Genomic DNA, 127,478 nt, shown 5'->3' with positions numbered 1-127,478 from the left:
TTAGAAAGATTTATGAATTATATGAATCAGGTTGACAAACATTTGTCTTTTAGATTTGATTTTCACAATGGACATATTAACTTTCTTGATTTGGAGATTTATTTCAAAAAAGGGTTCTGTCTTGTCTAGAGTTTTTAAAATCATGTCTTTATGGGCAACCTAAATTTCTAAAAGAGAATAGTGTTAAGTTGCAGCTCACTGACTGACAAGGATGATTTTTAGAAATGAAAAGTTTTCTTTACCTACCATGTTTTTTAGTAGAGATTATCCTGCAGAAGTGATAAATAACCTCTTATCAATGGGAGAACAATGACTTCCCAGCCAATTGTAATGACTCACAATGATTTTAGAACTGTTGTTTTATCAAAAACTTCTATAGACAGACCAGCCAGTAGATCTTTAATTTATAAGAATTAGAACAATTTGTTTGGGTTGTTAGAAATAGTGAATTCAGTGGTTGATAAACTTACATTTGTTAAAAAGTAGGATAGGAATTTTGAAGCTCGATTGTAGTGCAGTGTAAAAAAAATTGACACCCTCCTCCCTGGCATTTTCTTAAAAAAACAGGTGTTTTCAAATGCAGTTGTTGCAGTCAGAACTAATGTATTCATCAAGGTGTGTCTGAGTTGAAACTAAATAGCCACTAAGTATAGTTGCCTATGTTGTTTGATTCCACATCTATGATTATAGTTTATGGAGAATGCTGGACAAATTGTGACTTATTTTACATTGGGAAGACATCCAAGGACTTGCATTTTAGAATTTATGAAGGCATACATCCAATAGACTCTAGGACAGAGCCAATACTTTATTTAAGCATGCAAAAGTTTGAAGTAGATTAGAGGGAATATTTTGGCAGGTGAGACTGAAAGACTGCAGTCTTCCTGGTTTAAATGATATTGAAAATCTCAAACTATTGTTAAAATGGAAGTTACACCATTGATCACATCTGTCAGTTCTTTTTTAGTTCTTCTTTATATTGCCTTTTCAGTCAGATGAAATCTCTCTAGGGGACAAAAGCAGTAACTCTTTGAACTTCCTATTTAATTATTTTTGTTTGTTTCAGTCATTTTCATTTGGTTTTATCATTTTCAGTGACTCTTATTTGCATTTAGAGAGCTTTTTAATTTGTCACTGAAAGAAAAATTAATTTGGTTAATCTATGTATGCTCAAGAATGTGTGCTTGGGAGTTCCAAGATGGTCATGTGAGAAGGTAAAAAATAGAAACCCAGCTACAAACCATTAAAACAATAATAGCCTGTAAGCTACTGTCAACATTTAATAACAACTGGTAACTGAAGTTTCTATGCCATCCAGAAGGTCAACAAAGAAGGCAACAATTGAAATAAATGGGAGAAAACTGTGAAAACTCAGAAGGGGAAATATGATAATGTGGAACAGAAGTATTAAAAGAAGACGGTAATGGTACACAAAGGAGAAAATCCCTAAGTCATCCTAGAGAGGAAAAAAAATACCAAATACTCTCAGTTAGAATACAGTGACACAAATAACAGAAGAGTCCTGGAAACAGAAGATGTTTTAACCAAGCATTCAAAGTAAGTAACTGTAATATAAACTGCTGAAATGGAATGAAAGAAAAAATGAGGGAGCATCAACTACAATATAAAGAAATGGCTCAGAAACTGTTTTATCTTGAGGATGAGTCAAGTGGAAACAACTTGGGGTTTACATCAGTACTGGAGTAAATGGAAGAGAATGACTGCAAAGGCATTCAGAAAATGCCTCAGCATATGGACTGTACTTCAATTGCTGATATTAACATAGAAAAAGCATGTATACTAAATGTTCTTGACTTGAGACTGAGAAAATAGCCAACTCATATATTGATTAAACTCCAGGCATACTAGCTAAAAGAGGAGATTCTTTAAATTTTGTATAAACAATATTAAAAGTCGAAGATAAAAGAGTCTATGATGATAATTATTTTTTCACTACAAACATGAAGTAACAGAAATGCTTTTCTTCCTTCCACATGGCTGTGCAGATAAATAAAGTTACATTTCAAGTTATTTATTGAATTACTTTGAGTCTTCTAGACACTTGGAATAAACACTTACAGGGACACTTGACAGACACGAGGTGAACTTGCAAAAGAAGAAATGTAAGAAGGAGAGGGGGAAACACAAACAAGTAACCTGTTAAAAATGCAGAAAAGCAAACTATGCACACTTCAGAAGAGAGAGTCTCTATGAAACATGTTCCTGTGTTCCAAAAGAAAAGTATGTATAAAACAAAGAAAGTAAATTAGCTTTCAAAAAAAGTGAGACATTCCGTAAAAATATTGCAGTAGGTACACTGGATATATATTTATATGGACGTGGATGTTTGAGAATACTGAAATGTGAGTTTCATTTTAAATGGCACTTACAAACAATGAAAACCCATAAGTACCAGTGAGATATTTGATTAATAAAAAATCTAAAGTGTAGGTATTGTATTTAAAGCTTACTTTTATCAGAACTTTATATCTAACTAGAGGGTGGGGGCAGCATTGCATGCTATCTGATGAAAGTCACATTTGTTCTTTCAAATTGTAAACTGTGTTATTTTGCTTTACATAAAGGTTCTCTGAAAGTGGGGAAGGAAGGGGGAAAGAAATGAATGATAAATGAAAAAAGAAACGAATATAATATATGTTTGAAATAAACAGGCAATAAACTTTAAGGGTATGTGTACCAAGTAAGAATACATGAAAATGAATAAGTAGTATACTGAATGAAAATAAGTACACAGTAAGATGGACAACCTCAGAAGTCAGACGTTTAAATTGCTAGCAACAGGCAGTTGAAAAAGGCCGGATGCATTTCTTTAAAAGTAGTGTATTGGAAGTATTGAGTGGGAGTAATAATTTTAAATATATTGGAATATATACAGGTGCAATTATATTGGATATAGTTAAAATGCAAATTACACACTGAAAGATATTTTAAAAGCTACTGAAATCACCAATTAGTAGTGAAAAATAATTTTCTGATATTGCATGCTGTTAGGTTAGCGTTAGATTTGTTGTCATGGCTGGAAGTATAGAGAGAGCATGCATACTGAGCTGTATTATTTCTTTTGACTGTAGCCTGCCTTTCATGATAACCTGTGATTGAGTACAAGGAGATGGAGCCACTTTGTACAGATTGTTAACAAATTCCATCATTTTAAATCAGTTACTGCAAATAAGATATTTAATGAAATTAAATGTAAAATGTTGAAAACAACACCAGTTTTAGGAATGAATAAGCTGCCAGAATGAAAAAAAAGCAATGTTGGAATGTCTATCAGTATACGGAGGGGGATATTTTCAGAAATAAGATACCTATATCGCTAGCTGCAGTCAAGTGAAACAAACAGACTATTGATTATTAGTAGGTGTTCTCTGGCTCAAAAGTAGTAAATCATTGCTTGAGTCTTATATGAAAAGGGAGCAAAATAGGCTTTACTCTGCTATTTTTGCAGAGCAGTAGCTTGCTTAATTTGATAAATATGTGTATATAGATAATATGTTTATTTTGGAGAGGTAGTAGTTCTTTGAAAATAAATCAGGTTCAGTTGGGACAATATTACATAAAAATATATAAAATAGCATGAAAATGTTCGACGCAGAGTATGAAAGGATAAGAATATCTGCAAGCCGAATAAAAGATAAGTTTTAGTACATCACGGCTGCACTACACTTGTTAATCAAGAATGCTAATAGGTTGTTGGACAGGAAAATACAGGGCATGGTGCAGAATTATATTTGCAAGAGTGATGAAGAGATAATAATGTTATATAAAACACATAACATGAAATTTTGTTAAGTGGGAATGACGGATTCTTTGCTGGAAGGGAAAAACAATGAAATACATGAGTCTTTATTAATAAAAAAGGTATCAAAATAAAGATTGATGAACAAATAAAAGGTATACATTGAAGATGTGAAGTGGTGAGAGGCTGCTAGCAGGATATTAGAATTACATTCACTGCAGTATATATTCCACCAAAAGTAATGAGGCAGGATATAAAGTATATTATGAAAAAACTTACAACATTTCATCAAGAATATATGGTAGTGAATTGAAATTGGAACACTACTGGAAATAAGGACACTGTCTAAGGATGGCCATGATATCACAGAATACCACACGAAGGCAGTTGCTTAGAGAAACATGGGCTCATTGATGTAATGAAACTTGTAGAGAATGAACTGGAGTAAGCATATTTTTCAGGAAAACATGTTTTTTGGTCAAGGTATATGTTACATATCAAATACTGCAACCTGGAAAGAACTACAAAAACACATCTTGTGATGGTGTAAAACCATGCACTTATATAAACTATTTTTGAAACTAAAAGACTATTGTGACAAACACTGGCATATTCCAGTATTTTTAGTGACTGGCCAGCTCAGACATTAAGTGAAACATTACTGGATTTGCATCTAAGTAATAAACTTGCAAAGGATTGGGATAATTGTAAATTGATGAATGGGAACATGGTCACAATGAAAACAAATGAAATATGGAAAAGCAGTCACAACAGTTGTCCAGAGGGGTTAAAAAGTTAAGGATTTACACAAGTGAAACTGTATAAGTGGAAGACTTTATACAGGAGAATGGCAACAAACAGTTTGAATGTCTAAAAAAGTATGATCCAACAACAAAATGGCCACATAGACAACACAGAAACAAGTTTAAGCGACGGAAGAAGGCTGTGTAATGAAGAAAGCCTCAGATGTTTTGATAAAATTACTGGCTACTGGAAAAAATGGATGAGCTAGAACACTAGGAAAGAAAATATAGCTTAAGAATTGGTGTGCTGGAGAAAATTAAAGGAGAAAACATGGTTAATGGGCTTGTCATGTGGTATAAAGAGAGGTCCTTGATCTCTCTCAAAATTTACAGTTAAGGAATGTGTCCACCTCAGGTTTATATCTGTGAAAGTCATTTCACATCAGGATAATGAACTTAATAGAACTATTTGGGCATATATCTCTCTGAAAATTAGTAATTCTGTCATCAGATTTGATACTGATTATTCACAGAAAGTAATGGAAAAACAGAAGACATGCTTCAACTGTTAACATCACTAAGATAACGTGGTACTAAATGCCACATTTTATTTTCAACAAGATTAAGAATCTTTCTTTCAGAGAGAATTACTTTTGACTCCTTTCATAAGTCAAAAAATATCTGCATTCTTCAAGAATAAAGGATCTGGTGCTTTACAAGCCTAAGGAAAACAGAAGAGACACCTAGATAGAAGATGTTTCTTCTAGCAAAAAAACAAAAATGTCTCATGAAAATGCAACATTAATACAAAGGAATAGTGTATTTATCAAAATAAAGCATATTTTTGTTTTCCCATTAATACAGATATAAAAACTTTAAACAAGACTATATTTTTGGGACTTCAGTGTGTCATCAATTTTCTATGAAGATTTAAAATACAGGTCTTGAGAATAAACATTCCATTAATTGGTCAGCTTAAATATGACACCGTTTTTCAAGATGAGTCCTCTATGTATATCACATATTGTTTGATTTGCTCTGCCCTCAGTAGTTTATCTTCCTTGTTTTAACATTTTATTTGCAGTACAAAAAAAAAAAGAAAGAAATATAAACATTTGCTTAAGCATTTCTATCTCATACCAAAAAAGGCTGGACAGAATGAAGATTCTTTCCTAGGTTGTTATCAGTTATCAGAATCTATGTTTCAGTGTATTGCACTTTTTTTATATCCTTGTATTTTCCTTTGTAAATACTGTCAATTCAACAGAAACAAGAAGTATATTGTAATTCACAATTCATATTATATGCCGGATGTCACATATTTCCAATATCTGTCCGTTGCAGTAAGGCTATTACCTTAAACTGGAGTCACAATGTTGCTGTTGCAGTGAGGTTTGCAATGTGGATTCAGCCAGTGTTCTTGAAGCTGCTCCTCTGATCTCCTCTCCAAGACCTGGTTGTACAGTAGATACTCCTGTATACAGAATATTACAAAATATGTTGTTAGTATTTTTAGCTAACAAAAAAATCACTGAATTTTCTCTTGGCAAGCCAAATCTAAACCAAGTCAGTACACAGCTACAAAGCTCAAACCTGTAGCTTTCAAACTTTGTATATTGCCAACATTAGTGAGAACAAATAAAAACAGTAAAGTCATAAAGATGAGCATTTATTGTTTAGCTCATACATGTCAGAGTGTGGGTCATGCTGTTTTTGCACAATGCTTGTGGTGATATGCTTGATTATATCCATAGGACTTTCTTCTCTGGTATTCTACAGTTCCACATATTCCAATTGGTTACAACTCACCTAGAATCTATGTTCAAGGCCCAAAATCTGTCACTTATGAAAGACAGATATGGCTATCATTGTTAGCTTCCAGCCTTTGTTTTAACAGAATTTATTCAGTGATTCAAATACCCTAGTCCATTTATTCATGAATTATTACCATATTATACCAGGTATACATACTGCTATCGCTAGATTACTGTGCCTCCATCCCCAGCTTAGAACTCGAGTTTCTATTCTGAATTGAATCAGTTGTGAAGCTAGGAATCCATCTGCATTCTTGTTTCTATTACCACCCCTGTACCTAACAATTAAATGAAAAGGCTATAGTGACAAACATAACTGCAAAAAGTGTTTGTGTCTTGTTCCTTGTATAACCACTGCAGGGAAGCATGGCCAATTACCAATGTGAAGCTACCCCAACAAATAATATTGTAAAGAAGTTAGTGTCTACTCAATTAAGAGACATTCCTATTCTGGGGCAAGGTATCTTGTCTCAGCCTTATTTAGCTTCCTCCTTAGGTAGTTGACTGTGTGTTCCTCATCATCTACTTCCAGACATAATATAGCATCTAGCCCTATGTCAGAAGAATTGGTGTTGTTACTGGGGTTAATGAAGTCTGAGGTAACCAAGGCTGGCCATGAAGAGAGTGCTTTTATTTAATGAAAGGCCTCATCTATGTTCAGTTTAGAAGACATTCAAACTCTGGGCTCCTTGGAGCCATTTAAGAATTTCCCAATAGTTACACCAGGAATATAAACAAAATTCCTATACCATTTTTATATCAAGAACTTGAAAAGTTCAACACTATCAACCTCCCTTATATATATTTAGGGAGAGAGTTCCATAATGTTTCTACTTTGAGATGAAAATACATGCTCTTAACTGATATTTTAACATTTGTCAGTGTCCTGTATAGATTATTATTCCTGGTATTACTAATGCCTCATTTTGTAGTGACTTGTACACAAGAATCAAGTCACCTCCCAAAAGACCATAACCACCAAGTACAATGAAAGACTCTCCAGTGTGTCTCTTTGTTACAGAGATTTTTCATTTCCCTCACTTGCCCATTAATTATATTCTGGATTCATGTCTATTTGGCAAGCCTTCTGATAACTGAAAGATTCCATAATAGGTCATACAGTTCAGGTAAAATGCTAAATCAAGGCCTCTTTCTCTTTACTACTGAACTACTCAAAGTGCCTTTTATAAGACCGTAACACTTCCTCACCACTGCTTTGAAATGATCATCAAAGTCCAAAGCATCATTTACTTTATATCTTAGACCTCTCACAGAACTTACTGAGGTCAGAATTTCATTATTTAGAGCATAAGGATAATAATTACTTCCAAAACCAAATGCATCACATCACATTTTTGGCATTAAATTGCATCCAATTTTTGGTTTCCTACCTAAATAAAATGTCTAGATAAATTTACAATTTATTTTGATCATACATATTTATAAATATATCCCACATCTTAGTGTCATCAGTAAATTTACTTAGTCAAGTGCTATCACATACTGGGAACTCGGACATCAATAGCTCAAACAATATTGGACCAAGAACAGATCCGTGAGAGAGCCCCATGAACATTTCCTATTTTGAAAAAGAATGCCTTGTTCTCACTCAAAATGTTCCTCCTGTAAAACAGTCGGCTATCCACCATACAATGTGAATATTCACATTATGTTTTAACTTAACATCAAGTATTCTGTCGTGGGGTGTGATGAAAGAACATACTGCCAGCACAGCTAGCTGAAATTTTGTAAATAATTATATATCATTGGTGAATATCAAATTGATTTATACAAGATGCTTGTTACAAATGTACTAGAATTGTATGTCATGTGTATATCAAACTGATTTGTATAGATGTTTGTGTTAAAAGGGTATTTTGTAAAGTGCTTGGGTTTGAAATATATCCACAATGTGCCTTATTGGAGAGACCAGAAATGTACATGGACTATTGTAACTGTTTAAACGTATATGTTTTAACAAGGGAAACTGAAGGTCCAACAAACTTTAGAAAAATATCTAAAATTAAATCACTTTATATATATATATTTGTTTGAGACTATCCTTCAATGTTGTTTTAAATGTTTCCTGTGATTTTCAACTCTGATGTCACTGTGAATATATATTTAGTATTGTTTTATTCTTTTATTTATTATGAAATATAGTTAAACCTTTCATTGTGGCTGATCTTTTAGGGATATAAAAGTTTTGAGAGTACTTGCATATTTATTTGGTGACTCTGTGTGGGCCACTCCTAATAGCCTTGCTCTTGGTCAAACTACCATCTGTATTAGTATTAATATTGCACAGTAATATTGGTCACCCTTTGTTAAAGGCCTTAAACTAGCTGGCGAGGAGTTCTGAGTAAGATTAGTCAAACATGATCTCCCCATACTGAAACCATGTTTATATATATATATATATTTATATATATATATATATATATATATATATATATATATATATATATATATATATATATATATATATATATATATATATATATATATATATATATATATATATATATTTATATATATATATATATATATATATATATATATATATATATATATATCAGTCATTTGTCCAATATCCCTCTAAGGCAGACTACAAATTACTTAATCTAAACATTTATCCAGTACTGAGATCAAACTGATAGATCTACAGTTGGCCAATGGTTGTCTTATATGTCCTATGGATATTGCGGCAACAACTGCTTCCTTCCATATGTTGAGAACATATCCCTCCTCCACTGATTGTTGAAAGAGTACTTAAGGGCATGATACCCAACAACATGCTAGAAAATGTCGATTTAAACAGTCAGGGCCTGCAACTGCACTTTTTTAAATGCACCTCCAACACCTTTGAAATGAATGTATAAGGGATATTAGAACATGCATCAGATCTACTATCTGATTTATAGTTATAACCCTTAAACACAGCTAGTTCAGCAGGGTCAGTAATAGCTGAGCCCCCATACTTAACATTAATGTGAGGAGTATTTTCTTTCCAAAAGCATCTTAACTGCTTAAACAGGGTCTTTTTAGTCACCTTAGTATTCTTGGTTAGTTGGTTCTTATAGTCACTTCTAATTTTCAGAGATAAACTCTTCAAGGATATTTTTAAATATTATTTCTATATCTGACAAAGGCAAAAAGAGTGCATTTATACCTCTTCCACAGGGCATTTCTTTTATTTTTCAGTTGTGAAAATGTTTTTGTCCACCGTGGAGGGAAGCATCTGTTGTGATAATTGTCCACACCAACAGATTCATATCTGTTCATTATGGGGCATACCTCTCAACTTCTTAACACAAGAAATCTGGACAAGGTAAAAATAATGGGTCTCAAATGGATATGACAAGAAACATAAAAGACCAAGCTGCCAAACAATATTTATTATTTATTTATGTATTTATTTATTTTTTATTTAACATTTGTTTACTGGGAAAGTCCAACTTGGAATGAGTCAATTTTCAGAGGAGGTCTGGGGAGAAACACCTCAGATGCATGTCTTTGTAACATGTAAGATAAAAGTTGGAACTAGACATTTAACAAAAAAGCAGTTATACATAAAGGGTGGGAACAATAAGTATATGAGAAAACGATGCTTTATGTAATGTCTTTGAATTTGAATAGTCTCACAGATAAATAGAAAAAAGAAAGAGTAGTGAACTGTGTTAAAAAATGTAGAGTGCAAATAGTTATGCTACAGGAGACACACCTAGAGAGAACTTAACATGTGGATTTGATAAAGAAAGGTTTTCAGCATGGTTATTCAGCGAAATATCTGGGGCAAAGGAAAACAGGGGTTCTTATATTAATTGTAAGAGGAGCTCCAATAATGATAGAAGAGGGGAAAAAAGATAATAATGGTAGATTTGTAGTGCTATGGGGCTACTGACAACAGTGGAGGATTATACTGCCATATATTTATATTCCACCTAAAGCTGCTATAAGGAGCTTAAGAAAATTCTAGGAGAAATAATTAGCTTTCAGCAAGGAATATTACTTATAGGTGGGGACTAGAATTTGGTTTGCAACAATGAAGATGTGTCTGATGGGCACAGGAGGGAAAATATAACAAAGGAGGGTATGTTTTTGAAAACATTTATGAAAATGCTTGGCATGGAAGATGTGAATTCAGTACTAGGAATTCGGAGTGAATTTACATATTATTCCCCAAGATACAAAAACTGGGATAGGCGTGACAGAATTTAAATTTCACAGGAAATTGCATGCTTAATTGAAGGTCTTGAAACACACCCAATAACTATTTCAGATCATGTGCCAATAATCACTAAAATAAAAACACAAGGTAATGAAATAGAAATGAGACACTGGCGCTTTCCCACCTACCAGTTGAATAGAGAGGAATTTAAGGAATGGGTTTTCGAAATTATTCAGGAACTATTAAAGAAGATAGACATTTCTTCTGAAAATATAGCTAGGGAATAGGATAAAATTAAAGGAAAGAGAGATATGGTTAAGAAGTAACAAGAATTATTTAGTAGGACGAACAAAATAGGGGCAATCTCAAAGAACAAGAAGAGGAGCTACTGCAGAATGGTAAACAGAAAATAAGGGATTACCTCGATAATATGCATGAGTTTAGAATAACAAGCAACTGTTTTTTGACGATAACTCTTGAGCACAAAAATGTTTTGCACAAAAACTCAGGCAACAGAAATTAGGAAAGGCTGTTACCAAGCTTAGGGAGCATATAACAAGAAAGATAACAAGAGATCTTGTAGAAGTACTAGAAATATTTCAGAAATATTATGAAAGTCTGTATAAAGTAGAGAAATATGGAAATCAAGAAAAGGTACAAATGGAAATGTTTGTGAAAGAATTAAATATGCCAAGGTTAGATGTAGATGAGGCTCAATTACTAACAGGATAGGAGGAGATGAGATAAAAATACTGATTTATCACTAAACTACAGGAAAGTCCCAGGGCATAGATGGCAGTCCTGTGGAAGTTTGGAAGCTATAAGGGAAAAACTGATAAAGGCCTGATATGTTTTGTTTAACAGTATTTTAAGAGGAGGAGAAGTACCAACATCCTGGAAGAAAGCAGTGGTAGCTGTAATACCTAAAGAGGGTAAAAATCCATCATATCCAGCTTTATACAGGCCCATTTCAATACTAAACCATGATTATTTAGTGTTTGTGGGCTGGATTTATGAAAGCTTGCACGGAGTTGTAGAGTAGTGTAAGACATCAAACAGGCAATATGTCTGCCATGCGATCCAGGAACAGCCAGCAGGGGCGTGCACGAGAGCTGCTAAAGCTAATCTTGCACGGACAACGTCATGGTATGCAAATTACCTCATTTGCTGGAGAAAGTTATGCAAATGAGGTAAATTTGCGATCCAGGAAACACTAACCTGTCCGTGGAAGATTAGTGTTATCTGCAGAAATGTACTCCGTTGGTAACGGAGTACCGTTCTGCAAATAGCTAAACGGAGCTATGACAGCTCCAAATAAAGGATGCATACAGTTGAGGAAACATGCCAATGGCCAAATATAAGGCCATTGGCAAACTTTTTTTCCCCCGATGTTTAAGCATAGCGCAGCACCACGCAAACATGCGGCGCTTACAAAAACAAGAAAATAATAAAAAAAGGCCAAAACTAGGCATTTTCACTAAAAAACGTATTCTGCCATGCAGGTGAATGGCAGGGTGAAGACAACATGGCCACTGAGTAGTGGTTGCTAAGGGGGGAAGCTCAGTGTCAGAGATGTAACCATGCATTAGTAGGCAATCCTATGCAAATGAGGATAAGGATAGTGAATCTCAATTTTCCCCAGCATGTGAGTCATGTCCCAAGATTGTAAGAGTAGGAGTAGTAGAGTAGAATATAGGTGACATCATGAGGGGGTGTGTCAGACAGGCTGTAAGCTAATTGGAGCACACTGCCTTGTGTTTGCCCTGAGTTGCTCAGGATTGCAAGAGGCGTGCCTACAGTTGTCCTATTTGAAAACCTCAAACCAAAGGTGCACAATGTTAAAAGATAGGAAACTCCTTGCAAACATGCACACAGCATGTGCGCTCATGTGCGCACATTTGCGCTTGTTTGCCTGGCGCTTCCCCCCTGGCAGAAACAAAAATGCAAAAGGAAGGAAAAGAAGTAGTAGGAAGTTAACCAAGAAGAACTAGCAGAGGAGCCAGGTGAAATATATCACAATCAGCCAATTACACAGGCAGCAGACTAGCCCATCCCAGCCCAGCACTTTAAACTCTGCAAACAACATTCTTCCCTGTTTTTCCCCAAGAACTCTGCAACACTGCAGCATACAAACAGGGAAAGCTTAAAAAGCTTAAGTCAGGCAAAATGTTAGGGGCTGCTCTTGCTATCATAAACCAACATGTGCAAGGTGCTGAGGGTGGTGATGTTGTGAATGCTGCTGAGCAACCCACAGTGAGGAGACAGAGAAGAGTGTACAGACCCAGGGTAATCTACCAGGGGCTACATGAGCTGGAGATAGTGGAGTGCTATAGGTTGGACAGAGACCTCCAACAGCAAATTGTTGAGCTGTGCCGGCCACACCTCACACACAGAACCAACAGAGGGGAACCCAGTGGATACCAAGGTATGTGCTGGCCTACGAATACTAGCTACAGATACCTTCCAAAGACCGACTGGTGATATGATGGGGATTTCACAGGCATCAGCATCCAGGGTACTCCACCAGTTCCTGGATGCCATGTCAGCACATGCCGGTGAGCACATATATTTCCCCAATTCCTGTGAGGCATTGGCCAGAAATATGCGTCTTTTCCACCAAATAGCAGAATACCCTGAGGTAGTGGGTGCAATAGACTGCATGCACATAGGCATCAAAGTACCACCTGGTGAGCGGGGTAGGGTCTACATCAACCACAAGGACTTCCGCTCCAGCAACTGCCAGGTCGTGTGCGATGCCCAGGGCATAATAATGAATGTGTATGCTGGCTGCCCTGGAAGCTATCACAATTCCTACATCTGGCATCTGACACAGCTGTACCAGAGATTAGTCAATGGGGACATCCCTGGTGGGGGATTCTGGATATGCACTGGAGCCGTGGCTGATGACACCCAGCAGAAATGCACACACACCTGAACAAGAACTCCATAATGAGGCACATGCACAAACAAGAAATATAATTGAGCATGTGTTTGGGATGCTCAAGTCATGGTTCCGGTGCTGGACACATCTGGTGGAGCCTTACAGTACTCACCAATTACATGTACCCAAATTGTTATGGTGTGTGCCATGCTACTCAATATGATCCTGTGGAAACAGCTGCAGCAGGAACAGCATGGGGCAGGGCCAAACAGCACCCCACCATTGCCAAGGCCTGCACAGGCACAGCGTGACTCGGAGGAGGAACAACCTGAGCCTGTCCCAGTGGACAGAAGGAGGCGTGCCCAGTATGCCCTGGCCTTGGCAAAGAGGCAACGCATAGCACATACACTGACTCAGTAGGAACCCTGGAAATGACACCTCTCTCTGACTCACACATACAGTAAAAGGAATGCCTAACTTGGCACTACCTGTTTTCAAACATGTATAGGGAGTGTACTATGTGCATCTGACATAGGCAGCCCTGCAGCACCACCTGAGGCATGAGTGCCCTATTTTAAGCAATATAAAGTACTGCTAAGCACATTTTACCAGTACTGAGCATATTTAAATCCAATTGCGCATAGCTGCGCACCACTCTAACCAGCGCAATGTTGGTCAATGGTGGGCAACATTGGGCAATGTTGGGCAAAGTCTGGCAATGTTAGGCAAGTTGAGCAAAGTTGAGCAAAGTCAGGTAAACATGCTCACACCTGCTTTACTGTTCCTTAACCAGTCAAGTCTTCCCAGCAGGAAAATACAAAGCAGTGACAGGGCTCGAACTCAGGATTATGTGCACTATAGTCACAGTACTGAACCACTAAGCCATGACAGCATTTCGCTGGCACAGACACAACTTAAGTCACTCACACATACCAGTTGGGGGGGGGTCACATACCTAACAGTCACAACCAGCAGGACAATTGTAGACAAACCCAAATGCAAACAAATACCGTATCATGCCCTCTGAAGAGGCATATGAGTAACCTCCCCCCAGGCCTATGCAGACAGATAACTGCAGGCCAGGCAGTGTGATGTGGGTTGGGTAGGCTATGAAGTCACAAACTAATATGCGTGTAATTGGAAGCAAAGGTCTGTAGTACGGTGGTATGTCTCAAGGCAGTACGATAAGCAAAAGTACAGACTGAAATGGAGTACCTGACATAGCAGTACAGGCCTAGCAAATGTCTATAGGTGTCAGATGTACCCCTCATCCTATGCATACCCACAGTAACAATCAGGTGTGCCCCCCAAGGGTGGAAATATACAAATAATAGCTGTCCCCCCTGTATGTAGAAATGTTGATAAGTCTATGCAAATTGACTCATGGAAACCCAGCAGGCACAGCGTGCTTCCTGTCGATGTACAACACAAAGGTGAGCCCTGAAATAAAAAACAACTTGATTTTTCACGCACATATAGTACATATGCCCATAGTGGGCATGCTCACACACTTAAACAAATTTAGCAAATTTCACTCAGCAACATACTGAAAGGTCATACTGAGCATGCTCACACACAAACAAATGAAGCAAATGTCAGTAAACAACATACTGAAAGGTCATACTGGGCATGCTCACACACTTAGGCCATGTCTGAGTACAGCAGTGGGCCACACATATCTGGCAGTTGCAGTTCTTACTCCAGACACTTGTCACTATTCACCAATCCTGCCTTGTGCACACAGTGATATGAAAACAGATCCATATAATATATTGGACCCCTTTCATAGTCAAACTATGTACTACAAGTACTTAAGTTGTTCAAAGAAAGTGAAAATCCAAATAAGATCAATAAATCTCCGATCAGTATCATCAAGAAACAATGAGCACTCCTAACATTATCCAAGCCATGTTCTGGCAAAATATTGCCAAAGAGTCCATAGAGAACCATGAAGCTTTCTTTAGCTATGTCATAAATATCAATGTAAACTCATATATGTTCTGAGTCAGTGCAAAGTGTAAATGAATACATGTACATGACTGACACTGCCAACATCTTGTCAGACAGGTTCATACATATTTACCCCACTCTCACTGATAAAAGGGCCCATTACCATACCTGGAGATTGTGAAAAGCCAGAAATCACATATACAATGGTTAAACAGCTCTATCCAAACCTAAAAACACGGTGTCTATGGGATGACATGGTGTCCCTGGCTGTGTCATATGTGAACTCCAAAACAAACAGACCCTGCACCTGAACAGTCTGTTGAGACTCACCCTCTGTACAGGATATGAAACTGTTGAATGGGTTACAGCAACGTTTGGCACACTTCACAAGTGTTGGTGCACAACAGACCATGGGAAGTATTGTCTTATAAGCCTAATAAGTCTGATCTGCAAGGCCATGGAGTCCATCATTATGGAACTCATAAACAGAGCCATTGGGAGCCTATAAACACCCAACCCTACCCATTTTGGTTTGGTCAGGGGCAGATCATGGTCCCTAAACCTGCTGGACAGTTTTCAAGGCAGTTACCCAGGACATACATCAATTAAATGAGCTACACATGGCCTACATAGACCTTGAAAAGCCCTTTGCCAACATCCCACACACATGTCGTATCCACAAAATCAACAACCTGTGCATAAAAATGTATGTCATCTGATGGATTGCCAATTGGGGCACAGATAGATCCCACAAGGTAAGAATTGTGGTCTCCCTATTGGACTGTAAGCTCGTAATAACTGCTGCCCCCATGGGTCAGTGCTGGAACCCCTCCTGTCTGGTGTATACATTTCAAAAATACAGTCAAACACATGAGGGCTATGGTTAGCAAAGTTTGTGGATGACTGCAAAGAGGTTGCCATAATCGATGTTTGGGACAACAGAGACATCCTTAAAAAGGGTCTCAGTCAGATAGATGTGGTGTCAAAATTATGGCCTCAAGCTACAGTCATACAAATACCACATAGGTGCCAACACCCTAAATATGGAGGTAATAACAAGGGATCTATGGACACATGTGGATAGTCATCACTACTTCCAGAAACACATTCACAAAGTGGTTAGAAAATCATGCTATATGTTCCCACACATTGCCATGGTCTTTGCATGAAGGTCAAAGGAAGTTCCCTCTACTCATCAGTCATCAGACCCATCAGAGAGTATCAAGGCACACTTGTGATGAATCTGACTAGGCACCTTCAGCAGCTGGAAAGACCATTGAAGTACCTCAACAAGAGGATTACTGGCCTCAGGCAGTTGCCCCATGCAACAAGACTGAAGTTAACTCAATCTGTACTCTGTTGCATACTGTCTACTCAGGCGATCTCTGCCCAACAGACAGGTCCATGTCCAATGCAGAACTGATGTACATGCACTAACTGAAGTAAACCCAAGCTCACTGTGCCAAATGCTCTAGGGATATCATCATCACAACAATAAATAGAACATGTTGGAGGGATACATTACTAACCCACAGACTTCCCTTGCTTTGGAACAGGCTCCCAACCTACATTAAGCTGAGTCCCTCACTGAGACTCTTCCAGAGGAGCCTTGATGAGTGTATGTGAAACTTAACTGTCACACCATGGATCATTTCATCAGCTCTACTACACAGAGGCCTAGAGAACTAACCCCATGTGTGGTGATAGCTGCACACTCTGACCATACTAATATATGCCTTCAGGCAGACAGCCTATTACCTACATATATATATATATATATATATATATATATATATATATATATATATATATATGTAGGGGAACACTGTATAATAAGCCAAAGATGGATGGGCAGAGATGCAGAGATGTGTGTAAGAGGGTGACCATGACAGGGAGCCATCCCGGACTGTCCCACCTATTACACATCCTAATGGCACAAAAGGCATGAGGTGCGCATCTCACCCACTGTACATAACAGCCACCAGTATCTGTAAACATTACAGTGTATGTGGTGCATGCGCCTGCTGTACAACATGACTGTACAATGAAGTATACATCTACTACCTGTAGACATGTACCTGTCACATAGGTTCATAGGTATGTAGTAGACTATCTTCACGAAGGCATATAATAGCCTAGGCAAGTTGTGCAGCTTTCACCACCCAATTAGGTAGTCTCCTAAGCCCTAGTTCTAATAGTCAGTGCCCTAAACCCCTTTCTAGTGGGGCTGCTGATGTGATGCCTGGCGTGAATTGTCTGTTTCCCATCCACGCATCAAGGTTCCTACTGAAGAGTGTCAGCGAGAGGCTCTGTCTGATGTACATTGGGACTCTGTTCCACAGGAAGGCAAGTGTCTAGGATGGTACTTTATCCCACCAGCATGTTATATTCATTGTTGTGATGAGATTCATATCCCTGGAGTGTGTAGTGCAACTCAATTTTGTGATCCTTAGATGGAGCATGTTCAACAGTTATGTGTTGGACATGGCTCTGTGTTAGGCAGAGTGTGCCTCTGAGTAGGCGGTATGCAACGGAAAACAGATTTAGTTTTACTAGTTGTGTTGCATAACACAGCTGTTTGAGGCCAGTAATCCTCTTGGTGAGGTACCTCTGTGGTCTCTCCAGCTGCTGGATATGCTTAGTCAAGTACATTCAAAATGGTGCATTGTACTCAATGATGGGTCTGATGACTTAAGAGTCGAGGGCCACCACTACCTCTTTTGATCCTGATGCAAACCCTTTGTTGATGAGGTGGGCCACATAGGATTTCCTAATCACTTTGGCAACATGGTTGTCAAAGGAAAGATGACTATCTACTTGTGTTCCCAGATCCCTTATTACCTTGTCAGTTTTTAGGGGGTAACACCTATGTGGTAGTTTGTGGGTACTTTGTTTTCCCCAAAGGGGATTACTATGCATTCTTTCACATTGAGCTTGAGGCCATGATTCTGACACCACACGTCTGTATCATAGAGTCCCTTCTGGAGAATATTTGTGTCATCCAAGGAATCTATTATGGCAAACACTTTACAGTTCCCAGCAAAATTAGTCAACCACAACCCTCCTGTGATGGCATGTACTTTTGAGAAGTCTATACCAAACAGGAGGGACCACAGGACTGAACCCTGGGGGACACCAGTTGTTACCAGTGTAGAGTCTGACATGTAGCCAGCAACTCTTAATTTGTGGGATCTATCTGTGAGCCAGTTTGCAATCCATCTTCTGATGTATGGATTCATGCCCAGGTTGGTGAGTTCATCTATGATACCTGACTGGGGAATGGTGTCAAAGGCCTTAGTGAGGTATAGGTAGGCTGTGTGGAGCTCCTTTCAATCATCTGTAGCCTGGGTAACTGTCTCAAAGAAATCCACCCAGTTCAGGAGGCGTGACCTGCATTTGACGAAGCCAAACTGGGTGTGCTCAACTGTGTGAAGGTTCCCAATGTCTTTATTGTTGACTTCCATTATGATTGGTTCCATTGCCTTGCAGATCAGACTCATCAGGCTCATACAGCATGAATGCCAAGGGTCTTTGTGGCCCCACCCCTGTGGAGTGGGAAGAACGTTACTGTGCAACATTCTATGGGTACATATCCTGTAGAGAGGATGAAGAGAGAGGTGTAGGTATCCTTGATGAAAATGGATACATCCCCACCTTATGTGCTATGATCCAGGTTCTGATGCTGGAAGGTATCGAATGAGTAGTCAATGCTTCATTGGTCCAATCTGACCATAAGCTAACTACCCTTCATATCCACGTTCTGCCCCCACCCCTCATTAAGGAAAGTATGTTAAAAAAATTTCTCCAAAGCCAACTTCATGCTTCTTAAGACAGAAGTGGTGAACTTCATGAAACCCATGCAGATGGACAATACAGTTACGACTACTGAATCCTACACAATTGCACTTTATAAGCACTTACATGAGTGCATGGATTGTGCTATCCCAAACAGAACCAAGACGCTATCCTCCAAGAAAAGGAAGCCAATCTGGTGGTCCCCTTCCATAAACAAACTGTACAACAGAAGGAAGAAATTATTGCAAAAGAGGGTAAAATCCCATGAGTGGAGGAGCTCACTGATCAGCCTCAGTAAGAAGCTGCGATCCCTGATAAAATCCTCCAAAGCTAGTTAGGAAAAAAAATCGCCACTGATTGTAAAGACAACCACAAAGCATTCTATAGCTATGGCAAGAATCTCAATGGCAACACTCAGATCTGCTCTGAGTTACAGCACAATGGTACTAAATATACAGACCCAACTGATATTGCCAACATCCTGGCAGATAGATTCAGTGCTAACTTTATCCCCCTCTCACCCATGAGAGAGCCCATCTCTTTATCGGAAGAATGCAAAGTTCCTGTCATCATGGCTGCACAGGTAAAGACCACACTCTCCAAAGCCAGGAACACAGCATCCATGGGACCAGACAACATCCCAGGCTGCGTTCTACATGAACTACAGAATGAACTGGCACCACACCTAAGTACCATGTTCAGTCATAGCCTCACCTCAGGCTTTGTGCCTGCTGAATGGCGCACAGTGACGGTTATCCCACTACACAAGGAGGGAGATACCACGGACCCTGGGAACTAGTGCCCCATTAGCCTGATGAGCCTGGTCTGCAAGGTCATGGAATGTATCATCATGGAACTTATAAACAAAGACACTGGTAATCTCCAAACTCTGGACCCCAACCAGTTCGGGTTTGTAAAAGGCAGATCATGTCTCCTAAACCTGATAGACTTCTTTGAAGCAGTCACCAAAGCCATAGACAAGGGTAAGGTGGTTCACACAGTCTAGCTAGATCTTGTCAAGGCTTTCGACACCATCCCTCACTCTGGAATTATAGATAAACTCACTAAACTAGGTATAAATCCCTATATGTCACAAAATGGGTTGCCAACTGGCTCACTGACAGAACCCACACTGTGAAAGTAGAAGACTCCAAATCCGACCTCAGACCAGTCCTGTCCTGTTTGGTATCTACTTCCCTGAAGCACAGGCTAACACAGAAGGTCTTTGGCTAATAAAGTTCGCAGATGACTGCAAACTAGGAGCCATAATCGAAACTACTAACGATGTGGACATCCTACAAAAGGGTCTCACTGAGACAGATACCTGGTGTCAAAGCCATGGCCTCAAGCTCAATGCCAAAAGGTGCATTCTCATCCCCTTTGGTAAAAACTCTGTACCCATGAACTACAACATAGGCGGTAGTATACTTAAAACTGAAAGTGTGATAAGAGACCTTGGGACACAGGTGGACAGTAGTCTCTCCTTTGATAATCACATCGCCACAGTAGTCAGGAAATCTTTCTACGTGGCACACCTCATCAAAAAAGGTTTCTCATCCAGGAAAAAAGAGGTCATTGTTCCCTTTTGGTATGTACCTCACAAGACATCTACAACAACTGAAAAGGCTGCAGAAATACCTCACAAAGAGGATTACTGGCCTCAAACACATGCCCTACACAGACCGTCTCAAAAAACTCCAGCTTTACTCTGTTGCATATCGCCTACTCATAGGTGATTTCTGCCTAACATACAAAGCTGTGTCAAACCTAGAGCTGTTGGACAAGCTCCACTTAAAGAAATCGCAATCCCACTGAGCTACACGGTCTAGGGACCTAAACCTTGTTACCACAATAAACAGAACATGCTGGAGGGATAGATTCCTGTCCCAGAGACTTCCCATACTCCGGAATAACTACCTATCTATATCAAACAAAGCTCCTCATTACCACTCTTCAAGAAAAATCTTGATGATTGGATGGGAAATAGGAAATTCACCCCGGGGATCACTTCTGTGTCTCTGCTCGACAGTGGCACAGGAAAATAAATTTCTTGGGTTGCAAAAGCCTAGTACCTACCTATGAACCTATGAACCTATGAACCTTTGAGCCTTGCCTAAAAAAGGTAATATGGGGACAGCAGGAGCCATGGCCAGTATTCAGAAGCATAGGGGTGACAGGTACAAACCATCTGTAGTGAAGCAATGAGGCTTGTCTATCATGTCATCACAGGCAGACAGAGACTGGATCCCCTTTGAATGACACAAGAAGCTCAGCCAATTGTTGAAGTTTATCGTCTTTCTGTTATATTGCAGTATCATGTAGGTGAAGGTAAGATGCTACTCAAGGTCAGGGTCATACCAGCCTGGGCTACATGATCATAGAGCTACTATATATCTCTTGTCATGTTGTCCTGGGAGGTATGTCTCAGATCATTCACACTGACATGTACAAAGAACACATCATATATGTACCTGTTCTGGAGTGATGCAAGTGCTTGTGTTATGTGGCGGATCATAGCACCTGACAGACAACTGACAGTAACCTTCCCCTTCTCTAGCCAAGTGAGTAGAACATCTGTGTGCCTGACTATGAAGTCACCTATTACTAGTGTGTTGGGTATGTTTTTTTGACTTAGGGCCTGTTGTGAGGCACACTACTTTGGTGTATTATGTGTTTTCTGGCGTGTGCTTGGAGGTGCATGTTGCTTGCTTGTCTGCTTAGGAGGACACTCTCTCTTTTTCAGATTAATATTTGTATTCTCCAAGTATGGTAATGTGTATTTATGTGTGTGTTTTGCTGGTGCTTATATTGTAGATCTATGTGAGACTGCTGGTGTTGTGGTTGTATGACCCTACTCCTCTTGACTGTATTGTCCAGTATTGGGTTGACAGAGCTTAGCCACTGGTTTGACCCTGTGTGTGCCAGCATGTGGTGCATCAACCCATATATGATATGGTCATGGCCTATACATACAATACACTCACAATACACCTAATATGATAAGCCTGCTGAGGTTAGCAAATGTGAAAAAAACCTTTGAGCAAACTGTCAGCAAGTAATGTCTGTATTGCACCCTGTAACTCCTTATTGCTTGCTGAAGTGTAAAGACGTACTTAGTTTGGATTAAAAACCCCGCACTTGCCAACTATGTGTGTGTGTGTCTGTCTCTCCCTGGGGAGAGAGCAACCTTTTTGGAGACTACTCACATCCCTTAAAAGTAGTATACTCATCTTTGTCAAGTCTGATGATGTCACTATCCTACAAATATACCTGTGGAAAGCTGCAATCCTAGTAATGTGTATAGCGTGTTATATAAATGTGTACTGCTGTAGTATCAAAATGCCATTTGATAGGGGTTTGAATCTTGCACTAGCCAACTGTGTGAGTGTATGTGTCTCTCTGTGGAGGAGCAACTTTTTTTGGAGACAATTCACATCCCTTAAAAGTGGTATACTCATCTTTGTCAAGTCTGATGATGTCACTATCCTACAAATATACCCGTGGAAAGATAACATCCCAGTAATGTGTATAGCATGTTGGGTAAATGCCTACTGGTGTAGTATCATAATGTAATTAAGTAGGGGTTTGAATCCTTCACTTGCCAACTGTGAGTGTGCTTGCCCCCTTAGAGAGGAGCTGCTTTTTTGGAGACTACTCACACCCCTTAAAAGTGGTATACTTATCTTTGTCAAGTCTGATGATGTCACCATCCTACAAATATACCTGTGGAAAAAAAACAAATCTCTGTAATGTGTATAGCGTGTCATATAAATTCATGCTACTGTCGTATCATAACATAGCGAAGTAAGGGTTTGAATCCTGCACTTGCCAACTGTGTATGTGTGCCTTCCCTGAGGAAGAACAACATTTTTGGAGAATACTCACACCTCTTAAAGGTGGTATACTCATCTTTGTCAAGTCTGACGATGTCACCATCCTACAAATATATCTGTGGAAAAGAAACAGCCTGGTAATGTGTACAGCATGTTGTGTAAATGTGTACTACTGTAGTATCATAATGTAGTTAAGTAGGGGTTTGAATCCTGCACTTGCCCACTGTTTGTGTCTTCCTGAAGAGAAGCAACCTTTTTGGAGAATACTCACACCCCTTAAAAGTGGTATGCTCATCTTTGTCAAGTCTGATGATGTCACCATCCTACAAATATACCTGTGGAAAAAAGAAATTCCAGTCCTGTGCATACTGCGTCGTGTAAATGCATATTGCTGTTGTATTATAATGTACTTAAGAAAGAGTTTGAATCTCTCACTTGCTGACTGTGTGTGTTTCAGGTGTGGGAGAGTGTGTGACACTGTTGGTCAATATGGAGTGGGTTTTGATTTTTCTAGTGTATGACATATCATAATGACAACTGTATGTGCATTACAAATATAAGGTAGCTGTGGGGCAAAGCCATATACATAGATGTGACCGCAATTATTTCATAGGTGGGTACTCTGTTTTCTCCATGAAGCCATCTGTTATCTTTGCCAGAGCATACTGGTGCTTTCCAGACCTTAGGTCACTTCTGTATGCTAGTGACAAGCTTAGCCACTGCAGTGATCCCTGGGCTACGTCTTCTGTTTCACATCCACTCATCACAGTTTCTATTGAAGACTGTGAGTGAGGGTTTATGCTTGAGGTATATTTGAATCCTGTTCCAAAGCAAGCAAAGTCTGGCAAAGATGACTAATCATAATAGGTGTGCAACAACCTCTGTGGATCTGCATGCAAACCCTTTATTGCTTATGTGCTCCACAGAGGGATTTCCAAAACCCTTTGGTAATGTGATTATCAAAGGAGAGATGAGTAAACACATGGCTCTATGTATACATTAGTACCTACCTATGTTGTACTCTGGGGATACTTTGTTTTCTAAAAGTGGATAACTATGCTTTCTTTGGCTTATAGATTTACAGCATGAGTTTGACACCAGGTATCTGTCTCTATGATACCCTTTTGGAGGATGTGTGTGTCATCTGGAGAATAAAGTATAGCTCACAGTATGCATTTTCATCAGACGTGGGCAGACATATCCCTACTGTGTTTGCTCGTACCTAAGAAAGCTATATGTCAAACAGGAGTGGTCCCAGGACTGAGTGCAGGTGAATACCACTTGTTAATGGCATAGAATTGTACATGGAGGCTGCAGATGTTACTGTGTGTCCTACATCTGTGCGTCAGTTGTCAATCCATCATCTAACAATCGTTTATGTTCAGTGTGTTGAGGTTATGTATAATACCAGCATGTGGGATGGGTATGAATTGCTGGTGAGCTATAGCTTGGCTGTGTGGACCTCTCCTCCCTCACCTATAGCCTTGTTAACTGGCTTGAAGTCTACTATGTGTAGGAGCCATGATCTGGCCTTTAAAAAACCTAAGTGGGCATGGTGCAGTGTTTGCTGGTTCATAATGTCTCTGTTAATGAGTTCCATAATGCTGTGCTCCATAGCCTTCCTGATAACATTTGTCTGGCTTATAGACTGAGAGTTTCCAGGATCTGTTGTAGTTCTACCCTTAATCAATTTATGTTAACATTTGCACTGGGTGTGACGAAGGTGGACAGGTTTAGGAATAAGTATATTAGAGGGTCAGCTGAGATTTGAAGGTTAGTAGACCAAGCCAGATAGGCAGGATTAAGTTGGTTTGTACATGTACTGAGGAGGGATGCAGAGTATATTGGAAATAGATGCTAAGGATGAAGCCGCCAGGTAACAGGAAAAGAGGAATACCTAAGGTGAGGTTTATGGCTGTGGTGAGAGAGGACATGCAGGTGGATGACGTGACAGCGCAAAATGCAGAGGGCAGGAAGAAATGGAAACAAATGATCTACTGTGGTGACCCCTAATGGGAGCATCGAAAAGGAGAAGAAGAAGAAGACGTTGCAGCTCAACCCTTGTGGACTGTGAACACCATTACTGTGCGTCATTCCACAAGTATGCAACCTGTATAGAGGCTGCATCTAGACAGAGTGTTTAGGTGAGTGGTGACTTCATATGTCAGCTTGTGTATAACACAGCCAGAGACACTGTCCAGTACCATTGCCACTGTGGTCTGGACTTTGGTAAAGAGATGTTTTAACTAGAGTGTCTGTGAATCATCAGGTTTTACATTCTTCAGGACTGGAAATGTGGCCCTTGTGTAATGACAAGGTGGTGAAATCCGCATTCAAACTGTCTGACAAGAAATTGGTAATGTCAGTCATATAAGTGCACTTTGTGACCATTTACATTAACTATGACCCGATCTGAGATTTCCCCTGTAGATTATACACAACACTAAAGAAAGCTTTAGTGTTGTCTTTGGAATCCTTGCCATTTTGTATTTTGAAGCTTGCCTTGTATGTTTATTGAGGGATTGTATTTTCACAATGATATTGACCAGAGAAGTTATCCCTTCTTGGTATGTAACTCTTTTTGGTACAACTTCACACCTTCTATTATATATTTAGTTTATGGCAGGGGTCCATGAGACTAATGCACTTTTACTGTATAAGTGAGAATTTCTTGTGTTTGTGAGAGTACGGTCCATGCAACCCTGTAGGTGAACAGTGTGCATTAATAAAGGATTATGCAGCTGGGACAGTGTTAAACTTAGTAATGCAAACCAATGACAGATAGCAACAACAGCATCACCCACAGCACAGTGTCAACCCGTGTCTTACACACACATGTGTACTCAAGTTCCAAAATGTGTGTAGTACAATGCATACTGGCCACCAACAGAAACTATGGAGTGTTAACACTGGCCAATACAGGGCATGTCACCCTGTCCATTTGTCCAATATGCATGTACATGCAGACAGTGCACCACCACCATGTTCACAAATGGACACCTGCAAACCTGTGTTGCACATACCCCACACTTACTGTCCACTGTATAACACATGCTGACACAACTACACATATCAGCCAAGTGGCATATGGGCAAACAAAACACAGTTGGAATAAACACTGGTGAAAACAATACAACATTGCTAATTACAGCTTTAATGCATCATGCCTGCTCAGCTACACCTTCAAGGATATCATTACACTTTACTGCTGACAACATGCTACACATCCAACCATTGCTATACTTTATTAAAGTCACCTTGTGCATCAGCACCATGTTAGCCTGTTCCTGCATCAATGTTACAGATGACAAGAGGTGGCACAGGTTTCATCATATGCACAGGGTGTGTTGTTGGTTTGCCAGAGGCCTACACTGAGCCATACAATCGACATGTGTGTGTGAGTGTGTGTGTGAGGGCCATGAGTACTGTTATGGGCCAATGTTGATGTAATGTGTGCGGGTATGTGTTTGACCTAGGATCTGGTTTATGTGTGTGTGTCTGCATGCACACAGTTCCACCATGTGGCTGCCATATATGGGGATTTGTGAGACAGCTACAGACTGTACCTGGCAAGCTTTACAGATCACCATCGCTGGCCATGGATACGGAACCTGTGCCTGGCAGGGGTGCTACAGACAGTATCAGGTACTAATCCAGATTTGGTACTATCCGAAGAAGTTGACATATGTCCACTGGATCCAGGTCCCTGCTGGGACTGGCCAGAGCCACGTGCACGTGGTTTGCTAGGATGGTCTATGGACAGGCCCCCCAAACATTGCTGGGGCTGGGGCTGGTACTGGCACTGTGGGAGCGGCTGAGACTTGCTGGATGTCCATGGCAACCTCCAGCTGCTGATGTTGCTGGTATACATCCACGTCCACGTTTCAACCATTCCGTACTGTCCTGACACATGGACATGACATTGTGGAGGAAATCCAATGTCTCACCCCAGTGTCTATTAATGACCTCAGTGTAGTTACGTATGGCACCTGCTAGGTCATGGATACTGTCACTTACAGAGGTGTAATGAGCCGCCTGTGCCCTTAGCCCCTGTCTGGTGTACTGCTCCATTCGTATCTGTGCCTCCATGACAGCCTGGAACATGCATGTGGTAGAAAGAGGTGTGGCATATCCGCCAGGGGCATGATGACCAGCAGTGCTCTGACGAGAACCCCTGGGCATCTGCCTATGTGGTACCATTCCAGACATCTGGCTATGGCTGCTGTGTCCTGATACATGTGCCATAGATACCACACTGTCCTGGCCAGTGCCAACCATACACTGTCCCTCAGCTAAGGGCAATGGTGATGATGGATGTACAGGCAGTATGACTGTGTGCATGGATGGGGTGGAGACTTGTGTACTGTCAATTCGTGGCCCAACAACAGACCCTGACAAACCTGCCTTTGCCTCAACACACCTATCCTCATCATCACTGTCTGTTTCAGTGACATCAGGTTCCCTGCTGTACTGAACCAGCCCCACCTCGGCACCTGTGAGAGGAAAACAGGAAACACACGTTAAGACTGAACATGACTTCAGACCACATGCGCACATGCGTACGTCAATATGTGTACACATGCACACATGCACACGTGCACACATGCATATGTGCGCACATACGCACATGCACAAATGCACACATGCACACACACAAAACTACACTCCTCCCTAAAGCAGACACACACACCAGCAATTACAGAACATACACAATAGCAGGTGATGGTGGGGTACAGTATTACAAGCAAAACAGTCATATCACACATGTCAGCATGCAGGACATGTGTTGCTCAGCAGCATGCAGTGCAAGTGTAGTCAGTCCTTGTTACTAACAGCATACATGGCTTTGATACATGTATTTTATTATTAGGTGATGGCCCTCCCCCGGAAAACAATGCATACATGGACACAACATTGCTGTGCAGGTATTCATAACCCTGTAATGTACTGTGCACCATAACTCACAGGTGTATATACCATTCCTGGATGTGTATCTGTGTGTCAGATAGGTATCCAATGCTGATTACAGCCTCTGTGTCTTTAGCAAATAATTCTGGACACATTTTTAGCACATGCATGGTGAGTATTCACACAACATCATCAGTGGTGCATGGATAATTGATGGAATACCATTCAACCACATACCCAATGTACGGTACTTATGGTGAGTGTAGATCATATTGTGGACATGCCAGTCTCATCCATGACATGGCATGCTAAAACACAACTTCACATTTAAACACTACACATACCCAATATGTGTCATATGACCTATCCACTCAATAGCATCACAAGACATATATGTGTCAGTTGTGCAAATGGTGATTGGTATGCATACTGTTTAGAGGTGCATATGTGTGCACACACACATCATTATGATGTGTAGCAATGACAGCTATGTGTAGTACTGTGGTTACAATAACTGGATGGGGTATAGTACCATAGGCCATCATCATGAAGCATCAGGTGGTCACTCAAGGCTACAAATGTTTCACAAACCAGCACTAATCATGCTGTGTTGGAACTGTACTACCTTGGCTAAATTCACCCATTTCACAACCAGTTGTTACGTGAGTTTGTAAGGAGGCCAATAAGGAGCATTCCGTGACATGAATGTGTAGTGTGTTGCAGAGTGTTTAAATGCCCCAGGATAGGCCTCTACCCTCAAGTATATTATGTGTAATGTGTGGATGAGATTTTGGATACTGGAGTGTGTCTTTACAGAGGGTTTGGGAATCCTTCATGTGTAGCATGTTAAAATGCTCTGTGTATGACATAGATGTGTATGCTATGTGCATGTTGAGTATCAACTGTGCCTATCCAATGGTCACTACAGTCTAGCCACATTTGTTTGAGATGGTCTGGGTATTGCATGTGCTTGAGGCAGCTAATCATATTAGTGAGATGTGCGTGCTCTTACACCAAACATGCACAGCATGCATTATGGGTAGGTGTGTTACGTGTACATGGCCTACACCTTAACTATGACATGCACTTTTTATTTACAATAATAAATGTAGAATACACTCACCAGCATCTGTCCACTACCTTGATGTCACCCCAGAGGGCCCTACATAGAGATGAGACAGTTTGTCAGTGGCCACAACTGTGGCATTGCTACTGTGTGTTTGCAATCTTACAGTACAACAGTTTACATTCACAGGGCTACAGATTATGTTCCAAATGATCAGTATTGCACAACAACAGGCTCCACATCTTTGAACAATACACTCCACATCTCACATATGCATGATCCGCCAATACAGATAACAGTAGTCTACAGATATGCCATGTTACCTGCATGCTCCATGTGTGGTTGGTGGGTGGCTCCAACCTCCATCATGGTGTATGTCTGCTGCTGTTGTTGTTGGGCAGGTGCCACCAGGCTCATGAGCAGCTCCTCCACTCTGGTGAGGGGGGGTGGATATTAACACCACCTCCTGTTGGAAACTGTTGTCTATGCACATTAGTGGCATGCTGATGGACATGTCTGAGAAGATCACTGCAGTGGTGGCGTACCTGCTCATATGTCTGGTTATGCAGGCCTACCTCATTGACCCTGCAGACAACATCTTGCCACACTGCAGTATGCTCCTGCTGGTCCTGGCTGGTTTGTGAGAACATGTGATGGTAGTGCTGAATCATACTGCTAGTAATAATATCATCTTCAGCACTATGGTAATTCAGGTTCCTGCGATGGGCCATGATCCCTGGAAGACATAAATACAAAAATATGACTGAGCAAGTCATATGGCATATTTAATATTATACAGTACAGATATCACTGAACTGCCATATATAACAACATATAAGCTAACCGAGAGTGAAACACTGTAACTGCCACTTATCACTGCTCACCCCACAACTGCTTGAAAGTGCCTTGCTCACTCTATCTAATGAACCATGTTCTGCACAGCAGCAAAATAAAATCACTATATAAGACTATACAAGAGTACCTGGCACACTGTATGCAACACGATGCACCACCTAGCCACAGCAGATATACATCAAGCTGATGTATAAAGAAATATATCATCCATCACAATGAGTGTAAGGTCCAGTAAATGTATTACTATTATACCACACAACTTGTTAATGCCAAACCCGTGGCCAGAATATGTGCACAATTGGGAATATAGGTCACATACTGCTGTAGTCCACTATGAATGTTGCTAGATACGCAGTTATATGTTTTACCACACAATATGTCAAAGGACATGTTACAGACATAACCACACACACATCAGACATAATTATAGGACACAAAGGTATGACAACCCAGATAAGCTTTCAGTGTGTACTATACAGTACTGTGTGTCAGTATTTACACAACCTTAATCTTGAGAAATGTAATCTGTGATGAATACAGGGACCACACAAAACAGTGGATGCAAGCAATGTGGACATACACCATACTTTGCTGTACAGGCCCAGAGCTTCAAGTAGTACTACAGTACACACAAGAGTTGCATTCAACATCGGTACAAATCAATAATCATAGATGTAGTGCTTTAGCCTCCAATGACACACCCTAGTTAAAACCAAGGGACTTAATCACACTGTATGCAATAGCACTTGTTCTGCCTAGCAACAGAATACACAGCTTTTGCTAAGATCAAAGCAAGGACCCATAATACCATACCAAAACAGTTTCCCACTAAGCTATCCCACAAATACACATCTTTGATGTATTCACAAACATACTGACCATCACAGTCAGTCAACAGTACAGAGAATCTATTGCAAAAAGTAGATGTAGGTGTGTATGAGTATATATAAATCTACATATAGATATATATATTATGAGTATATATAAATATATATATATATATATATGTGTGTGTGTGTGTGTGTGTGTGTGTGTGTGTGTGTGTGTGTGTGTGTGTGCATATATACATATACACATCCATTTGTCTACATATACATATATATGTAGGCACATATACATTTCACCTTTCATAGTGAGAATATCAATTATATAAATGATGTAAGATATACTGTAATGTAATAAAATTGCACAGTCTTGGGATAAATGCATTGAAGGTGTTCACAGCCCAGGTAGCTTTAGCAGGCCTTACTGGCTTCAACATTGTAAACTGAACAAACCACCCACAGTATTTAACCACCACATGTCATATACCAGCACTGTATGCTGTCTTGTTTGTCACACACTAAAACCTACATACAAATATGCGCATACTAACCTTCACCAACATATATATCTCCCCCCTTCACAAACAGTTGCAGTATGTCCCCTGCTCTATGCACATATACAGATGTGAATATATATGACACATATATATTTCTCCGTATGCGTGTGGCATGCACACACAAGGTCCACACTGTTGTAAGTCCCTGGACCTCACAGCTGAACTATTGGGCCTTGCTGCAACACAAACAGGTGTCACATATGAACACACACTAACATTAGGGGGGTTATATATGGCAACAGAAGCTAGATAAGCATACTAGAATGCTACAGCAGTTGCCAATGCTAAGCTACACTTTAATATGACTATCATGCATGTGTTGTTCTGTCACACCTATGTTTATATAATGTTAGCACTAATCCTCCCAACAGCCATTGGCCACACTACTGTACAGAACACAGATAACATGGATCAGATCTTTGACATTTAATGCTGAGCTACACATTTCACAGGTATGTCCCACTACCCACAGGTACACACTGTACTGTCCATAGCAGTAGTTAAGCAGAACATCTGTGCATAAAGAAGTACTGCTGCCACATATGAATGGTTCACATTATGTAGACTATTCTTCAATAACATCTACTACATGCCAGTAAATACATATGAGTCACATAGTTTTCCTTTGTATGATTTGGTAATAGTTATTTTTCCTTTTCTCTGTCTCCCTCTCTTTGTCTCTCTCTCTCTCTCTGTCAGTCTCTGCAATAGAGTGATTGAGTTTGTTGGCAGAGATTGCAGCCTGCTTTTGTAGGAATTTGCACATGAGCATGTGATGGCCTCTGCACCAATTAGTGGCCACCATTTGCTAAATGCATGCAGCCTGCTGTGTAGTAATTGCAGTAATCACTGCCATAGCAACCCAGTACTATAAACTGCTGACCCATGTAGGCATGGCCCTTTCAGCTTTCCAAGATGGAGATCATCCTTATTTGCTGTGGACACATTGCCGGCCTTAGGCATAGGCCAACTAGGCGGCCGCCTAGGGCGCCACTGTAGCAGGGGCACTTTTTCAGTGTTTATTTGATGTGAGTAGACCAGGATGGGGGCACCAGGTGGTGTGGTGGGGGGGTGCCATGGAGCCCTTTTGCCTAGGGCACCAGTCGACCTAAGGCCGCTCCTGGACATCATTGTTTAAGACAGAAGGTTGGTATACTTCTTATATCAGAAGCCAGGGGTGTAGCCAGAGATTTACATTTTGTACTCAGACCTAATGTTGCTCCTTCCAGTACCCACTTGTCAAAATGCTACCCCAAGATACATGGAAAGATGTACTTTCTTTTCAACTGTTACAATTAACTGCCATACAAAGCTAGTTATTGAGATGTATTCCTTTGGCACAATAATTGTTTGTGAACTGCTATACTGTGAATATTCATTTACTCAGTTCTAAACAGTTTGTGCTTTTTTAGTGTTGACATTAACACAAGCTGCTCAGAAAAACTGGACACGTTTCAGTACTGTGAGTATGCTTACCTACATCCTTGGTAGACCCTGCACACACAGGTATATTCTACATTTGGGTAGGGTTGCAGAAGTACAGAGAGCATAAGTAGTATTGTGTGTATTTTATCTTGCTGGACTTACAGGGTTGCTGTGTACATGTTAGTTTATCAAGGCAAGTAGTCTGTCTGTGTAACTCCCAACTGTGGACCTATCCACATGATAGCCAAATAATAGCCTGTTATTTTTTGTCTGTGCACCACACAGATTTTTTCAGCAATAGAGCGACGGCATTCTTACAGTTGGTTGCTACCAGTACATGGCTACATCCATTTGTATTTCAGTGTTGTATTCCTACATAAGGGTATGCTTCCAAAACTCCTTCCAAAGCTATTTGCACAGTGCTTAACAGCAGAAAGGCTGATATGCCTCTGTGTTTCTGCCTCTGCCAGACCTCTCAACCAATCAGGTACATATTTGAACAGAATAAGCTCCAGGCCACCAACAGGATAAAAAATTCCACAGCTTTTAATAAATCCAACAAAACATGAGCGCTTTCGTCTCAATGCAAGACTTCATCAGATAAAACAGTACTAGTGCTACACTTGTTATATATAATACCCTGTGACCTAAACAATTAAAATTTTAAAGTGCAGAAAAAATCGTGGCGGAACACAGCTTGAAGTCCAAAATGAATTTAATAAAAGCACATAAAACTCAGACACAGAAATCTCCAGGAAGAATGAGCACTTTCGGGTAACACCCTTCATCAGATTAACAAACATTCTCATTCTAACAGAATTTAAATACACTAACTACCAATAAAATTTAATAAAATCAGTAACAGACCCGCCTATTCCTAAGGACGGGCTTCATTGGAACATTTTCATTTAAACCTGGAGTCCTATGAGCCATAAGCTAAATTATCCATTTGGCTTCTATTAATTCAGTATGTTGTTTTTTATCACCCCCCCCCCTACTACTCAGCTTGATATTTACAATGGCTCTAAACTTAAAAAAATATGTGGGATTCTGTTCAATGTGTTTAAACAAAGCATTATGTACATCACCATTTCTGATAGAACTAAGATGTTGCAAAATCCTGACCTTGAAAAGACAATTGGTTTTTCCCACATAAAAACCACGCGGCATAGTTGACACTCTGCTAAATAAACAAGGTCTTTTGTCCTACAGGTGGCTCTAGCCTTAAATTCAAACAGCTTACCCATGACAGGATGTATATAGATAGTATTCTGATCAATGTGAGTACAAGCTTTACAATTGCCACAAGGAACACTACCTGATTTACTCTTAAAAGGAAGGGAATGAAAATGTCTTTCTTTGCCAAGAATTTCCTTAAGGTTCTTGTTTCTCCTAAAGCCAAAAATAGGCTTGTTCCCAACAATAACTTTGGTACCTTCTTCACTAGTCAAAATATTCCAGTTTTTTGCTACTATATCACATATCCCCTTAATATTGCTACTATATGTGAACATAAACTTAAACCCTGGTGCTTCACGTCTGTTCCGAGGACCATCGTAGGTGTTATTCGATAGCCAGGGTCTAAATCTCCTCCTATTAGATGCTGCTTCAGCACCTATAACCTTATTAATGATGGTAGATTTGTATCCTCTATCTACAAAATGCCCTTGCAACCTGGCTACCTCATCTTCATATTGTAAATCATCTGTACAAATCCTCGACAACCTACCTAATTGTTATCTTTAGTCCTGGAAAACAATGTTTTTTTAGGCATACAGCAGGCTTATAGACAGGCACAGGGGGTGGCAATGGGTACCCCCTGTGCCAACACCTATGCAAATGTGGTCTTGTCCTATTGGGAGAAGACATCGTTTATGAGGGATGTCAGGTGGTTACAACATATCGAGCTGTATAAACATTTTGTAGATGACATTTTTATTTTGTGGAAAGGGGATAGAGATTCCTTGGACACCTTTGTCACATATTTACACTCCACCATTACCTTTCTTAGATTCACGGTTAACTGTTCATATTTAGCTATGGAGCTTTTAGATACGTATATAGAACAAACACCTAAGGGGTTTTCTTCTCGCCTGTACAGAAAGGATTGCTGGAAGAATACACTTTTGCATTTTAACAGGATGCACCCCAGGTTTACATTTCCTAACATCATTCAGGGACAAATAGGTAGGTTGTCGAGGATTTGTACAGATGATTTACAATATGAAGATGAGGTAGCCAGGTTGCAAGGGCATTTTGTAGATAGAGGATACAAATCTACCATCATTAATAAGGTTATAGGTGCTGAAGCAGCATCTAATAGGAGGAGATTTAGACCCTGGCTATCGAATAACACCTACGATGGTCCTCGGAACAGACGTGAAGCACCAGGGTTTAAGTTTATGTTCACATATAGTAGCAATATTAAGAGGATATGTGATATAGTAGCAAAAAAACTGGAATATTTTGACTAGTGAAGAAGGTACCAAAGTTATTGTTGGGAACAAGCCTATTTTTGGCTTTAGGAGAAACAAGAACCTTAAGGAAATTTTTGGCAAAGAAAGACATTTTCATTCCCTTCCTTTTAAGAGTAAATCAGGTAGTGTTCCTTGTGGCACTTGTAAAGCTTGTACTCACATTGATCAGAATACTATCTATATACATCCTGTCATGGGTAAGCTGTTTGAATTTAAGGCTAGAGCCACCTGTAAGACAAAAGACCTTGTTTATTTAGCAGAGTGTCAACTATGCCGTGGTTTTTATGTGGGGAAAACCAATTGTCTTTTCAAGGTCAGGATTTTACAACATCTTAGTTCTATCAGAAATGGTGATGTACATAATGCTTTGTTTAAACACATTGAACAGAATCCCACACATTTTTTTAAGTTTAGAGCCATTGTAAATATCAAGCTGAGTAGTGGGGGGGGGGTGATATAAAACAACATACTGAATTAATAGAAGCCAAATGGATAATTGAGCTTATGGCTCATAGGACTCCAGGTTTAAATGAAAATGTTCCAATGAAGCCCGCCCTTAGGAATAGGCGGGTCTGTTACTGATTTTATTAAATTTTATTGGTAGTTAGTGTATTTAAATTCTGTTAGAATGAGAATGTTTGTTAATCTGATGAAGGGTGTTACCCGAAAGCGCTCATTCTTCATGGAGATTTCTGTGTATGAGTTTTATGCGCTTTTATTAAATTCATTTGGGACTTCAAGCTGTGTTCTGCCATGATATTTTCTGCATTTGGTCTACTTTACGCTTTGGCAGGACTTAGGTGAGGCACTATACTAATTTTTTGGATACAAAATTTTAAAGTGACACCGACGGCTAAAAAATGCATTACTTGACAATTTTATATAAAAACCATGAATCAAATATTTACCACTTTTTAGTCCTAGTTGCATTACTAGGACACAACAAGAAGTAGTTAAAGTGCGTGAAGAACTGGCTAGCCTCAGAGGAGATCTAACTAGACTCTTAGACTTGTTTAGTCAAGCCAAATCAGTAGAGGGAGCTTGTATAGTTCGCAACCAATCAGTTCAAACTTTGGCAGGGTTTTCCACATCATCTCCACGCTCTAGGGTCGAGAGCAATGGTGGAAACAAGGTGGACGCCAATGTATGTCTTTTTGGTAATACATCTGGTGAGGTTTTGGCCTCAGAGAACGCACGGCTTGAACGCAATGGGTCCACCATTGATCACCAGGATCGTGGGCAGCAATTTATTAATAAAAAGCTAAAAGGTACTGTACATCAAGTCAATTTCCTTGTTAAAGATAAAGCGACTGACAGTAACGCTGTTGTTTCGGCAGCAAATACTTTAAAAAATGAACAATCCTTTTGTTTTAAAGATGTTTTAGATAAAAATTTTGACTTTAACTTGATCTCTTCAGCACATCCAGTTCAAGACAGTATTGTGGGTCACGGCATGGATGAATCGAACGTGCCTACATTAAAGGATATGATGTTACTGTTTGAGAAAAAAATGTTCAAATACAAACGTTTGCAGATTGATAATTGTTATTTGAACTATTGTATGAGCCATAAAATAATACCTCAGAGTCTTAGAATGTACAAATACCCGTTTGGTATTGTATATTCAGATGTTGTTTTAAATGATTTTCATAATTTTTTTGATAAATGTGGGTTGGGTTTAATTTCCAAGCTTATTAAATATAATGAATCGACTTTGAAAAGTTTGCTTGTAGATATAAACAAACTTCATCAAGATATTTCTAATGACTTGTTGTTTGACGAATATAGAGAGTTGTACAACAGGATTTTGAAAAGAACTGATGATAGGATTAATAAAGTATATTTTAGGAAACAGAAAAAACTTTTTAGGGATAAAGAATAATACACTAAAGGTAATATGTACCTGGGTCTCTTAATTATTATAATAAGAATTATAAGACACAGAATAGGGTTCACACTAGGCATAGGGGTACGGAAGAAACAAGTGTTACATATAGACCTGGTTTTAATGAACATTATAATGACCATGGGACTGTTCCCAAAAGAGTGTTGGATGAATTAGATTCCTTTTCTGAAACCATTGATAATTTTTTAGTCCCCAGGAGGTCAGAACGTTTGGCAAACAAAGTCCGACCTCCTTCAGACCCAGGCTGTTCGACAGGTTCACATGGGAACAGCTATGGATGGAAGAGTGTGGGGAAGAAGGGCAGATAAATATTATACAGAGTGTTGACGGTATAGTTGATGAATATAGGGGTTTTAAAATTTTCAACTACACCACCACAGTCCTAGATAAGAATTATTTTGACCTTTTTTTCAAAAGGTTTTAAATTTGTTAGGTCTCAGTTTGGTGACCTGGCCCATATATTACTAGATTTTAAATTATATTTGAGGAAACTAAATTTAAATTTGGCTTACAAGAAAACTGTAAGGGATAAAAGTCATACCAACAAGGGACTTATTAGGAATAGTACTTATAACCCACCCCTGCATCCAGCTTTATTAACCTTTGAGAACATTGTTACTAATGAAATCTATGAAGCATTTGCAAAAAATAAAAAGAGAACAGAATATCACAATTTGAGTAAAGATGAGAAGTTGCTTTTTGATTTACAGGCACAGAAAAACATTTGGGTTATGAAGCCTGATAAAGGCGAGGGAGTGGTTCTGTTTGACAATGAGGAATATAATAACGCGTTGACCAACATCTTAATGGACACCAAGATATATACACCTGTCTCATACAATGAAATACAAATAGCCTAAAGAAGGATTGATTCACTTCTGCAGGAATATTTAGTTGAAAGTAGAATTGATTTATCAACACATCACTATTTAAGACAATATAATCCTATCATTCCCCATTTTTTTGGAGTCCCCAAAGTTCATAAATCTTTATTAGAACCCCCATTTAGGCCTATCGTCTTGGCTAGAAATTCTAAAACACATCCGATTGCAGTATACATAGATAGTTTAACCAAGAGTATAGTTACCAAAACGGAACATTTAATTAAAGATTCCTGGGAATTTCTTAGAAAATTAAATAAAGAACTATGGACTGAGAACTGTATCTTTCTGACTATAGATGTAAAAGATTTGCTTACATGTATACCACAAATTGTAGGACACGAGTTCTTTGGAGATAGTATTCATAAACATTCAAATTTGACTAATGATCAACAGTTACTGATTTTAGAACTTATGGAAGTTGTTTAAGATAATAATTAAATCAGTTTTCAAGGTGAATATTACCAACAGACGAGCGGCGTAGCAATGGGGGCAGCTTGTGCCCCCGTATATGCAAATTTAGTGATGTTAGAGTGGGAAGAAAGATTTGTGTTTAAGAGTGTATACAAGCAACACATTAAGTGTTATTTGAGATTTTTGGATGATATCTTTATTTTATGGAATGGTAATCAGGAAGGTATAATCCCATTTATGAAATATCTGAATAACACCACTGAATTTCTTTCTTTTACACATACTATTAATGTAAGTAGTATTAACTATCTCGACATCACTATTCATAAGACACCACAGGGATTTAAATCCAGGATATTCCGCAAGGATACTTGGTGTAACAGTTATCTGCACCATGAGAGCTTTCACCCTTATCATCATAAAAAGAGGCTCATTAAGGGACAAGCAGTCAGGGTAGCGAGAATGACATCTGACTTTTGGATTTATTTGAGGAATTTGCAGTCCTGGGCAAAAAGTTCATTGAGAGGGGATATCCTAAAGAATTGGTAGGAAAAATTCTGGAAGATGTATATAGTGGATGGGGTACCAGGTACAAAACACTACTTGGATTACCATTCCACGAAGCAGTGGAATCAAAAAAGGAAGAAAGAAACTATCAAGGGGCTTGTATTACGGAGTTCAATATATTTTCTGACTTGTTCACACGGATAGTGAAGGCAAATTGGTGTATACTGAAAACCAATAAGGAATTATATGAAGTGATTGGGGAGAGACCACAATTTACTTTTAGGACAGGTGTCAATTTTAAAAGGTTGTTTGAAAGAGTCAATTACAGGGAGATTCGAGGGAGAGGAACTAACGCATGTGGTAGGTGTGGGTTATGTTCTCATATATTTAAAGACGCATCTTTGAGATTAAAAAACGGATTGAACAGTGTAGTTAAATTCTGTAAAGGGAATTGTAACACTATGATGTTAGTCTATTTAGCTATATGTTCCCAGTGCTTGGCATTCTACGTAGGAAAAACCGAAAGGGCACTGAAGGTAAGAATGTACGAGCACTTGATCGATATTAGGACAAGGAAAGAAACTAGTGCCCTATATAAACATGCTGTTTCTTGTACAGCTTTTAATGGCTTTAAGTTTGGAATAATAGATTTGATTAAGAATAACAACAGAGGGGGTGATATGAAAAATGTACTACTCAACAGGGAGTTGAAGTGGCAATTGAGGCTAAAAGCAAATATTCCACCAGGTCTCAATGAATACATGAACATTAAAGCAGTATTAGTAGAAAGAGCGGGGAGAATTTGACTTTTGTAGCATATATAAAAATATATAAAAATACAAGAATACATAAAATAATAGAATTATATATATATATATATATATATATATATATATATATATATATATATATATTTTTTTTTTTTTGAAGGTGTTGAATTTTTGGACTAATTATAGTTGTATTTTTATTTACTTATTTATTTACATTTTATGTATAATTTATACAATGATGTTTTCTATACAAAAAAGTGGTACAATATTTGATTCATGGTTTTTATATAAAATTGTCAAGCAATGCATTTTTTAGCCGTTGGTGTCACTTTAAAATTTTAATTGTTTAGGTCACAGGGCATTATATATAACAAGTATAGCACTAGTACTGTTTTATCTGATGAAGTCTTGCATCACGATGAAAGCGCTCATGTTTTGTTGGATTTATTAAAAGCTGTGGAATTTTTTATCCTGTTGGTGGCCTGGAGCTTATTTTGTTTATTACAGTTTAGTTTGGACTTGGTTGTTTTGTTTGAACATATTTGAACAGACTCAGGGAAAAGTCAAGAAAAAGTCGGGGACAATCAGGGACACCTTTAAAATATTAGTGCCATTAAGTTGAGACATTGAGAGAATCAGAGCATATGAATTAATACACCTTTTCTGAAGTAAAATAAGTGTCTAACTCTTAATTATTGTCATTATTCATTAAGTGTAATTCACCACTTTTCTGGCCAAAGTCAGAAGTTTTTGGAGGGATTCAGAGGGACAGAGCTAAAATGTGTGTCAAAATCAGGGACATCCCTGAAAATTAGGGAAAGTTGGGAGGTATGGCCTCTGCCCTAAACAGATATGCCAGTGTTTGTCCTGCTGTGATACTATGAGGGGTTGTAAAGTGATAGTGTAACATTATTTCCTGCTAGAATGGCTGGTTCTCTTATCACAGTCATGTAATGTAATCCCACAACAACTGTTGGTCAACATCCACAGAACAAGTTGTGTGGTATGGTATTCCTATTTTCCTTTACATTCACTCATTCTGATGCATGATATAATTATTTAAGCACCAACTTGATGTATATCTACCATGGCTTAGTGGTACTTCATGTTGTGTAGTGTGTGCAAGGTCTGGGGTACGAGACTTACAGAGGTGTTTTATTTTGCTCCTGAGCAGAACAAGGGCCATCACATACAGAGTGACTAAGGCACTTTTAAGCAGTTGTAAGCGGGTTTGCGTGGGTTTGTGCATTGCTGCGCATTGCTTAGCCAAGCGCAAACCCGCACAAACCCACAAACTACTGCTTAATAGTGCTTACTCCTACTCACCCCCGTGCTAATTTCTTTAAAAGAAAAGAAAAATGGGGAGATAGGAAAGTGGTGAAAAAGGGGCACAAAGAGGGAAAGACAGTATGGAAAATAGCTCAGGATGTGCAGGATGGGTGTAGGGAAGGTCCATAGCTGCCCATTTCTTCAACAGCAACAGCTGTGCATATGCAATAAATTTGGAGGTAGATATGAAACCTTTAACCCCTGAGAGAGGGGTGAGGACAACAAAGTATGTTGTAATGCCAATTAAATAACATTTTATGTATCCAGTGGACATGTGTGCAAAATGGCCAGCTATGTACGGGGTGTAATTTTTTTTTGGGAGCAGATTGCTCTTTTTTTTTTTTTTAAGGTGAGAGTGGAATGTGGGTTAGGGGAAGTAGGTATATTTGGGAGGTAGGTTGAGGAGGTAAACAGACAAGACAAACAAGACACATATAAGGGTGGTATATGACACACGTGGTGGGTGAACACCTTTGACAGGGAGGGATGTTTGGAAATCGCAAGCCTATGAGCCCCCAGATGGAAACAGTGAGATTGAGGTCCCCATCCATGGGCAGTCACCACTGCACCTTCATGGCCCAGAGGGTAGCTGTGCTGGGAGATGTGAAGGAGGGGCAGGCTGACCCAGGAGTTGTGCCACTTGGACTTCATGCTGGCATAGAGGTTCTGCAACAGAACATTCAATCTCTCTACGCACCACAGCCCGGACTGTTCGAAAGGTGATAGGTGCCCCTCCTCCTCCTCCCACTCTTGCATGGGGGCTGAGCCTCATCCCCTGCAGCGCATCCACCCAAAGGTGGCACAGGGCCAATGGAGGAGGAGGTCCCAGGCTGGGCACCAGATCTGCAGGTGCCATGGCCAGCTGAGGTGGGACAGGTGGGTCCGCTGGGGCAGGCCTTCCCATACAAACTATGTTTTGGAGAGTTTAATAAATATATGGGTTAGTAACAGTCAACAGCATTCCCAATTAGTTATAACAGCATGCAGAAGTATTCCCATTAACCGAACACACCAGATTTTCAACAGTTGAAAAGCAAGCATAACACATGTATATATAGAACAATAGTGGACATTACAACAACATGCAGGTTAAATTGATGGCAACAGGCCACCAATATTGTGGTATTTTAACAGGGCACATGCATATAAATTAATGTAAATATTTATAAACCAATAGGACATATGTCCCAACAAATGTTTTGAGATTAGATTGAGGTGTGGAATTGCATTTTATATGCACATACAGTAGGGTGGGAAAATATAGCTCAATTAACAACTTATATATCTTTCTAGTTTTCACAACATTCCTATTAACTGCAGTTATATGTCCCTTACATGTATTATTTCACTACCCAATGTCCTTATATTGTGCAATTGGATTTTGCTAGATCATTATATACATGAGCTGTATCTTACATACAAACTTTCCAAGATGCAGATGTTACTGCAACATATTTTGAGAGTTGCTCATACACACTACTGCTAAGATGGTACACTGACAGATCTACTTTCATATAATTATCTAGATATGTTCAGGTGAAAGTATCAGTTAAATGTCAACAGCTCCCTACATTTCTGGCAGCACACTGACATTTCTGGGGAACACAATACCAAGCTACTCATGTGCCAGATTAACCTGTACATGCTGGCCATGAACCAACAGTTGAGGGCTGTACATATGCATAAAAGCTACTGGCACTCCCTTCATCCACGTTATATGGGCCTACCCAAGTGTGGGTTGACACTGCTTAATACAACACTACTATTTGTAGAATGCAACAGTATAACAACATATCAAAGAAAATGACACAGACGCACTCCATGAATCATACATTTATTAAAGGATTATTACACCTTTATTTATTGGGTTAAAAGACTTTTTGAAGGCTCTCTCATTTATTTTATATAACAGTACATGCAGAATAATTACTAACCTGCCGGATGACGCAGCCTTTGCAGCCTATCTTTATGGGCTTGCTGGTTCATAGCCCAGACACCTGCAGCTGTGAAGTAAATGCAGTCATATTGAGACATACCTATCCATAGTATAGACAAGCATAGCAATTCTTAACTACTTAATACAATGGCTACTTACTCAATACTGGGGCATTAGGCATTGTACGGGATTCCTGGATCCACTGGTCCAGTTGATCCACCCTACGTCGCTTCAGGTCAGAATAATGGTGCCTGACCTGCTCACCAGTCCAAGGAACACCAGTGGCACTGGTGAGATCACGGGGAAGACTGTTCCAGGCCTCCATTTTATATTGGGTACCATGGTACTGGCCCCACAGGAGTCTTTCCTCATGATTGTGAACAAGGAGCCAAACCATTACTTTGGACTTCTCGATGCCCCAGCATTGCACTCTAAATCGAGTGCCTTCTCCAACACCAGTCATGCTGACTGCAGAAGGAAGCTACAACCAGTTATACCACGTATTCCCACCTGTGGAACTTAAATATGCCTCATTTCCCGCACTTATTTGTGATTGGCCAGTTTTGGAAAAACTCAGCTGCAGGCATGCCTGCTTAGCTGATGTTGGCAATGTTTAAAATTCCTTTGATAGATATGTGTCTGTTGAAAGTGCATGTTTATGAAATGCTGTCATGACTTAGTGGTTAAGTACTGTGACTATAGTGCACAGTATCCTGGGTTCGAGCCCTGTCACTGCTTTTTATTTTCCTACTGAGCAGACCTGACTGGTTAAGGTACAGTAAAGGAGGTGTGGCCATGTTTAACCGACTTTGCTCAACTTTGCCTGACTTTACCCAACTTTGCTCAACGTTGCTCGACGTTGCTCGACGTTGCCCAACGTTGCGCTGGTTAGCGCGGTGCACAGCTATGCGCAAATATGTTGTGGTTGCGCTGGTTAGTGCTGTGCGCAGCTATGCAAAAAGACATTGTGCTAGTTAACGCTGTGTGCAGCTATGCGCAGTTGGATTTAAATATGCTGAATACTGGTAAAATGTGCTTAGCACTACTTTATATTGCTTAAAATAGGGTACTCGTGCCTGAGAATGCATAACCATTTCACCTTTATATATATATATATATATATATATATATATATATATATATATATATAATTTGTTCACTACTATATTTAACATTTCAATGCTTTTTACAAAACGTATACATAAAAATGTCAGGAAATATTTTTGTATACAAATTTCCAACAGAAAATTGAACGTGCAGTAGTGGGACTCGAACTTGGAATGCCTCCTCTTTGTGCGAAGACTCTAACCACTCTGCTATCACTATTTCGCTTAATTTGCATATATTTTTCTTATTATTCTCTTCTGGTGTCTAAGCTGCTAACTGTAACTAAGTAATGGGCAAACCCACGCAAACACGCGCAAATACGGGCAGCTATATCGGATGAAAAAAAAAAAAAACTCTTTTTATTTTTAATTTTGTCAGTTGTTTAACATATGGGGGAGTGTAGTGTTACATTGTGCACATGTGAGAAGACTTGCTCATGTAACTCGAAATTGCGACATTTCTTCATTGCAGGGGTGTGGATTTTTGGACTGCTCGGCAGTCCGACATGCCCCCTACACTCGTCCATGCTCTGTGTAAGCTTTAGAGTTGAGGCAGCATGCCCTCATTAATATGCATGATGTGCTGCCATCATACTCTTAAACTGGCACTTCTGTGTAAGACTAATCTAGTCTTAAATGGAAAATTAGTAAATCCGTGGGTATGTCTATAATGGCTAAAAGAATGGCAAAAGTGATGCCAAAATTAATAGATATGGATCGATGTGTTTTTGTGGAGGGGAGGCAAAAATTGGATAACATTAACAGAACACTGATGATCTAGAGGGAAGCAGAATGTAAGAAAATACCACTGTTGCTGGTGGGTCTTGATGCAGGGAAAGCATTTAACAGAGTAAACCAGGACTGCATGAGCAGGCCAATGGAAGTACTTGCTTTCCCTGATAAAATCATAAGGTTGATTAGTAGTATATATGGAGGATCAGACGTGAAAATTAAACTGGGAGGGGTCCTCCCTTATAATGTCTGCTTGAGTAGAGTAAGCAGACAGGGGTGTCTTCTTTCCTCTTTAATTAATTAATGAAGCTAAAATAAAGGCAATAGAGGTAAATTACTTACCCACACACAAATTGGTCCAGCAATATTTATATTTACGGGGACATGTAAAAATAGAGTATTTATGAGTATGGATTAAAAATTACTCCATTGTGGCAGCTAAGGATATGTGGGTGGAGACTAAACAGAAGATAATACAAAAACTGAGAAACTGGAAGCTTTGTTACATGCATATGGATAGTAAGATACAAGCAGTCCAAATGTTTTTAGTCCCTTTAGTTTTATACACAGGTCAGGCATATTTTATCAAGCAGAGGAGAAGTTGTGGATAACAATTAAAAAGAGCTGAATGATTTTATCTGGGAGGGGAAGACAGCAAGGGTCAAGTGGGATAAGCTGATTCTTCCAATAGAGCAAAGTAGAATAGGATTACCCTATTTGAAGAGATATTTTAGAGTAACACAGTTAAGGTTTGTATACACAGAACAAGCAGAAAACTATAATTCAAAGTGGAAAGGGATTATTATGATATAGGGGAGAATCTCAAGAAACAAGGAGAGATTGGCATTTTGGATGCAGACCCTTAAAGAGAATGTCAATAATCATACAGAAATTTATATTCATAAAATAGCAGAAAGTATTTTAAGAACTAAACCAACACAGGAATCGAGAAAAGAGATTCTGCCGATAGGGGTGACTGCATTTAGGGATGCAGACAATAGACAAGAGGGGCTGGAATTTATCCAAGAAAACTGTCAAAGGATCCAAGGTATTGAGAGCAAATAACTAGAAAGGGAATGGTAATAAAATGGGATGATGCATGAATTTATTAGGACTGCAGGTTAGAGAATGCCTTCCCTTTCAAGGATTGATATTAGAATATAAGCAAAGAGAAAGAAATAGGGGGCTCCTAACTGAAAGACCAACACTGGTAGAGGTTTTAATAGAATCTACAACAGAAGCTGCCATTAAAAAAAAGAAATAATTAGTAACGCATATAATATATTGCATGAGAACTATAAGAATCAGAGGAGCTTAGAAAGGATTGGGAAGAGAAACTGGATAAGCAATTCACAAAGACACAATGGGTGGGTATATGTATATCTCCTAAATATGCAACAAAGTCTAGAAGATTTAGGATCTTTGCCTGGAAGTGTTTACATAGGTATTTTTATACCCCAATTAGTCTCCAATGAATTTTTCTTCAGGTAGGCAGCAAATGCTGGAGGTGTGATGGGGAAGAAATTGGTAATGGGGAACATATTTTCTGGAAGTGTAATGCGTTGGCAGACTTTAAGGCTCCCCTAATGCCTGATCTGTCAGAGATACTGGGTAAGCAAACTGGTGGAACTAAAGAAACGATCTTTTTGAGCTTTGATACAGAATTGGAATTATCTAGATGTAGTGAGGACTTGCTGAATTTAATTATGGTGGCTGCCAAAAAAAGCAATTACTAGAAAGCCGAAGTCAAAGTCTAAATCAACTTTACTAGAAGCAGTGAATATAGAAACAAGGATAAAGCAACTAGAATTGGGATCTTTAAAAAATGGAAGGAGCAAACTACATACGAAAAAATGGGAATTGTGGGAACATTATATGCAGAGAAAGAACAAGGTTTAAAAGACGGCAGAATGTGAATGAGCTATATAATACTTAATTGACAACTGACAAGTGACGTACAATGTTTGCAAATACAGTTGTCTCAACGAGATCTGTGATGCATAATGTTTGTAACTAAAATTGTATTAATGCAGTTTGTTTTCATTTATACAAATGTAACATTACTTATGTTATACGTGATAATTTAATAAAGATTTTTTGTTAAAAAAATAAAAATAATGGGGGGACAAAGGCCAAAAATAGAGACACATTTTGAATATTGCACTTATAAACTTAAAAAGATACTAGACTAAAAGGTTTGTGTTAGCATGCATTTTATGAAGTTGTGAAGTTTAAAACTCAAATAACTTTCACTATTCAGTCCTCAATGATTTGCCAGAAAACTACAAATTTTATAAGATATGGACCAAAAATATGACACAAAAATCTAGACATTCTCTTGATAATCTGGATGGTTGAGAGGTAGGTTAGGGCAGTTAGTTTACCATAAAAAGTATCCCACTTGTCTTCAATTGACTTTCTGCCCACTTGGCTATCCTACTACCAAGAACTAAGTACTCTATTTATAGACTCACAGTTGGTTCTATAAAACTTCCTAAGGGGTACAATTGAACTAACATATTTATCACAATTACTCACAATTTTACATTGTATAGAATACTGATCCAATTTTCCAACTGGAACACCAGTTTCACAGCTTAAAACCAAATTAATGCCATGACTTCACCAAATACCATCCAATAAATTATTGTCCCTAGTTAGTTGTTTAATAATTTGTTCATAGTTGTATAAAATACAATTTTCAATAATTTTATTTGCAACAGTAGAACTGGTAGAAGGAAACTTCTGGTCAGTTCCTGGATGTTAATGTCCTCTCATGATTATATCATATCCTTGATGAAATAATTCACATCTATTATCATGATCTTTTCCTGAACTAGGGGTTCTAAAGAAGATTTCCACCCTCCAGTCATATCTTGCCAAACTTAATTTCACTAGCTAAAATTCCAGCAAACCAAGTTTCAGTGAAGCACAACAAATCATACTTTCCTATTCTGTTATACATTCTATATCTACAGTTTTTTTAAGTTTCTACAATTACTAAAATAGATTTTGAAAGTATGTAAGCTCTTCTTTATCGTCTTTATTTCTGCCACACACACACACCCCTCGGTGGTCCTAAACTGGATTAATAACTTCCCTAAGGGAATTTCCAACTAATATACTTCCAGCATGGTTCAGATGAAGCCAATCTCCACTGAAACAGTTACTTTTAACTTCTAAGTCCTCCAAAGTAGTTATTACTTTGACAGAATTAATTTGTGAAATTCTACATATGATATTAGTCATTTCCCTTGCCAACTTTTTTTAAAATCTACATAACAGAGGCTAGGAAAAATATCACAAAATATCAGTCTCAATCCTTCTTTTAAACCCACTAGTTCAGAAACCACATTTTCAAATACTTTAATACTAGTGTGACCAACATCATTGCTGCCTGCTGTAATAAGAACTGCATTGTGAGGAGAAGAATTTTTAAACTTAAGTTAAATTAGCTTAACATGTCAACAATGTTTCCACCTGTCAGGCAACTAATTGTAATATGTTCTCAATTCATTTTCAGGAGAACATTAAGAATTCTCTCAACACGGAACCCCCAACACGAGGACACTGTTTTTTTTTGGCTCATTACAACATGCCTCACTATCTACAATAGTTCTCATTCCTACCAGTAGCCCCCACCCCTGGGCCCTACTCCTCCCTCCTTCTTCTATTTTAAACTTCTTGAAATTCATCTTCTTCAACTACTTGCTCAAGATCACTCAATATTTTTTTATTTCGATTAGGTAGTAAAAGAACCATTAATACTGTAATCCTTAGGCTGATTATGTGAAGACAACCCAACATTACTATGTTTAACAACTACTGGAACATTAGAAAGAGAGTTGAATTGGATTAACACCTCACTGGGAGTATTCTGTGTGCTTCTAATAACTAGTTTACAAAGAAACACTCACTCCCTTAAATTGTGTAAAAGCACAAGACAGGAAAGGGAAGTGCACAACAGAAGAGATTTCATATAATAAAAATAGTACCCACTGATGAGTAAATCTTAAGTAACAGCCAACACACTGCTCCAAACCCCACCCCACCCCCATTTTACAAGCATGTATTCTCCATGCTTCTAATAAATAATTTACAAAGAAACACTTTCTCTCTTAAACTGTGTCCTTAAAAGGACAGTTGGGAAAGGGAACTACACACCAGGAGAGCCTTCAAATAATAAATAAATTTGCTTTTTCTGATTCACCTTACCTGGCTAGACATATTTCCTTTTTTTATAGCCTGTCAGAGGATGGGCTATGGTAGCAACATCAGGTATGATTTTCCTATTATAAGTTGCTTAGCTATAAGAATGCTATCACTTGTTGTTTGCTACAAGGTACTGTCTAGTTTTTAATAGCTTCTGTTTTTTTTTTGTGGGAGGGGGTGTCTAATGAGCCCTCTTCCAATCACATACCCTAAGTTTATATTTCTGTCATGCCTCTAAGACCAATAGTTTCTAGCAAGGGAGCTGGGACTGAAGCCCAAACTATATGTGTTGAAAAGCATATTAATCATGTTGTATGTTTAAGTTCTTCATAGATCAGAAACATTTTATTTTATTTACAATATAAAGGAGATGAGTGCTTTGGAAATGGACATTTTACTGGGTACTTATATGCAATCTTTATACTCCAGGATATTAGAAGACATGGCTTTGGAATTGGTAGGGAATCAAATCCACCAGAGAAATAACTTTACTTCCTCTAAAATCCATTTGATAATAAAAGCATTGGCTATTTATTTTAACTTACAGTTTTATTATTGTGAAGGTAAATTATTGAGACAGAAGCATGGAGTAGAGAAGGGCCCCAGGCATGCCAAACTATTTATGACAGTATTGGAAAAGAATTTAATTTTAAAATCCAATGTTATGACTAATGTCAAGTTTTATAATCATTTTATTGAAAACAGTTTTATTATTTGACCTGGAACTATGGATTTATTAGAACATTTTAATGATTTTTCTTAATCAAGTGAATATCTCTTTAAGATTTACATTGTCCTAGTTGTCAACATTAGTTAAATTTCTTGGATCTTTTCCTATACAAAAACAAGGGGAAGTTAAACACAGCAGTATTTCACAAACCAGTAATAGTAATAGTTATTTAAGTGATACCTGTGTGCACCCAGCTTGATTGGAAAGGGCATTTCAAAGGGCAACCACTTAGAATAAGTAGGCTCACTCAGGATAAGAACAGGCTGCAACAGGGACTGCAAGGTTTGAAGGACAAATTTTGTAAAAGAGGATATCCTGCAGATGTGGTCGATAACCAATGTGCATTGGTTTGGAAGGAAATAGATGATAAACATAAATCACATATTTTGCTTTTGCCCCATTACTGTCAATACAGAAAAAAATGTTAGTCATGAAATAAATAAATTCAGTTGACGTTAATACAGATTAAGAGAATTATGAAAAATAACTAAGGAACCTTGAGAGGCTTCCTGGTTATTATGGACATAGGTGGGGATGCACACAGTTTTGTTTGCAAAAGAGGCAGGATCTTGGCAATTTTATTGGTCAATAAAAAGAAGCCTAAAAGACATTGGATGAGCTGAAAACCTATATAAATTGTAATTATTGTGCATATCTAACAATTAGTGTGCAAAGAATTGCCTTAAATGGCCAATAGTAGTTTTTCTAGGTCTATATTTTTGTACATCTAAGAAAGTGATTTTTGTAGCTTGCTGTACTATGTGTGCCTGAACTCAGAGACATGGAAAATTTGAAAATATTTTTAAAAAGAGGAAATTGCTTCACTAGTCAACTGACTGGTCTTGTGATCATTTATAAGCTTTTTAAGTGTCTGACATTTTAATGTGTGTTCACAGTTTGAAGAAGTCCATCAGACAAAGAACTTAGTTTGATGCCCTTTTTTAAATTATTTTTTGAAGTTACAGGTTTTAATTCACAATTTTTTTTTATTTATATTAGTTCCTACATACTGTTAAATGATTTTGGTTGATACATTACAAAAACAGTTTGCTTATCTTGTGCTGACATTCCTTATCACTATGTGCAATCTAACATCTGAAGATCTTTTATTCTAAAGAATAAGAAAGTGCTCCTCTTCCTGACCCTTTGCTGTGATTTTTTTTTTACTGTTCTTTTTTTCAATTTTTATTGAAAATGTTAACAAAACATTAATATATAATAGAAATATTATAAAACAAATATATATCTAAAAGAACATTAATAAACAACCAAAATAACTATTTACAATGGTGTCTACTATAAAACAAAGCATTTTAAACTGAAAAAGAAATGTGATGAGTAGTTGTTAGTTAATTATTAAAGTCTATTTATCCAGCAGTTCTTTGAATTTCATCCATATATTATATGAAGAAGTGATTCTAGATGTTCTTGCCTTGATCGTGATACGTTCGAGATTACAAACTTCAGTTGCCAAGTTTACAAATTCCTTCATAGTAGGAGTAGTCTGATTCTTCCAGTTCTTAGTGATGACTTTTCTTGCTAATGTTAAGATACTCCATAAAAGAGGGTATTTTATTTTCATGACACAAGTGGGAATAGGTGTATTAAATAAAATAAGAGATGTGGTCAGCATAAATTTTTCATTAAAAACAGATTGTAAGAGAGAATTTATATTATCCCAATATGTTTTAAGTTTTATACAATCGTAAAACATATGCTTCCAGTCAACTTTAACATTTAGTATACATCAACAGCATCCTATGTCTTTATTAACCAACAATTCAACTTCATGTGGTGTGATAAAGGTTCTATGTAAGAACTTCCAAGAAAATATCTTCCACCTTTTTTAAAGGCCAGTGCTACCATTTTTGATGCTTAGAGGCTGAGACTTATGCTTGACCCTTCTAGTGAAAAGGCATCACCTCAAAACAATGTTCACACTACTGGGTGGCCAGTTCTGCCATGTTCAGGATATACTATTACAACAGCAAATATTATCCAATTGTCATACGTGTAAAAAAATAACTAACCATTCCTCTATTTTTACCCTAAAGGGGATTTGTGATATGGGTGCCACATTTCTGATGATGGAGACCAACTTGATATCCCTCAACACCAGCCAAGCACAGCAAAATACAGAGAGTTGTGGATTTTTAACATCTAGACACCTTGGGTATTACTGTCAAGTATATACCAAAGAAGGCTGCATAAATGCTCCCTATCTGTGCAGTGGTCCATGGTTTGATAACATACAAGCATGCACAACAGCCAAGATAGCCACAAGCCAGGCTAGAACTGTAAGAATGACATGAAAACCACACAGCTGGTGGGGATAAAGACAGCTACAAAGGAGACTAAAAGGATGAGCACAAAGTATCAGTAGCAGTGCACTGAGCATTTTATGCCTAGCCACAGAGGACACATCAATGTTATCAAACAGTTGCATACCATGAAATGGGACATGTGCATGAGGCACATGCAGAAACATGATGCACAGATAAAGCAAGTTGCCAGGATGTGGCATGTGCAGATTATATTGCCCAATGCATACCACCTGCTTAATGTACTTCATACACCATCATCATAAAGATATTGAGTTGCTCAGCCGTCATCATGTGCACATATAACTGGACATGCACAACACACTGCCAAGGTCACACAGACATTGGGAGCACAACCTATATACCCTTAGAGCTGTTGAGGCTTGCAGGTATTGTGTATAGGAAGACAGAATCCATGTACATGCTGCACCACCACCAGGAAATCACTCTCATCTGACTCTGTGGTGCTTGTAAAAAGTGCTAGCCTGAAGATGAGAGAGCCAGTGTGCAACATTCAGCGCAGTTTGGCCGTGTGATCTTGTGGGAGGATAATGCAAATGATGATGGCCACCTGTATCCCACTTTCTTGGAGTTAATAAGAATAAATCTCATACCCATGAAAAACAAAACAATTTCAAAATCTACTTTCTAAACAATACTGATATTGAAGTAGTTTCTCATACTAAACTCCTAGGGGTAACAATATATGATAATCTAAAGTTAGATCTCCACATACAAAACTGTATAAAAACTCACCAAAAATAGGTATGCTTTACAGAGCTAAGAAATTTCTTCCAAACTCAAGTAGAGCAGTTCTTAGACAACACATCTTTTACTTTCGACTCTTTATGACTCTCCCATCTTGATCAATCTACGGTTCACCTTGAAATCCAAACTAGAACAAACTATGACAATGCTATAATAAAGATTTGTAGCCACTCAACCCTATGACACCCGTTACTTCTCTCATTAAATTACTAAATGGGCTTAAATTACCCCATCACCTAACATTGACATAAGTACTGCTGGCATCAAAATAATATATAACCCTTCTTCTTGCCCACTTATCAGTAACATCCTGCACCACTATCTTCCAAATTAACCCCTTTACTCAACTGACAAACAACTACAGTTTATAAACCAAAAAATAAAAAATAAAAAATTATAGGGCACAACTTATATTTCAACTATATGGCCACATTTTGGAATTCCATCCAGATTCCTACTGGGTCATTACATAATTACTCATTTAAGCCTTTACTAAAAAAATCTTTTCAACTCTTGGTTCTGTTCCTATACTACACCAGACTAATACCAACATTTCTCTTTTTTTCCACATATCCTCTCATATTTTTATGCTAACTCCCATATTTAATCTGACTCAAACTAATATTTCTGATTATCCTGTTGACCTGTATTGGCCTATAACTCTGTACTACTGTTTAACATGCTTAACTCAATATTTGCTCTCTTGTGTGACTTTACAGAGGAAAGCTTTATCTTCTGCCACTAATACTACCATTTGTTTTTTTGTTTCTCTTCATGCTCATTTTACATTTCTCTTGCATATTTCATCTTTTTTTCATGCTTATTTATTGCATATGCATTTGTCTTGTATATTTTCTATAGTTTGTTTGATGTTTATATTCTCTTACCATTGTACATTTTGTTGTGAGTGATATTTATCTACTGTTGTAATTTGTATTCTTCGGAGTTTTTCTCCCCAGGCCTCCATTGAAAATGGGTAATTTAGTCAGTAAGATTTTTATGGTAAACAAATGTTAATAAATAAATAAATAGATAAATAAATAAATAAATAACATCAGAGGCACTATCCAAAGAACCCCATCCTGTGGAAGCCAAATATTGTAATGCACCTGTGGTAACTATTGCCAATCACTGTGCACTCCATGCACGTAACAAAGGGCATTGTACCCTCCATGACACGTCACTGATGGCAGCTGTCTGTTATTTACTTGCACAGCCTGCAGAAGCTCCTGATGGTATCTGTTGATATTTCCATCATGTTTTGCCCTGTATCATGGATGGCAAATGCCACAAAAGCTAATCTTCTATTTTGTTCAAGCAATGCCTCCATCAGTTTATGTAGCATTACTCAGATTCTCAGGACTGTCACATCTAGTTCCCACTACAAGTCTCAAGTTGCATATGGCCCCAGTGGTAGTTGGGTGGTTATATATGATGTCCTAGAACAGCCAATCAGTGACCTCCAGAAGCAGCTTGTGGCACACACCTAGGTTAAACCACCCTGACAGCACCAACATCAGCCATTATCAATCCCCCATGCAGTCATTACTTGAGCCAGTTCATGCAGTGGTGGAGGTGGTAAGGGGAAATGACATATGGCTAGCACATGTGTATGTACATTCTTCTATAGGTCTTTAGACCTGATGCATGCCTACCCTAAGTTCATTGAGGCTGTAACTGGATACTCTTCTACAAGTCCCTGTAAAATGCCACCAGTGTACTCATACTATTACACTCTTCTGACAACCAACATGATGTAGTTTCAGATTAGCAACGCCACATTAATTACCAGATGCATTAATGGCTCACTCATAATGTGCAACCTGGTATCGAGAGGCTGAAACCCTTAAGTTAATTTCTAGTACTATAATAAAACTAGGTGACTGTCTGTTCCACTATAACTAGATGTTCCATGCAATTTCAAGTTTTAACTTTACTTTGTATTTTATTTTCAATTATTTATTTGTTAACCAGGTGGGAGGACTGGTCCTTGGGCCCACAACTTGGGTGCAGTGGTTGTAAAATGTAATATAAGTTACAGACAAGGATACATAATTAGATACAGTTGATTACAGAAGCATTTGTACTTGGAAACAATGTACAGATTTAACATCTATAGTCAACATCTAGTTGCCAATACACAGTTGGATAGTATTTTCAAATGTCTTACATTTTAGCAAGCTTTGAGATCAAACACAGAATTTAGGCAAAATATACAGAGAGGAAAACAACTGTGGGTGTTTGAAATGGGTAAAAACATTACTTTTATATCCTTTTTACTCTCAAGCCTACAGATCATCATGCCTTCCCAAATCAGAATCATCCCATTCATTCCCCACACTGGGGACATAGTAACCCCAGTCAGACTCATCCTATTAATTGCCCCCAACTAGGGACATGCTCTGTAGAGTACTCCCAGTCAGACTCATCCTATTAATTCCCACCCACTAGGGACATGTTCTGTAGAGTACTCCCAGTCAGACTCATCCTATTAATTCCCCCCCACTAGGGACATGCTCTGTAGAGTACTCCCAGTCAGACTCATCCTATTAATTCTCCCACACTAGGGACATGCCGTGAATAGCACCCTCAGTCAGAATAATTCTAGTAATTCTTCACAGTAGGGACACACAAAGGATAGTACCCCCAGTTAGACTCATCCTATCCAATCCCCACACTAGAGACACACACAGTACAGTCCCCCCAATCAGATTCATCCTGTTCACCCCCCATGCACATACACTAGGGACATGCCCAGTGTAGTATCCCAGTCAAATTCATCATATTCATCCCGCCCAACACTAGGGACATGCCCAGTATAGTACCCCAATCAGACTCATCCTATTCATTCCCCCAACCTAGGGACATGCCCTGTATATTACCCCCAGTCAAACTCATCCTATTCATTCCCCTCACTAGAGACATGTCCTGTATGTTACCCTCAGTCAGACTCATCCTATTCATTCCCCTCACTGGGGACATGCCCTGTATAGTACTCCCAGACAGACTCATCCTGTTCATTCCCCTCACTAGGGACATCCCCTGTATAGTACCTCCCAGTCAGATTCATCCTATTCATTCCCCCACATGAGGGACATACCCAGTATAATATAGTATAGTATAGTGTAGTATAGTATAATATAGTGTAGTGTAGTATAGTATAGTATGGAGGTGAGAGCTATCTGGAGAACCAGTCATTCAGGCAGCCATGTGAGCTGCTTTTACCCTTCACTGGCATACCAGACATCAGAGCATTTGTTAGGAATGGCCCAATCCACCCTTTGTGAGAAGAGATATGTGACCTGTGTTACCACTTGGGTCACCAGGAATTCCCCTTGCACAAGGGCATACTCCTGTACACTTACTAAGTGAAGGTTGCTGCTATTTGGCATCCATTAAGTGGCCAAGACACAAACTAAAGTTGGGCACCTCAGCTATAGCAAGGCTCTATCCCTCCATGCAACCAGAGTTGGCATATGCTATAAAGACTGGCATCAGAATGTAAGATTAAATTATTAAACATTAAATTATTAAACTGGTACATTGATGGCTTGAGGCTTTTAGCATTTGCCAGTACCATAAAGGAGTACACCAAGTCATTGGACTCTAATTGTCTGACAGAATACTGCTTGAAACAAGATACAGAAATGTAGTAACCAGAATGAGTCAACATTGTTAATGACGCTGTGAAAGACCATGGTTGTGCAAGCTGCATTTATTTATTTATTGACACTGGATTACTGGGAAAGTCCAACTGGGTAAGAGCCCATTTTCAGTGGAAACCCAGGGAGAAAAGCACCAAATTACTGAAAAGAGTTTTAAGAACAATACTTTTACAATATTCAAAAATAATATTAAAACACCTACAGTTTAAATAATTATACCAAATTAGACATAACATGAAAACATTGGTTAAGAATAGATACAAGCTACGTGACAATGATTTAATATTTAGAGAAATTTTAGCCAGATTATAGAGAAATTAAAGGTAAGTTAATATAATAAAACAGGAATTGCAATATGAAGTGAGAGAAAAGCAGTCTGATGGTATATTTAGGGAGAAAGTCAGTGGAGAAAAATTGACATAAGTAAGGAAGTGAGTGAAGAAGGGAGAGTAAGGAGGTTTAAGGAATGAAAAGGTACTTTTTGACATTTAGGGATATAATTTATCCTGGTGTTGAGTAACAAGAGAGACAGCTTTTGGCTAGGAAGTCTTTCAGAATCGATTTGAAAGATGAGAAGGAGGGTATTGACCTAATGGTTACAGGTACGGAGTTCCAGGCCTTAACAACATGGTACAAGACATAGACAATGTCCAGCAGATTTGATAGGCTTGTGGACGGACAGGAGTTTTGGCCACTGGATTGTAATGACTGACTGGGAATATTATTGTATATAATGTTATTTAGTGCTGGACAAGCAGATGGATGGGGAAGTTCTAACCAATTTAGGATTTGTAGTGGTATACAGTGGTGGGTTCTGAAAGGAGTATTTGCTGTAAATTTAGCAACTATATTTGACCCTTACTAGGAGATTTCTCTTGTCTCTGATATTATGCAACCATGGAAGTAGAATATATAAGTAAAGATGGTATAAGTGGGTGACGCTCACCACAACGGTGTGTGCAAAGGAGCTTGGCCCCTGCAAAAAAAATTACCTTCATCTTCATTAAGCTTGTTCTTTAAGACTTTGACTCATCTGTTTTTTTTTTGCTGAAATTTCTCACATTTCATAGTGGTTCTATCAATAAAGCAGGTACATCTTTTCTCAAAACCTCAATTTACCAGTTCAGAATTCAGCCCAATCCAAATTTGTTTGCAGGTACAGTCCAAATGCCCAAAACAGCATAACAAGTTATACTATTAATAGCTATGTAAATATAAACTGCAACACAGAAAAACATGAACTAACCATGGCACAAACAGAAGATCATCACCCAAGGGACAAGCAGCTAAAACATCATATCCTGACCCTTCAATAGATTTTTACATGTATAAATACTGCACAAAAAGTGTAGTTGTGCACTGCAGCACCATTTGTACCTGAAGTTTACATCATAGCAACAGCTCCTTGTAACAGTGTTTTAATAGTGCTAGTTCAGTGAGCACTGGATCATTTACACAGCAATGTGTGCTTTACTGTCTGCTAAGAACACGCCCCAGTTATATTGTAAAATACTAGACACTCACATTGAGTGTGTTTACTGTTTAGCAACAGGGATGTGCACTCTACTAGGCAATATAGGCTGCACCTCTGAGTGCCTTATTTCAGTTATAAAATGACCCTTAAACATAGCAAAGGTAAATGTAAAGTGCAAACAAGTAAGCAACAGAAGAAAACAATAATTAGAAAAAAGAAAAAAAAATAGTCCCTTGGATTAAATTGCAGCTATACTGGGTTTATCTCATACGCACAAGGTACAGGGTTTGATTACAACATATGGGATGGAAATATGGCTTAGCTTAAAATGGACAACAAAGGCAGACAGCCTAGCACTAACCAACACACACACACACACACACACACACACACACACACACACACACACACACACACACACACACACACACACACACACACACACACACACACACACACACACCATACCTCTCAACTGTACTGAATCACTAGGATGTTTCTGGGTTTTGAGGTCCAAATAATGGGGTGCAATGATTCCCGAGTGGCACCCCTAATTTCTGAATTTCCTGGCTTTTGTTTTACATTTTTTTTCATATTTTTTAGGGCTAATATCATCACGTGGAGGCATGCACGGTGACATCAGCTTCCTGAGCATCCTGCCAGCCTGTCAGAATTCGGCTGAGGGGTGCTCTCTGGGCTGAGTGAGTGAGCTATTAAAAGTGTAACATCACGCACTTGGGAATAGACATGGGTTCATTCATGTCCTGACAACACCCCCCCCCAGTGTTCCTTCGACCATCCTCGTATTTGGGTAATAATGAATGATGATGTCTGCCCCTTTCAACGCCTTCCTATACTTGGAGACGTTGATTCAACATGTATCTTTATTTCAGTGAGTTTGTGATTTGAAATTGTGAGATTTTCCACAGTCGCTCCCATCTAGGTTTACTTTACTGTACATACTACACTATGCCGCTGCCATCTAAGTGTACTTTACTGTACATACTACACTATGCCGCTGCCATCTAAGTGTACTTTACTGTACATACTACACTATGCCGCTGCCATCTAAGTGTACTTTACTGTACATACTACACTATGCCGCTGCCATCTAAGTGTACTTTACTGTACATACTACACTATGCTCACTGCCTGTACAAAATGCGCCTTGATATCTTGTATGCTATGCTTCTTCCTTATCCTTACTCAAAACAAAATATGCTTGATGCTTGTATTTCATAACAACACAGACACATGCTAGGGCTTAGTATTTTGATCCTATACCTGCACTAAAATGCCAAAGCTGCTCCTTAACCCCTAACCCTAAACACTTTACTTACTATAATATCAGATAGATTATTTGTGTTTTGGTAAGCCAAGCCAGTCTTATATAAGTGAAAGCAAGTCTGTGTGTAGTGTGTGGTTTATGTTCTCCTTACTTAAAAAGATCAAGTTGCTGTCGACAACGTTATTATTAATATCATATGTAAACAATATCATGGACAATGTACGTGTGCATGGGGTCATTGTACATAAGCATCACTGACTGTTTATGCTACTGATTACTGATTCTGAATGTGAGAAATGGCAGACGACTCAGACAAGTTTGTTTATTTACTTTTACACTATTTTGAACCAACGTTCATCTTGGCTTCCTGCCTTTCCCTGATTGTTCATTACCCTTTTTACTCCTCTTGTGTCTTGTAGATACATACTCACTGTGAAGTTAGGGTAACAACATTTCATGAGGACACTGAAGCCCAAATTCAGTAAAGCTTTGTTTTGCCAGTCTCTTTCTTTCTTTGCTCTTGGCTGTTTCAGTGTCATATGTTTATTATTATATCTATACCTGCATAAGCTATTGTTTTTATCTGACAAGGATATCTTAATGTTGGTGATTGCTAAGCCATTTGTAAACTGTTGTTTGTTTTATTGTTTTGAAGTACTGTCTGCTACTAGGTAGTTTTCATTATTGGTTTGCTTCATTTTAACTATTAGAATTCTAGTTACAGATCTCATTAACGTGGAATTATTTAGATGACTTTTACTTCTGTAGAGATTGTGCATATTTACTGACACTGGTGGATTGCAAAAGTTTGAGTAAACTTTCATGATGGAAATGTTCTGAATTTGGGCAGTTTTATCATTACGGGTTCATGCATATTGTTTCATTGCTTACTAGAAAAATGTTCAATACAAATTTAAAATGCGCTCTAACAAGGAATATAATTTAATACAATGAGGAAGGTGTATCAAAAAACACATGTATGTTTCATGTGCAAGGGGCCTATGATTTGAAAACAGCCCAAAAGTAATCTTTATCTACCACTGGCCAGATGCATTTTCTTTGAATGTAGGTTTCACTGCTGTTTCAATGAATGTGAGTTTCGAGGGCAGAGAAGTTTTAATGCTAAGTCTATTTTCATTGTGAGACTGTATTGCTTTGTTTAGACATCTATTAGTGTTTTGGCTATAAAATGTAAAATAAAAGTTTAAATGAAATCCAAATAATCATGTAAACATAAAGCAGAATGCATATTACAGGGTTTATGGTAAATGGGGAGAAATAGACAAGTAATGGGACATTGAAATGGCTGCAGGGGGGAGGGCTGTGTATGGGGGGCCCCATTTGACCATGATTTTATGAGAGGGTAAGGGCGGTAAACTCAAAGACAGCCTCAGGTGGCACACAAACTCTAGCTATGCCACTAAGTTGGCCATGGAGAATGACTTTTGGAGGTCCTAGCAAACTATAATGTTCTTTTGCTAAGATTAGAATATTCCCTACCATTAAATGCCCTACTTTTACCACAAAACCACATACTGCAAGTCACCAAAAACAAAATCCTAAGGTTCATCATCTTCTCCCTTCCCAACGAACACCATTGTTACACATTTCAAATAAAAAAATGGTAACCTTTACTGCAGGGTCTGGGGCCATATTTTGGTTGTCTGTTCTTCAATTTGCATTTGAAAGTTGGCACCCCACAATTCCATTGGTGCGGGCGGGGTTACATAATTATGCATGTATATTTTATGTTAATCAGCATACAGATTTGTACCTCTTTTTCATTGGCCTTTGTCCGGATTTTTGATGTTTCCAGGTTGAGAGGTATGACACACACACACACACACACACACACACACACACACACACACACACACACACACACACACACACACATGATTCTTTTGTTACTGCACAAAATAAACCATAACCAGTTTGCATGCTAGTCATCAAACAATGAACTGTCTGAGCTAAAATTAACTTCATTTTAATTATAAACATACATTTTATAAAACCCCAGTAATAAACCTAAATATCAAATCCAATAACTATTTGTATACTGCATTACATGTACCTATTCTATTCTATTTTACAATAATATTCAGCTGCTTAAACACCAAAGGAAGAAGAAAAGTTTCCAAATGTCCTACACCAGTGTCTTGCTCAAATATACAGTATAATGCTTTGGTCAGAACAATTTGTAATTCTGCAAATTTGCAATAATTGTGATTATTTCAAGGTACTCTAATGGAGACCTCAAAAGGCCTCTTAAGAATACAGAGTACAGCGAGGCTTCATTTTTGATTTGACAAAGCCATTTTTGATTGATTTTTCTCCTTAGTTCACCTAAGCAGCAAATGGATTTTCTGAATACTTAACCCTGGCCCCTGACTGTAACCTCTCAAATGTCTAGATTTTTGAAGAATGCCCAAATTTTCACCTCATAAAATTTGTTGTTTTCTGGCAAATCAATGAGGACTGAACTCATTAAATAATGACACACATTTGCATTTCAGACTTCATTTCCTTCAAAAAAATGCAGAATAATACAAATTGTGTTATTCTAGTAAATAAGTTTATTTAAACTTTATAAGATTAATGTTTAAAATCTGTCACTACTTTTGATCCTTTGACCCCATTATTTTAGGTTTTATCCAGATTTCTTGTGCTAAGACATTGAGAGGTATGGCCCCTTGATATTGCTTTCATGAGAGACAGACATATGTTACTTTATTTCAATGACCAATATGAGACTAGTGATATATATTTGGAGGGTGTGGTTGGCTTACTCCCACATTGTGTAGGCAGGTGAGCCTAGCCCCTATAAAAACACTTAAAAATTTCAGTGAGCCTGATAATCAAGGGGTTTAATTTTCAATGAGTAATTGTGGAAGGACATACTATAGATTTGCTTTAAAATCAAGACTTACATACAATAAAATTATTCTTGGCATTGCAGCCTATCAAATACTGCAGCTGCACTGTTTGGTTTCTGTCCCTAAGTGTCCTGGATCCCTTCAGTAATTTGTCCATGTATGCACAAGCAGTTGACTGACTCCAAAATTAAACATTTCCTCAACCCATTCAATAGTATGTCCAATTACTAACAAGCACTTGACTGACTACAAAATTAAACCTTTCCCTCAAGTGACCCCATCAGTAGTCTGTCTATCCATGTACACACAAGCAGTTAAATGACATCAAAAGGAAACATTTCCCAGTTGATCCCTTCAGTAGTCTGTCTAAGTATGTATGGACATGCACCAAAATGAAACATTTCCCCAAGTGACCAATTCAATAATATGTCCAACTACTCACAAGCACCAAAACAAAACATGTCTCCGATGACAATTCAGTAGTCTGTGCATGTCTGCACAAGCACGTCACTGATATCAAAATGAAAAGATTTCCCCCAATGTTACCTTCAGTAGTCTGTCTATGTATGTATGCACAAGTACCAAAATGAAACATTTCCCCAAGCAACCCATTTATTAGTCTGCCCAAGTACACACAGGCATCACAATGAAACATTTTCCCCAACAACTCCTTCAGTAATCTGTCCACATGTGCACAAGCACTCAAATAACATCAAAATCAAACATATCTCCCCCAAGTAACAACCCATTCAGTAATCTGTCCAAGTATGTATACACACAAGCACCAAAATGAAATACATTTCCCTCAAGTAACAACCCCTTCAGTAGTCTGTCCAAGTATGTGCACATAAGCAAAAAAATAAAACATATCACCCCAAGTAATGACCCCTTCAGTAATCTGTCCAAATATGCATACACAAGCATCAAAATGAAACATATCCCCCCCAAGTAACAGACCTTCAGTAATCTGTCCAAGTATGTATGCACAAGCACCAAAATGAAATATATCACCCCCAACTAACAACCCTTTCAATAATCTGTCCAATTATGTACATACAAGCACCAAAATGAAACATATCTCCTCCAAGTAATGACCCCCTCAGCAGTCTGTCCAAGTACGTATGTACACACTAGAACCAAAATGAAACATATCCCCCCAAGTAATGACCCCTTCAGTAATGAGTACAAGTATGTACCACAAGCACAAAACTGAAACATATCTCCCTCAAGCAACAACCCATTCAGTAATATGTTCAAAGATATATATATATATATATATATATATATATATATATATATATATATATATATATATATATATATATATATATATATACACACACACATATATAAGCACCAAAATTAAACATATCCCCACAAGTAATGCCCCTTTCAGTGGTCTTTCCAAGTATGCATGCACAAGCACCAAAATGAAACAGCTCTCCCCCCAAGTAATGATCCCTTCAGTAGTTTGCCCATATCTGCACAAGCATGTCATTGACTCCAAAATGAAAAATGTCCCCCAACAACTCCATCTGCAGTATGTCTAAGAATGCACAAGCACCAAAATGAAACATTTCCCCTGACAATCCCTTCAGTAGTTTGCCCATGTATGCACAACAAGCATACTAGTAAGTACTTACCTCAGAGACTCATTTTTTTCTGCCTGCTCAGTCTCTCTCCCCACATGCCAAATGTACCCGCAGCCCAAAACAAGATATCCCTCAACTTGTTGAGGGCACCAAAGATGTAACTAAAGAGAGTGACTTTATTGCATTGTCCACTCGACTAGCTCAGCAAATCACAGATCTTTTGGGGGCAGTGCCCAAAAAAGATGATGTAAGCAAGGGGGTGAAAGGCTCAGAACTCCATTTAGGACATACACATTGCCATTCCTTTAAAGGGGAAAAAGGCTATTTAATTAAAAATATTTTTTTTAGTTTTACCCAGGCAAATTGTGCCCTCAACAAGACAGCACCAGGGGAGATTGCAGTTTCGCACCACCCTAGCTATGCTACTGCACAGTGACCCTGCTGAAGGGGAGAATTATGCATGCATCTTTTATCCTTAGCAGGGAATGTGTCCTATTTGTTATAGAGGAATATATATATATATATATATATATATATATATATATATATATATATATATATACACACTTTTTAAGCTTAGCATGGAATGTGACCTTGCTGTGGTTGTGAGTTATACAGGCACCATTCACTCTTAGTAAGTAACCATGGAATGAGACCTTGCTGTGGTTGTGGAGTATACATGCACCATTTATCCTTAGTACGTAACCATGGAATGGGGCCTTGCTGTGGTTGTGGGGTATACATGCACCATTTATCCTTGGTAAGTAACTATGAAATGGGACCTTGCTTTGGGTGTGGGATGTACATGCACCATTTATCCTTAGTAAGTAACCATGGAAGGTGACCTTGCTGTGGGTGTGGGGTATACATGCACCATTTTTCCTTAGTAAGTAACCATGGAATGTGATCTTGCTGTGGGTGTGGGGTATACATGGACCATTTATCCTTAGTAAGTAACATATCCTTGTTTTGTTGGAGGACTAGACATGCATGTTATGTCATTTATTTGAGGATATGACCTCACTGTGGTGGGAGGTGTACATGTATGACTTCACTGTGGTGGGAGGTGTACATGTACCATTTATTCTTTGTAAGGAGTAGAACCTTGTGTGGCAGGGGTATATGCGCACCATTTATCCTTTGCTTGGGAATGTGACTTTATTGGGCAGAAAGAGGAGGAGGAGGAGTATTAATGTACCATTTATCCTTAGTAGAGAATGTGTCATTGTGGTGAAGAAGCATCCTTATACCTTTTATCCTTTCCTTGAGAATGTGTCCTGTTATAGTGGAGGGCTGCACATGGACATTTTATCCTTAATGGGAATTATTACCTCACTGTGATGGAGAGGTACATATGCACCTTTTATCCTTGATGGGGAATGTTACCTCATTGTGATGGAGAGGTACATATGCACCTTTTATCCTTAGTGCAGAATGTTACCTCATTGTGATGGAGTGATACATATGCACCTTTAAGCCTTAGTAAGGAATGTTACCTCATTGTGATGGAGTGATACATATGTACCTTTTATCCTTAGTAAGGAATGTTACTTCATTTTGCTGGAGTGATACATATGCACCTTTTATCCTTAGTAAGGAATGTTACTTCATTTTGCTGGAGTGATACGTATGCACCTTTTATCCTCAGTAAGGAATGCTACCTCATTGTGATGGAGTGGTACATTTGTACTTTTTATCCTTAGTGCAGAATGTTACCTCATTGTGATGGAGTGATACGTATGCACCTTTTATCCTTAGTAAGGAATGTTACCTCATTGTGATGGAGTGATACATATGCACCTTTTAGCCTTAGTAAGGAATGTTACCTCATTGTGATGGAGTGATACATATGTACCTTTTATCCTTAGTAAGGAATGTTACTTCATTTTGCTGGAGTGATACATATGCACCTTTTATCCTTAGTAAGGAATGTTACTTCATTTTGCTGGAGTGATACGTATGCACCTTTTATCCTTAGTAAGGAATGTTACCTCATTGTGATGGAGTGGTACATTTGTACTTTTTATCCTTAGTGCAGAATGTTACCGCATTGTGATGGAGTGATACGTATGCACCTTTTATCCTTAGTGCAGAATGTTACCTCATTGTGATGGAGTGATACGTATGTACCTTTTATCCTTAGTAAGGAATGTTACCTCATTGTGATGGAGTGATACATATGTACCTTTTATCCTTAGTGCAGAATGTTACCTCATTGTGATGGAGTGGTACGTATGCACCTTTTATCCTTAGTGCAGAATGTTACCTCATTGTGATGGAGTGGTACGTATGTACCTTTTATCCTTAGTAAGGAATGTTACCTCATTGTGATGGAGTGATACATATGTACCTTTTATCCTTAGTGCAGAATGTTACCTCATTGTGATGGAGTGATACATATGTACCTTTTATCCTTAGTAAGGAATGTTACTTCATTTTGCTGGAGTGATACATATGCACCTTTTATCCTTAGTAAGGAATGTTACTTCATTTTGCTGGAGTGATACGTATGCACCTTTTATCCTTAGTAAGGAATGTTACCTCATTGTGATGGAGTGGTACATTTGTACTTTTTATCCTTAGTGCAGAATGTTACCTCATTGTGATGGAGTGATACATATGCACCTTTTATCCTTAGTAAGGAATGTTACCTCATCGTGATGGAGTGGTACATATGTACCTTTTATCCTTAGTAAGGAATGTTACCTCATTGTGATGGAGTGATACGTATGCACCTTTTATCCTTAGTGCAGAATGTTACCTCATTGTGATGGAGTGATACGTATGCACCTTTTATCCTTAGTGCAGAATGTTACCTCATTGTGATGGGTGATATTATGCACCTTTTATCCTTAGTGCAGAATGTTACCTCATTGTGATGGAGTGATACGTATGCACCTTTTATCCTTAGTGCAGAATGTTACCTCATTGTGATGGAGTGATACGCATGCACCTTTTATCCTTAGTGCAGAATGTTACCTCATTGTGATGGAGTGATACGTATGCACCTTTTATCCTTAGTGCAGAATGTTACCTCATTGTGATGGAGTGATACGTATGTACCTTTTATCCTTAGTGCAGAATGTTACCTCATTGTGATGGAGTGGTACGTATGCACCTTTTATCCTTAGTAAGGAATGTTACCTCATTGTGATGGAGTGGTACATATGTACCTTTTATCCTTAGTAAGGAATGTTACCTCATTGTGATGGAGTGGTACATATGTACCTTTTATCCTTAGTGCAGAATGTTACCTCATTGTGATGGAGTGATACGTATGCACCTTTTATCCTTAGTGCAGAATGTTACCTCATTGTGATGGAGTGATACGTATGCACCTTTTATCCTTAGTGCAGAATGTTACCTCATTGTGATGGAGTGATATGCACCTTTTATCCTTACTGCAGAATGTTACCTCATTGTGATGGAGTGATACATATGTACCTTTTATCCTTAGTGCAGAATGTTACCTCATTTTGCTGGAGTGATACATATGCACCTTTTATCCTTAGTGCAGAATGTTACCTCATTGTGATGGAGTGGTACATATGCACCTTTTATCCTTAGTAAGGAATGTTACCTCATTGTGATGGAGTGATACGTATGCACCTTTTATCCTTAGTGCAGAATGTTACCTCATTGTGATGGAGTGATACGTATGCACCTTTTATCCTTAGTGCAGAATGTTACCTCATTGTGATGGAGTGATACATATGCACCTTTTATCCTTAGTGCAGAATGTTACCTCATTGTGATGGAGTGATACGTATGCACCTTTTATCCTTAGTGCAGAATGTTACCTCATTGTGATGGAGTGATACGTATGCACCTTTTATCCTTAGTGCAGAATGTTACCTCATTGTGATGGAGTGGTACGTATGCACCTTTTATCCTTAGTAAGGAATGTTACCTCATTGTGATGGAGTGATACGTATGCACCTTTTATCCTTAGTGCAGAATGTTACCTCATTGTGATGGAGTGGTACGTATGTACCTTTTATCCTTAGTGCAGAATGTTACCTCATTGTGATGGAGTGGTACGTATGCACCTTTTATCCTTAGTAAGGAATGTTACCTCATTGTGATGGAGTGATACGTATGCACCTTTTATCCTTAGTGCAGAATGTTACCTCATTGTGATGGAGTGGTACGTATGCACCTTTTATCCTTAGTAAGGAATGTTACCTCATTGTGATGGAGTGATACGTATGCACCTTTTATCCTTAGTGCAGAATGTTAACTCATTGTGATGGAGTGGTACGTATGCACCTTTTATCCTTAGTGCAGAATGTTACCTCATTGTGATGGAGTGATACGTATGCACCTTTTATCCTTAGTGCAGAATGTTACCTCATTGTGATGGAGTGATACATATGCACCTTTTATCCTTAGTGCAGAATGTTACCTCATTGTGATGGAGTGATACATATGCACCTTTTATCCTTAGTGCAGAATGTTACCTCATTGTGATGGAGTGATACATATGTACCTTTTATCCTTAGTGCAGAATGTTACCTCATTGTGATGGAGTGATATGTATGTACCTTTTATCCTTAGTAAGGAATGTTACCTCATTGTGATGGAGTGATACGTATGCACCTTTTATCCTTACTGCAGAATGTTACCTCATTGTGATGGAGTGGTACGTATGCACCTTTTATCCTTAGTGCAGAATGTTACCTCATTGTGATGGAGTGATACGTATGTACCTTTTATCCTTAGTGTAGAATGTTACCTCATTGTGATGGAGTGGTACGTATGTACCTTTTATCCTTAGTGCAGAATGTTACCTCATTGTGATGGAGTGAATGCATATGCACCTTTTATCCTTAGTAAGAAATGTTACCTCATTGTGATGGAGTGATACGTATGCACCTTTTATCCTTAGTGCAGAATGTTACCTCATTGTGATGGAGTGATACGTATGCACCTTTTATCCTTAGTGCAGAATATCACCTCATTGTGATGGAGTGGTACGTATGCACCTTTTATCCTTAGTAAGGAATGTTACCTCATTGTGATGGAGTGATACGTATGCACCTTTTATCCTTAGTGCAGAATGTTACCTCATTGTGATGGAGTGGTACGTATGTACCTTTTATCCTTAGTGCAGAATGTTACCTCATTGTGATGGAGTGGTACGTATGCACCTTTTATCCTTAGTGCAGAATGTTACCTCATTGTGATGGAGTGATACGTATGTACCTTTTATCCTTAGTGCAGAATGTTACCTCATTGTGATGGAGTGGTACGTATGCACCTTTTATCCTTAGTAAGGAATGTTACCTCATTGTGATGGAGTGATACGTATGCACCTTTTATCCTTAGTGCAGAATGTTACCTCATTGTGATGGAGTGGTACGTATGCACCTTTTATCCTTAGTGCAGAATGTTACCTCATTGTGATGGAGTGATACGTATGCACCTTTTATCCTTAGTGCAGAATGTTACCTCATTGTGATGGAGTGATACATATGCACCTTTTATCCTTAGTGCAGAATGTTACCTCATTGTGATGGAGTGATACGTATGCACCTTTTATCCTTAGTGCAGAATGTTACCTCATTGTGATGGAGTGATACATATGTACCTTTTATCCTTAGTGCAGAATGTTACCTCATTGTGATGGAGTGGTACGTATGCACCTTTTATCCTTAGTGCAGAATGTTACCTCATTGTGATGGAGTGGTACGTATGCACCTTTTATCCTTAGTGCAGAATGTTACCTCATTGTGATGGAGTGATACGTATGTACCTTTTATCCTTAGTGCAGAATGCTACCTCATTGTGATGGAGTGGTACGTATGCACCTTTTATCCTTAGTGCAGAATGTTACCTCATTGTGATGGAGTGATACGTATGCACCTTTTATCCTTAGTGCAGAATGTTACCTCATTGTGATGGAGTGGTACGTATGTACCTTTTATCCTTAGTGCAGAATGTTACCTCATTGTGATGGAGTGATATGTATGTACCTTTTATCCTTAGTAAGGAATGTTACCTCATTGTGATGGAGTGATACGTATGCACCTTTTATCCTTACTGCAGAATGTTACCTCATTGTGATGGAGTGGTACGTATGCACCTTTTATCCTTAGTGCAGAATGTTACCTCATTGTGATGGAGTGATACGTATGTACCTTTTATCCTTAGTGCAGATTGTTACCTCATTGTGATGGAGTGGTACGTATGTACCTTTTATCCTTAGTAAGGAATGTTACCTCATTGTGATGGAGTGGTACGTATGCACCTTTTATCCTTAGTAAGGAATGTTGCCTCATTGTGATGGAGTGATACGTATGCACCTTTTATCCTTAGTGCAGAATGTTACCTCATTGTGATGGAGTGATACGTATGCACCTTTTATCCTTAGTGCAGAATGTTACCTCATTGTGATGGAGTGGTACGTATGCACCTTTTATCCTTAGTAAGGAATGTTACCTCATTGTGATGGAGTGGTACGTATGTACCTTTTATCCTTAGTGCAGAATGTTACCTCATTGTGATGGAGTGGTACGTATGCACCTTTTATCCTTAGTGCAGAATGTTACCTCATTGTGATGGAGTGATACGTATGTACCTTTTATCCTTAGTGCAGAATGTTACCTCATTGTGATGGAGTGGTACGTATGCACCTTTTATCCTTAGTAAGGAATGTTACCTCATTGTGATGGAGTGATATGTATGCACCTTTTATCCTTAGTGCAGAATGTTACCTCATTGTGATGGAGTGGTACGTATGCACCTTTTATCCTTAGTGCAGAATGTTACCTCATTGTGATGGAGTGATACGTATGCACCTTTTATCCTTAATGCAGAATGTTACCTCATTGTGATGGAGTGATACGTATGCACCTTTTATCCTTAGTGCAGAATGTTACCTCATTGTGATGGAGTGATACGTATGCACCTTTTATCTTTAGTGCAGAATGTTACCTCATTGTGATGGAGTGATACGTATGTACCTTTTATCCTTAGTGCAGAATGTTACCTCATTGTGATGGAGTGATCCGTATGCACCTTTTATCCTTAGTGCAGAATGTTACCTCATTGTGATGGAGTGGTACGTATGCACCTTTTATCCTTAGTGCAGAATGTTATCTCATTGTGATGGAGTGATACGTATGTACCTTTTATCCTTAGTGCAGAATGTTACCTCATTGTGATGGAGTGGTACGTATGCACCTTTTATCCTTAGTGCAGAATGTTAACTCATTGTGATGGAGTGATACGTATGTACCTTTTATCCTTAGTGCAGAATGTTACCTCATTGTGATGGAGTGGTACGTATGTACCTTTTATCCTTAGTGCAGAATGTTACCTCATTGTGATGGAGTGATATGTATGTACCTTTTATCCTTAGTAAGGAATGTTACCTCATTGTGATGGAGTGATACGTATGCACCTTTTATCCTTACTGCAGAATGTTACCTCATTGTGATGGAGTGGTACGTATGCACCTTTTATCCTTAGTGCAGAATGTTACCTCATTGTGATGGAGTGATACATATGTACCTTTTATCCTTAGTGCAGAATGTTACCTCATTGTGATGGAGTGGTACGTATGTACCTTTTATCCTTAGTGCAGAATGTTACCTCATTGTGATGGAGTGATATGTATGTACCTTTTATCCTTAGTAAGGAATGTTACCTCATTGTGATGGAGTGATACGTATGCACCTTTTATCCTTAGTGCAGAATGTTACCTCATTGTGATGGAGTGGTACGTATGTACCTTTTATCCTTAGTGCAGAATGTTACCTCATTGTGATGGAGTGATACGTATGCTCCTTTTATCCTTAGTGCAGAATGTTACCTCATTGTGATGGAGTGGTACGTATGCACCTTTTATCCTTAGTGCAGAATGTTACCTCATTGTGATGGAGTGGTACGTATGCACCTTTTATCCTTACTGCAGAATGTTACCTCATTGTGATGGAGTGATACGTATGTACCTTTTATCCTTAGTGCAGAATGTTACCTCATTGTGATGGAGTGGTACGTATGCACCTTTTATCCTTAGTGCAGAATGTTACCTCATTGTGATGGAGTGATACGTATGCACCTTTTATCCTTAGTGCAGAATGTTACCTCATTGTGATGGAGTGGTACATTTGTACCTTTTATCCTTAGTGCAGAATGTTACCTCATTGTGATGGAGTGGTACGTATGTACCTTTTATCCTTAGTGCAGAATGTTACCTCATTGTGATGGAGTGATACATATGCACATTTTATCCTTAGTGCAGAATGTTACCTCATTGTGATGGAGTGGTACGTATGTACCTTTTATCCTTAGTGCAGAATGTTACCTCATTGTGATGGAGTGGTACGTATGTACCTTTTATCCTTAGTGCAGAATGTTACCTCATTGTGATGGAGTGGTACGTATGTACCTTTTATCCTTAGTGCAGAATGTTACCTCATTGTGATGGAGTGGTACGTATGTACCTTTTATCCTTAGTGCAGAATGTTACCTCATTGTGATGGAGTGATACGTATGCACCTTTTATCCTTAGTGCAGAATGTTACCTCATTGTGATGGAGTGGTACGTATGTACCTTTTATCCTTAGTAAGGAATGTTACCTCATTGTGATGGAGTGGTACGTATGCACCTTTTATCTTTAGTGCAGAATGTTACCTCATTGTGATGGAGTGGTACGTATGTACCTTTTATCCTTAGTCAGTTAAATGACCTTGTGGTGTTGTGTACATGCACTTTTTATTATTAGTTGGTCAAGTGACCTTATGGTGCTCTGTACATGCGCCTTTTATCCTTAATCAGTAAAGTGAACTTGTGGCATCGTATACATGCATCTTTTGTGTTTAGTCCATAAAGGGACCCTGTGGTTTTGTATACATTCACCTTTTATCCTTAGTCGGTAAAATGACAGCGTGGTCTTGAATACATGCACCTCTTATCTTTACTTGGTAAAGTGACCTTGTTTAATTGTATACATGCACCTCCTATCCTTAGTCGGTAAAGTGACTTTGTGGTGTTATATACATGCACCTTTTATCCTTAGTTGGAGAAGTGACCACATGCTGTTGTATACATTCATGTCTTATCCTTAGTCAATAATGTGACCTTGTAGTGTTGTATACATGCACCTCTTATCCTTAAGTGACACTGTGGTGTTGTATACGTGCAGCTTTTATCCTTATAATGGAATGTAGCCTTGATGTGGTTGAAGATTATAAATGCACTTTTTTTCCTAACTAGAGAATGCAATCTTAATGAGGTGGAGTGGTACACATGCATTTTTTTATTCAAATTAACAAATGTGTAACTTTCTTTATTAGTAGGAATGCAGCCTTGCTGCTGTGGTATTGTATTTGTGCACCTTTTATTCTTAGTAGAGAATGTGACAGTATTGTGGTGAAGGGCATACATGTACCTTTTATTTTCAGTAGGGAATATGGCCTTATTGTGCTGGAAGGATAGAAAAGTATCTTTTATCCTTAGTAGGAAATGTGACTTTGCTGTGGTATGAGAGTATAAATGCAAAGTTTCTAATTTTTTTAGGAAATGTGACCTTCTTGTGGTAGAGGGATTTACATACAACTAAAATCCTTATTACACAATGTTCCTGTCTTGTAGCACAAGTTCTACATGACCCTTTTATCACTAGCAAGGAATGTGACCTTGATCTGAAACTACTGTGTTGGAGAGGTATACATACACATTTTATTCGTATAAATTATTGTTTCTTGTTCTGGTGGAAGAGCATTTACAGAACCTTTGCCCTTATTAAATAATGTGTCATTGTGCTAGAAGCATATTCATGCATCTTTTATTCTTTATTTGGGAATTTGACCTTGTTGTGAAAGTTAAGTATGCATGCACTTTTTGTCCTACTTGACCTTGTTGCCCTTTTATCCTTTACGTGGAAGTGTGACCTTCCGGTCATGGATGTGTATGCATGCACTTTTTTGCTCGTGGTAGTGGGGTATACATGCACCATTTTTAATTAGTAGTGAACATGACCTTATTATGGTGAATGACTTATCGGAGGCTGCCACATTTCAAAGAAAAGGGAATAGTTGGAATAGTCGGAGACGCAATCTCTGACTTTTAGTATATCTGAGTCCATATTTCTGCACATTCTGTCTCACTACCAAGGGACTCACATTTATCCGTCTCAAAATTTAAAACAGTTTCCTTCTTGGACACATGCTGGACTGATTCTTAGTTTATAATGCTTAACTATTGCTTTAGCCAATGCGGGGATGAAACCTGTTTCTCACTCAAACACACTCTGCCCCTCATGGCAAGTATTGTAGGGTTGGGAACAAGCCAGGGAAGCAGACCTTTGCATTTTTAACATTTGTGTCTCGGGGTACTAAACTACCTTACACAGATGCTCTACTTTCAAAGTGATATATTGCATGAAATATTACATGCCAATAAGAAGGCCTGCTTGAAGGACCCATCAGTGACAAACATCTCAGTCAGACTTCAGTATCCTGTCCAGTCAGCAGCCTCATTGTATGTGTTGCATGCAATGATGATCTCTAGAGAAGGAGCTGCAGGGACAACAGGATCTGGCATAACCACATCTGGCATAGGTGGCACATATGGCTGTACTCCACATCCTTTATGAATGACACAAAGATGATATTTATGGATAAACCCTTTAAGGGGCTGTCATTGTTTGGCCATGAAACTGATCATTAAGAAAAAAGGCAATTCCTTTCCGTTGCCTGGGTGGCATTTCATTCTCTCTAGGGTTTCTTTTTCAATATGCAGAGGAGCCAGTAAAAGCCACTTTTGCACTGCCCATGAAGGAGCACACAGTTACAAAGAGCTGAATGTGGTCTAACGCTGGTACAAGCAGCACTACTGGCTCAATGGTGATTGGAAGCAATGACATCCTAAAGGTCATGGTCAGGGAAGGGCATAGCATTATCGTCATCCACTTCAGCTGTCTACTGTTGGAGGCACTTGGGAAGGTTTAAGAAAACACAAACCATCATGCTGATGTTGGAAAGCTATTTGTTAAGAAACCTGTGACACCGACACTTTATGCCTTACCTAAAGTGCATAAATGTCTGGAAAAACCACCAGGAAGGCCAATAGTGTCAGGAATAGGTTCCTTTCTTAGTAAAGTGAATATATTTTTGGACTTCCATTTGAAAATACATTTATCTAAAATAACAGCACACATATTGAATACCCAGGATTTATTGAATGAACTTTGCCATATAAAATGGAATAATAGTTATTACTGGGTAACAATAGATGTGAAGTCGTTATATACCAATATTAATAGAAGATGGGGGTTAGAAGCTGTTCAGGAGATGTTAGGAGATGGACCTAGAACTACATTTTTGATACAAATATTAGAATTTTGTCTCACGCATAATTATTTTTGTTTTAATAATGATTTTTTTCTGCAACTAAAAGGAACGGCTATGGGGGCTGCTTTTGCGCCCTCATATGCCATTATGTATATGGGATTTTTTGAAAAATCATTCATTCATTTATACAACTACCTTTTATAGGAAAAATGTAATATTCTACAAGCGATACACTGATGACCTCTTTTTGATATGTAGGGGGGACATTACTGAATATTTTGAATTTTTTGATAATTTGAATAACAACAATCATGGTTTGAATTTTTCCTTTGAATATAGTAGGGACAAAATCAACTTCTTAGATATAACTTTATATCATAAAGATGAAAATATTGGTTTTAGACCCTATAGAAAGGATACTTCAGTAAACATGTTTTTACATGCAGAGAGCATGCACCCTGAACATTTAATACGGTCATTACCTTTGGGTGAATTTCAAAGGATTTTTGACCATACGAGTGATGAAAATGAGAGGCATCAAGAATTAAGTGAAGTGGAATCTAGGTTGATTAAGAGGGGTTATAGTAAGGATCATTTATTAACATGTAAAAATAAAGTATTAGGTATCGCTTATCAAATGAAACATTTGAAAATGGATGGGAAACAGGAGAGACAAAAGTGTTTTGTATCCAAGATGATAGGAATAAATAATGAAGAAATTAATGAAGGAAAATTATTTTATGTTACAAAATTTTCACCTTTATCTGAGGAATTAACTAAAATTGTGAGGAAATATTGGCATTTAATTTATGAGGATGAAAACATAGGCCATCTGTTTCCAAAACATATAACTTTTTCATATAAGAAAGGGAAAAATTTGAAGGAGTTATTAAACTATAAAAAAGGTGATGAAAGAGTGAGTTTTTCATTAGGTACCTACCCATGTGGGAATTGTAGCCTTTGTGAGAAAGTTAGTAATATTACCAGGATTAATGGTATTACATTTTTTCCCAAACATCGTTTCAATTGTAAATCAGTGGGGGTAGTCTATATTTTGGGTTGTTCTTGTGTGAATGTATGGTACATAGGACAAACTAAAAGAATGGTTCGAATCCGCATTTTGGAACATCTAAAAGACATTAAAAATCATAATGAGATGAGTCCTGTGGCCAAGCACTTTTTTGAAAAACATGGTGGTTGCCCTAATAGTTTAAAATTCTGTATTTTGGGCAAACCTTTTTGTTCTGAAAGTGGGGATATCTATATCCAAAAATTACTGGAATTGGAAACTAGAATGATTCTGAAGTATAACACGCTGAAACCTTATGGGTTAAATTTGGAATTAAGTGTTTGAATTATTTACATTTATGTAGCTAATACTATAGCAAATGAATAATTTATAAAATATAATTTTTTTGTTTATTTATTTATTTATTCATTTATTTTTATTTATGGAGTTAGTTAATAATCCATTATGTATTTGATATGCACTGGGAATATAATATTATAAGGCACCTTTATAAAATTGTGGTTAGAAAATTGTATTTAAATATTTAAATAATGAAATAATGGTATTTCTTATACAAAAAAGGAAAAAAAAAAAAAAAGCCTCTGGGTTATGAACCTGTCCCTCCAGCAAGTTCTATTTATTTCTGTGCTGAGGTTCAAGTCCCTTGAGCGTGTGGCTCTAAGGGATTTAGATTTACTGAGGTGGAGCATGTCCATTAATTCTGGATTTGACATAGCTTTGTATGTCAGGCATAGATCGCCTCGAAGTAGGCGGTATGCAACTGAGTAGAGCTGGAGTTTTTTTAACCGAGCAGCATATGGTATCTGTTTGAGACCCTTGATCCTCTTGGTGAGATACTTTTGGGGTCTTTCTAATTGCTGCAGGTGTCAGGTAAGGTACATCCCAAAAGGGGCATTGTATTCTATGATGGGCCTGATGAGGGATGAATAAAGGGGCACGATTACCTCTCTTGATCTAGATGTGAAACCCTTCATGATGAGGTGGGCTATGTAGAAGGTCTTTCTAACCCCTTTGAGAATGTGGTTTTCAAAGGAGAGATTGCTATCAACTTGGGTCCCCAGGTCCCTAATAACTTTCTCTGTACTTAATGGGTTTCCGCCTATGTGGTAATTTGTGGGCACATTGTTTTTGCCAAAGGGTATGACTATACATTTTTTGGCATTTAGCTTTAAACCATGGCACTGGCACCAGTTATCTGTCTCTGTGAGACCTTTTTGAAGGATGTTTGTGTCAGCTGGAGAGTTAATTATGGCGCCCAGTTTGCAGTCGTCTGCGAACTTGGTGAGCCATAGTCCTCCCGCATTTGCCTGTACCTCGGAAAAGTATATACCGAACAAGAGTGGTCCCAGGACAGAACCCTGTGGGATGCCACTTGTGACTGGTTTCGAGTCTGACATGGCTCCAGCAACTCTCACTCTGTGGGTTCTGTCTTTGAGCCAGTTTGCGACCCATCTTGTGATGTAGGGGTTTATATTTAAGCTGGCTAGCTTATCTATAATGCCCGAGTGGGGTATTGTGTCAAATGCCTTTGCAAGGTCCAGATAGGCTGTGTGGACTACCTTCCCTTCATCTATGGCTTTGGTGACTGTTTCGAAGAAGTCAACCAGGTTCAAAAGGCAGGATCTTCCCTTGACAAAGCCGAACTGGGTAGGATCTAGTGTCTGTAGGTCCCCAATGTTTTTGTTTATTTTTCTCTCACATATACAAATAACATCCAAATAAATAAATATAATAAACAACAAAGACTTCCAACAATTAAAGCTAGAAACCTCAACTTGGAAGTCATGTATTAAGGCAAAAAAGGCATAAATACTAGTTTTTCCCTGTTGGAAGTTTTTGTTATTTTCTTATATTTCTATCTCTCTCATCCCTGTACCCAACCATCTAAAAAATAAGGTTGAGTTAGTCAAGGAATGGCCTCAGGGTTTGCTTTATGCTTTGCCCCATTTCCTTACATGACAAAGTTCATTCTAAAGGCAACATGTCATAGGATCAGGGTAATTCTAGTGGATCCCTTCTAACCCAGACAGGTGAAGTTCATGTGTAACCTCCTCTCAGGCAGACCCTCAAGATGTTCCTGTTTTACACTCAAACATTCAAACCGTAAGATTATAAACAGGTCTGGTCTACTTTCACTTATAGCCAATGATCAGTGGGTTTATGGCAGCTATTCTGTCATCTTCATAGAAGCCTTCTACTAAAAAAACTAACCAAGTGACAAAGGTTCATAATCTGGGTTTTGTTGCACAACATTAATCAGTCTTCAGCCTTGTCTCTACTATTCAGAAATGTGTGATGGTGGGCTATGTTATTTAATGATTAGAGGCAGGAGTTATCTTCTTTATCTTCTTTTAAACTCCATAAGGTCTTCTTGAAGAGATTCTTTCTTCTGCATCATCAGGGATACATTCCCTCATGGGAATTGTATTTGTTTGAAAAACTATCCCTTCCTCAAAGTTAAGGTTTTTGACATGGGAAAGGCTGTTTTGGTAACAGTAACTTCCATGGAGAAGAAATAATATAATAACCTGTTTTCAGATTTCAGTCCCCTTTTCCAATTTATTTTTTCTTATGCTTAATGATTCTTCACTTAAAGCATTAGGAGAGGTTTCTTTTTTGAGTGGCTTTTCCAGCTTTCAGTTATTCTTTGTGTATCTGAAGCATATGAATGGTTGAATAAACAAGGAGGTCTCATTCATGCTACTGAGAATTGCTTTACTCCAAACTTAAGGGATTTTGACTCCAAACTTAAGGGATTTTGATAGTTTTAAACAGTGGACCTTGCCAAATTCCTATACCAGACTATGGTTTAAGTTTCTATATAAGGTTTATGCTTCTTAATTGAATGTCTAATATATTAGGATCATTGAAATGTTGTTGAGGCACTTTTACCAAGGTCATTTTTAGAGTGGTTTGTGTAAACTTGGTGCCCTATAATAGTTTATATTCCTGTCGTCTTAAGCATGCTAGTGTGATGTTTTATTATTTTTTTGAATTATGACTTTTCATGTGTTTAGTGGTGGGTATCTTGGCTTATGATATTAATTTATTCAACAAAGTTTTTTTTATGTTAAAAAAAAAAAAAGAACAATAAAGAAGAGAATGGGTTGCCAGAGTCATGAAAAGATCATTCCAGAAGAGCTTTCACTTCTTCTGTCGACCTTTTCCACAATGTGTCCTCACTGAGTACTTTGCTAAATAAACACTGCAAAATGGACACTGCTCCCAGGTCCATTTAGCTGTGGTGATAAAAGGTACTTTTCCATAGACCAAACACGCAGGAAGTGTACCTAGTAACTCTGTCCTACACAATAATAAATACTGAATTCTTCTTAAGCATATACAAAAGTTATATTACACTCCAATTCTAATACAACAGTAGACACCTAAGATTAAATAACAAAGCCCTCTTGCAAGTCACCAAATCCGATACTACTGCTGGGGACTCTCAATACTTCAACAGCATCTCCAAATTCTGGAACAATATCCCTCACTCAATCAAAGTAGAGCATAAATTATTTTCAAAGCTCAGACAACACCTTAATAACACCTGGTTGTGTTAACCATACTAAGTCATAACCATTTGCCATCTCTTAACCAATGGCAACTTGTGAAATTCAAAGTCATCTCCTATCTCTATACCATCACTTTCCCTTTATCTCATATCCCTCTTCCACCTGCATCCTTAGCTCCCCACTGGAGACCACCCCACTGTATATGTCTCTATCTCTTTATCACCCCACTGTTCTATCACCTCAACTCACTATTCAGTACCTACAAAAATTCTTAACACATAACCCATCCCCTTCCACTACTACTAACCTAACTCCCACTAACTACATTCACTGTCTATCATAGCATACCCCATCTCACCCCACTATTATCTCTACCCCCTCTTGACTAATCGTACTTTTCCCATGCGTAACCCTGTTGTCTATTACTAAAGCTAATGTTCCTCTTACACCATCAGCAGCCTCTTGCTACCTCTATATCATCATACTCCCTACTCTTCCACTCACACCTTTACTCTATACTCTCGCATCCTACCACCTTGTGACATCCTTACTAAACTTTAATACTCCATCTTAAAGCTGGCTAAAATATTTATAAGTTCAGATCTGCCTACTCTTACACCAGACACAAAATTCCATACCTTTATTAACCTTGTACCTCACTGAACTATAATGCATTTTTCTGAAATTCAGTAATCAGTACAATTATACATTTGTCAATTGTGAATATTATGAGTGTAAATGGTGTATTATATTGTATTTTCATTTTAAAAAAGATCTATGCCATCGGACTTTCCTAGTCAACAAAAATAAATTAAAAAATGACATACTTACCTAATGTAAGATTGAAAGATTGGTTTCTCCAAAGCCAGATACAAAACTTATATACGTGCCATAATGCTGGATTTAATTAGAAAATTCAATCACTGTTAATCAACAGTCATTTCTCCCCTCTGTTTGGATATGGGAAGGTCTTGCTGGCTGAGTATATTCACTATGATATTGTTTGCTTGGTCAGAAACTGGTGAATATTAGAGAACGTCACTGGAAATCGTGGAAATGAGAAGATGCAAAGGTAGCCTGAGAATGCTGTATCCTGTGGCTGAGCATTTCTGGTGATCTAGGTCTTTGACGTTAATGACAAATGACTTTTCCAAGTATACCTACCATTATATAAAGTATATAACCTTTTCTTGCTTTGGAGGGTTGCTGGGCTCACTATAAGTGATAAAATAATCTCAGCAGTCTAGAAGGATCTTTGAGTAGAAGCAGTGTTTTTCCAGGTTCAGGGAACCCAGCTGAGATGGTTTGGGAACCTAGTGACCATACCCCTGGCTGTCTTCCATGACAGGTGTACCAGTCATGTGCCAGTAAAAGTAGGCCCTGGGACAGCTCTAACATGCCAAAGACATTCTGTATTCTCAGATTGTGTAAGACTTAGGAATTCAATAGGATGAACTGGGAACTTTTGCTTGGGAAAGGGGAAGTCTGTTCTCCCCAGCTCAGTCCTGGGTCCTCTCCTGTTTGGTATCTACTTCTCTGAAGTACAGGCCAACACAGAAGGTCTTTGGCTAATGAAGTTCGCAGATGACTGCAAACTAGGAGCCATAATCAAAACTCCAAAAGATGTGGGCATCCTACAAAAGGGCCATGCTGAGACAGATGCCTGGTGTCAAAGACATGGCCTCAAGCTCAATGCCAAAAAGTGCATTGTCATTCCTTTTGGTAAAAACTCAGTACCCATGAACTACCACATAGGTGGTAGTCTACTTAACACCAAAAGTGTGATAAGAGACCTTGGGGACACAGGTGGACAGTAGTCACTCCTTTGATAATCACATCGCCACAGTAGTCAGAAAATCCTTCTATGTGACACACCTCATCACAAAAGGTTTCTCATCCAGGAAAAAAGAGGTCATTGTTCCCCTCTACCCATCACTCATTAGATCCATTATAGAGTACAATGCCCCTTTTGGTATGTACCTCACAAGACATCTACAACAACTGGAAAGGCCACAGAAATACCTCACAAAGAGAATTACCGGCCTCAAAGAGATGCCCTATGCAAACCGTCTCAAAAAACTGCAGCTTTACTCCATTGCATATCGCCTACTCAGAGGTGATCTCTGCCTAACACATAAAGCTATGTCAAGCCCAGGGATTTTAGACATGCTCCACTTAAAGAAATCCCAATCCCTACGAGCTACACGCTCTAGGGACCTAAACCTCGTCACCACAATAAACAGAACATGCTGGAGGGATAGATTCCTGTCCCAGAGACTTCCCATACTCTGGAACAAGCTACCTATCTATATCAAACAAAGCTCCTCATTAGCACTGTTCAAGAAAAATCTTGATGATTGGATGGGAGATAGGAAATTCACCCCGGGGATCACTTCTGTGGCTCTGCTCGACAGTGGCACAGGAAAATAATTTTCTTGGATGGCGAAAGCCAGGGTACCTTTGGCTAGGCTTATATAGGCCCTAGGGCCAATAGCCTAGTACCTACCTATGAACCTATGAACCTATATATATATGTATATAGGTTTACTATCATAATTTCGAAGACAACTCGGTCGACCGCACTATGTTCGACCATGGATAGTCGAACACGGCAATGTCGAACTTCAAAAGCAAGCCTAGAAATGGGTTTTAACATGGGTCGAGATAGGGGTTCACTGCTATTGCTGAACTACAAACCTCACCCCTATCTTGACCCATGTTAAAACCCATTCCTAGGCTTGCTTTTGAAGTTTGACATTGCCATGTTCGACTTTCCGTGATCGAACATAGTGTAGTCAACTGATTTGTCTTTGAAATTATGATAGTAAACCATATATATATATATATATATATATATATATATATATGTGTGTGAGTGTGTGTGTGTGTGTGTGTGTGTGAATATAGGCAGCCATATGTTTCTTAAAATTGATATTTAATCATATAAACTAATCTTCACAAAATAAGCAAGTTGTGGAGAATTTGGGCATTTAACTATATACCAGGTTACTAATAACTGAGTAATGCCTTTTAAACACAGAGACATTGGAAATGTTGCCTTCAGGACTGTGAAACTGGACAATGTATCCTGCAGCAGCGGGGCACAAAATAACCTTCCCTGAAGTACTAGGATAGTTATTGTTGACCAACTCCCTAAACTAGCCATAACCCCCTACATAACTCACTGGATTGCCAGCTGGCTCGCACACGACTATAAATTGGGAACTATCACACATTGCCCCCATGACAGTAACATCTTGCAACAGGGTCTAACACAGACAAATGACTGGTGCCAATGCCATGGATTAAAACTTAATGGCAAGATGTGCATTAACATGCATCTTGGGAACAGGTCCACCCAGTTTAATTACTCCATCAATAAGACAGCCTCTAAGAGCTGTCCCAGAAATTAGAGATTTGGGAACATATATATAGACAGTAATCTGGTCTTTGGCCAACACGTAGTCAAGGTAGTAAGAAAATCATTCTATTTTGTTCAACTTGTAAGGGTATGTCATCCGAGTGCAAGGAAGTTAGAGTACCACTTTACTCATCCCTTATCAGACTCATCATTGAGTACAATGCCCCTTCAGCAGTTACCTGACCAGGCATATGCAACAGCTGGAATGCCCACAGAGGCTCCTCATCAAGACAGCCCAGGGTATTAACACACTGTTCTATACAGATCATCTTAAAGCCCTAGCTCTATACTCCATCTCCTACATGATACTGAGAGGCAATCTATGCCTGGCATATAAGGCATCCTCACATCCAGCCCTGATGGAACTTTTGCATATCCGCAAAATGAATAACACCAGGAACACTAGATCCAATTACTTAAACTTTACTAGCAACACAATCAGAAGATGCTAGTGAGAAAGATATGTCTCAAAGGATTGCAATGCTCTGGAACAGACTCCCCAGCCATGTGGAGCAAAGTCCATCCCTAACCCTATTCAAACATAACCTTGACCATTTGATGGGAAACTGAAAACTTACCACCAGTCTAGCCCTCAAGTCTCTGATAGACATAGGCCAGCAGTAAATATTCCCTAACCATCATACCTTCCAACTTAACCTTTAGTAACCTCTTAACTAATATACCCCTACAAATAGATGCCCATGTTACATGGGGACACAATTGGTTTAGGTTGTATGGCTAGGATTATAAAGGCTCTGGTGGTCATTAGCCTAGGATATACATATGAACCTATTAGGACTAATGCTTCTTGTACCACTGGAATGTGGGGGAAATGTTCGCTGATGTGGTGGGATAATGTTTCCAGCAGCACTTGGATATGGGGTAGTCTCCCCTGCAGCACTGAAATATAGGATAATGGTCCCCTTAAAACTGAGAAACCGAATAGAAGAAGCCAAAAAGGAGAAGGAATAGATGTATCCAATATATTTCCAATATGAACGCTTTATTAAAAAACTGCGTTTTCGTCTGATAATAGACTTCATCAGATATAACAACCTTAGTGACCATTTTCCATTCCTTATATACTCATTAATTATTCTATATCCAATCATAGCTCTCCATCATTTTTAAAAATTAACAAATCAAATTCCACGTTTCTTTAAAATCTCATTAATATGTTATACATAAAAACATGTATTCCTTTATTTGAATAAATCTGTTAAAACTGCTTTCTCCTTAAACACTTTAAAAACTTTTTTACATTAGTATCATCCATTGATTTTATATATATATATATATATATATATATATATATATATATATATATATATATATATATATATATATATATATACACATGTCCGCACAATTCAGATGCATTTATTGAATTTGACTCCACAGTGTTATATAAAAACCTAAATATAAGGCAATGTCCCTGCAGCACTGGTATATGTGTAATGCTTCCTGCAGCTCTGGAATAAGGAATAATATTCTGAACAACATGGCTCGGGAAATAAAACAATATACCCTACAGCACTGGAGTACAGCATAATGTTCCCTGCAGTACTGGTGTAGGAATAATTCTTCCTGCACCACTGGCATATGGGTAATGTTTCTTACAGTTCTGGGATAGGGAATAATATTCTGATCATCACAGTAATGTGTTAAATGTTCTGTGCAGTACTGGGCCATGGGACAATGTTCCCTACAATATTGGAAGATAAGTATCCTTCCTTACAACAATGATATTTAAAATTGCATTCACTGTATCAGTGGGCTCTGGTATAATTTCTGTTGTATCACTAGATACAGTAGTGTTTCTTACAACAAGAAAGAAATGGAATAATTTTCCCTGCAGTACTGAGATATGGAGTACTTTTTCCTTTAGTACTGCAATATGGGGGTCATTTTTTCATAAAGCCATGGAATGCAGAATAATATTCTCTTTAGTGTTGAGATTAGAAGTAATTTTCCTTGCAGCACTGGGATATGTTACCTAATAGGAATTCAGAGTATTCGACCTTCTTAAAGCATGGGTGCTGTATCACCTATAATTCTGTAGTTTTATCCATGTGTGTGGTACCTGATAGGGTAACACCTACTACACTATTTCTGCTGTCTTGACAAGGTCATCATGCCTGATAGGTTAGCATCTATGAATTCTTTACACCTGTCTACAGGTCAACTGCTGAAGAGGGAAATGCCTACTGAATGTGGCAGATCTCTACTTGGAAATGATGAAGACACTACACATTTTTATACACATTTCAACTTCAAGTTTATAAGCCCAGTAGACTCAAGTCTCCCTTTTTAAAGGTGACTTTGATGTGTTTGCTCAAATGGCTTGCTCCAAGTTATACAGTAAGCAAATGGGGATGGGAGCAATCAAATGTCCTCTTGGCTACATGAATCACCTTTTTAACACTTCACAACATTAATCCGCTCCACTAACTTGCAGACATTATTTGAGTATCATAGTTAACATATATTTTATGTTGTTTCATGTCATAATTTTATGTAAGATATGTGCTACTGTTCCTAACAGCACTGAGATATGAGGTAATGTTCCTTGCAGAACTGGGATATACAGAAATGTCTCCCACTACACTGAGATATTGGATAATACTTTCCACAGTAGTGGGATATGTAGTAGTGTTCCTAACAGCACTGGGATATGAGGTCATATTTCTGCAGGACTAGGACATACAGAAATATCTCCAACAACACTGGAATATTGGATAATGTTTCCTACAGTACTGGGATATGTGGTCTGATTCCTAACAGCATAGGGATATGAGGTAATGTTCCCTGCAGAAGTGATGTGTGGTATAATATTCCATGCATCATTGAGACAGCTAGGATATGTGATAGCATTTTTTGCAGTGGCTTCCAGGGCTAGCGATTGTTACTTTGCCTAGTGGAGCTTATAGCTGTCTACAAAGTTTCCTTGTCTGACATTCACTGTATTAATGAAGTACCACAGAACTGCATTTTTTCATTAGTCCTGTGACAATCAAACCCAGTAATTGATGTTAATGTTGCCATGTCTGTCGAATGGAAATTAAACTATATTAGTTTATGATGCTTGGCCTTTTCTGTAGATCAGCTATAGTGTAGCAAAAAACAGTAGTCTGAATTTCACATAATGCAAATTAGGAACCCTTCTTTATGATACTGAAGAGCAAATTACTAGATACTTCAAAAACAATTACCAGTCCATCAAACGTATTGCTTACAGGGAGAGATAGGAAAAGTGAAAATATGAACATAGAATATGCCAAAAATCTGCACATTGTCAATATGAAATTTATTGTTTAAATGACGGACATAACATACCAACTAATGTGTTTGTGTTATGAGATCATGTTGCCAGTGTACACATGCATTTAGGCCCCCCCACACACACACACACACTCACACACACACACACACACACACACACACACACACACACACACACACACACACACACACACACACAAACACTTCCTGTAGCAAGGGTAGCAAGGCAGGAGTTGCAGAGCTCAGAGATCTGCCATGAGGGAGGGAGACTCCACTTGGGGAGGGGTGGGCTGTTTCACAGGTCTGCACCCTACCATCCGACTCTCACTGAAGGGGAGTAAATAGACCAGTTGTGCTATGTGGACTGGGGCTCTTGCCTAGCCTGGGGATGCCTATTTCTCATCCCACGGAACATATGAGCCAACTGGCAACTGGTAGAGGAGTGGGGGAGGGGACAGAAGAATGGAATTCTAAAATATATAAACATTTTTCTTCAAAGTGAACAATGCAATGTATACTACTTTTTAACATTCAATTATTGATCAACTTTTCATGAAAGCATTCCGGTCTGTTTGCAGTTTTTGCAAGAGTGAAACTTAAGAATAATCATATTCTTACCATCTCCTGAAAGCAAGTTCTGTCTTTGTAAATATATAAATGATGCAGAATTTTTAAAATGATACTAAGCCAAGATGAATGTGAAATAAAATTATATGTAAAACCTAAGCCGGCAGGATGTCTGTTTCAGATGCTAGTTATAAAACAAAGTGAGATACTGAACACTATTTAATAGCTGATTTATTTAATTATTGTTTAATAATGATAAATATTATATATACATAGTGAATGGTTAATAAGCGCCGTGTGACTATAGTTATAGCAAATATTTGCCTAGTTTCAAAAACATTGGTTACAGCCTTCCAGCAAAGCTATGCATACACAATTGAGGAGCTACACAAATGCATTGCTCAAGACCTCAATCTCCAGTTCCACCTTTACCACCTGCGTCACCTTGTGGACACAGAACTAGAAGTGGGTGTTTGCATTTCATTTTACCACCTCTACACTAAACAAATATCTGCTTAATATTATATCTGATTCACTGAATGAACTATCTGTGCTTCAAATTCTTGCTTATTCTAGAGTTTCTTACTATATTTATACCCCAAGCTATCTTAATAACAAGTCTAAGACATTAAAAATAACAAATCTAATACATTAAATTCATATTTGAAAACTTTAAAACATTATTACTAAAATTAATCATTCCTTTTAAGAAACCAGTGCTTAAAAAATAATAAATAGTATTTAAAGTCATTCTTTTCATTCTGTAATTATTAAAAATTACAAATGGCGAAATCACAAAGGCTTAAAAAATCTTAACTGAAAATTACCCTCATGGGTTCATCAGTAAATCCAGCTTTCCTTGGTCTGTCTGCACGCCTGGTTCTAAGAAGCTGTTTGGCTTGTTTTTCAGTTAGAATTGGAGAAGCATCTAGATAAACAGAAAAATCCAAATTAAGGTGAGTTTACATAGGAGCATAAAAGGTTTATTCTGCTGGTGCATGGTAAAATCAATCTTAACTGACTTTCTCTCTCTCTCTCTCTCTCTCTCTCTCTCTCTCTCAGTAGACAAAGTGTTCTTTCATAAAGTTGTGCCCCAAGGGATATCAACTTACAGCAGAAATGACCAAAATTTATAAATGGCTTAAGTTATTTTTCTTTTTAAATTAGAACAAAATGTATATGCTCACATAAATAATAATATACCTGAGACTTTCTTTACATGTATACAGAGATATAGAGCTACATAAATCCTGATGAAAGACAGACAAGGGGATATTTTAATGAGCCACATTTCTTTAGATTTTCCATATGTTTAACTGTGTATTACTGCTATTTATAGATAGTAGTGCTTTACAGGCACAAGCTAGCTTCAAACTCAGATGCTGTCAGAAAACTTTGCTATCATAAAACAGCAACAACCACTCTTTATCTATTAGTTACTTTTTACATTGCTAGCATGAAAAATCAAACACCACCCCCTACAACTGTTTTCATATTGTACAAATAGCAAAATAAGCCAACATTTACCTGCAGAATGATAAAATATCCAATATGTTTTGAGTACCATAAAGTAATATCAATCTTAAACTGATAAGAATACTAAACTTGTTTAATACATCCATAAAAATCAGTGGAGTAATATACAAAATAAAACACTAACACTTGTTTAAATATTTTTGAGGAATTGCCAGTATAATAGAATGCAGTTTATCATGTGACCATGAATTAGTTCCATTTTTTTTCACTTAAAATAACAAAACTCCAATATCGTTTGTAATTAGTTTGTAGTGCTTCTGTTACTTGAGGTAAACTGTAAAAATAAATGCTTGCCTGTATACTAACCTAGCAACATTCAGCTAAAGGCATGCATATTACTTGTAATGAGATGTTAAGAGATTTTGATAATCATTCATTTCCACTGGATGAAAGATTAAAAATCATAAATATGTATATGAATAAATGTTCACATTCTTACCTGTCATAATGGTCACTAAGACCAAACAGAGGCACAGAATTAAAATGTTCTTCATTATTTTTCTTTTACTTGGGTTCCTCTCTTGCTGCTTCAAAATTAGTAGTACCCTGGAAAGTGCAGTGTCCTGATTTAAACAGCTACAGAAATCACATGTTTGTGGAGTCAGTGGACCAATCTGGTTTGAAGAAGCTATGAACACATCTGCTACCTTTTTTTTCAGTATTTATGTCTAAAAATGCTTTACAACCCTCATTCAGCAGAAGAAAAACAGACTACCTCTGTGCTGTAAATTTACTATCACTACTACAGTGATAGTAACTGTAAAGCACAGAGATAGCCCTGTTTAAAGTATGTTATTGTAACAGTAAGATTAGGTAAAATGATATACTCTAAATCAGATTTGTAATTATATAATAGACTGTGCCAGGAAAGGCAGCAGCAGCCAGCTCTTGGAACCTATGATATAGGAAATAAAATGTGTTTTTAGGAAATAAAAAATGCTTATATACATGTATCTGAAACCTTAATGTAGCCAACTATCTTTAAAGTCGACATCAGTTTTGTCAACACACGGTGGTTGACAATTGTGAGAGACTCATAAATTACTGGGGATGAGGAATATTCTCTTTTCCCCAGTATTATGTGATCTCAGAGTTATAATATATAGTTAGCATATTGTGGGGGGGGGTGCAGGAGGGCTTCTCCCCCAAAAGATTACTGTTTTATTCTTGCATACTCTGAGGTTATGTGTCAGAGCATGTGCAATAACATGTTGATGTTCATTTTTCAATTTTTTGTGTTGACATTTTAGTGATTAGATTATTTCAAGTGCACACACATACACACACACACAGGTCTATATGAAATGAGTTAGTTCACTAATGTTCAAATACTAATTAATTGTAATGCAACCTCACAGAAACATGGTGAATATAATTATATATACCATCTCTTGAGACTGCAGAACAACAGAGAAAGGGTAAATTGCTACTCCCTTCTGTACCACAATCTGCACCAAGTAAAAATCAGTTAACTGAACATTCAGCCATTTATATGACACCAATACACTTATACACACATATGCACACACAGACACATATATAGATATAGATATACATATCTGTCTGGGAGATGTATATATTATATAGATTTAGATATAGATATTGATATATAGATTTTCATAGCCCTTAAAATAGTATTTGACTGTGTAGATCATAAAATTGTCCAACAGAAATTTAAAAAGTGTCACTTTTCAGATGAACTGTGCAACTGTTTTCATAGCTACCTACAGAACAGAATAGAACATTAACTTGCCTACTGAGTACAATGACCTAAAACCTATGTCGACCTCTATGGGGGTGCCACAGGCTCAGTATTAACACTTCCACTGTTCTCATTATTCTTTATTGAACTCCCATGGGAATTACATAACTTAAGCTTTATTACTAGAGCATCACTACATCGCAAAAACACTTTGGGCTGCTCTGAAACTGATTCTGCAGAAGCAAATTGATACTACTTGTAAACACCAAAAAAATCAACAGTTATGTTATTTGGGACAAATGCAGGACTTACTTCCACACAGCCACGTTACATTTCATACCCAGATCAACAGCTACTACCATATACATACATACATGCATACAAATGTTTCAAGTACGAGCCTTAAAACCCTTCTAGCTTGCCAATATGCCAAAAAAACTTGTTCCCATAATAAATGTCCAGGCTGTTCTTAAAAATATCTAAACTAATACTTGCTTTAATGTAATTTGGTAGTCTGTTCCAAGCATCAGATACTCTGTCAGAGAACCAATTAGTGCATTTCTCATTCCTATAGAATCTTCTGCATAGGTTATCTGACGATTCTCTAGTACTTTTTGATAACCCCAGACATTTCCAGAGGTAGTTGTCCCTAAATGCCTTATATACCTGAATAAGATCTCCTCTTAAATATCTGTAAGAGACACTGCACAAGTTCAGATATTTTAGTCTTTCATAATAACTTAGATTTTCACACCCATGGATGCCCTTAGTATATTTCAGCTGTACTCTTCCCAGTTTATTCATGCTTGTTTTCCTATAGGGTTTCCATATTGTTATTCCATACTCAAGTTTGGGTCTAACATAACTAACAAACAATGACTTCATTATGTTTGATTTCCTAGACTTTATAAATCTTTTTATACAACCTATAGTTCTATAACTATCATTAGCCAATTGGTTGATATGATTAGAAAAACTCATAGCTGAATCTACCCATATACCCAGGTCCTTAAATGAGTCTACAGTTTCAATCACTGTGTGCTGTATTAAATATTTACCTTTCAGTTTATGTCTCCCAAATCTCATATGCTTAGTTTTTGATGTATTTATCAACATATTATTATCTTGTGCCCAAATGGTCAATTTAGTCAAATTATTTTGCAGACATGCTTTATCTGTAACACTTGTAATCAGTTTACCCATTTTCAGGTCATCAGCATATAGACTGTAGAACACCTCAGATGAAAAAGTAAGGTCTGAAAGATAAAATCTAAACAAGTAAGGGCCTAGTACAGAGCCCTGTGGGACACCTTGACTGTAACCAAGGATTTCACCTGTCCAGTTGGTGTGTGATACTTGCCATGTCCTATTTGTAAGCCATGAAGCAATCAATCTTATCAACAGTATATCAATACCTAGTTGTACTAATTTATTGATCAGTGTTTTGTGCATGACCCTGTCAAATGCTGAGGTTAAATCTATATAAATCATAACACAGCACAATTTTTCATTCATAGCTGTTATTATATTGTTATAGAATGTCATGTTACAGGTGGTAATAGATCTATTTTCAACATATGTCATACAACAACAATATCTGGGCTGATGATAGACTAAACTCTTAGATTTCAGCCCCAAATTGAAACTTATACTCAAAAAATACTCACCCAACTTCAAGTCACCTACAAAATTTCTTATCTGCTTCAATAGAAGCTAGTAAAACTATATATGTATTTAGTTTATTTATCTTTTTCTGATCAAATTAGTCCCACTAGGCTAATAATCACTTTTCATGGGAGACCTGTGGTCTTATTTATACTGTTAGGGGAAATTTAGCCAGGGCATCAGGGAACTTCCACTAGTCTTTGAAGGAGAGGAAGTGAATCACTCTCTGGAGCTGCTAGGTGGCACTAGAGGGCTGCTATTGCAGTTTGAGGAATCCCATGATGGAGGAGAGTGCATCAGAGCTGGAGTGGGGAACAAGAGAAAACTTACTTGAAGCTAGATGGAGTGACACAATGCAAAGAATTTTACAGGAAGAAGAAACTAAAAAACTGGAAACACAGACAACTGATGTTGAAGGGAAAGCAGTGAAGGCATTCCCAGCTGGTGGAGTAGCCAGTTATCAGAGTTAACCTCTGCAGCAGAGTTTTTGTTATAAGAAAGAAGAGGTTATGAAGATGCTGCAAGGCAAGGAAAAATGGAAGAAGGAACAGAGAAGACACAAACAGTTGCAGTTTCTCAACAGCCACAAAGAAAATGACCAGTGGTAAGAATAAAAAAGTACAGCTGATGGCAGTGTGAACAGGTATGACATAATGGGTAGCATTATTTTGCCACTAGGATTTAACATTAAAGACATTAATTAATTTGGTAGCTGAAAACGTTTGTGAGGTGACATTTCAAAGCTTCAGTTTGCTGGAAAATTCATGACTAAGACTGAAACAAATGCTGTAGCACCATTTCAAGGCTACATATTTTAGAGCTTAAGACTACAACTAAAAAATGACACCTATTCTGAAACAATAATTCTTATAAAAAAATAAGAATTAAGAACTTTAGATGTAACAATAATTGAACCTGGAAGGGTAGTGATATGTGATATAAGAATGAGATAAAAGCATAAGATTAATAGTGATTTATGCATACACTAATATGATAGACAGAAAACAGTTGCTTGAAGAAATAAAAATAAATGTGTTAGTAAGTATGCCAGTGGTGATGGTATGAGATTTTTAATTGTAACCTGAGGAAAGAAAAGGGAAAAAAAATACTTGAATTTGGGCTATGGTAGGGGAAGACAGTGAAACAATAAAGGAGGGAAAGGATAAATAGATTAAATGCAGAGTTTAAAATGGAGGAAGAAATTATAAGACACAGAGAGAGAAAGAAATATTATGGAAAGGTCATATGACAATGATACCATTTTATAAAAAATGGACACAGCGGTGGGTAGTATATAAGCAGAAGTATAAAAATATATTTAGAGGTGAAAATAAGAATAAAGAGAAATAAGATGTAATATAAAGAAATTTTACTGAATTCTGAGAAATAAAACAGAAAAAAAGAAGTGACAAAATAAGGTGAATAGAAAAACAGATGTATGAAAACAATGCAGAAAAATAGAAAATGATGCTATATAGGTAAAGATTTTTTTTCTAATATGAAAGAAAGAAGTGGTTTCCCCGTATTTAGGAAAAGAAGTGCAAATGACAGTAGGCAGAATGGATGCTATCTTAGATGACAATAGAAATAATAAATACAAACAAAAAGGTATTATGGAGGTAATAGAAAGTTTTGTAGACAAAATGTATGAAAAAGAGGAAATGGATGGGCAAGAAGAATTGAAAGTGAAAAATATATCTAAAAAAGTAAATTTTTTTTAAGAAAATAATATAATAGAAAAAACAGAACATGTGATAAAAGAAGGTAAGAATGAATCAACAGCAGAATTAAATGGCATACATTAGGCATATTAGGAAATGAATAAATAAATATGAGAAGTTTTTTAAAAAAATATATTAAACAAGTGGATAATCCCAAGTGCAAAAATGGGAAAAGAGTTTGAGGATGGATGGATGGATTAAATAAATGGATGAAGATTAATATAATGTTATTAATATAATGATTAGTATAATGGAAGAAGACATATATGGCAGAGTATTAAAGTTTAAAAAAATTAAAAACAATTGCGGTCTATAACACTAGAGAATACTAAGTAGAAAATATTTTTGAAAATACTAAAAAAGTTAGAGAAATTTTTGAATGAGGTAGCAGGAGAAGGAATTTATGGTATAAAAGGAAGAGAGAAGAAATAATGTTAATTATAGTGAAAGTGGTAGTAGAGATTATACTGAAAGAAAATAAAAAAAGTAAGACTGATTGGCTGTAACTAAAATGCTAACAAAAATACTAAACAACTAGAAAACTAAAAAAACAAGGCAAAACTATGGCTGATTGGATGTGACATAATGCTAAATCATTTGATAAAGTGAGCCATGAAGCCATGTCGCAGATTTTAGAGGCATATGGTATAGGAGAAAAAAAATAATGTAATGAAGAAATGTTATGAAAATTCATGGGTGAAAGTTATGATAAATGGATAGACGGGATGAAATGCATATTAAGAGAGAATTAAAACAGGGATGCAAATGAGTATAGTCTTATTTGTATTAGTAATGCAGTAGTACAGACGTGCTTTTACAAAATGAGGGCGGGAAGATGTGAAACCAAAGGAAATGTTACATTACCAATATGTATGGCAGATAATTTAGTTCTAATAACAAAAAACAAGAGATGGTTAAGTGAGGTTGCAATAATGATAGAAAGGGTTAAAATGGCCTACAGTTAAACAAAATGAAGTGCAAGTGATTTGGTGAGATTAAAAAAATGGAATATATTTCACAAGAAGGGAAGCAAAGATTGTGAGAGTGGACTTTAGTGAGTGTGAAAGTGTAATAGTTAATGGACAGAAATACTGTAACAAATTAAAGATTGTAGGCTTGATGTAAAAGTTTTTAATTACCATTTCAGAAAAAGACATATATGCTGAATACTTAAGTTTTACGAAAAATTGTATATTTTTGTAGAATATATATGTTTCTAACTCAAACAGAAAAGTTACTAGGGAGTCTTTTAACATCATTTGGAGCTCAAGGATGAACCTGGTAAGAAGATAGATACTTTATAATAAAAAAGGAAACAGGTGCTTTTAATTTAAAAATCCAGTGGTTAACTTAGCCTTTATTTTATTTCATTTATTATTTATTTATTTATTTTATATTTGTTAACTGGGATGGTCTGACTGGACGTGGTCCATTTTCAGCAGAGGCCCAGGGAGAAAAGCTCCATGTAATATAAAACCATGCAAGACAACTTTACATAAAATACAAAACATTGTTATCTACAAAACATTATCACCATTTGTTCAATATTAAAAAGTTACATTGAGAAAAAATGATGCATTTATTTTGGTTATGAGAAAGGTAAAAGAAAGACAAAAAGAAATGATAGGCAATATGCTGTATGAAAAAGATAAAAATGTATAGGAAGGAAGAACAGAAAAAATGAAAAAAAGGGACAGGATGGAAAAAAAAATGCAATTATAGAAGTTAAAAGGTAAGGGAAATCAATGGGAAAAGAAAATAATAGTAGAATATGATTCTAGAAAAAAATGGTGCACTCATGGAAAGAATTAATACGAAGAAATGCAATAAAAGATAGAATTAAAAGTTTTGACATGTTTATGAAGCAGAGGATTTTTTTCTGGAGAATTTTATTAGACAAGTTACTGTTGAAAGGGAATATGAGCTATAAGGTAATGGAGGCGAGAAAATGAGTTGACTGTAATGAAAAAAAACAACAAAACATTTTTATTACAAAAAGAATAAATGAATTTTGGGAAAAGTTTAAAAATGAATAATGATGGAGGGATTTAAAAAAGAAATGTGATATTGATTAATGTTCATGACAATATGGGTACTATGGAAAAAAATGTGAGAATTTGTTATATAACAAGAAAATGGAATGGGCTGATGTATTAGCTGAAATAAGAAGATGGTTGTGGAAGAAAGATTGTGGGGATAGAAGGTAAATATAAAAAAATAACTTGCAAATAATTTTAAGTATGAATGTAAAAATGAGTGTGTAAATAATTGATTTATTTTTATACACTATAAAATAAATGTAAATATTAATAAAGTACCACTACTCTTTTTGATAGGTGCAGTGAGATCTTTTACATCCACTTGTGCTACCCCCCTTATCCCATACACGTCAGCTTTTGATCTACCTAGTGTAGAAATAGAACCCACAGCCTTCTGTATAAAAGTCAGTGTGCTACCTGTTGTGCCACTGGCACTGCTGTTAATGCATTACTGTTCAGGTTCAGATATGCCCTCCCTCTGTTATTACTACATTCTCACCAAACATACATACATCTCTTTCCCACCCATGAACACCACTCTGTTACTACAAATAAGTGCAACTGGCTCTCAGTGGAGAGCAGAGCTTCTTTTCTGTCAATAATTCTAACATCCATCTACAACCTCTTTTTCACATTTTTTACATGGTGACAATCATTTAGAACCAAGGTTCACACTACCTTCTAACATTTAGATTCCTAAATAATCACTACTGTGCACCTCTCAAGAACTCACTAATTTTAGGAAACATTCATACTCTTTAAGAACTATAGACTCTAACCCCTTACTAGGCCATACAACCACTGACAAATTATTGACAATATTAGATCAGTCACCTCTCTGAAGAACTTACTAAATAAACTTGACACCAGCTACTCTAGGCTATGTCACTGCTTTGATAATCATAGATAATCAAATTAAGGATGGATACATTACATTGCATACTCCAAAACATAACCTCATCCATTCAGGTTACATTAACACTCAAGCCTCTCCCTAAATATAGGTCAATAGCTCACTCACAATATATATATATATATATATATATATATATATATATATATATATATATATATATATATATATAGATCCCATCTAAGTAATGCAATACCTTCCAATCCTTACATATCGCACAGATTTCTCTTTACTCCTTCACCATTCCCTATCACACTTACTCCTCCTCTCTACCAAAGCATATATATCACTTGCTTTCTCTTTACTCCTTTCCCTCAATCTGCCTCTCTTACTTCTCCTATCTCCATTATGTCCCCTGGCTTTGTTCACCCTTTCTTCCCTGTGTACTTTCTCCACTATACAGTTACATACATCACAGGACAACCTCTAATGTTACTCTCAACACTTTACAGTAACATACAGCTCTGCTGTAGCCACTTATTTCACTACTTAAATTTCACTATCTCATTATATTGCTTATTGTCTTCTTAACCCTAGGCTCAATGTTACTGCCCTGCCCCCTCTTATAATTTTAATTTCTCCTCATACCATTACTTAATAGGTCTAGTAACTCTAATGTTGCCTCATCTCCATTGCATCTCCGTCATTACCTCTGTCACTTTATTACTAATATACAAGCTTATTATAAATACTCTTCTGCTTACTGTATACCATACCTTCCTATGTATTCAGTTTATTTCATTTTATTATATAAATATTGTTGACGTGGACCTAATTATTGTCAATATGATTTCTATATTGCAGAAATAAAAATTCTTTTTTTTCCGCAATGACTTGCTTTATTAATTTATTATATTTGCCTTGTATTGTTACTTGTTTGTAATTGCTGCTTCAAATTGCCTTGCCGTCATACTTTTTTGTAATTGCTATATTATTTTGCCTCATGACCTAGGTCATGCCTGAATAGGGTCCTCAGAACAGTGTACCTACTTGGTCAACACATGTACAAGTAAAATAAAATTAAATACATAGATGTAGTCCAAATCTTGTCTCATGTTATTGATCAAATCTGTAAATATTTGTCAAAATAAATAGCATGGTCTTACATAAATATTTTTTTATTTTAACACTCAGCATTAAATGTGACAAGAGCAAGATGCAAAATTATGTGTCCCCAACTCAGAAAAATAAACCATGATTAAAACAATAAAAAAACAGCATTTTCTGAAGGAAAAGAATTTTGAAACCCATATGTATGTTATTATTTATTGACCAGTTCTCAACAATTTGACAGAAAACTACAAATTTTATGAAGAAAATGCCAAAAATGTGAGGCAAAGGGAGAAGTATGATCCATGTTTTTCCTTTGTCTTTGTCCAGAGTCTTAGAGTAATGTTGCTTACATAAACTTTTAATCTAAAAAAAAGTGATGGTGGCACTATGATGCAATAGTGTGTGCCTAAGATGCAGTCTGCAGAATAACAAATTACACAAGGACTCCTTACTTTATTAATAATCTTGTTAATTACTCTGCGTGCTCCTGGATCAGAGTGAGAGACCACCTCTTACGTATACTGACTGTGGATATTGAGCACTGACAAAAACAGAGATGATGTGTGAAGTGCTAGTAATCTCTACTGCTGCCCTTTAAGAGAGAAGTGAGGCCAATGACCATAGCCGGCCTTAGGCATAGGCCAACTAGGCGGCCACCTAGGGCATCACTTTAACAGGGGTGCTTTTCCAGTAATCTGGATGGTGTAGGTAGACCAGGATCGGGGCACCGGGTGGTGTTGGGAGGGGTGCTATGGAGACCTTTTGCCTAGGGCACCAGCTGATCAGAGGCTATCTTTGCAGATGACCAATGAACTCAACAACTCATGGTCAGTTTTCAGGACACAAGTGCAACCAACTGACCAACATTTAATCAGTCTAAAAGAAAGAAATGTGCTAAACCTGCCGCAATAGATTTCCTACCTAGTTAACTAGCCTTTCACCTCCTAGGGTGGCCAGTGTTTCTGAAAAACCAAAAGAAGCTTGGTCTTGAGGAAAGGTTTACCTAGCTACTTTTAAAAAGTATGCAGCTAGAGAAAGCTGGCCATGGACAGAGTGGGACAGAATTCTGTCATCACACATAACTGAAGAACCCCAGAATACCTACATGGATTTGAAAAACTCTGATGTCCATGATTACCATAAACTAAAGAAACTGATTTTTTGAAAGACTGGAGGTTACCCTGAAGCACAGTCCTGTAAATTTTGTAACTAGACATTTTTATGGGCAAACCAATGACAGCTGAAATGTCAGATTTGTTACATATTTTGAAACTGCAGGTAATATACGTAAAATTTGGGAAAGTTGGCTGTAAATAAGTTTTAACAGGGCATTCTTTAGAAGTACAAGAATGTGTGTAACTCAGTGTGACCTTCCCTCTTTTGAACAATTGTTTTTTGCAGCAGAGTGTTTGTTATTAAGTGAAGTTAGAGATTGTAAGTCCGGCTTGTACATCCACAAAGATATAGTTACAAGCTTCCACATAAGTATGCTTCTGTACCCCTAAGAAAAATCAGTCATTATATGAACCAATTTGTTTTAAGTGCTGTAGAGAAGAACATATAGCCAGGTGTTGTACAATTAACACCAGCAGTACTATGCCACTAAGAACTGTTAATACTAGTCAGTCACCTGTTTAACAAACTCTGCACGAGGGTATATTGATGGAGTGTGACAATGCTGAATGATTAACTAATAGAAGTGTGGAATATGTTTTCTGTCTGTATAGGATAGTAGGGTATTTTTTTGGCCTAGAGGGCATTATAAGAACTATGATGCCATTAGAAAAATATGCATCAGATGAGGGTTTAGTGGGCAGAGAATACATTACAAAAATGCTCATCTGAAAGAACTCAAAGCAAGATGCAAGGCTCTTGTATTACTACCCAGGGCAGGCAAAGTGGCAAAGCCCTTTGAAAGTGATACTGAAAGTATATGAGGCAAATTATAAGGAGAAACAACTGAGAACAAGAAGAACAGAAGCTATATCACAATTTTTTTTTCTATAACCACGGACAGAAACTTATACAGCAGTTGTGTTAATAAGAATGCTTGCTGGGGAAGCTAAGATTCCTGAAGCATGTCCTGAAGTCAGAATAAACTGGAAGTAAAGAAATCATACTCAGAAATATTGTATACCAGAGACCCATCAGCAAGCAGTTAGGGATGAAGTACAAAACAGGCTTAAACTTGGTGTTATAGAAGAATCCCAGATTGAGTAACATAGTCCTTTTGTACTGGTGCCTAAACCTACTAGATTTAATATCCTAATGCCATGAGTGGGTGCACTGACTGAGAAACCCGCTAAGGCTAGGTTCCTCTCCACCTTAGACTTAACCAAAGGCTATTGGAAAATACACTAGAATGTGTTATTTTTTGATGCACGTGATTCAATAGGCTGATGGACAAAGTCTTTAAGCCCCACACCAGATTTTGAGCAGCTTTCATGAACGATATTGGGAGAGCCATGTCTTCAAAGTCAAGCTTTTTTTAAACTCGACAACAGGCTGGACATACAGCTAATAAAACTAAGTGCAAGTTAGGGATAGCTGATACCCTTTGAAATCACAAAATGAAAAGGTGGAAGCATTGCAAAATTTGTACATACCAACCACTAAAAAGCAAGTGAAATCTTTTTTGGCCTGACTAGCTATTATCAAAAGTTTTTTCTGATTTTGCCACTATTGCTTGTCCCTGACTGACATCACAAAAGTAAGGCACCACTAAAGGGGAAAGGTAAGCAAATGTCTTTACACTCCTAAAGAATATAATATACTCAAAGTCTATACTCATCACTCCTAACTTTTTAAACAGTTGTGAATACATACAAATGCCTCAGAGTTAGGCATGGGTCTTTTTTGTCTCAGAATATGGAGCGGGTAGGAACACCCCATTTGTGATATTACTAAGTTGCTTAGTAATTGGAGGAAATGCTAGTCAGCTATAGGTAGGACATGTTTCACTACTAAGTGGACACACCATCCTGAAGCATGACCTATTTGGAAGAGTTGGTTCTGATCACAGATCATGCTGTCATGAATATTGATTCTAACACAAGGACACCAACCAAAAGCTATTTCACTGGGCACTGATTTACTGAGGAAGGTGACATAGCATTTAATTGTCTGGTCCCCATAAATGTGCTAGCCTAGAAGGGTCGGATAGCAGGTCGTAGATGATCCCTTTAAGGAGAATAACCTAAAAACAAGTAAGGTTGTTGAAAGTAGTGAGACAGTTGCAAAGAAGGATATTTAAAGTATAGTGTCCTACCAAACAGCAGATTCATGACTTTTAAGTCTGAGAATGATCAGGGGAGGAATACAGCAGAAGTTATATACAGCAGAGGGTGCCCTTATGATTGTAGGGACCTCACCCTTGAGAAAAGAAGCCGGCTAGATTTATTTTGCCATGGAAAGAAGGTAAAGCTGTTTTGTTGTTCCTTGTTGCTGAAACTGAAGTTGAAGGTGTCTAGAAATTTACTCTGCTAGCTGGTGGTCTTTCTAGATAGCTACTGTAACAGAGTCCTATTTAGAAATGAACATTGCATCTAAGCATAAGAGTTTGCTATATTGTGAAAAAGCCTGCCTGAAAGGTGAATTTGTGTTGGACCACAAACTATTTTGATAAGAACTGCATTTCTTTTCTGAACTTCATTTGTTACTCTAATTATGAGTTTTAAGTCACAAAGCAGACTCAAATAACTGCCCATTTGTCTCAAACCAACCTTCACACTTTATATGTCTCCATATGTCACTGAAGTTTGCTCAGTGATCAAATAACAAGCACATGAAAGGGACAGTATGTTATCAAACAGCTGACTATAATGAGATTGCAGAATACTGAGGTCAGGTTATTTCACTTTTTCCAGTATTGGGTAATGTCAGAGTTAGTATATTAACCTAGCAGTGATGTGGGGTTGTAAGAGGAATTGCCCCCCACAAAAAAACAGTTGCACATCCTTTCATAACTTCATTTTCCAGTGTATTTTACTTTGAAAGAGTGTGTGTGTGTGTGTGTGTGTGTGTGTGTGTGTGTGTGTGTGTGTGTGTGTGTGTGTGTGTGTGTGTGTGTGTGTGTGTGTGTGTGTGTGTGTGTGTGTGTGCGTGTGTGTTTGTGTGTGTGTAAGGTTACATGGGTAAGGGCCACATCACCCACATCTGGGTCTCTTGCAAGAACACTTTAAATCTTTTATTTTTCAAAGTAACAGGACTCACAATTACAGATCTCAAACTTCTGTTAGGGAACCAGAAAAATGACATGCAGAGAAACTACATTAGAGGACTTGCATTTTCCTTGAGATGCAGTAATCCCTGAGCTGCTAACAATTAAATGAGCAACAGTAGAGAGTCTCAGTCTGCATGGAAACTATGACCCCTAGTAAAAATGTTATTTATTATTTTTTTTAAAAAAGCTGCTTCATTCAGTTCTCAAAAACATAAGAAAATTTGTCACATCCTCCTAATATTATCAGATAAATGCAGACATGCTCAGATGTGGAGAGACTATGAGGTGTGTGTGCAAATCTGGACAATGCCTGAAACAATGGGAGGACAAAGGCCCAAAAATATCGACAGATTTTAAATATTGCTCTTAAAAACTTACAAATGTGCTAGAATAACAGGATTTTTGTTAGTATACATTTCATGAAGGATACAAACTCTGAAAGTTAAATGGATGTTATTATTTAGTGACTTCATTCCTTGCTGATTTGCCAAAAAAAAAAAAACACAAATTTTATGAGGAACAGGCCAAAAATATGAGGCAAAAATCTGAACATTCTGTGAAAATCTGGACAGTTGAGAGGTGTGTGTGTGTGTGTGTGTGTGTGTGTGTGTGTGTGTGTGTGTGTGTGTGTGTGTGTGTGTGTGTTTGCTGCACCTACCTGCATTGCACAGTGGCCATGGCTTAATACCAAGGGCAATAACTACCTTCCAAGACATTAGAATGCAGCCTTTGCCCATGCATTTACCAGATAAGCTCCATACTGCACTCAAGACAATAAGTGGTCTTATACCACACAATTACGGTCTGTTCTACACAACCAGGAAAGCCTCAGACCTGTCATTATATAGCCATGTATGGCATTACCTCTGGTAGTGTTTCATGGTCCTACAGATTTTTGTAGAAGTAATAAGAGTATTCATCGCATGTTGTCTTGAAAACAGTATTCCTTGAAACAGTGTCCACCATAACAGCTATTGCAGACCAGTTCATCTGAATTTCTGAGCAGTTACCCATCCATCAGTAACCAAATGGATAAAGCACCAAAACCAACAAAAAACACAATCCTGAAAGACATCAGCTGGGTCCATATTTGGGACAGATGATGGATACATAGATAGTGGGCACTTTTATCCAAGCCAGCAACTCTAAATACCTAACTTTAATTCTTGAGTGACATAGTGCACATGAAGGTGGCAGCACAGCTGTGATGGCCATTAATGGTAGCACAATGTCATTAACCATTAAGAGAAGAGCAGCACCAATGACCATTTATAGTAGAATAGCACTGATGTTCATTAATGGTAGAAAACTATCAGTGGCAATTAAAGGTAGAACAGCATTTATGACCATTAACAGCATAATAGCACAAATGACCTAAAACAGCACAACAAAATCAATGGCTTCTGATGGCAAAACAGCATCGATGACAATTAATATCAGTTTTATTAATACAAGTTGTCAGGCCAATTAACTCTATATAGTTTTTCTTTCAACAACACCTGAAGCTATATCAGGCAGAATAGTATGTACACCTGAGGGTTTTTTGAATGACACTTTGTAGGACAAAAAGCTCTATGGGAGATATGAAGACTTTGTAGCCTTCATATTTTGCATCTATGATTCCTTACTGCATACACTGCAATTCAAAAACCCCATAGTAATTTCTATATCGATATTAAAGTGCAGATTGAAATCAAAGCTTCTTATTCAATTTCTGATGTTATACAAGGCACTAAACAGCTCCTGTAACCCATCTTATTCTGCATTACAAATATAATTTAGGCCTCCAGTTTTTTATCTATGAAACAGGCATTCCCTCAGTTACAAATTTGAGTAGTTTGACTAGTGCCCAGATGCTTTTCTGCTACAACCCACTCCACAAGGCCTTTTGATTTGCTCTAATACCCCTCTAAACATCAAGCCTCCTCCTACCAGCTGCTCAACTGACCCTTTTTGTCTCCCCAGAAGGGACGAGCCTATGGCTCTTTGTTCTGCTTGGGGTTAGAGCAGAAGTGATGTCATCATTCTCATCTATGTCAGTGACCCCACTATTTCCCAATGTACATTCTGTGATATCTTGCATGTGCAATAGGTATGTGAAAGACTGCCACTTGATTCCACTGGTGATGTCATTCTACAGACACCAGGACCCTTCAAGGCAAATACCTTCTCTGTCTCTGGTCTTCATCCCTGACATACTTTTTTTCTCTTCCACCCTTTGGGATGTTAAGAAAATTCATTTCCTTAATTCTGTTCCCACACCCTCTCAGTCCCTATAGCAATAATGGTTCTAAGTGATTCAGGGTTGTCTCTGATTTACTTGGGGTTCAAGCCATCTGTTTCATTTACAGTTAAGAGCAGCCAGTCATCTCGTGCGTGTGTGTGTGTTTTTTTTTTGTTTTGTTTTGTTTTTGGAGATGGTTCAGAGTACAAGAAACAGATGCAAACAAAGGGACAGCATGCAAACCACACACAGCAAACCCTTATACTGAGGATGGTTTGACACAGCAGAATGGGGACATGCTGGCTGCTTAGCTGAGTATGTCAACTGCACTGTTGGGTGTGTATATTGGTTTTGAGCTGCTTTTTATCAGACAAAGTACTTCGCTTTTCTTACAGATATTTATTTAATGCCCACTTACTCTTGTTTTAGCCACATCCTACTTCAGTTGCCCTCCTTCAATGAACTGTAAGGGACTGTGCTGTTTCTTGTAACTTTGAGCTACCAGTACTTGTCTCTTTTACCGTGACTCCAGCTATAGTCTTATCTCTTTTGGCTTTCAGTACTTCATAAATTGAAAACTTTTAAAGATTGGGTCCATGGCTTGGCATGTTTTTAGTTTGTTCCTTGTTTGAATTTTGGCGTCAAACTTAGTTTAATTACCATGTGACTTTGCAGTTAGCTAATCTGTATGCCCTTAAGATGAATCAGTTTGCTGAGTTTTTTCAGTTATTTTTTTAATATTCTATCTGCCTATAAGATGCTTCATTTAATTCTTTCTGAGCAGTTTGTTTTGGATCATTCCTTGATCCGTTTAATTTTATCTAACTGTTGCTCTCACTGCATGCTTTTACTTAAATTGCTTGGTGTTCCATTAATTCCACTGAGATTCTCTTCCTATGGGCAATTTGGTTCTGATCTTCCCTGTGTCCAGTCTGGATCTTCCTTCATTGCTGTACAAATTAGCAACATTTTTATTTGAAGAAGCATTTGTGTGCTTGTCGGTGCTCTTCAGTAAATTTGGTGACTTTTGTATTTATTTGACTGATTACACCTTGGTAATCTTGTCTGACAATCCTGCTTCCTCTGTGGATAATTGCTTAGCTTCATTCAGTTCCTGATGGCTGATTTGTTTCTTGTACAGATTTAAATATTTTGTCAGTCCATTGCCCTTAGGGCGTGTAGACTCTACCTAGCACTCATTTGTATATTTGAACAGTTTATGTCCACTTCTTAAAAATGTATTATTTATATCATCTGAGAGTCTTTGCTTCTAACCTTCAGTTACAAAACTTAGTACCATATTATCGCTTGTTGCACTGATGATTTTACATCGCTAGTCATTTGTTGGCCTATTGGTTACTGTTATCAGCTAAATCTGTTTGCTGTTTAGCCCTGTTTTAAGGTCTTGATCTGATTTCACTTTCTGAAATGTTCGTGGAAGTTGTTTGGTAAACTATATATTATGATGACCACTGGCAGTACAATGTTACAAGGTAACAGAAACACAAACACTGTGCCTTTTTTTCCAAACTAGTTGTCCATTTCATAATTTACAAGTATTCAAATTCTTTGCTACTCTTATTGCAAAAGACAATTGACTGCATACTCTAACTGCATTGTAAGGAAAGTTGTTCTTTTTAGATGTGCATTGATGAATGATAGCTCAGCAAAATTATTTCTAAATTACTTTGTTGTAATATAAAACCACCCCAATGGTTGAGTCAAGTATATTGCATTTAGTACATTTATAGGTTCATAAGTTCATAGGTAGGTACTAGGCTATTGGCCCTAGGGCCTATACAAGCCTAGCCAAAAATGTACCCTGGCTTTCGCCACCCGAGAAAATGATTTTCCTGTGCCCCTGTCAAGCAGAACCACCGAAGTGATCCCCGGGGTGAATTTCCTATTACCCATCCAATCACCAAGATTTTTCTTGAAGAGTGCTAATGAGGAGCTCTGTTTGACATAGATAGGTAGTCTGTTCCAGAGTATGGGAAGTCTCTAGGACAGGAATCTATCCCTCCAGCATGTTCTGTTTATTGTGGTGACAAGGTTTAGGTCCCTAGAGCATGTAGTTCGGAGGGATTGGGATTTCTTTAAGTGGAGCATGTCCAACAGCTCTGGGTTTGACATAGCTTTGTATGTTAGGCAGAGATCGCCTCTGAGTAGGCGATATGTGACAGAGTAAAGCTGGAGTTTTTTGAGATGGTCTGCGTAAGGCATCTTTTTAAAAATGAATAGACGACTCACATCTGATGAGTTTATAACTTATAAAATGCAGCTAAGTATGTAACATCCACTGTCATCCCAGAATCAGTACTATCAGCTAGATTTAAATACAAGGGCAGTAAGTTGGCTAAATGCAAACAACCTACTGAAAATCTATGTTGGTTAACATCCAGTAATTGTTTAAGGAACTGAGGCAAAAGTTTGAAAGCAGTTCTTTCAACGCATTTCCCAATGATGGTTGTTAAAAATATTTAAATGCAAAAGTAACAAGTGTAAGAAACAGCAACATCTTCATATGGTTACAATGTAGGATTGTTGTTGCATATTTGTTACATGCAGCCTGTAAGACACAGAATACGGGGAAAGGGCTTTGAGGTGGTCTGCACAGGACATGCTATTTTCGACTCGTAGTCTTTTAGTAAGGAAATCTGTGTACATTCAAAATGTTGGATGTACCTGGTTACATACATACCAAAGCAGGCATTCTACTCAATGACTGGCCTGATAAATGCTGAATACAGTGGAACAGTGACCTCCTTGGAACCAGATGCCATACCACTATTTATAAGGTGCACAACACAGAATTATTTCCATAGTAGACACTTATTGGTCAAAGGCTAGATAATGGTCTACATGTGTCGTCAAGTCCCTGACTACTCTGTCAACTCTTGCAGGTATGTTGTCAATGTGATAGTTACCAGGGGTGACTGACTTCCCAAAGGGTACTTTTATGCATTTCTTGGCATTTAGTTTTCATCCAGGGTACTGACATTAGTTATTTGTCCGTGTCAGCCCTTCTTGGAGAACATTAGTGTCAGTGGGAGGATTCTGTGACTGCTCCATATTTGCAATAATTTCAAAATGTAGTCAGCCAGAGGTATTTGATGTCAGTCTTGACTTCAGAGAAGCAGATGCAAAAAAGGAGCAGTCCCAGAACCAATCCTTGAGGGACACCACTGGTGACTGACCTCTTTATGGAGGTGGACTCCTCAATTCTAACTTCCTTGGTCCTGTCTGTAAGCCAGCTGGCTATTCATTAGGTGACATAAGGGTGTATACCTAACCTCTTGAGTTTGTCAACAATGCCTGAGTGTGGTATTGTGTCAAATGCCTTGGCCAAGTCAAGGTAGGCAGTGTGAACTATTTTGCCCTTAACCATTGCTTTGGTGACCTTCTCAAATATGACTGATTACATTTGACTTGCCTTGAATAAACTAAACTGGGTTGGTCTAGTCTCTAGAGGTTTCCTATCTCAAATAGAACAGAGCTGTATTATCCCTTATGAGATAGTATAACAATCTTTGTGACAAATCTAGATTATTGGAAGCAACAAACAATCTGAAGAAAACACCAGTGACTAAAAGACGCATCTATAAGTAATTTTAAAAGTATATAAACTCACAAAGGAAACTTCCATAAGAACAGGACCGATATCATTGAATATAACTCTTACAGTTGCCCCAGAAGAAATAGCAGAACTGTTTAAACATCAGGTCAAGTAATCCCAATCTCACAAAATTATCAGTCAAAATAGAATCGGTAAACTGTCAAATTCTACAAATAGAGTATATTAGGGAATTTCTTGGTATAATTAAAAATATGCTCCATAGGCCTGGTTGGAATCCCTGGTCAAATGAATAAGTTATAAAGATAATTAGAAACTACATTAACATATATGTTTAATGAGCTTCTTTATAGAGAAAGTGTCCTCGATGATAACTGGACTAAATCATTACTTGTACAACTTTATAAAAGTGGAAGTAGAGACAATGTTTCTAGTTACTATCCAATTAGTTTGACTTCCATAACTGGAAAATATTTTGAACACTGTTTATTGAAAAACCTAATTAGGAAGTAAAAATGTGGGCCCAGTATTGATGAATGTCAGTATGGGTCATGAATAGTAGATCTACACTGACTTGACAAGCAAGGTTTTATGAGAAAATCTCCAAATTAATTGACACAGGAATTGTGTGTGTGTGTGTGTGTGTGTGTGTGTGTGTGTATATATATATATATATATATATATATATATATATATATATATATATATATATATATATATGTGTGTGTGTGTGTGTCTATAAAACCAAAGCATTCAACACCATGCTCCATGACCAAATAAGCTATCAAAGTTAAATGTTAATCCATCTATTTAATATTGCTTTTATTAAGTTCCTAACGTCTGACAATTTGGAGGTTTTAAGTTTGTTATTGACTACGAAGATAGTGCTATATTAAAGTCTTCTGAACATGTTATTTTGTTAAATAGCTATTTGAATCATACTAAAGAACTAAGTCACTAAAGAACCAAAACACTCTCCTCCAAAAAAAGGAAGCCAATCTGATGGCCCCCTGCCATAAACAAACTATACAGTAAAAGGAAGAAACTGTTGCAGAAAAGTGGAAAATCCCAGGATGCAAAAAACTCCCTTACCAACCTCAGTAAGAAGCTGAGATCCCTCATAAAATCCTCAAAAGCTAGTTACAAAAATAAAACTGCCAAAGATTCCAAAGACAACCACAAGGCATTCTATAGTTATGTCAAGAATCTAAATGGCAATGCTCAGATCTGCTCTGAGCTACAACACAATGACATTAAATATACTGATCCCAAAGATATTTCCAATATTCTGGCAGATCGATTCAGTGCAAACTTCACCCCCTCTCACCCCCTAAAGGGTCCATCTCAATACCAAAAGATTGCCAAATTCCAGTAATAATGGCCACACAGGTAAAAAACACACTCTCCAAAGCTAAAAATACAGCATCCATGGGACCAGACGACATCCCAGGCTGTGTACTACATGAACTACAAAACGAACTGGCAGCTCACCTAAGTGTCATGTTTAATCATAGCCTCACCTCAGGCTTCATGCACATTGAGTGGCGCACAGCCACAGTTATCCCACTCCACAAGGGGGGATCCACCGCCCCATCAGTCTGATGAGCCTGATCTGCAAGGCCATGAAACATATTATCATGGAACTTATAAACAAAGACATTGGCAACCTTCAAACATTGGACCCCATGCAGTTTGGGTTCGTGAAGGGCCGATCTTGTCTCCTGAACCTGACTGACTTCTTCAAATCGGTCTCCAGAGCTGTGGACAAAGGTATGGTTGTCCACACAGTCTATCTAGACATCGCCAAGGCCTTTGACACCATCCCCCACTCTGGAATTATAGATAAACTTTTACTAAGCTGGGCATTAATCCCTACGTCACTCGATGGATTTCCAACTGACTTACTGAAAAAACCCACACTGTAAAAGTAGCAGACTCCAAATCCAGCTCAAGAGAAGTGACAAATGGAGTACCTCAGGGTTCAGTACTGGGACTGCTCTTATTTGGCATCTACTTCTCTGCAGTACAGGCCAAAACTAAGGGACTCTGGCTAACAAAGTTCGCAGATAACTGCAAACTGGGAGCCATTATTGAATCCCCAAATGATGTGGATAGTCTACAAAAGGGCCTTACAGAAACAGATGCTTGGTGCCAGAGCCATGGGCTCAAACTCAATGCCAAGAAATGTATAATTATCCCCTTTGGTAAAAAAAATGTACACACCAAAAGTGTGATAAGAGACTTAGGGACACAGGTGGACAGTGGTCTCACCTTTGATAACCACATCGCCACAACAGTCAGGAAATCCTTCTATGTGGCACACCTCATCACTAAGGGCTTTTCATCCAGAAAAAAGGAGGTCATTGTCCCACTGTACTCATCCCTCATTAGACCCATTATAGAATACAATGCCCCATTTGGTATGTACCTCTCAAGACATCTGCAACAACTGGAAAGGCCGCAGAAATACCTTACTAAAAGAATGACAGATGCCCTATGCTCACCATCTAAAAAACTCCACCTATAGTCTGTCGTAAATCATCTACTCAGAGGCAATCTCTGCTTAACATACAAGGCCATGTCAAACCCAGAGATGTTGGACATGCTACACTTAAATAAATCCCAATCCCTCAGAGACACACACTCTAGGGATCTAAACCTTGTCATCACAATGAACAAAACATGCTGGAGGGATAGGTTCCTAACCCAGAGACTCCCAGACTCTGGAATACACTGCCCATACATGTAAAGCAGAGCACCTCTTTGGCCCTCTTCAATAGGAACCTTGATGATTAGATGGGAGATAGGAAATTCACCCCAGGGATCATGTCAGTCGACCTGCTAGGCAGTGGGTCCAGGGAAATAAATACTGTGGGAAGAAATAGACAGGAAATTGTTATGGCTAGGCTTGTATAGGCCCTAGGGCTGATAGCCTAGTACCAACCTATGAACCTATGAAAATATAGTGAGAAAGAAGTGGTCTGACATTTACAACTAAGTAATGTAAAGTGGTTTAAATGGGTCTTAATTAGATTAGGAAGTGAATCCCAACAAATAAGAAAGCAAATAAAAGATTTGGGAACTTCTATTGATAAAGGGATCTCTTTTAAATCACATATAATAAAAATAAAGCAACGAATGAAAGAGAATTAATTACCAAAACAATAATCTCCATAAGTGAAACTGTAATGCTCACTTTATACAAGTTATTAGTAAGACCCACAGTTAAAATATATTTTAATCTTCTGTACCTTGTCACAAACTGAAAAGTTGAAGGTATCCAACATATGTTCACAAAACTGAAAACTTAAGAACCTGTAAAGAAATTAAAATTGTTCAGTATTTCATACAAATGCCTAATATATGGTAATACAAAAATATATTAGATACAGGGGTCCACTGTATGAGGGGAAATTAACAAAGCAATAAAAAATGTTCATAATACAATCTATTCCTAGGTTGCAGAAAGCTTTACCTCACAGACTAAGAAGTGCCAGAATGTGAACAAATGTTAAAAATAAATTAAATAGTTATATGAAAGACAGAAAAAGTCAAGTGGAAGGAAATATGCTTTTTTAATGGATCTTGTGACCTGATTGACAGCATATTTAAAACTTATGACACTTATAAAGTAATGACCAACAAAACCGTGAAGTTGTTATTTCAGAATTCAAATGAAACAAAATAGCTGGTAGGAAAACTAAGAAAACTTTTAATAAAACTGTTTAAAACCATAAAATAAAATAACCAAGTATCCAGTGAGCGCTTTCATCTCTTGCTTGAGACTTCGTCAGACCGAATACAATCAACACTACAAACTCTTTATTATTTACCTAGGTGGATAACAAGCATTCAGCTTCACTAGCCATCAAAATTAGAGATAAGTATACTTGCAAATCTAAGTTTGTCATGTATTTAGCTGTGTGTATGTCCTGTATGTCATTTTATATAGGCCGAACAAAAAGAATATAAGAGAGTCTATGACCATAAATATGCTATCCAAGCTGGGAATAACAAAAATGCTTTAAGCAAGCACTACAATTAAAAAATGTAAAATGAACTTCAAATGTATTGTATTAGACCATGTTGCTAGATATAACAGTAAGTTTGATGCTGAAGAAGAAATGGGATGGAAAGATCATCATTGGCAAGTGAGGCTGAATCCGTGTTATCCACCTGGTCAAATAATAGAGAAGATTTTATAGCCTATTTGAATAAAAAAGGGTTAAAGCATTGAGAAAGCAGATAATTGCGTCATGTGATTATGTGTTATATAAAGATTTTTCTTGGCTTATAAAGTAATGGGTTAAATGATCAGCTTTACCTGCATCTTCATTAAATGGTCATGTGACCTCATTAGCAGCATATTTAAAACTTATGACATTTATAATGTAATAAGTTAACTGCTCTGCTTTACCTGCATTACCATTCTTAGGAATAGGCACCAATACGACCTCTTTCTGTATTTCTAGGACATAACTGAATGAAACACTGTTTTAAAATAAATAAGTTAAATATGGCATGAGGCAAAAAAATGATTTAATTCAGCAAATATCCATTTAATCCGTTAAGCCCTGCAGTGGGATCTAATTTGATGTCCTTAATGACCATTAATACATGTTTCTCAATTAATACTGGGCAAGCATTTCAATTAACATGGATTATTTTAAAATGTACCTGCAAGCACCCCTGTTACTAAGAAGATTTTTCACAGAATATACAGGTATTTTTTTCTGAAACAATATCATTATTAATTACATGATTAGTATTGTTTAGATTTTCTCTACCATACATGCTAAGATGTTGTTTATTGTTGCATGTTTGCATGGCAATCTTAAATGTCTAGCCAGTTTCGGCATTGTTTAGACCCTTCTTTAATGCTGCCCAGGAACTGATGCATCAGCTTCTATTTTGAATAGGTACATATTTATGGTAAATTGCCCAATGATATTTTTTTTCTTATTAACCATTCTCTGAAGAGACTTATTCCATCATTTTGGATTTTTAATTGCAACAAACTTCTTAAAACTAAGTGGGATATATTTCTGTACAGGTTTATAAAACTGTACCTGGCAATCACCTGCAGTGATATTTTGCTTCATACATTGCCAATCTGAGTGCTCCCTACTATCCCTGAAGTGTGAGCTCTTATTTATACTGTTAAGCCTGTGGTACTCTCAGGCTGTGGATGAAATAGGTCCACTTTGGTCAGTCCATTACCCCAATTAACAAACTTCAATAAATAAAATAATGTATAAATCATCATAATTTGCCTGAACCTTTCTTCCATGATCTTGTTTTCCCAGGTGGTGTTTTGATGGTTGGAATTTCCTAATTTTGACTCCACCCTAGGTGTTCTAATACAGAACGGGCCAGCCCAAAGCACATCTAGAATTCTTCAATGTTTGGATATATGACTATTTCAGTGTAGTTACTTATTATGCCTTCTTTGGGTATTTCTTTAAACCAAGAACCATGATTGGTAAATGTTTCCCATATTCGCTGCAAATCTTGTTTTCAAAGTAGGAATTTATCTCAGATATAAAAGTATATAGAACAGAATGGTTATGACTGGGAGATTTGTAAAATAGTGCAATATCTCAACTGAAATTTGCCATTATTTTTCTAATTAAAACTACCTTAGTGTTGAATGAAGTCAACTTAATGGTTAACCTTAGATTGTTCTTAACATAAAAACATCTCTTCATTCTCACTTTGCCTATGTCTGTGCTAGCCCTGGAACCATGGTAATGGTAGGCAATGATTAATAGTTACATCAATTTTCTGTAATAAGCTGTATACCATTCCTTGTACAAAACTTTGTATTTAAGGGTAATTAATTGTTTATTAAAATTTCATGCATTGCACATAAAGACATTCAGAACCTCTCCAATAGATTGTGACTAGTCATCCCAGGGAATGTTTGCTGCAAAAATGCTTTGTCAGTCTGCTAAGCACTTTTCTATTACCCTATGGCCAGAATGCAGTTTTGTCCCTAAAATAAAGTAGTGCACTGCTTGCAAACTCTTTCCAAATGTGTATAATTGTACACCTTAGACAGTCAAAACATGTGTAAGCTAATAGTCATGGCATTTGCTGATTTTTTAATCAGTTGAGAATGTAATGCATGAATCAAATAACTACCTTTTATCCTCATAGGTTATGTCTATACATTGGATACACTTTTAAAACATTTCATAACATGTATCTTAGCTCAAATAATTTTATAGAAACTAAACTATTGACTACCTTAACTACATACAGTATTTGAAATTGTGATATTTACCAAAATACTATTAATTTCCCAATTATGTTCTCTGTGTATCATCTATTTTGTTTAAAAGCATTCATAGTGTAGTCCAATATTTATCATTTGCAGTTGAAGATTTTATAATAGTTCTGATTTCCTCATCACGTAGTTTTCTTGTTAAACTGACAAATTTTACAAACAAAAGATGGATAGTCTCTAGTAATTCCTTTTTCACAATAAATAAGAAAGTCCAAAGAATAGTGTGTTTTTCCTTATATTTACAATTTGGATCATAGGATACTAATAGGCTATCGACCCGGATGTCATTTTTAGCCTAGCTATTTCAACCCAATGTAATATCTTGGAGGTACTAGTCAATACCCAAGATTGCATTAATGATGTCTGCCCACTGATGGATCCAAACTGATATCTTAAAATTATGACAATAAAGATGTGCAAAGGATTGAAAGTAGCTCCAGAAATCAAATAATATACAATATTTACAGAATATATGTTCACAGTCATAATCATTTTGACTGTTATACCATGAGCAGTTAATATTCAACATAATCTTTGATATTTTCCATACATATGTTGATGTATAAACATTTTCTGTTAAATATTTCTAGGTATATATTATCTAAAACATTGAAATATCAGTTCTCAGCAGGTTTCAATATTATGTTTTATATTCATTACTTAAGTCAGAATTCTTATTTTTTACACATATTTTTCCAAAACCTTTCTGTTATTGGTACAACATTACAATGTTGTATAAATCAGACAATATTAAATTATAACTATAATTATTTGTTAAAGTTCAATGTAGATATTCCAAAACTTTAGATAATTGGTTCTATTTGTTAATGAAATACCATATAAGGCAATCTTTAAGGAATTTTATATATACAGCTGATAATTTTGAAAGACATTGTTGTTGTATCTTTCAGCTTTTCCTGGTTAGGGGTCGCCACAGCAGAACTCTGGTCCGCTAATGATTGGCAGTAGATTTTTACGTGCCGAGTTGCCGGCCCTGATGCACATCCTTCAATGAATGTACGCCCATTCATGCATGTCTCCACACAGAAGACGAAATGTGTTAAAATAATTTTCTCATTATCAAAACCCTTGGAGATTCCAAAATAGTGGCCATAAGTGCAAGAAGTTAAAGACAGAGATCTGGGTAGAGAACAGTTTAAAAGCCTGCATAATACTACAAATTGATTCAAGAAACTTGTAGTTGAAGTGCCTATGGTATTAAGGTCAACAAAGACAAGAAGGTAAAAGGGAAAGCAAGTGCAGGGTGGTAGGACAGACCCTGGAAAAGCAGATGGTAATGGCAGCTAAAACAGAAAACTCTTTAGTCACTCTTGAGAGAAAGACTGAGCAAATGCACTTTTAGATTTTCAAGATAAGTGGTTCCTTGTTGGAAGATGTAAAGACCAGTACCAACATTGTATGAATTCCCACAGGAGTATTTTATTGGCAATGCTTGATATTCCCTGGAAGCCTGACTGGTGGCACCCATCAGAAATGCGCAGAATGAAGCAGACCAAGGGTACATCTCTGCACAATCACAAACAAAGAACATTACTAAGTACATGTTTGGGCTGCTGAAGGCATGTTTTCATTGTCTGGATTCATCCAGTGGTGCCTTGCAGTATGATCCTGGCATGTGTGCAAAAAATTATTTTCAGTCTGTACAATATTTTTTTAAATGAAAACATCTTTATTGAATTATCACTTAGGCAAACATACATTTATATAAATGAAAACAAACTACATTGACATATTTTCAGTTGCAAACATTATATATCACATAAAGTCTTCAGTACAGTCATTGTCAATCAGCCATTACATAGCTCATTCAATTCCCCCTTCCATTAAACATAATTGCTCCACTGAAACATTATTCTGCATGTATAGTTCCCACAATTCACATTTTTCTACATAATTAGCTCTTCCCCTTTTTCTAAAGACTCCACTTCTAACTCTTTTATCTTTGTTACTATATTCACTACTTCTAATACTGCTGGTTTAGATTTTGATTTCAGTTTTCTAGTAATTGCTTTTTTTGGCAGTCATCACAATTAAACACAGTGATATCTTACTATGTCTAGGCAATTCGGATCTTGTATCACAGCTCAAATAAAAAAAAAATCATTTTCTAAGTTACACCAATTTGCTCACCCATTATTTCTGACATAGTGGTCTGCAGGGAATTTTTAAAGTCTGCCAATTCATTGCACTCTCAAATAAATATGTTCCCAATTACCTCTTTCCTCCCAATCACACCTCCAACATTTGCAGTCTACCTGAGTCTTCTAGGGATATAAAAATACATATGCAAAAACTTCCAAGAAAAAAATCCTAAATCTTCTAGACTTTTTTGTATATTTGGGAGCTGTACCTATATCTTCCCATTGTCTCTTTGTGAATTTCTTATCCAGTCTTTATCCCAAATACTTTCTAATCTCCTTTGATTGTTTCCTGTAGTTATGTTTCAATATTTTCTATGCCTTACTAAGTATCCCTTTTTTAATGGCAGCTTCTGTCCTAGATTCAACTAAAAAATCTACAAGTATTGGTCTTTCATTTGGGATCACCCTATTCTTTTGTCTTTGCATATACTCTGATATCAATCCTTGATAGGGAATGTGGCCATTATCCTGCAGTCGAAATGTATTCTTGGCCTTTTCCTATTATATTACTTTGCCCTCTCTATTTCCTCCTAATACTTTGGTTCTTTTGCCAATTTTCTCCAGTAAATTTCAGCCCCCTCTTGTCTGTTCTCTGTACTCCTAATTACAGTCATCCCTATTGTCAGAATCTCCTTTCTCCATTCCTGTGTTGGCTTAGTTCTTAGAATACTTTCTGCTACTTTATGAATATAATATCCAGCATGGTTATTGTTAGTCTCCTTAAGGATCTGCATCCAAATTACTAGTCTTTCCTTATTTCTTGAGCTTCCCACTTTTAGTCTGTGCAGTGTTACACAATATCTTACTTAGGATTCAGTTACAGCAGGGCTGGGGGTTGCCATTGCAGTTGGACCAGCAGGCAGTAGAGGTTGAGCCAAATGAGGAGTCAGTGGAGGGGCCATCAGCTGGCATGATTATGCTAGACAGAGGCTGACACAGTATACCATGTGGTACTGGCAAATAGGCAGCAATTTGTACATAGCTTCTACCAATAGTAAAGCAGAATAAAGCAGGTATACTGTAGTAAACGTGAAGCATACAAAACCAATACCAGCTTGTGCTTACCCATGTGTAGGCTGGCCACACTATGCATCACAAATAAGCAAACCAAATAACAATGTACAAAGGGTAGGGTGCAGTTATCATTTGCATGGGTGGGGGAGAGAGCACATGTATGTATGTCTTTTACAACGAAATGTGTGAGTGCTGATGACAGGTGAAAGAGAGAGAGCAGTTATGTGTATGGGCTTTTAGTGGGGGGTATTAACGTAAAAAATTTTATGAAGGGCCGCTGTCACTGGAAGTGTGTGCATGTTATGCAATGGTGGCTGTGGTGGTGGTGCAGTGTGTGCATGTCTTAGATGGGATACAGCCACAGAAGTTCATAGGTTCATATGAGATTACTGGGCTAGTGGATTAAGAGCCATTACACGCCTTGCCAATATAACCAGATTTTACTCAGTATATGACCCCTAGGGCAAGAGGATGGCATGGGTCTGTGCCTATTCCTTGAGTATCTTACAGACTGTCCCTGCTCCCAGTGTGAATTTATGATTCCACATCCATTGATCCAAATCACATTTGAAGTAGCCCAGGGAAGGGCTCTGCTTAATGTTAATAGGAAGCCTGTTCCAAATAAGGGTCAGTCTGTATCTCCAGCATGTTTTGTTTGAGTTTCTGACTAGGTTTTGATCCCTTGATTGGGTGACCCGTATGCTGATTGACTTGTGGTTCTTGTTGCACTGAGTATCAATCAACTGCACAGGTCCAGGTTTTGCATGGAAGAGGTTTAAACATCTCATACATGCAGCACTCACCAGAGCTTAAAATATCTTAAATCAGTAAAGAACTACTTGCTACAGTTTGTAGCAATCACTTGCTACAGTCTATGCCATACACAGAATGCTAAAGTCCTTAAGTTATGACCACAAATGCAATATCGAGATCCCAACATTCATTTCTGAATGACAGTAATTGGTTATGCACTTGCAATAAAGACTGATCAGCATCTGCCAGTAGCATCTCCTATCATTTCACATCCTGGGAGGCTTGCTCCTTTCCTCACCCTAGCTACACTTCTGGTAGCTGTTTGCCAGCCCAAAAGAGCAAATTGAGGTTCAAGTCTGATTATAGAGGACTAGAAGAAGCTTTGCATTGCTGAAGTGCCAGCTCTATTACTTTGCAAAAACACAGCTTATAAGCAAGGGTATGATGTCCATCATTGTTACACTGTACTTGGCCCTAATCAGGTGGATCATTGAGTTGATTTTTTTACTACCATAGACACATGATGATCAAAGGCCAGGTTATTGTCTACATGCATTCCCATATCTCTGACCACTGGGTCTACTGTTATTCATGTATTATCAGTGTGGCAGTTACCAAGAGTAGCCATCTTCCCAAAGGATACTATTATACATTTCTTGCCATAAACTGTGGCACTGGCACCAGTTATTAGTCTGTGTCAGACCTTCTTGGAGGGTGTTTATGTCTTTTGTTATGGCATACACAAAAACTGGGGCATCCACAGAGGAGAGGTTCCTCACAAAAACAATACAGGCTGTAGATAGCATGTTCGATGCAGCCTATCTATAATCCCTATCCCTGTACTTGGTCTCCTACAGACGTCTGAGAGGCAATCTATGCCTAGCCTACAAAGCATACTCTGATCTCACTCTGAAGGACCTACTGCACATCTGCAAAACAAATGGCATCAAAATTACCCAATTTAGGGACTTAAACCTCATCTGCAACATAAATAGGACAGTATGTGTTTCAGAAAATACCCCTTCTCTGGAATAGGATTCCTATACATGTGAAGCAGACATCTTCCTTAACCAAATTCAAGCATAATTTGGACCAGTGGGTGGGGAATCAGAAATATACCCCTGATCTGACACACATCTTTAACAGACAGAAACTGCCTGTAAATGCTTGGCCACCTCTGCCCAAGCCTACATATAATCCCCTTAAAATAACCCTAGCATACAAAACATTGCCAAATACACGTGGAAAACATGGCTAGGCTTAAAAAGGTCCCTTGTGATCATTACCCTAGTAATCACCTATGAACCTATGATGTAACCATATAACAATAAAATGGTCTTATCAGCAATCATTACAAAAATAACAAGTGTGCCATGCGTTTGGATTACACAGTATATAAAAATGTAAATATGCCTATTAATAAAGTATTTACATTTCATAAAAAAAAATCTCAATATCTAATATTTTATTGTTTTCTAAACAGTTAAGCCACTATACAAATTCCTTGTTTCCCCATGTTTTCATGATATTAATATTGGTGCCTTCTATGAACTGTGTTTTTAAATAAAAATACATAATGGAAATATCCATTCTTTCTTCTCTGCTTGCTCATTTACTTATTTCTAAATAAACAACTGTTCTACAGCCCTTGGGCATCTAGTGTACTTGCATTTCTTACTAGTTTTAAATATTCTAAAAAAATTGTTCACTTAGCTAGAGATAGTTGGAATGTATATATATATATATATATATATATATATATATATATATATATATATATATATATATATCATTCTGCAAACAGTTACAATAAGAAACCACATTTTATCATTTATTAATTTAAGATTTTGGTTACTTTTTATTGTTACATAATCTTATATGTAGTTGCTTCCTACACGATAGCTTATGACAGCCTACATGTTAATTTTTGCCATGTTGTGTATCACTGCATGACAAGTTGTCGATTCAGTAAACTCCTCGCAGCAGTGCACACTCATTCACAAATACAGAAACGTTTTGTGGCATGCAAATTACAGCATAAGTTGCTCAATTTTATGCTAATGAAGCAAATCAACATGGTAGAGAAATTCAATAACCAGTAAAGCAACTGTGTAGACTGTGTTCGTGTTGGCCGTGTATTCAGAGTCTACATGGAAACAAGAGCAAGTAAAAGCTCTTAAAATTTGTACAAAACTGACCTCAACACGTAACCCCACACATATTATGACCTAATTACACACTGTGGATGCTAGACTATCAGAGTTACAAAATAAAAAAACACATCATTAAGGGCCATGATATAAATGCCCCTTTGCTCCCCTACCCCCAAAAGAAAATGTAATTGTACGTAATGTAGGATGCTAAAATGTTTGAACATCCTGAAACAGAGTATTATATTGTACTGTAAGCATATGTAGTATGTAGCAGATATATGGGCAAAGTAATAGCCTCCCTTGTTACTGTTCTCCCTTGCAGTTTCTCCGCTGACACGGCTGCTAACCGTGTAGATTCCAGGCTGTCAGCACAGTGAAGATGCAAATTAGGTAAAAACTCATTGGTATTGCTAAATCCCAAAAAGAATAAACCTGTAGAGATGTTCACTCCATGTAGGCACTTCCATGGTAATTTTGTTTTCAATAGAGGTTAACAGTGAGTGATGACATCGGGGGGGTGTCAGGTTAAACTTTCAAAGTTGTACAAGTCAGTCTGTGGAAGGTGAAAGTGCATGTAAGCTATGCACAAATCACAGGTTTTGAGTCATCCTCAGAATTTTGTTGTAAAATGAGTCTTCTCTGTCCATTTCAAATAATTTTTGTCCTTTTTTATGTCCTGGTTTGTGTGATGGTAGGTGTAGCTCACCTACGGGAAATGTAAGAATAAATGGCAGCTTTTGCTGGACTTGTCATGTAAATAGTCCTGTGGCACCATGTGTATGTGTAGGGTTAGAGTGCAGAAGGTATTGGGTTTGAATACAAGGTGGGCAAGCTTTCCTATTCATACTGAATGTTTGGGCGATATCACAGAAACAGAGGAAAGTAATTACAATTTTGCCATGCTTATTTTATTTATGCATAGCTGTGCAGGGGTGCGTGGGGGTGCACAGAAGTGCACCTAGTGCACTGATGAGCAAGCAGCAGGTGTGTGTAATAGATGCTAATTACAGTGTAAGCAGGTGAATTCCATTTTCATGAACCAGTCTAACATGGTGCAGCTATTCAACATGCTACAAAGCAGCCATGTAACTTCCATTCTTGTTTTTCCTAAATACTTAAATAACACTGGAGTATTGACAAAGAAATTTTAACTGACACAATGCTAGGGGCTGCTGCATCTATTCTACATCTGCATCTGCTAGAGGCTGAAGTCAATGCTGCTGGTGCTGATGACAATAGGCCTAGGCCGAGAAGGAGAAGAGTGTTCAGACCCAGGGTAACTTATCAGATGCTACATGATCTGGAGATTGTAGAGCACAACAGGCTGGACACGGACACCTTACAAGAACTCTGTGAGCTTAGACGCCCTCAACTCAGAGCCAGAACCAATTGAGGGGACTCCATCCCAGTGGAAACTAAAGTATGTGTAGCCCTTAGAATATTAGCTACAGGTACATTTCAAAGACCAAGGACATGATGGATGTGTCAAAGGCATCATCATCCAGGATCCTGCACCAATTCCTGGATACAATGTTCATACATGCCAGTGAGCACATATGTTTTCCCCATACTTCTGAGAAGAGGGCTAGCAATATGCAACAGATCTATTCTGTAGAGCACTACCATGAAGTACTGGCTGCCATAGATTGCACTCATGTACATATGAAGCACCACCTGGTGAGCAGGGTAGAATCTACACGAATGGCAAGGGATACTATTCCATCAACTGCCACGTCATGTGCAATGCCCAGGAGATAATCTTGAATGTGTGTGCTGGCAACCCTGGCAGTTATCATGACTCCCATATCTGGCACACATCACAGCTGTATCAGATGTTTGCTAGGGTGGACATCTTACGGGGCCATTTACTGGGGACAGGGGATGCTGTCTATGCACTGGAACCATGGATGATGACACCCATCAGAAATGCATACACACCCACAGAAGAACACCATAATGAGGCACACCCTCAACCAGAAACATCATAGAATGTGTGTTTGGGCTGTTGAAATCATAATTCCAGTGCTTAGATACATCTGGTGGAGCCCTGCAGCATAATCCAGCGACATGCACAAGGCTTCACAGTATGTGCTATGCTACACAATCTGATCTTTCAGAAACAGCTGCAGCAGGATCAGCTACAGGAAGGGACACACATCCCCCACCAATGCCTAGATCACCATAGCCACAGTCAGAGGAGGGCTCAGAGTGGCAACCACCAGCTGCTGTGCCTGCAGGCAGATGTAGGTGTGCTCAGTATGTCCTTGCTTTGGCTAAAAGACAACTCACAGCACATTCATTGACCATCTAGGTGCCTAATACCTTTCTCATACTCACACACATAGTAAAATCGATGCCATGCAACTAACACAACCTGTACTTCCCCATGCACTGGCCGTGTACTACTTGCATCAGACAGAGTCAGCCCTAACCTCAAAATGTGTCCAATGCTGCATTTGCAAGTTAAGTCCTGAACAAAGAGTATAATTTTTGAATGATATTAAGGCATATCCCTGTATTTAGTAGGTTATAACAGTAATTAAGTAAAAAGTGTTGTGGATTTGTGCAAAAAGTGCTTTAACATGTGACAGCAGAGAGACCTTTAGTTTACTCATATGTGTCCATTACTAAGTACTAGACCTCAGGTTTCAAAGATTCACACAACCCTTCCTCTGACATATACTAATGCTCACTACATGGCCTTATTTGTACACTGTACCTTTGTACTGGAAAATTTGTATAGAGAGAAGTTAGACAATACTGATATACATTGCAGTTTCTGACTTCACAACCCTTCTCAAGATCAAACAACAGGCAGGAAACAGAACAATGACAGTAACAACAGCATCATATCCTTGTTTGTGTCATAGCAGTATCAACTATGCTTACCCACAAAAGGACAAGCTATGCTTGTTTGTGACATGACGTACATGAGCTCCCCCCAACAGCAGTGTAGCCTTTCTTGTGCCTTAAGAGTAACTCGGCAATGGTCCCTCCAAAAGAACAGTATATGGCTATTTGTGCCATCCAACCTGGCCTTCACTTGCAATGCATATCATATAACTCCCAGTTAATATCCGCACACATTTTAAGGCCAAGGATATTAAATGCCTTACACACTTGAATGTCTCACAGTACTGATCAGATAACTGATGAAGTACCAAATAACACGGACAAGTAACACAAAGCTGTATATTTGCAAGCAGAATCATAACATGTGTAATCAGTAAGTGCACTCTGTCCAAATATAATAAACAAGATTAAAAGTACAAGTCACAGCTGAAGATCTTATAGCATTGTACATCCTGATGCATTTGTTTGTTTGTGTGAATAATGACTTCAGTTGTTGGCTGAAAAGCTGTTTGCATGACAAAAAGGGCTAAGGCATTCATCCTGTTTTCTGAATCTACAGTGGTGTGAGAGTTCCAATCCTGAACTATGTACAAAGATCTGATGTGCAGTATCATTTTGTAGTGTGTATGTCATGTCTTGCTTTTGCTCAGTTCACGTATGTCTCCCTTTCCATTTGTTTTCCTACTTTTTTTTTTATTCCACTGTTTTCACTATGCACCACATAGTACAAACAAATGACTGCAGGTTTAGCTATGCTTATGTGGCTTGCGTGAAGTGCAGCATTGCTGAAACTAGACCACATAGGAAGCAGAGAGGCAGACAAGGAAACTGGATACATTCAATAAATGCTTTTGGCCATCACGAAAACTCAGCATGGAGTAACTGTCACACATTAGCAAATGAAGCTCACATTTGTGCACAGCTTACCTACAGCTGTATTTCACATGCTTGTACACTTTGTTAACCATAGCACAAATCTGCTGCCCAATGTACATCTTTCAATGGTTTAGATATTTATAGAACGTCCTGATTTTTGCACCACATTTGTGCCCCGGTCCTCATAAAAAGTTGGTTTTCTGGCAAATAATTTGAAAAATACTTGACTATTGAAGCTAGAAAACAATGACAGACATTTAAATTTCAAAACTCCTACCCTTCAGACAATTCACATTAATGCAAAACATGTTATTCACACGTGTATATGTTTGTAAGAGCAATATGTAAAATTTGTCCTTATGTTTGGTCCTCTTTCAACCCAATATGTATGGCTTTGTCCAGATTGCTTGCTATAAAAGCTTGAGAGGTATGGCCTAATGTGGTGTGGAAATGTTTATATGATGCTGTCTGATTTAAGTCCATGTGTTGGCAACACACCCACAAGCATAACAACCCTAGGGTCTCAGTTTACTTTTTTCCACACATATATCAACCACATGACAAAGTGTAATTTATAATGTTGTGTGCTCCCTCAAGGACAGCGCCAGTTGCTGTGCTAAATCCAAACATCCAAATATGGTCAATAAGGGTAATTGTGTTGTTATACAACTAGGCTTCTAAGAGCCTAGTCCTATTAGGCTATTAGCCTCATATGATGCCTATGCAGGCCTCCCAAGCTGTTGCTCCTCACATGGCCTGCTGATGTCATCTATTATAAGTTCACCTGCACTCCTGCATAAGTCAGACTTGTTCTGTGGTGTGTGCGTTAAGTATTGTGTTCTGTAGTCTGTGCACTTGGTAGGAGTTCTGTTCTTACTTCAGTTGACTGTGTGTGTGTGTGTGTGTGTGTGTGTGTGTGTGTGTGTGTGTGTGTGTGTGTGTGTGTGTGTGTGTGTGTGTGTCTAGTCAGAAGAATAGAAATGCTATCCTGCAGTTACTTCTCCAATGGCATAGCTGGCCATTTTCTAATAGCTGTTCAACCCTACACATTCATTCCATACCAACCTCCCAAGCTGTTGTCTCTGACAGGGCCTGCGGATGTCATCTACTATAAGTTCTCCTGTACTCCAGAATAAGTCAGATTTATGCCATGGCATGTGCTTTAAGTACTGTGTTCTGTAGTCTGTGCACTTAGATAGGTATGGGTTCTAACTTCACTGTAGTCAACTGGGTGTGTGTATCTCTAGGCAGCAGAATATAAGTGGCATCCTACAGTTACCTCTCCACTGGCATGATAGCTGCTGATCCCTACACATTCATTCCAAACTGGCCTCCCAACCAGTTGTCTCTCACAGGGCCTACTATAAGTTCATCTGCATGCATGTATAAGTCAGACTTATGCTGTGGTGTGTGCATTAAGTACTGTGTTCTGTAGTCTGCCTACTTTAGGTAGGGGTTCTATTCTCACTGTAGTCAAGTGTGTGTGTGTGTGTGTGTGTGTGTGTGTGTGTGTGTGTGTGTGTGTGTGTGTGTGTGTGTGTGTGTGTGTGTGTGTGTGTGTGTGTGTGTGTGTGTGTGTGTGCGTGTGTACTGTAACTTGATATTGAAAAGAACAGTTTACACTAGCAGGTGGATACATATCTTGTCTTCAACAGACACTGCTGATGTTATCAGCTATAAAGGGTTGTCAGACACAGTGCAAGTCAGACTTCTGCCATAGCACATGTGTTATGTTCAGTGATCTATAATCTGTGTACCTTAGACAGGTAGAGGTACAATTCTCACTGCAGTCAAGTGTGTGTGTGTGTGTGTGTGTGTGTGTGTGTGTGTGTGTGTGTGTGTGTGTGTGTGTGTGTGTGTGTCAGCTGTAACTTGATATTGCAGACAGCATTTTACACCAGCAGTGGGACACTGTTATTCTCATACGCTCAACAGATAATGCTGATGTCATCTGCTATATCAGAGTATTGTATATGCATGTATCTCACCAGAGCATGATCAGACAGTGGCCTGGATGTCAGGCATACATCACATCATGCAATACAAGACATATTAAACTGTCATGTGTTTTAATCTGTACACATACACCATGGCATGGTTTGTAAGCTCTGTATAAGCTTGATGAGAAAACCCTGTGAAGTATTCTGTAGATGCATGTTTCTGGTGATCTACATGCACCAGAGAGCATGATTCTGTACTGTTCTGATGAGATCATACTACAGTGCTGTCATGCAGTCCAGAGATCTGAATGTGATGGACTGAATTTTGTACTGGATAATCATTAAAGAGAACAGTTAGAAAATAATGGGACACATTGCAGTTGCTGACTTCACGACCCCATAGAAGAGAATACACTATAAAGTAGTGAAATGTTGATGCTATCCACTGCACAACTTGTCAAGGCAAATATAATTCACAGGTACAATTAACATTTAAACAACACACATATAGATATACTAAGCAATAAAGTAGCTAAGCACCCTGTGCACCTAGTGCATCAGACACAAACCTTGACACAGTTAGCATCACTTGCACAAGGTATTGTTGGGGGAGAGCAGGCTGACAATGACGGTTGTTGAGTGTGTGTGAGTAAGAACAGGGAAGCAGGCAGGCTGAGCCATGTAACTGTTGTGTGTGTGTGTGTGTGTGTGTGTGTGTGTGTGTGTGTGTGTGTGTGTGTGTGTGTGTGTGTGTATGTGTGTGTGTGTGTCTGTAGGTGTCCTCCATGTGAAAGAAGTGTGTGACAGTGTCAATGAACACTGCCATGCTCAGTGTTATCTCTATGTCTTGGTATGTTGGACAGGTGTGAGCTGTGTATGGTAGAGTTGTTAGTTTATCATTGTTGCCCCTGACCACAAGACCTGCTTCTGCCAGGAGATGCACTGGCACCTCCACACCCAAGGTCAGATGCAGTGCTACTATGTAAATTTGACTGTTGTCTGCTGGACATGGAATCATGGAATTCCTAGGACAACAACCTCATAGCCTGCCATGTCTGGGTGTAGACAGCACACTCCTTGATGGTGCAGGGGAAGCACTGCCTCTACGGGAGCATGATTGGTCATGGCCACATTGGCTAGCAACAGATAGTGTGACTGACCTACTCCCATGTGTATGATGTCACCCTCCCAGTAGACATGTCATCACAGACACTACACTGTCCATGATATAAACTCCTCATTCCATGACAAACACTTCATGTTCCAATGTGTCATTCAACTGAGCCATTGAATTGGCTACATGGTGGAGGCAGTCACGGATGTCAGACTGTGGCATATCTAGAACACTGATTATTTGTTTGGAGCACATTTCAGAACATGCCTGTGCCTCCATAATGGCCCTAAACATCTGTTGAGTGACACAGGAAGAGACAACTGCATCAGGTGGAGGAGGGAAAGCAGGCCTCCTCCAAGCACCCCTATCAACCCTCCTGCATGACACCACTAACACTTTTGCTACAGACAGATTCAACAGGCACTGAAGTCACAGTAGCCATACTCCCCTAATCAATGTCCTCATCCTCAACCTGTCCAATATTTCTGGCCTCAGGAGACTGGGTAGACATAGGACTACTGGCTGTGTCCAGAGAAAATGAAGGTGGTAGCTGGATGACAACCTCTGTGCCAAATTCAACATCTGCACCCCCCAACTGTGCCTCAGCTTGGCCACCATCATCATCAGTGTCTGTTGAGACACTGACATCAGGTGTCTCAGTGCCTACACTCCCACTGTCACTCTCACCTGTGATTAAAAAGGAAGAAACACAGTAATACATTGATACCTGCACTACTATGCTGCAATATATGCTAAAAAAGTATACTGCTGTCACTATTACAGAGAGCACAGCAATACAGACAACAGGAGAGGCATTATGGGATATTTTGAAATGTATCTACAGTACTGGTATAAATGTATTAGGCTTATCATTTGCAGGAGGTCTGCGTCTCGGCATTCCTGACGGTCCTGATATAAGTAAAGCAAGAGGTTATGGCAACATAATCACATTTAACAGTAAAACATGAGGTAATACATTTACACGGCTATATC

At 38.0% G+C, this 127,478-nt stretch overlaps 1 protein-coding gene across 1 annotated transcript; it reads right to left on the bottom strand.

Annotated features, from left to right (window-relative positions):
- Positions 1–5,859: 5,859 nt before the first annotated feature.
- Positions 5,860–88,870, bottom strand: CCHR12.PART0H17orf67 (chromosome chr12.part0 C17orf67 homolog). Its single transcript, XM_044090578.1, has 3 exons — positions 88,658–88,870; positions 87,510–87,610; positions 5,860–5,977 (listed from the first exon to the last, which is right to left on the bottom strand). The coding sequence occupies exons 1-3, from the start codon at positions 88,710–88,712 to the stop codon at positions 5,861–5,863; spliced, it is 273 nt and encodes a 90-aa protein (XP_043946513.1). The 5' UTR covers positions 88,713–88,870; the 3' UTR covers position 5,860.
- Between the last annotated feature and the right edge of the window lie 38,608 nt (positions 88,871–127,478).

This window comes from Protopterus annectens, chromosome 12.part0 (genome assembly GCF_019279795.1).
Source record: "Protopterus annectens isolate FY-2018-M chromosome 12.part0, PAN1.0, whole genome shotgun sequence".
Lineage (NCBI taxonomy): Eukaryota > Metazoa > Chordata > Ceratodontiformes > Protopteridae > Protopterus > Protopterus annectens.
This window is presented reverse-complemented; position numbering and strand designations above follow the sequence as displayed.

Excerpts from the sequence above, each read along its gene's own strand:
- CCHR12.PART0H17orf67 (XM_044090578.1), bottom strand. The coding sequence starts at position 88,712 with ATGAAGAACATTTTAATTCTGTGCCTCTGTTTGGTCTTAGTGACCATT. Across the intron at positions 87,611-88,657 it reads CTTAGTGACCATTATGACAG|ATGCTTCTCCAATTCTAACT; the intron begins GTAAGAATGTGA and ends CTGTTTATCTAG. Across the intron at positions 5,978-87,509 it reads TTACTGATGAACCCATGAGG|GAGTATCTACTGTACAACCA; the intron begins GTAATTTTCAGT and ends TTCTGTATACAG.